General features: G+C 47.4%; 1 protein-coding gene and 1 non-coding gene across 2 annotated transcripts; one reads left to right on the forward strand and one right to left on the reverse strand.

Annotated features, from left to right (window-relative positions):
• The first annotated feature begins 27,832 nt into the window (after positions 1–27,832).
• Positions 27,833–103,636, forward strand: LOC8040777 (adhesion G protein-coupled receptor L1). Its single transcript, XM_040205825.2, has 18 exons — positions 27,833–28,140; positions 41,088–41,194; positions 47,914–48,429; positions 50,677–50,832; positions 51,861–51,967; positions 52,869–53,060; positions 67,754–67,937; positions 72,913–73,056; positions 74,044–74,231; positions 75,320–75,369; positions 75,687–75,798; positions 76,300–76,400; positions 76,878–77,298; positions 77,882–77,985; positions 85,065–85,233; positions 90,475–90,624; positions 99,399–99,480; positions 100,331–103,636. The coding sequence occupies exons 1-18, from the start codon at positions 27,833–27,835 to the stop codon at positions 100,972–100,974; spliced, it is 3,735 nt and encodes a 1,244-aa protein (XP_040061759.2). The 3' UTR covers positions 100,975–103,636.
• Positions 79,630–79,702, reverse strand: Trnas-gga. The gene has a single exon. It is a non-coding gene; the product is annotated as a tRNA-Ser (tRNA).
• Positions 103,637–144,179: the final 40,543 nt, after the last annotated feature.

Raw genomic sequence — 144,179 nt, forward strand, 5'->3', positions numbered from 1 at the left:
GCGGTTCAGTCTGGTTCGTCCCTGAGACAATGAATCTTCCTCTCGTTCTCGTTCATCTTCTCCAGGAAAACGAAGCAACCACGAAGAAAAGGGCGCGGCGTTATCGTCTGGGCACCCCGCGAATCAGCATAAAGGGACATCCTTCCTCGGGAGCCGGCTACGAGCAGACGACGACGGCTCTAAGCAGACGACAGGTCTTAGCAGACGACGGCTGATAACCGCCGTCTTTTCTCACTATACCGTCTGCGATGTGTGTGTACGACGCTGACGCGAAGGACGCATAACTGCCGCGACGCGTTGAATAATGGACCCGCTTTTCCGAGTGAATACTATGGCATCCGGGCATTCGCAATTGTTCTGGGGGTCTGACGGCGCTTCTGGTCAAGAGATCCAACGAGTCAAAAGATCCAACGAGTCAAAAGGTCCAATAATGGATCTTTTGACACGTTGGATCTTTTGACTCGCCAGACACGAGTCAAAAGGTCCAATGTGGGTCAAAAGGTCCAAGGAGTCAACAGATCCAACGAGTCAAAAGATCCACGGCGAGTCAAGAGGTCCAAGGAGTCAAAAGGTCCAACGAGTCAGAAGGTCCAATAATGGATCGTTTGACCCGGCAGACGCGAGTCAAGAGATCGCATGCGGGTCAAAAGGTCCAATTACTCGGGAACTGCCGCGTCATATGGCAAGGGGGTTAAAGAAGGCCCCTCACCACTCCTGCCCTAAACGCGGTCCGCGGGGAGGCATTGTACAATAAAATTCAGGAAACAATTTTTGACTATACCCGTTTTCACCCCAAGAAACGTAGTAAAAGAACTCCGGCTTCTCGCGGAACACTGCTGATTTCCGCATTCATGTAGAGAATTAAGATATAAGTAGGTGAATTGTAGATCAACTATATGGTTATCTTATTAAGACGTACACGTTCGAAACGCCAAAAGCATCGCTTTTCCCTCCGACAACCAAATCTCGTAAGAACTACTTCGCGCCGCATATGAACAATGCGCAAAGCTTGCTTTTTTTCTTTGGGGGAAAATGGGTATAGGTGCCTTAATTTTTGTTACAAAAAAAAAAGTTAAAGACATTTAAATTTGACGCGCCGTTTAACTCCTCACTATTTCCCGGTTTGCGGACGGAGGCCCGAGCTAGGGGGGCAGAGTACAGGTTGTGATAGGGTGTGTTTCTGTTTGAAAACTAGTTCGTACAGGAAGGCCAATACAGAGTGCGTGCATATTTTTCAATTAAAAATGATTTGGTCGATTTTGTCTGTTCGTTACAAAAAAAGGCCCCACCACGACCATGGAAGATGACGCCTTTCGCACGTTTTTGAAACGTGAATTGTTTCGCGCTCACGCTCGCTATAAATATGTGCTAAAGAGCACTTTGTAGGTGATATATGAGTCGTTCGAAATGTGTTTCTCTTGTGCGAAAAGCTAATTAAATGAGCGCCGAAAAAAAAACAGGGAAAAAAATGGTGGTCGTGCGTGTTTGAGGTCTGAATCTATTCTCTCAGACATTTCATTTGACAGGCATGTTCGTCGCTGTTAAGGTTTCATTGTACAACCAACCACGAGATTCCCCGCTTGGAATTTTTTCATTACACAATAAAAATGACAGAAAGAAAATGAAGATGATGAACCATACGCAGCCGACGCAAATCTCAGTGGTGTTTGTGGATATTGAGGCATCGCAATGCTTGTCAGCCATCCAAGGGGCGACATACTTCTAAACCGCAAATGAGCAATTTAGCCGGGGCCGTACGACGTTGTACTCTGTTTCACCTTGAAGGCTGGTTCACACTGTTGCGACCGACTACGACCAAGTCTGACGGAACAAGTTTTTAAGCCCCTCTTACGACCACACCGCGCAGCAGCAACGGCGGCCTTAAGCGGCCTAAAACTTCGTTGCCATAGCAACCCGTAAAAGAGATGAACGACGCGAACCGTTGCAGGCGCACACGGTCGGACTCATGCATGTGAGTGAACCAGCCAGCGCATCCGATCCTGCGCCGACAGTCTGCCACGTGACCTTCCGGTTCGGCGCGGCGTCGCGCGGAGCGAGATGTCCCATGACGCTCTCGACTTCTAGCATAGGCTGCGGTCAATCCTTAGGTGAAACTGAGTATAGCCTTGGGTCTTCATGTGCACCACGCAGTAGTGGTTACATGAACGCACGCCGATGATGGTTCTCCGCACAGCGTGGTGCCAGTTAGCAGTCATGCTGCACTGGCCATATTGGCAATATACTACGGAAATGCATGTTGATCCTCTGGATGGCTGTCAAACATCATGCTGTCCAAATCCAAAGCCATAAATGTTCTGCTTCTTCAGCTCATGCTGCGTATAAACGTCTCGAAATGAAGTCACCGACTAACTGATCGTTGGTTTCTAACTTCATGAAACAACCTGCGTCCCCGCGACCGTACAGCTGGCGCAACTCTCTGGAAATTTCTTCGATAATCAAGCATTGCCGACGAAGAAATGGCGTTGGTTACTAGCCCATTGAAATGGAAGACGCACCAACGCTGTGACACAGCCAGCCATTCAGGATCCCAGAACCTCTCGTCCCCGAGGCCGCTGCATCATCTTCTCCCATCTCCCTCTTTTTTGTTCCTTTGATATTAAACGCGGGATCCCACCCCGCTGCAGTGCAGTGACCCTCACGCCCCTCCTTGCCACCAGAAAACCTTCTTCAGTCTTTTCTTTCTTGCCTACTCTTTTTCAAAGCCCTTCCTCCCCTTTCCTGTCAAGAGTCAAGAGGTCCAACGAGTCAAAAGGTCCAATAATGGATCTTTTGACTCGTTGGATCTCTTGACTCGTCAGACACGAGTCAAAAGATCCAATGTGGGTCAGGAGGTCCAAGGAGTCAAGAGATCCAACGAGTCAAAAGATCCACGGCGAGTCAACAGGTCCAACGAGTCAAAAGGTCCAACGAGTCAGAAGGTCCAATGATGGATCTTTTGACCCGTTGGATCTTTTGACTCGATGGACCTCTTGACTCGGAATCGTCTGACGGCACGAGATAATGACCAAGCTTTATTTGACACTCGTGAAATCATATGGCGAAGGGCGCGTATGGAGAGCTGGATGATATACTGACTCGAGACATGGTTAATCCTCAGAAAGTGTTAACTACAGGAAAACGTAAAGAAGCGGCTACGCCGCGAGTACGTCGATCATGCGAAGGACAGTCGCCCGACACTGTCTAAGGCGTGTTTTTTTGTTTTGTTTTTGTAGGGCAGTAAAACTGTCTGCAGCCGTATTCGAATTGCCCCTTTCGACAAGCTGACCTGCGACGAATTTCCATGTAACGAATTGACCTGTTCGATGAATTGGCAGTCCGACGACTTGGCCTTCGACGGGTTGGTCGGATCCCCTCTGTGGCTAATGGAAATTCGTGAATGAATTCTTCCCGACTTCACTGCGGCGATAGGTTACCGCGTTTAGAATTGCGCGGGAGATGACATGTCAGCGATGGCGGATCCTACTCCAATTTCCTGCCGGCAAGATCGATTTCCGTTTTGTCATGGCGTTGCGCACGTGTGCGTACAAAAACTCCGTGTTCTGTCCATTCGATATGCCAAGCAGGTGTGTATTGATAACCCGATACGATGTATATGATGGGTGCACAGAGCTTGATTTTAATCCTGTCTCTCGGAATGAAGTGGTGCGTATTATAACTCGGAATTCCTTAGAATTTGTTACTCAATTCATTTGCGGAAGGTTGTCCCCGAATCAGAGCTATACAGGTGATAATCGAAAATATTCCCAAACTAAGGAACTTGTCAGGATTATCCGCGAACAAACGAAACCACAACGAGTGTGGGAAAGCAGCACATGCGAAAGGCTAGAGTCACTAAATGAGCTAAGCTCAGAGTACGGGCACTCTACTCCCATATGTTTTCGTGGGCGCCGCCATCTTGGTGCTTAGTCCAGAGCAGACGCAACTGCCGATCGTCATGATTCAAAAGTGGGACTTCCTCAGCATTAGATTCGGTGTTAGGAAGCTCATATACTATTGTTTTGCTCCGTTGCGAACTGTTTAAACATTTATAGAGAACGGAAAAGCGTTTCCCGTGATTTCAGATAGAGCTTCAAATAACTGACAACCATGGTTTTAAGCACCAAGATCGGTAAGTGTTGTTACTCTGAAGCGTAGCTTATTACGGTGGCTTTAGAAAGGACGAACTAGAACTATGCATAGACAGGCGAACAACAACGCTAGAACGTCCGAAAAGAACATGCTCTGCACCAAGAGGCACGCAGAAAAGCCCTCGTTTGAAAGTGTGCGCAAATAACTTGCTCGTGTAATTTGCGAGCATATAAATACACATGCGTTCAACATGCACAAGTTCATTTGCGTGCTATGCACACAAAACATGCCCAAATATGGAATGAAGCGTTTCAGCATCTTGCGCAACTATCGTGCTCCGCGAACATTCGCGGAAACCATGCGCATGAGACGGTGTCGTGTTATGGTCACGCGATCGCATTTGGAAGCCCTCCGCCCGATGTGCATGCATCCCTGGTTACGAGCTGTTACATTTCTTCTTACACCGGAGCAAATCAAAACTGGGTTTCCCAACGGGAAAATAAACTCCCCCGACACCGCCTGACGCAAAACCGTTTTCGGAGCTCGTGATTTGCGAAGCGTTTTGTTTGTAAAAGAAAATAATCTTTCTGGGCAAGAGCGCTTGCAGGGCGACTGCGTGCTCGCAGATGCGGGCATGCCTCGCCTCTGCATTTTTGTATCGTTTTTTATTCTTATAACGCAAAAAAAGCTCGTTTCGCATGAAGCGAAACAAACGACGCCGACTGTAAATAGTGTCGTAATAAACGCCCCTCTTTTTGCGGGCACACAACACCACCCGCAAATCCGAGATAAATATACGCGCAAAAACTTGGGAATATGTTTGGTTTTCCTTTTTTTTTTTTTTCTTCTCTTACGCGCAGATGCACGGCGGTTGTTGATGCGGGACGCTAGTTCGCCTGGAAATGGAAACTGCGGGCGAGTGTCTTTTATCCCCGAGTCATAATTTAAAACCGCACCAGTGACTCTTCTTCTAGTCCGCCAAGGACGACACTAACAACAAGTATACAGAGTGCGCTACGCAGAAACCGCAATTCTTTGTCCGTCTCGTCACCCTCTCTCTCTCTCTTATTTATTTGAATTTATTTGGAATATTTCGGTCTCTGCTCGTTTCTGTCTCAGCGAAGGAAGCTTCGCTCCTGCGTGCCGCTTTTTATGTATGCGTAGTTTGGAAAGAAGAACTGAACGTATGCGGGGCAGTGTATTCGTATGCGCGTCGCCGGAACCTAGGATTGTTTCTTTGCCTCCGTTAGGGTTTGGCGGTGAATAACGGTTGCTGCCTCTTACGCATGCGTGGTTGAGGCCGGCGAAGTACAAGAATGCTTGCGCCGGAAAAAAAGTATTAAAAAAACAAAACGAATCAATGCGAATATATATATCGTATTTATGTGTTCCACTTCCGTTGACAAGTCCCTCTTTGCTCCGTTCGCTTTTTATTTTCTCTTCTTTTTTTATCACCTTTACTTTTTCGTTGACTCTTCCGCTGTCTGTGCCTGTTTGTGGCCGTTTTATGTTCCATCTTGTTCAGAGGGCCGGATGTCTCGGTTGACAGTTCCGGTTCTGACTTCGAGTGTGTTCCACTGGCTTGCACTCTTTGGCTGGGGTTCCGGATTTGGCTGCGCTCCCGGGATCGTGCGTTGACTTTGTTTCTGGATTTGGTTACACCGCGCGACTCAAGCTGGGTCTTCGGATCTGGCTACAATTCGCAGATGAAAAAAAAAAAAAAAAAATCCCTGCGTGGGTGGTTATGACCTTTTTCGCAAGGGCGCCGCCATCTTGAATTGTCGTCACTTCCAGTATGGGCAAAAACATTGCTTTGCCGTCGTTACGCCAATAGAAGACACTTAGGACATAAACGCAGCCGTCACACATTCTCGTTTTGCCTCCCCTCTATTTGTTTACTATTTGCAGGTTGAAACGTTTTGATATTTTTTTTTTCGTCGCCCATACCGGCTATGCTTACTTGGCGGTCGGGGGCGAGAGTACACTCTAAAAAAAAAGGGCATCACCTTACACCCTTTTGTCCCATATAATACACCCTAAAACTTCATTTCGACGTACAGCGCCCTATAGTCGAACAGACGACCCCAAGTTTTACGAGGGGCTTGATAACGGTGAGATATAACTTATTAAATTGCTAAAGTACGTATCAAAGACCAAAGGAAGAAAACACGGAGTTTTTGCAGTAGGGCCAAGAAAACTCAGATACTCTTTTTTGTAGTCAGTAACAAGTACATTAGCTATCTTAATAAGTTTTACCACAAGGCTATCAAGCCCCTAGTAAAATTTGGGGCCGCCTGTTCGAATATAGGAAGCTGTACGGTGGAATTGAAGTTTTGGGGTGTATTATATGGGACAAAGGGTGTAATAATACACCTTTTTTCTGAGAGTGTAAGCGAAAAAGGTCTATAGTGATTGACAGCTTAAAAACGGCAGGGCGCGTGGCAATTCCGAGCATCTAATGATCGCTCATCAACCAATCAGGTTGAGGCATTAGCCGATAAGAACCCATCAGATGGAGCGAAGATAACGAGCCACGCCCATTGCCTCTTTTGCTGTCTGGGACATGAGCACCTTTAATTTTATGTCCGATGAATTTATTTATTTATCTGTTGAAATATCTTAATGGCCTCCTGGGACGGACATTACATAAGCATGTGTGTGTGCGAGGGGGGGATAGGTACAGCATATTTGAAACACACAAAAATATAATAAAAACTTGTACGGCACTGTAAACACACAAGAAATTGTAACTCACCTGTTTGTGGAGAAAATAATCTATTTTGCGTTACACAGGGCGCCGTATTGCTAATAAAGTTTGACACACACACACACACGCGCGTCTGTGCGTAAAGAAAATAAACGACTTTTACGTCTGCGGTGTATATGAAAAAAAAATAAGGTATCCCATTTAGCGAATCTTCTCAGTATATGTTTCAGGTAATATAATGAATAATAATAAAAACAAAAACAAAAACTGCGTATCAGCAGCGCAAACGAGTACTAGACGGAAAGCTCTCAATAGTGAAGAAGTAAACCCGCACGCAGACTGAAACCCAGAAGCTGAGACGTGCAAACATCAACAATCGAACCGATCAAGGAAGCGGAGAAGCTGTCAAAGAAGACTATCAAAAGCAATGAATCACGTGACAGCGGTGCGTCCGTGTGCGACAAACGACGTTTGCGGGGGAGACGGGAGCCGCGCGTTTATGGGCTGTTTTTTTTTTTTTCTTTGTTTTTGTTTTTTCTCGAATGATGCGCGCCTTGGTCGAGGCCGCCTCCGCCCCTAAGCCGTCAGTGCGGCGAAGGCTACGCGCTCGCCGGAATCAATCAGACGCCTCCCTTTCGTCACCTGACCGGCTCCCTGTGTGTGCGTGTGGAGGGGTGAGTGCGGTCACGTGGCCAAAGGTAGGCGTAGGACTGGTCCGACGGGGACGCAGCTCGCACCGCACTGTCAGCTTTTTGGGGGGTGGACAGTACCGTAGCGCGAGATGCCTTATGGATGAGGTGCCACCGTCTTTTGTCGGCCGAGGAAACGATCAGAGATGGCAATCTTGTTCCCGCGCGTGTCTGGTAAAGTGTCGATGGGGTGCGTGTTACCGAGATTTGTCGGCAAACCGTTGCATCTTCGAAACGATGCTCCTCCTGCTACGTAACGCCACAAAGCCCTTTTTTTCTCTTTTTAAGAGGCGTTTTTAGGGAGTAAATGATGTCTTTGCTCCCCACAAACGCCTTTTGGAGTGTTTAGGGAGTAACATACGTACTCTGGGACTTTACACCCTTTGGGAAGTAAAGCGTTCTCGACTTCGCCGCCGATTATATGGCAAAACCCCAGATAATGAATGCTTTGCGCCTTGTCAGTGTCTTTTTTCAGATGGTGACTCGGAGTTTTTATTATTTTTTTATTTTGCTTTTTATTTTTGTACACGCAACCTATCAATACGTTAGTCTGCATCTCTTATAGTAGTGTTTCTCATTTTTAACGGGTGTGCTTCTGCTAGTCGCCAATTAAGCTCGTGAATCTTGGCCCGTAAACCCACTTACATTTCCGAAGAGACGTGCAGTCATCAATGCACCGAAGGCGGGGGTAATAAATATGATAGACCACCCATACTTTTCATCCTTATAAGTACAGGAGACAGCGCAATAATGCAGAAAAAGAAGAGAGCAACCGCACAACACGCACGGTAAACGGCGCTAATGTTCTGCATTCTCGACGAACAAGCTACCAAACACCGACCGCTGTTAAAAAAGTATAATCATGAGACCGCGCTTGATACGCATTAGAAACTTGGCACCGCCTGCAACCAAGAGGGCGATCTTCACTGCACGACGAGCGAACTTTGTGTTTTTCTTTTTTGTTTTTTCCCCCAAATTTTAGTGAGAGCCATCCGCACCACGTTCAGCGCTATCTGAACCAGGAACTGATACGGTCTCGGTCGATTCCGGGCTCCAATTACACTTCCTCTCTCGGATGCAACTCGCCTTCTCTGTTGATACGAGCATGTTATCGCTGTAACGTCTCAAGAGGATTTTTTTAATTTTATTTTTAGTTGTAGTTGGCGAAACAGCTTGAATCAACGTCATGGCCATGCAGCTCCTTTTACTTTACTACTTTATGGGAACTGAGGGTGACGTATGCGCTGATTTGATTGCGCCGGCGTCTCCGTGACAATTATTTGATAAAAAAATTAGGAAAACAAATTGAATGAAACTTAGAGTGCACACTAGATATCTTTTTTATTCTATCGATTGCTCGTCGAAGGCTTTCCATAGCTGGTTTGTTGGAGCCAGTTTTTCGTAATCTGAGCGACGGTCTCGACTTTATTCTTACGTCTTTCCAGATGGGTCACTCATTTAGCGGGACACCAACGCGGCAGAAGTCCGATTAGAGGACAACAAGAAAGAGGTGTTTCCTATAACCACGCCGCTTCGTCGTTTCCCGACACCACCCACACATCGTGGGCCTTATATATAACTCGAATAGAGAAAGAGGATGAAACGAGAAAGAGAGAGAAAGAGAGAAAGAGAGAAATAATAGCGTCTTGGCACAAGTGGAGACAGTCGAGCGTCGAGACGCAGTAGGCCATTCAGATTCACTGGAGCATCGCTCGGAGGGAAGCCAGGTGTCTTGGCCCGATAACAAAACGGTTCGACGCTCGGGGAAAATCACAAGAAGAGGAGGAGGCGCTGCACCCTGGAATGGCGGTCGGATCCAACTGGGCCCGTTGCCCAGGCTGCATCTACTTTTTTTTTTCTTTATCTTTTCTTGCTTTTTGTTATTGTTGTACGTGATGAAAAGCGGCGTGGTGGTATTGGCACTCTGGAAAGAAAAAAAAAGAAAAGAAGAAAACGGCTGGGTGTGTCTACGGCTTGCCAATTCGAAACCCGAGCGTACACACTTTGGTTTATCGACGTGAGCTGGAACTGTTATGACCCGAGGTGTGCTCGTCGAGCACGCGCTGAACTTGCAACAAAGACACGGGTTTTGAACTTATGAGTTGGGTGGTGCTGCAGGGCATTGCGTGGGTGGACGTAAAGGAAACTTTTTTTGTTGACTGTAATAGACTAACACTCTTTATCGGGCAACCTTTAGTAAATGGTACAAATTTTTACCCTTATTACAGAAGTTTACAAGGCAACCAATACGAAGGTATAACCTCTATGTTCCGAGCAGTTTCATAGCCTCGTGGTTTTAGTCTGTCATGCTGAGCCGTCACCAGCTCGATTGCTCTCAGTTTATTTTGCGCACTTTCCCATAAAGTTTCATGCAAATTCGATTCCGACTTTTTTTTCCTCTCGCCGCAGCGCCATCTGTCGCAAATCGGGGGTACCCGCAAGCAGACGAGTACACAATCCGGTCACGGCGCTGCGGTAGGCTTCTATGGGCCATTTTCCCACCTGTCTATCTTACACCCTGGTCTCAGCTTAAACGGCCGCATAGAGCACCATCTCACGCGAAACCCTAGCACCTTTATAGAAAGCCCGGCTCTTGCATACGTTTACAATTAGCGGAATTCACAGAGTATAGCTTTGTGGATTGACTGATGGGCTTGTTGCGCCGTTGCGCTTAACAGCAAAATATCCTCTTATATCGACTCTTGCAGTGGACTACTAATTTCTTAGTAAAATCGGTCGCTTCGGAGACATTAAAACTCTATGTCTGGCTATCGCGACTACGGACCGTCTCGACTGTCACAATGTATCGACGTCGAGCAGTGGTTCTAAGGGTTAACAAGCCATACTATGGCTTTCTCGAGCCACCCACGATACGTGAATCCAAGTTCATCGATTTTCTCTAGAACACGGAATATATATATGTGTATATATATCCACGGTTCGGCTCCCGACATCAGAATATTCCCTGCGCGGCGGGGTCTAAAGCTAGCACAATCGCCTGGCCGGATGATTCCTTGGGGTCCAACTAATTCCGACGCTCGGCAAGAACGGGTCCAAATCGATACCTAGGAGGGTTTTGCCGGTTATAACGGACATAACGTGTCGGTTATAGCGCACAACGCCTTTATCGATCAAGGCGACGAACCAGTCGCGGTGTCGAAGAAGTCGTTGCTTCCTGTCAGGTTCCTGCAAATCGTCCGCTTTTAGCGAATTCGCGTAATACAACAAGCGGGGCTTTCTGCCGCAGTTATTATTATTATTATTTTTTATAGAGGTGATTCCGTGTACTTTTCGTAATTAGCGTCACATGTGGGCGGTTCCGTTCGATTTTCAGCCGGCGCGGGATACTGTTGGCCAGTACGATATTCCGCAAAAAAAAAAAAAAAATTCAATATTTTTACTTGCAGCTGGGAAAAGAAAGGCCCAAACTCGTTGGAACCTTTCAATATTAATATTTGTTTTTTTTTGTAGTCACACATACAGTTTTTTTTATTACTAAATTGTTGTATTCTTCACATGTGTTGCTTTGAATCTGCTAAACCTTAGATTTTTCTTTTTTTAGGGGGGTGTGGGGGTTAATAACACATTAGTATGAAGTGTTTATTTTCGTAAATTTTCTGAACCAAGGTTGGACTTGCCACGGTGTTAAAGTTGGCTAAGACAATCTCTTATTGTCGATGTTAGTTTTTATTACGTGCCCAAAACCACCGTGAAGTTTTTGGCATTGCTGCACAGCAGAAATCACCTCTACTAAAAAACAACAACAACAACAACGTTTAAAGCAGGTTGAAAATTAACATGAGAAACCCGAAGTATACAAAAATTTAACATGCTACGCATCAAACGCATAAACAGCCCATCAGAGAGCCTATGTCATAATAATTCATTATCATGCCTCGAAGGACCTATAGGATATTTAAATAACTGAATACATAAATAGAAGAAAAGAACGAAATTCCCCTAAATCTTAGTTTCTGCTCACAATATACGTATGTGACACACGAATTAAGAGAGAATTTAGCTATTCATCATAAATGCGTTATGAAACCATTTGCTTCGTGAAAACGATTTGGTACGGATGTTCAAAAATATCATTAAGCTAAAAAAAATACTTGTTTGTGCGTTTTTTTTTTGCTTGTTTCTATTTTTAGAATCCAAAGACTGAAAAGCCTGACGAGGGCTGTGTGAATTTACAAAGTTCTTGGAGCAGGTCAGCCATAAATTAACCAATCACACACAGATAAAAACAAGACAAAAACGATGAGTATTATTGATATTCCGTTGAAAGCAAAACCTGCATTTTTCGCTATATATTTCTCTGAGACTTTTTTTTTTTTTTTTTTTTCAAAGACGATATCTATTGGCCTAGAATTCTCCAGTACTTATCTCAAACATTTGAAAAGGACACTGGAAGTTTCTTCGGTCGTTTGAGCACAAAAGTAAGTTAATAAGCGACTCGTTGCTTCGCGTACATATCTGTGTCTTAACGTTGGAATTTTTCCAGAACTTTTACCCGCGTGTCCTCTAAGTCACAACTATTCAGGCGGTAAATATCGCGTTCTTCTCCTAATATTCTCTAATGTGCGAAGTATTCTTCTTCTGGAGGACTATTATTTCAATATACTTAGCGGATTTCTAACTACCAGACTAAAAAAAAGAAAAAAAAAAAACACCTTATGATATTTTTTTAAAGAACGCGATTCGTTCACGGGTCACTATGAGAGGTTTCGGCCGCGTTCGCGAGTGCGGTAGCATTTCCGAGGAGACAGTCCGAAACCTGGCCCCCACGATTAGCATTGTTCTGAGCATCGGCAGTGACTTCAGGAAGTGAGATGACCGCGCTTTTAGGACGGAAGCCGAGGCCCTCCCCATCCCCAGAGCGGGCATCGCCGCCACTCCTCCACAATCCACTCCACGCTAACAAAAAGAAAGAAGATACTAATGAATACAAGAAGGAAGTAGAAAAATAAATCACGAAGTTCCCAAGAGTACCACACGAGGCTCCTCAAAGCAAAAAAAGGAAAAAGAGCAGCTTTTTCTCCCGACCATCTTTCTCGAAGCAGACTTCTTGGCCTTCCGCGCTACTTCCGATTTTGTCCGATTGCTGTGTATCCTCGCAGCTAGCCTCGAAAAAGGACCCACAGCCGGAAGCGGACAACGGAGGAAACGGAAGTGGAAGAGGTAGGAAAAGAGAAGAGGCGGTCAGCAGCGCCGGAACCGCCGGAACCGAATTCCAGAAGAGTCGTGGACGATTGGCGCGTCATGGCACGCCTGCCCAGAGGAGAGGACACTTGACGACTCCGAGGAACGGACCACCAGAAGGACTCTGCTTAGAAAGATCCAAACGAATACAAACAACTGAAGAGGCGTTGGTTGCCAACCACTAGAGATAGAGAGAAGAGAAACATCCGCCAAAACAAACGAAGAAGTGTTCAGGTTTCTGTTGTTCCGGCCAGATCGGAAGGGACGCCAGCCAAAAAGGAATAAACAACGCGGAAAACTGGACGATAGGAAGGTAAAGAAGAGGCCTCCAGGCTCCAATTTGGACGCGGCCCAGGGAAGGAACCAACGGCGGATGCTTTTTCAAGAGGAGGAGGAGGAGGCTCTCACGGAGCTGGCGATTCGAGACGCACGGTGAAGAGGAGGGACAGAGTACAAGCTGGAAACGACCTGGCCATTTGGATTTCGCGAGCAGCACTCGTAATTTCTCACGGGCTAAACCGCCCGTGGTTCCCCCTCGCCTCTCATTTCTTCTTTTTTTTTTTTTTACTTTTTTTTTTCAGCCGTTTTTCTTTCCGCAGCCTAAAGTAGTTCCTCAATAGAGGTACGCTCAACGGAGGAATGTACCACTCCGCCCATTCAGCAAAGAGGGCTGATGATGTGTGAGAAGCACGGCACGTAACCGCCTTTGGGTCATGAATTGAAGAATGGAGGCGACTCGGGTGAAATCTTGTGGACCTTTAGATGAAAGAGCTGTGTTGATGCTGTCCGCTAGTTACAGCTGACTTCGTATCGTCTAGATTTACCTTGTTATTTTGTGTGTGTGTGTGTGTGTGGGGGGGGGGGTAGCAGGCCTTTCAGATTGGTCTTGTCGTGTGCAACTGCTCTTCTGGCTACAGCGAGGGGGCGGTTCGGCAAGACAATGCCGTCTTTGAGGAAACGGGACGAGCTTGCTTTGCCACTTTTCAAGTGCACTATACTTGAAATAGTAGCAAAAAGGAAAAAAAAAACAAACAAAAAAAGCAAGCCTTGAAGAACGTGGGGACAGGGTAGGTACGCAGGCTATCAAAGCGAGAGCACCGTCACGTTCAAAGTTAAAGGAAAGATACAAAAGGAAGAAACTGTCAGGAACTAGCGTTCGTAAGAGAGGAAAAAAAAAAAGCTAGAGCGGAAACGTCTCCGGAGACTATTTCCTGTTTTTTATGGTCTGCGACACGCGATCATCGTTCTCAAATGTTCGCTTCCATGGGAAGACAAGAAGAAACCAGACACCGGTCGGTGCCTTCAAAAGGCGCCATGTCGCTTCTGTACTTATTTTGTGCGCCGTCAGCGTCGTGCCGCTGTTCGTGTGCGCTCGCGTTTCTGCCTCTGGTAGCGGCAGGGCTAATTGAGCGAGACGACAGGGGGTCTGCTTCAACTGCGCCGTGCTTGACTCATGATTGTCGAAGAACGATTAACTAGTTAGCTCGGGGTTAAGTGCGCCGAGCTGTTTCAGGAAGCAAATTTGTGAAGGATTGCGTCGCCGCGCGGTAGCGCTGCCTGGCGACTTTGATTGGTGCCGCGTTTTCCCGCGCTTGGCCTCATCTCGAAAATTGTCCGCACTTTGAACGATGCGACTGTTTGCCGAGGGACTAATCGCGCTGTTCTTTTCTTTGTGTACTATGCTGCCTCATGCTTCATTCTGCGACACTAAATTACCGGGTGTTTGAAAGAAGCGAGAAGCGTGTTTGTCTCACCGCAAAAATAGAGTACGCGTCGCTAAGCGCTCAATCTCCGCTCAGATGTGGCGCTAGCGGTTGAGATTCCGACGGCAGAGTTTCAGAGCTCGGCGTCGTCTGATTCAAAAGTTATAGGCGATTATGGGATATTTTCAATGGGGAAGTGGCGACCCAGGGAGCCTGCGAATATCTTGAGATAAATGGCGGCTACCGGGAATGGACCTTATTTCCTCATTAAAACATTTATGAAATTAGCGTGTACACGTTTGAATGCGATGGTATCTGGTACCAACTGCTTGCCCTACGTCTGAGCGTTCGGAGACGCCAGTTTATTTTTGCGGTAAGAATAGCAAAAAGAAAACAACAACAACATTGTTTCGTTTTCCCAAGTACCCCGTATTTCCTCAGTACCGTAAAAGAACTTGTTGTTGGGCTAGTTGGTGTTGTCTGTATTGAACCATGGTTAAAAGCGTTAAAAATCTCCCGTGTTTGTCTTCTATCTTAAATTGTGTACGTCTTTGTAGCGCTTTTAACCATGGTTCAATACATTCCTCAGTACCGGTGTGTCTTACTATATGGTTACTTTTACTGGAGATGCCCACTCAGTTCGCGGTCGCAGTAAAAATAACCAAACAAACTCGCGGGAATTATTTTTTTTTCTTTTTACGGGATTAATGACCCGTAACCTTTAGCATTGACGCAACGCTAGGCTCAGCCTGCGTAAGGCAGATAATGTTCTCGTAGGATGACAAGATGGGATATCACACGTACTTCCGTCTGCTCTTCCGTCTAATGAACATTACATGAACATCAGATTTGTTTCTGTGTTCATCCCTTAGCGTCATTAAGAGAAAACCGGCATACGATTCAATACGTTATCTACCCGTGTGCGCAGCAGCGCGATCGGCACCCCAAATCGCGTGACAGGCGAAGCAGTTCGCGCGGCGAAAGATTCGTAGTCACGTTCGTCTCACGATTGCACACATATTTTTTCTCACTCTTTTTTTTCACTTATATTTTATTAAAACAAAAATAAAAATGTACACACACACAAACACAGACAGACATACACACATAACAAACGGGCGCGCACGCGCACGCACGCAGAGACGGACTTACAAAAAACACACACGCACGCACACACTCGTGCGAGCACGGGCACTCACGCACACATGTGTATACGTTCCGCGGGGCAGGTGACTTTTTATCTCGTGCCTAATTCGAACGGAAAATGATCGAGGGGGAATCTATCGAGCGCATAATATTGCACTCTCGGCTCGCCCGTTTCGCGTCCATCGCACGCCATCTTGACAGTCCATTAACGTTCCGGGATAATATCGGACTTTCGAAACTTCACCTGGCTCTCCACTTCTCCTCTCTCTCACAGACTCCACTCATGGAGCAGGGTTGGCACGCGCGGTCTTGCGAAAGGGTTAGTTGCGTATGTAAGAAGAGAGTCTCGGCCCGGGGTCGACCCGATAGCACATAGAAGAAGAAGAAGGCCTAGAGGCTTTCCCCACAAAACGTCATCACTGGGTGACTCGAGTGTCTCGCAGCGAGCTCGACGCCCAGATGCACGCGTCCGCCGCGTTCATGACGTCATCCATTAACGATGACGTCACTGGTGGGCCTTGTCTCCTAACCCACCATTGGGGGTCTCGGGTGTCGAGACTTCATATCACGACGATCACTTGGCCTGTGTGGCAACACTGCGTCCCGTAGAGTAATCTCTCGAGAGGGAGTCCAATATAGAGTTTGACTCCATCCCGCGGGAACAAAAAAAAAAAAAAAAAAAAACCCAACATGAAAGCGTTTCTGGCAGTCCATTAGTTTACTTGACCTTTATTATACCTGTTTTTTTGTTTTTCTCCCAATTTCTCCGCGGAACACCGGCTTTAATGCACTTCTCCATCCCCGCGCGCTTCGCAAGAAGAAGCGGGCTACCGATATTTGCGCAACCTACGGGCCACAATGGCATGCGCAAGCATCCAGGCTGCCGCTCTATGTACGCTTTCGTTTTCGTGTTCTTTCCGACGGTCCTCAGATTTATATATATATTTCTTTTTATATACTTTTATTAACCTTTTTTTTTTTAGTAGTACCGCGTGGAGCTTGAGTCCCGAGTCCAGACTCCGAACGGAGTCGTGAGTTTCCGGTCTGTTGCGCCGAGTGAAAAATGACGATCCCGTTTCGTCTTTCTCTTTTTGTTATTATGCGGAGCGAAAGTTCGTCTGCTTCTTTTGCAAGGGTTGTGGTGACGCCAAAACGACGCGGCGCTCTGATTGGCTCTGATTGGAGGATAGTGGGTAGACGTCAAAGCAAACTGCCCCCAGGTATACCCGCTATCCTTCGTTCAGAGCCAATCAGAGATAGACGTTCTGAAGGTCACCACAACCCCTGCAAAGGAAGCAGACGAACTTGTGCGCCGCCTAGGTGACGTCACGTCTCGTCCGCTTGTTCTTCTAATTTATTTCTCTAGGAATTTATACTCCCACGAACATCTGCAGTGCAGACAAAGACACGGGCACGAGCGCGTGCCTTTGCAAAGAGGCCCCTCCGAGAAGAGCGAGCGCGGAGTCGTCCAGCGTCCATCTTTCTTTGGGTCCATCAAAAAATTAAAAAGCTTTCCAGCTCAAAAAAAAAAAAAAAAAAGATAAGAAAGAGCGTGCACGCAAAATCGGGTGCACCTCCTCAACCGAAACCGGCTCAGGAATCGAGCGTCTCTTTCGCAGTTATATAAAAACCGAGGGTCGCTCTCAGAGAGCTCGAAGAAGACGGAGATTCAGTTCCTTCGACGGGTTATTCGGATGCGCTCGATGTATAGTCGCTTCCAATTTGCCATCGTCTTACACTTAGACGGTCCCAAATCGCAGCGTGTAATGCTTAAACGAACCTGCAAACATAAAACAGGAAGACTCGTATATGCGTCGTTCTTAATCCTTTTTGGAGGCTTACGTTCTTGATTTTTTTTTCTATTTCTCGGTCCCCGAGGTAATAGAATTACATACGAGTCTCGAGAGAGCGATGTTGCTCCTCAACGTTAATACCAGCGAATAAAATCTAGCAAAAATATTTATTTATTTATTCTTTTATTTATTTACTCTCTTTAGCCTCGTGCGTCAACATTACGGAGGGGGATGTAGTTACAAATAAATTGAAACAAAGTATAACGTTACGCGCAGGTTAGACACTCACATAACACACGGAACTTTCAAAATGAACACGATCCGTGGTTGAGACTGTGGGAGCAGGAAGACGGTTCCAGACACACAAGCTGTAGCACGTGGTGCGAAGGAGTGTGTCGAGGACGTCGATATACGAGCATTTATAAGATGCCAACTTTGTTACTATACTGTTGAGAGCAGTTATAACGAAGTCAACGGAAATCGGAAATCAGTTCGCTGTAGCCGCTATTTCGTTATAACCGACTTCGTTATAACCGGTTTCGACGGTATTCTAAACTCGCGTGGCTAAAACCCCGTAGCTTGGCTGTCTTCCGTATGGAGGTATTAGAAGAAACATAAGAGTGATTGCAGCATATAGAGCCTATAAAAGTGTGTGCGTATAACCCCCCAAAAAAAATTCCTAACCAGCTGCAAAAAAAAAAAAAAAAGAGAGAAAAGGGCGGGTTGGCCGAGGTGTTTGCTGCAGGTATGATGTCAGAAGTTTTCGTACGTAACGTATGTTTCGAATATATCTGCAGGCTGACTTTTTTGCGATGTGTTAGAAACTTGTTCGCGGCCTAAGTAATCAGTGGAATCAAGGGTTACAGACTCGCGCCCATGGTCCGGACGGTCGCTGTTGCAGTCTCACTTCGGATTAAGAAAACACACACACACACCAAAAAAAAAAGAGAGACACAGCATTTGTTCATTATACCTTTGGATACGACATATAGAGATGGCAGTCACAGCGTTTGCCGAGAATTTGAAACGCACGCGGTGGTTTTAGGTTGAGTGATGCACCAGCTTTTTTGGGGGACAAGATGTGCTTCTTATCAGCTTACCGATAGAACCAAGTGCACGTTGAATTGCGCACGAAGGCAGAGTGCACGAAGTGAAACATTAAAGTGCCTTCTACTTTCTCGAAGAGGTGCGAAACAATCGAAACGACCTTCTTAGCTCAGATCAAAACGGCAGCGACGCCACGCAATCAATAACCCCGCCGGGTAGCCGTCGCACCCAAAAGGGCTCGTTATGTCAGCCGCCGCCATAAAAACAAAAGACAAAAACAAAAAACAGGAACAGAACACGTTCTCCAACCATTACCGAACGCAACATACACTGGCGTTAGCGAGTATCGAGCCAAAAGGCGACAGTGAAACACACACAAAGGACAGAGGAATATCGAAGTCAGTTCCCGCCTCTCACATAGCGATGTGCGGGGTCCCGTTTCTCGTTGTATCCGCCCTTTTCGTTGTATCCGGGCTTTTCGTTGTATCCGTGTTTTCGTTGTATGCGGGTGTTTCGTTCTATCTTTCTTTCGTTGTGTTCGTCCTTTTTCGTTTAATCGGTGTTCTTGTCATATCTTTCCTTTCTTCTATCAGTCCCCTTCATTCCATCCGAGGTCTTTGTTATATCCGGTTTCTTTTTTGTATCCGTGCTTTTTGTTGTATCACTGTTTCTCGTTGTATCCGTGCTTTCTGTTCCATCTTCGTTTCATGGATTTTGTTGTACCCGTCCTCTTCGTTGTATCCGTGCTTTTCGCCTTATCCGCGTTCTTCGTTTTATACGTGCTCTTCGTTGTATCCGTTCTCGTCGTCGTGTCGGGGAAACGCGCGTACGACCTTCCCCTTGGAACGACGCGCTGCCTGCCGCTGCTTTGTTTTGTGGAATCGATACACACGACCGGCCGTGCGGAACCTCGTCGCTGTCGCTGGATGGCTTTCGACCACTCGGCGGAGCTGTTATATCCGTCTTAATGGATGAGTCAACGGGACGAGAGGGAAAACTACGGGACGGAGAGATGAAGAGCACGATGGGAACGGGAAAGAATGAATGGACGGATGGATGGAGGGAGGGGGAATAAAAGGAGTATCGCGAAAAATGAAAGGAAGATGGCGGTTAGAACAAGAAGGCAATTCTTTCCGGCGGAGCTGGAAGCGAGGGAAACAGCAGCCGAAGCGAGGGCGGGAAATCATCGCAGGCCGTTTGCCTTCCGCCTTTTCTTTTCCCCAATAACGTCTCTGCCCATTCCCCCCCCCCTCCCCTTTTTTTTTCTCTCGCTTCCTTCCGATTTATGTTTGATGTGTTTTTTTGTTGCTTCCTCCGAGGTGTGAGATAGTAGCGAGCAAAGCGATGGTGCGTATCTTTGCCGTTCGCTTATTAGTCGTGAAGACTGTTTGCCCCCCCCCCCCCCCCCCCCTTTTTTTTTTCTTTCGCTTCCTCGTTGTCTTTTTCCCTCCCTGTTCCCGCGCCGACGTCTGCTGGTCACGGGAATACTGCGGTCCCCGCGTCCCTAAAACGCGTCCTAAAACGCGTGAAAGTTTTCGCGCAACGTTATCACAACGAGGTATATAGGTCCCAAGTGTTGTCTTCTCCACTTTCCTGTTTCCCCTACCTGGTACCGAGACACGAGTGACGATGGATGGATGGATGAATGCGGCTGAGCCCTTTGGATCGGGCGGTAGCTTATGCCACCTAGCCATTTTGTTTTCCAAAGTGCGCGCCGTCTAGTAGCCGCTGCGGCAGTTATCGGAATCCGCCATTGTTTTTGGGCTGGCACTCGGAGCACCTCTTTGGTACCGGGATTTCGTCAGCGTTCGGCCTAAACTCGGCTCAGCTCGTATCGAAACACGAGCGTGACGTCAGCATTCGGGGATCACTCGGGACCAATTAGACGCTTCGTGCCCCAGAAATGGCTACTGCCAAGGTTGCTCGATGAACTTTCGAAAACCTCCGAAGCAATATGGACGAACCGTTTTCCCCACAACGGCCGCAATGTTGAAACACAAGAGTTGAACTAGGGGACGAAAAATGTGGAATTTCCGCGAGTACAATATAAAGAAAAAAAGAAAAAGAGCAGTAATGGAAAAGAGTTCAACTAGTTGTAGGACCCCTTTAAATATTAACGCTTTCCCTACCGCGAATAAATATCCTCGATATTTATTCATCAACCCACAGCATCGGGGCTCAGCATGGCTACCTCCCTCGCTCGAGAGAACGCTTCATGCGTGTGTTCCATGCAAACCTTGACACGAACTCGAGTGTGATTCTGAACGCTCGCGGCGTATACGACAGCAGTGTTGCTATTGTTTGCTGTACAGTTTCTGCCCCGCGGTCTCACCGACGAGCTGTTCAAATATTTCCGTTCCGGTTCGGAGGAGCCCTTTAACAACGTCAGCTGGCGATGACAAAGGAAAACCCGGCAGCCCTTTGGCGCTCGCCCGATACGATCGGAAATGCGTTCTCGGAAACGCCGGAGGCTCCGTGCCGCCACCACGCTCAGCGGACCGCACACTGAGGTCGATGTCAGGTATTCAGCGCAGTTATATGCGCAAAAGTACGTCTGCAGCTTCTTTAGCTTGTCCAAGTGATGAGCTTACGCCGCTGGACCGCATTTTATCGCACGCTAAATTTATGATGAAAATATTACCTGGAGAAGGGGAACAAGAGGGACAAAGGACAAACACAAATCTCCAAATACAGCTAGGTGACTGGTGAGCGACCGAAAAAATCCGCCTGGTCCGGGTATCGAACCCGGGACCTCTCCATTACAGGTGGAGCGCTCTACCAACTGAGCTGTCACCAGTCACCTAGCTGTGTTTGGAGATTTGTGTTTGTCCTTTGTCCCTCTTGTTCCCCTTCTCCAGGGATTATTTTCACCATTCTTGTCCAGCTCGCTTGCACCTTTGCATTTAATTGCATTTTAATAATAGCTAAATTTATATCTTTTTTTTTTCTGGGAGAGAGAGAGAAGAGCCTTGCGAGAGAGGAAATACTAACATGTAAGTCACAGCCAGAGGCCAGTTGGTCATCACAAAGTTCCTTGATATTTCTTTTACAAGTAGCGACAAGTTCTAATACATATGACAGAGCACATTCGGCTGGAACAAAATGGCGGCATCCAGTTCAAACCTCTGCTAAGAGCCGTCATTCTCTTCCTAAAACCTGCCGCGTCACGCAGTTGGCGCATCAAAGAATGTCGCTACACGTAGGAACCTCTTATCAAGGGACTTTAGGTCATCACTAGTTAAGTGAGGGGAGGATGGGATAACAGCTGATAGAAGAAACAAATTGTGAAAGTGAAGAGGGCTAGTGACTCGGGCCAAAGCCGACATCGCGGCGGTTGATGGAGCCGTAACCTCGAGCGACTGGAGGGAGGCCTCTAGGGACCGATGAAGAAGGTGGAGTACGAGCCTCCTGGTTGTAGAGTCGAGCGTTGAGAAGCAGGCGGCACAAACGGTATCCGAGTCGTCCATCTATTGTCACCACGCACACCAGCGCCAAGCACCATTTTATACCGAGCCAAAGTGTAAAGGGCCGGTAAAAATCCCCGGTGCAGTTGGGAGGGGGCTGAGTAGGGGGGGGGGGGGGGGGGGGGGTTTGAGCTTATTACACGTTTAAGGGGCTTTCCGTAGAACGCTACGGAGAGGTCATTCTTTGCTTGTTTGTTTGGCTGTTCTAACCACGCAAGGTTCCGTTGGTACACCAAACACAAAGGTAGAAATTAGCCGTGAGCCGCACTTTCAACAGGCGAAGAGCCGCAAGCGGCTCGCGAGCCGCAGCTTGGCCACCCCTGGTCCATAGGCTTCTTCCACCTGACGTCACTTCCGGGCCGGTTTGTCTCGAAATCGTAACCTTAGTTGAAATCGTATCCTGATCTTTGTCATTCTCTCGGGGTCCTCTGCTATGCGCAGTGATTGGCTTCCTCCGTATTTTGTAAAAAAAAGTAAACACACATGCCTTAAAAAAAAAAAAAAAGTATGTGAGTTGATTTTTCTGCAGCACAGAGAGAGACAGTCAATCATGCCGATCAACCAGAGGATTCCAACGGTTGGCGAGGCTCAGAAGAAGATTAAATCGTAAAAATGCGATACATCGTGCCCAATGTCCCAGCGCACATCACATTCGTCTAATCGTTTTTCCGAGCTTCGTGATACGCTGTGATCGTTCTATTGCTTGCTGTGATTGGCTGCCTTTAGGCTTTGCAGAAAAGTGGCCTCACAGACTTTTTCAGAGCGTTTGATCGGCTTTTGCTGATCCACCTATACGCTGGAATATTTAGGGTTCTTGATTCACATCGCCCGGGCTCACGTTTCATCGGCACACCCGGAATGCTATGCGAAAACTAAACACAAAATATAGAGTTATTACTTTGCCGAAATTCCAAAGAATCGCCGGATGCGCTTAACCTCGCCTAGGTTCACTGCTTCTGAATTTGATTTCGAATTTATCATTGGTGTCCTCGATTAATTATGCGGCGATCTCATCGAACGAACCGCGTTCACAGATAACGAGGAGATCAGGGTTGACCGCACCCTACACCGCTGAAGCATGTTAGTGACTCCGACATAAAATAGATGCTCGTTTTCTTTTTACCCACTCGTACCCTTAAAAGAAAAAAAGGAAAAAAAAAAGACAAACAAAGAAGATCATTGTAAGAAGAAGGGAGCGTTACCAAACTCCTCCCACCCCGTTCGCTCGGCTGCTTCTTCTGACTTATCGGCGATTACGGGTTTGAGAAAATGTGCGCGTGGTGCTTTACAACCCGAGATAACTATCAGAAGAAGCGGCCGCCGCGCCGTGGCTAATGGTTAGTATCGTCGAGATTCATCCGCCTGACTACATGCAGCCAGGCAGAAGAAACTGGTTGCCCGCCGTCAGCGCACCCCGGTTTAATTCAAATAAAGTCCATCGCCGCGAATGCTTGCGTTCCCGCCCGTCTTCCGTGCCGGCACATCGCAACTTGCGATCTCGGTAGCCGGGAATTATGGTCGACGTTCCGTAACTAGTTTAGGAGACGCGCCGCTCGTCGCCATTTCGAACCAAGTGGTTGGGGACTTCGACCATGCTCTGCCATGGAACGTGTCTCCGGTTGGTGGGTGCGTTTATTGTCCGAAGTGGCAAAAAATTAAGTCACAAAAGGCAACGCCCGCGGAGCTTGCTTCCACGGGTGTTGCTTCTCTGCAGCTCACCGGTGCTTGGTGAGAAGCGCACTCAACGGGGTTCAAGCAGGGCAGGGCTGTATATGCAGACAGTTTGGTCATTCATTGGGAAGTATAGGAGGCAAATGAGGAGACGCCATTGGCCAAAAGCGGGCTGGGCGTGCTCTGGGGCGTCTTCACGAATTCGGAAGCCGGAAATAATGCTCTGGCGGTGGTCGCGAGAAACAAAATTAATAAGTGCGGCGGACTAAATCTCTCGGTGACTAAAAGTACGGTGTACGTGATGTTTAAGTCACGGTCATCCAAAATCACGGTGGAAGAGCGCGATTAGCGGAACGGTCGACATAATCCATACGCCGGGCGCCGAGGGTCGGAAATCTGCCGTCCGAGCAAAACAGAGTTTGAGTGGCACATTTCGTTTCTTGCATCTTTTTGCACGATCGTAATCGAAGCATCCCGTGCACCCTATTTTCAACCATGTAGAGTTACTACGTTTAACCCTTACGCTCTTATTAAAACTGTTTCTCGCTACCACCGCTAGGGGATTCTTTTCGGGTTCCGTTTGGCCAAGAGAGCATGCCGAGCCCCCTTTCTGCGTCTGGTGCACGCCCTGGCTCCGCCCGCTCCTTCCATTGACCAAAATCTCTCTATACACAGCTCTGGCATACGCGTCTATGGCGTTGTCAGGTGGAAATCCTAGGATCCGTTTTTTAGGACTGCTCGGTAAACACAGCAGTCGGAAACTCGTACCAGGCACAATAGACTTTAACTGACGGCGTTTTCATTTGGTGGGTCTTGAGGTAAATCAAGAAAACGGGTGCGAATTCGAAAGTTTATTTATTTATTTATTCATAACACCGAAGTTCCGTGAATTTCGCGACTTGAATAATATCGCGAAAAATAGATCCCGCGAATCTATGGTTCCCTATGGTAACAGATACATGGCGTACAACCCTCGTTCGCGAAATTTCGGGTCCGTGATATATTTCCGAGAACCACACACTTTACAGCAAATTCTCAAAATATTTAGCCCGCGAAACTAAAGTCGTTTACAGTATTTGGGCTAAGTAGGGGGGCTAGAAATTATTAAATTACAGATATAAACGAAACAATGGGCAAGACATAAAATCCCAAAACAAATTGAAAAAAAAGTAGACTCATAATTTAACAGGAAAAATGATTAAAGGAGCTGTGCAACGATATTCAATTGGAATGTTTTTCTCTCTACACGAGCTTAATGGCACACCTGGGACTCAAGGATACTCACACGCAACGCCATTGTCAAAGAAACTCCTTTGTTGCGGTGTAATTCCAAGGACAAAAGCGATCATTTTCATTCAATCTCTCCTTTGCAAAATTTGATGACGTAACTCGGGGATCGCAGTACACCCAAGTGACGATATTTGAATGCGGTTCATAGATTGGACCCGAGCATTGCGTGGGCACTCGACTTGGGCTCGTGACAATTGCTAGCTCGAGGAGCATTCGGGTTGTGAGCCGTGTCCAATCGCTGCAACGATGACAACAGCCGAGCCATAACAACGTCTGGAACTCAGCGCGTGTCCTGCGCTTTGCCAACCCCAGCGCGTGGCTATGATCAACACTGGCGGCATATAATCGGCTCCAGATCACGTGGCCGCTTGTTCTGGGTGCGAGTTGAGGGGGTGAACGCTGCTCGTTTTTCTTTAATTTTTTTCTGGGACTTATATTGCGTGGGGTGAAAAACGAACGCCTGTTTCATAGGTCATTAACGTTAGGGATCCGTTTTAAGCGGTATTTGCGCAAAGTACAAAAATTGTTGCATCGCTCCTTTAAGCAATAAAACACTGTATATAACATAATAAATGCTCGTGGTTACAGTTCAAATGCAGCAACAAAAAGCGAATGGATGAGTTAAACAAAATGCATATGAAACATCTTTAATCTACCTCAAGAAGGGAACGTAGTAGACAAGTAAGTGACATACGATTCTTCTCGCTGAACAATGGGGCTTCAGGGATGAGCTCTAGAGATGCAGGAAGACTCGAATTTTACTTGGAACAGACGAGTTGATGAACGCGTTCGTCGAACCGGTTATACCTTGAAAACGTTTACTGTTTGTGGAGCGATGAGATATGGTCTGTGAAGTGGTTGAAGGCAGGAAACACTCGAGAAATGGTGGCTGTACTAGAACGTATACGAATTAGGCACAAAAAGATCAGTAGTTGGACGTTCAGGACGTTAGGGCATACGATTGTGCGATGTAAACCGCTTAGGGTGCCCCGGTAAATGTAATCTCATCTCATCACGGCTTCGGGCGCGAGAGCGGAGGGAATCGATGGAACGCTGCATTTTGGTAGCTCGCTATGATTATCCTCGGCGTTCCTAAAAAAAAAACACGATAGTCCTTTTTGTGGCTGTTCGTTTACAGATTTGTCATTTTCTTGGTCATTTGCTTTCAAGTTTTTTGTTTTGTTTTCCCTTCCCTCGTCGGTTGCGTCACACAGTTTCCCTTTAGAGAACCCACGCATTTTCTTAAATAATGGGAATAACCGTAATGAAATTCACCGAAGCACGGTATTTCAATTACGGCCGCAGCCATTCGTCTTATCGATGTGGTTCCGCTTTCGCGAAACAAGGGGGTTTGCTGTGTCTTGTGTTTTGTGCAAAATATTTTCTCGTTTTTTTTTTTTTCGCCTTCTGGATTCTGTAATCCAGATCCCACTTACCTACCCGTGCACCCAAAATCCTAAATAACAACCTTAAAAAACAACAACGAAGAAAGAACGGTGTTAAGAAAGGAAAGGCTCGTCGGCATAATAATAAAATCAAAACGAGAACGAATTTGTAAACCTCATTTTCTGCGATTTTCCGGTGCAACATCCGGGGTACTTAGAAAAAAAAAAAAAATAAAAGCACCGGCGCCATTACCCTTCGCGAAATGCCGCCCCTTTTTGAACGTTCCGCTGCGCCGTACGAAAATGCCCAATTAGGATACAGGGGGGGGGGGGGGGGGGGGGACGTTCTCGACACCCAGCGGAGCAGGACGGAGCTTCGCTTTGCGCCAGGAACAATGACAAACGAGACGAGGAAACATACAAAAACAAAACAAACCGTCAGACAACAACAACAACAACAACAACAAGCGCATAAGCAGATGGTAAGAGCACCGAGATTCTTCTTCTATTGTCTCGGAGTGCGCCAGGCGTGCCCACAGATAGACGCTGTAATGCGCTGCTGCGTCCCCCCCGTAAAACTGGCCACCGAAGGCGACACACGGTGCGTTTTTGGCGTCTTCTCTTTGCGCTCGTGATACGGTGGGATGCCGTGATCGCCTCCCCGTGCGTGGGGACGGACGCGCTCGCACGCGCTCGGGCGCATGCGTTAACTCGACGCTACGTCACCTCGAGTGGCCGCGGTGCTTATCGACGTCCGCGAAAACTGCTTTGGATTTGCCTCCCCGCACTTGAAAAGAAAGTCTGTCTGTTCGCTTTCCCGCAGAGCACTTACGTAGGTAGCTAACCGCGACGGACGATAGAGGGATGCCCGCTGAATGACGAAGATGAGCGCACGATGATATCTTCAAAATGCGATGTGCGCAAGGACTTTAAGGGTGCATGTGCCAGGGGAAAACCATTCTTTTTTTATTGTCTACATGAAGTGAAAAAAAAAGAAGAAAAAACAAAGTTCGCAGTTAATAGCGCTAGATCTTCATCTCTATACATCTGGTAATCGTTTTGATATAGCTTGTTTTCTATGTTCTGGATGCAATGCACGTGCACAAAATACACGTTATTGCTCAGACGTGGGGCGTGGTAACGAACTTAAGAGCCTAGCAATATAAACGAGGTCGTTACTTTTAAACCTATGATTGCAATGTTTGCGAGACCAGCTTCGTTTTGAACTAATTGAAGATGGTAAAATCCCCAATTTCGACGGGCTAACCTAAGTTTCTTATATTCTTCATAAATAAATTAAAAAAAGACATTCTAACCAAATTTTAGTGCACGCTCTGAGGCGTTGATATCCGGGAAAGTTGGGGTTGTTTACGCGTCAGTATTTTCGTGCGTGCTCGAAATCAAATGGTGACATTGTCATAAGCGACAATGTTTCTCAGACCGCGTGGAGCTGTCGACCCTGCAAATGCAGCAAAACCTTCGGCCTAGCTACGCGTAGATCGGAGGTGTTTCCAGCGCTGTCCGATAGGTGGCGTCAGTGATATGTAGCCTGTTTTCTCGTCGTAGGTGGTTCAAAGCGGTCGCGACGCACTCGGTCATACTCAGAAAAAAAAAAAATGTTTTGAACTCTATGAATCGCTCGTGGAATGCAGAAATATCCAGCGTTTGTGTTCGAGTGTTTTTGTGGAAATTCAACGGTGACCCGTCCTTTTCTCTTTATCGCAGCAGGTGGCGCTGGCGGCGGTGCTGGCGGCGCGGGCGGCGGCTCGGTGTACAAGACGGCGTACGCGTGCGAAGGCAGTCAGCTGAGCTTCGCCTGCCCGGAAGGTCAGCTGATCTCGCTCATCCGGGCAAACTACGGCCGCTTTTCCATCTCCATCTGCAACGAGCACGGCACGCTGGACTGGAGCGTGGACTGCAAGTCCAACCGGTCCTACAACGTCATCCGGGAAAGGTATACGGCGCCTTTTCCACTCCTTGCTAGTCGCAATATTAATAAAAGAACAATAATGACAGGATAAAAACGCCATCAAAATTTAATGTGCTTTCTCACTCTTTGCTTAGAGAGGAAGAAGTAGCACAGTATCATAATAGAGCAAACAAAGGAGATAGTGGTAGAAGCGCGTTAGAATTTCGATATACTTTCTCGCTTCTGCGCCGAGAGGCACGCGGAGGCGAGGAAGCGAAGCAATAAAATAGCATATAATCAAGATGGCGGTCGCGACTTTTGGGATGACGTCATTTATTGGAGTAGAAGCGCCGAATTTTCTCCACTGACACCTAGTGCGTCTGCCGGCTAACGTAACGGGTGCCTTTGCGTCGTCACCGAAACGATGCCGTAAGGCCTCCGTTTTACAAGTGGCGAACTGGTAGCGTGCACGGAGGAGTATCGGAGGGCCGCCCGTGCCAAATATTTTGCCACGAAGGTGACGTAGAGATGACTGCTTTCGCTCCGTTGAGTGGAATATAGCGCGTCTTACTAGACATCTAGTGACGTCATCGTAAGTCGCGCCGCTAGCCGTCACGTCACCAATATGGTGGTGTGTCTTCGGTACGTCCGCGATTATCGCGACGTCGTCTGTATACGAGGAATAAAGATATACAAACATTTTGACATCTGTGAAACGGGCTTACCTGCGTAGAAACGGCGACGTGATTGCGCAGGATAGCATTACGCAAGCAGGGACGGCAACTAACCTCCGACTAGGGAGTCGTTTTCTACTACAAGACTGTAGGGGGTATTGACTGGACGCCATATTTGAGGGCGATGTTTACAGCCCTCAAAACGAGTTCACATCAACAGCCCGCTAAGGCCGGCAACCTTGATGGTGCGCAATGCACGTTTGCAGAAGAATTGCTGAAGCTGGCCGCCCCCCACGCGCGTTCAACAGCCGACCACGCAGCTATGGCCGCCAGTGAGTAGTCCCTATAGGGAGTAATCACTGGCGGCCATAGCTGTGGGCGCGAATGCTGAGCGCGTGCTGATGGCGAGCTTCCACAGTTCTTTCGCAACGTGCATCCCGCACCATCAAGAGTGCCGGTCTTAGCAGCCTTTTAATGTGGGCTCGTTCCGAGCATGCGCTCTAAACAACACCCACAAATATGGCGTCTAGTGAATACTCCCTATAGATGTATTCTTGTTGCTATTCAATCGAGATTATTTCGTCTCGGTATGTTGGGAATAAAGTCACGTGGTAAAAAAAGAGTGGCGCCGGACTCCGGCCTGCTTGGCAACCAGTATATAACGTAAATAACATGTATACTTTAGAAGTCAAGTAAAGGAAGCGCGATCGTGCTGCGAGATTCGATTAGCCGGCCGATTCACCGGCATTAGCAAAAAGAGCGTCGCTATAAGACGCTCAATTAGCTCTAAAAATGAGAGTGCGCGCCTTTAATTAAAGCGACAGACACCGACAATTTAAGAAAGCTGCAAGGGGACCTTGCGAACCCCTAGCAGCTTGTCGCAGCCACCCCCTGCGATTCTTAAGTCGCTAGTGACTTTATTCAGGAATGCTAAAACCATTCTCCTTTGTCACGGTGTAAGAAAGGCTCTCTTTGTCCAGACGACTCACCATGCTGGTCCTTACCTAATTGTTTTTTTTTGTCACGTGACTACTTTCCCAACACCCCCCACGTGGTAAACCACACCAAAAAGATCACCTTTGTCTATCCGTCTGTCTACCGCGAAAATAAGAATGAAAAGTTATAAAGCTCAGCTGTCTATCTTCACCCATCCACCACCACGCATTTAAACAACGGCCACGAAGGGGAAACGCGCGAGGGGGGTTTATTGCATTCTGGGGCGGCGGTTATTTATAAGTCCCGCTCTACGCGCGCTCCTTCCCTTTCTACCTCGTTTCCCCCGCCGCCATTCGGCACCCATCCAGCCATAACAACGTTCGCGATTCGCGCTCTCTCGTTGTGTTATTCGCCTATATAATACTCCGGCATGGATGGAGGGACGCGCGGCTGTAAATCACGGCCGCACGGGATCGTAAACGAGATCTCGCGAGACGCGGGCGGGCTCGCGCGTCTGTGGTTGCGAGTTGCAACACCGAGATGTCTTTTGACTGATTTATTTTCTTTTTGAGGGAACGCCAGATATGGGAAAGACGACGCCGCGTGTTTGTTACATGGGTTTCGGTGGCCTGGAACGCGGTTTCGGCTGGTGTTTGGCCTTTTTGCCGCTTGGGGCGCGTCGAAGATGCTCCACTAACGATGACGTCGTGCGGAGGCCTTTTCTTCTAGGCGGTATGCGGAGCGCTAGTTCGTCTGCTTCTTGCAGTGATGTCAGAACGCCAAGCTCTTATTGGCTGATTGAGAATAAATAGTGCGTAGACCTCAAGGCATCTGGCATTGAGGTCTAGCACCCACTGTACTTTCAGTCAAAGCCAATCAGAACGCGGCGTTCTTCTGACGTCACCGGCGACCTGCAGCGCGTAAGAGGCGTCTGCCACGTCCAGCACCGCTGCTGGTGACACCCGCCAGGGTCGCTGCGGGCGACAGCGTGACGTTTCGATGACGTCGTTAAGCGGACTTTTTAGGACGCGGTAAACTCGCCTGGGCGGAGTTGTGTTCAAGGTGTTATAGTTGCAAACTGCGCCACCAAAATCTTTCCTTTTTTTTTTGAGGGGGTTGGGGGGGGGGGGGGGAGGGGGGGGGGGGCGGGGAGAGCGATGTGAAGCACAACGCCGTGTAATATCGGCGATCGGTTGCGCAACGTGTTGCGTTCAGGCGTGTGTGGGCGCGAGGCATATGAGTTGACGTCATTACAGTCCGCGACACATTATTGAGTTAAGTACCCGGATCAAGGAGGTTGTTGCCTCCTTATATACGTCGTAAACTTATGACCGAGGAATAAACGTCACTGATAGATAACAGTTAACGAGTCGCGAATCGTCTTAAATTTTGTTGTTTTTTGTTGCGTGCTTATATACAGAGTGAAGTTAGTGAGCTACGAGATGAGGTATTTTGTATGTCAGCGGCACGTGGGCAAGTTGACCGGCGCAAAGTGACTTTAACCTCAAGTATTTAAAGTGAGCCAGGCGACAGTGGCTACAGGGAGGATCACCGCCCGGTACAAGAGCCATCGATATCAAAACCGATGGGACGGACATTTTGAGACGTGACGCCCAACTCCACAGCTCGACCTTTCGCTTCGTGTACTGTTCCAGCACTGATCTTGATTTTTCGTCATCAGGGGCACAGTGCTGCCAAGTGCTCGTGCAGACAAATCATATATTACGAAACTGCGCCCTCATAATCGACCCTTCCGATGGCATCGAGAGACACTCTTGAGCTGATGCGTGTACACCAACGGGCTATTTACAAAACAATCTGGTTTGGCCACGCGAGGTGTGGGCACCGCGTGCGCAGAAATCACATTCGCGCTGCGATGATATATGCCCGCGCATTCGCAGTGCCTACAGAAGCGCCAACCGGGTTGCTTCGATGTCAGAGAGCCTGGTCGATGTAAATGTTCTCATCCGACAAAAATTCGCAGTCCAGAGTTACGTCCAACAAACACAGGATAGCGGCTTTCGTCCTTCATCTCTCCATGTCGTCTGGCAACCACTCAGTTCCCTGTCGTTCCCGTAGCAGCTATAGCACGCTATCTTTGGGAAGACGCAGAGTGCTCTCGTCTTTATCTTTGATGCTGTCCGGCCGTCCTGTTTATGTCGGCCCCGGAGAGAAGTTCCCGCTGTGTGAAAGCCGCATGTCGGCAAGTCGACCAGAACGGGGCACTTGGTCGGACCGAAGCCCCCTCCCATGGTTTTGGGTCTCGGACCGCCGACAGGAGAGATAGGTCCCAGCTTTGGGCTTCGGCAGATGGGCTATATTATCTTGAGAGGTTCGTATTTGTCCTTTTTTTCGTCGTTTGGTTCGGGATGTTTCTAGGGCCTGCTGAAGGCTTCTTTAAGAGGGACCCCATCCACGCGCTATCTGCAAGGGTGGTCCGCGTCCAAACAAATGTTGCGGGGGTCTCGGTCACGTGTAGGGAGGAATCCGTGGGACGTTTGGACGCTGGATGTCTGGTCTTCTTGTTCTACTTGTGGTATCGGAAGAAGATTGAGATGAGGGTGGTAGAAGAGCGGATAGGTTAGAAGCGGCACATGGCCCCCAAAACTTGTCTTTCTGCTAAAAAAAAAAAAAAAACGAAAGAAAAGAGGAAGAGAGAGAGAGAGAAAGCGCCCCAGGCTGTCGTTCAGGGCACCCGTTCCATTCTCCGTCACGTCGTATCATGAAGAGGCGAGGAACTAATGTAAACATTGATGCTAGGGGGAGAGACACAACGCGCGATAAGAAAATTATACGAAAGAAAAAAAAACTAAAGGAATTTTTCAAACATTTTTCTTTCTTTTTGCTCAGTCCACATTATTTGTTTTTTAGACGCCAACTTTTGTTTTTAGGTCAGTAAATGCGAAGAAAAAATGAATGTATAACCCGGAAAGATGTAGGGCTCACTATAAGGCAAGTCGATTCCTACCTGGTTAGGGGTTAGGGAAACCGAGGATGGTTAAAAAGGACATTACGAATTTCTGCATATGTTCGTGCATAGTTAGAAAGGTGACCTTAACGAAAGCAAAATCATTTCTTGTGTCGCCAGCATCATCATGCTGAAGAATAAAATTAAAATAAAACTACTTAACAACAGCATAAAAAAAAGAAACAGGGTGGAGTGTAGAAATTTCGGTAATGCTATGCTATAGGGAGTATTCACTGGCGGCCATATCCGTGTGGGCTGCTGCTGAGCGCGTGCTGACGGCGAGCTTCCGCAGTCCTTTTGGAGCGTGCATTTAGCACCATCAAGGTTGCCAGTCTTAGCAGGCTATTAATGTGAGCTCCTTCTGAGCATGCGCTCTAAGCATCGCCCTCAATTATGGCGTCCAGTGAATACCTCCTATAAGGAGTATTCACTGGGCGCCATCTTTGTGGGTGCTGTTTAGAACGCATGCTCAGAACGAGCCCACATTAACAGGCTGCTAAGACCGGCAATCTTGAGGGTGCGGAATACACATTACAAAATAACTGTGGAAGCTCGCCATCGGCACGCGCTCAGCAATCGCACACACAGCTATGGCCGCCAGTGGATACTTCCTATAGCTCGGACAAACATCGAACAGGATACATTGTTGCGCGAGTGCGCCACGTTCGCTCCTTAAATAGCCCATAAAAAGAAGAAAGAAAAGCACCATCAAAACTCGAACCATTTGAAAGGCGCTTAATCATCGATGCTTTACCACGACATATACTTCCGGGGGCTACCGCTCTAGCATTTCCCAATGCCGAGGCTTCCAATTGAAGGGCACACAAAACGACCCGATGACGCGATTAAAAACAGACGCGAAACCTCTACGGCCAGACTCTCTCGGAGCCAAGCTGGCAGCAGCAGCAGTGAAGGGCCCTAAACACCTACAAACTGTCCGATGCGCACGGATAGCATGTATACCGGGGGATCATTTTTCTCAAGGGAGGGCCTATTGACAGATAGTATCGTGGCGCAAACAGGCCGCCCGTTGCCTCTGCAAGCAAGAGCGGGTGGCCGATATGGTCTTTTGGCAAAACCGGCACGTCGGCAGTTGTGTATCTGCGATCTTGACGAACGACCCCGCCCATAGTCAATGGGGCTTGTTAAGCCGGCCGAGCTTCTTTTCGCGCTCTTTAGTTTCGTTTGTCTCTAACTCGCACTCATCGGTAAACGTTGAGAGGGTCGAGGATGTTTGACTGTGCTCTGCGGAACAGTCGCAACTTGCGTCGAGGGAAAAAAAACAACAAAAAAAAAACCTTTAGCAATTGCGATGTTCACATGGTGCCTGGGACGTTTGATTACCGATTCCGTGCGAGGTTAATCGGCCTTATTTAATTCGGGAACTGTTTTGAAATTTAGGCTGCAATAAGTTCGTATGTATTAGATCGTTAAAGTGCGACGGTAGGAACGAAATTTTCAAATGCGAATTCTCCTCTCTAAAAAGGGAACAGAAAAATCGGAGGAAAAAAAAAAAGTTGAAATGAGACAATTTTATGTCGTATTCTCTATATGAAAATTACGCTTATAAATGGTGTACGCGTTCTTCCAGCATGTGACTGAAATGAAGTATCGACAACTAAATTCTTACATTACATTATTAGCGTTCTTAAAAAAAGAGTGTCGTTGTTTAGTAACCGTGGCGCTCAAACTGCTCGGAATGTTTGAGCATGTTTCTTGAACATTTCCACATAAAACAATTCTAGCATTCTTTTTACATATATTATTGCCGGAAAGAACGCGTACCGTAGGTGATCTAGGCTGCCTGTCACGTCTACATGTACTGTCGCATAACTTAGCACAATAAGATATCCAATAAATCACAAAATACCTCGATCAGTACAATGGGAATCAACTTATCGCGTAAAATCCATTTGAACGCGAACGGTTGCCACAACGCACGCATTACCCAAGCACTTGTTACATCGCCCGGATGCAATGCAAACTTGAAAAAGGCCAGACGGAGGTACTCAACCGAACCTCGCGCAACTTCATTTGTTAGGCCCCGTCCTCGGGGAGCTAGGAGTGTTGCAGTGTGCTTTCCGCAGTGTTCCCCCTTCTACTGTTCTACTGGTCTGTGGCACAATGTAAGCCGAGATGGCGGAAAGAGAAGGATGAGTGGAAGGAGAACAGGATTGCAGAGGGCCTCGAAAATTGCCCTCGTTGAAGTGAAGAGGCTCGGCTAATTTGGCGAAGCAGTCGGGTTGGCCTCCTCTTCTGATGAGCTCGCGTGCATCAGCTCTTTTCGAGGTAGCGGGACGGGACGACGCTGCCGAAGGCTGTTAAGTGCGGTCGTCGTTGCGGGGGAGGGAGAGGAGGTGACTCTGCCGAAGGCTGGAAAAGAAGTGCGGGAAAGGGAAGGGAGTTTGTGGCCGAGGGAGAGGAGGCAGGCAGCAGGGCGCGTGTTTCATCAACCCGGCCGCTCGCGTCCGACCATTAGCCATGCAAAGGAGGTTTCGCGCCCCAAACAGTAGGTTTCGACTTTTTGACTTTGCCAAAAACTTGGGGGAATCTTTTGTGATTGAGCCTGTCTTGTTTTATCGTAGTTCGTCTCCTTTTCGTTCTTGTTTACTTGCCCTCCCTAAGATAGGGAAATCAGTTTCTTCTCGTTTTTGTCGCTGATGGTTGCAAGTTTTCCGCAACTTGTGGGTTACAAAGAAAGACGTCTTTGAGGGAACGAAAAATAGGCTCCCAGTCTCTCTTCTTACTTTTCTCTCTCTCTCTCTCTCTAGGTCTTCGCTGCTTTTTGTTTTGTTGTAAATTATTTCCGCCAATCAGGCTGGTTGCAGCGATTTATTTTGATTCTTGTTCTGACCGTCCTCCTTAATGAAGTACGTGCTCGTCTTCCAGTTTTTCTGCCAGGAGTTTCATCTTGTTCGTGTTGCGTATTTTTTGTACTTTTAACGAGCTACATTAGTCGAGAACTTGATCACGCGTGGATAAAAGGGGCATGCGTGCGGTTTAACGAATTTCCAGCTGCAAACCACATATGGCGTTTGTCAAGTTCCGCTGTTCATAGGATACTTTTTTTTCTTCTTCTTAGTCCGTTAGTAAGTGTGCCTTTTGGTGACGTCATCGCCGCGAATGGCTTTAGGTCATTAAGATTGACCACACTTTAATTGTGAAATTAGTCGGCTACAACGGATCCGCGGACGGATTGATTTGATCACGTGACGACACATCCGCGGTTTGTCCGTCTCCCAAGCGGATGCACTGCTGTTACGTCCAGATCAAGACAGAACACTGTCATGCCTTCATGTACTCCGTGTCCGCGCACAACACTTCTGTACACCACAGTTACAAAAAAAAAAAAAAAAGATCTTGTTAAGCCAAAAATTAGTTTAACTTGCAAAAAACAAAATGGCGGCGTGTTAGATTAGTTTTCACAGAAGCTTCTTGAGACGGACCCAGATGACTACCGGAACCTGCGTCGCGTCAGCCGGGCAAAGTTCCTGCAGCTCCTTTCACGCGTGGAAGCAAGAATCGCGCGACAAAACGAACCAGCGAACGCACAAAACACAATAATGCGTCATCTTAGTTTTAATCGTCAAGAAAAACAACAAAACAAATGAAACGTTGTACTGTGGCCAAACTGAACGCTTTTCAAGCCAGTCACACGCCAAAAGGCCGCGAGGGAAAAGGCGCTGGGTCACTTTACTCCGCGCGCCCGTGGACGCGTCACGGATCTCACAAATTGCTTACGTCACGTGACGGTCACGTGGTACGCGGACGAAAATCGCGACTGGGTTCGTCGTGCGTGTCGGTCATTAGGAACAAAGGAATTGAACAAAACTCGTAAATGTGTGTTTTGTTCAGTTCAACTCTTTCTTGGGAGGTTCATCGGCTCTTTTCTTTAATTTCAATCACGTTTTACACATCTCATTATGTCACCAGGGTCAGGTCTTAGGCGTCGCGGTCCACGAGTCATATTTCGTTGTTTTGTTTTGGGGTCACTGACCCGGCTCCTTGTGGTAACTAGTGCCCGTGACCCCCACTAGGCGGCGCTTGCAAGCACCCAGTGTGAGGCGAGCCGTGTTCAGTTTTACGTCCATCCGCCTTAACTACGCAATTTCCATTCCTTCGAGAAGGCGATAAGAGCGTCTACTATTCATGGCTGGTAAAAAGAGAGAAAAAGAAATACAAGAAGAGCCCAATCTGCGAATGGACGCGTCCTATAAACAAAACTTAAACGAAAAGCCAATTAGTGGCATCCGTGGCGCGCTGCGGCGTCAAGAACGGGCATTTTAGCGGCGATGCGTGAAATAGTTAGAATTAAAGTGAGCAGCAAAGAAAGATGTTTCAAACTAGTTTTCGGACTGGCCCCTAGATAAGACTTTGAGGTGACTGAACTCGACTGTACAAGCTCGCAGCTCCGATGGTTGACCGGAGTTCGCCGTCTGTTCTTTTTGTGTTTTGTTCGCTCGCTCGAAGGGCATCGCCGAAAAAATTCGTAAATAAACTTCCACAATCAGCGCCAAAAAAGAAAGGTGAAAGAAGACGAATCCGTCGACTGCTCACTAATCTTGGAAAAGTCTCGTCGAGTTTATCGGATCTTCTCTCCCTAAAGCGTCGAAGACACGTCGCTTTTTTTTCTCTTCTCGTTATTGTTTCCTTTTTTTCACGTGGGAGGCGTCACTCCTTAAGTTTCGGTTAATGCGCCGAAGATAACGTCAGTCCCCGGCTACATCGCGCTTAACGATTTAATTAAGCTTTTATTTTTTTCCGAATCTCGCGTACTTTTTTTTTCTTTTTTTTATCAAACGCATTCTTCCTGATTTTTTTTTTTTTAACTTTTGTGCGTTTACGTATTTAGGGGTCGTGCCGGGGATGTTGTGTAGGTCCTCTAAAGCGGCGGGGTCCCACCGCTAACACGTTCACACGTAAGACAGCCTCCAGACGATGTCTCGAGGCGCGCTTCCTCCTCACATGACGTCATGTCGGTCGCATGGAAACTGCCTGCAGGCATGTTCTAAGCATGTGCGAGGCAAACATGCTCCGAACATGACTGAGGGTGTGCCGGCAGGCACAATTCTGTCACGACATGTGCAGCGAAGATCGTACGTGTCTTTTGTCCGATCTATGAGCAGTGTGATCTGCGATTTCACTGCAGGCTAAATAAGACCATACTAAGGAACCATTGTAAGGAAAGGGGGGGGGGGGGGGGGGGGCAACGACACGTTGTTTAAGGTGTTTTTAGTTGGCGCAATGTACGTATTTGTCATAATCGAATTTCGTGAGTTTGGGTTTTTTATGAAGAAAAAAAATTGAAGCCAAGGAAATCTTGTTTTCCCTTTGCACGGGGAGAAAAACAGAATGAAACCGCCTGGTCGACGCAAAAACCCACAGACGGCACTATACCATATATAACAAAACCTTAATAAATCTCTTCTTCTTTTTTTTTTTTTTTTCTGAGGGGAGGGGGAACCTCAAAGCGGATGCAGCAGAGATCCGAGCATGGTCTGATATCATGTGTGAGTCAGTCTGCACCATCCAGTCGCCGATTTTCTTTTTTTGGTTCTGTTTCATTTTCCCTGAAACCTACACTCACGAAATTTGAGTATGATGAATGCACTACCCAAATATACCTTCGTGAAGTTACATGGGCACTCCATACATTGGCTTATTTAGGGCGTGCCCCCCCCCCCCCCCCCCCACACACACACACACACACAAACTTTTTTTTTCTCTCGTCTATAGACCTTTTTTTCGGATGACAACATACCAGCGCTTAGGTAACGTATACCGTCGTCCAGGTGCATTTTTGGATTGCCCCCTGGTCTCTCGTGGAGGCATCGTGATGGCCTGTCATTAGCCAGCTCGATTCAACCGGCCCAGTTCCGGCCAACTTATTGTATCCCACCATAGCCAAGTCTAGCCAAGTTCCCCATGTACGCACAGCGTTGCCTACCCGGATAGCTCTGCTGCCAGAACCAACCGGTATTTCGAGCTTTAAGCCGCGAGACGGCGTCGTCGGCGCAGCAATTTTCAAGATGGCGGTGCCCTCAAAGAAAGGGTCCATATAGGATACGCCATATTGGTTCATCGGTCTACGATCAGCTTTCGTTTCGAGATCTCGCATTGGCATGTGGTGGTGCGCGAGGTTACGGTGAGTTAGTTAATATCATTAATTGACCGTGAACTTAGTTCAGCACAGGTGAAGAAGGGATCGAGGTGGGTGATTTCGGATTACTAACCTTCACAGGGCACACAATCACACACACACTAGTATCTATAGGACAAACGCACAACATACACACCGCGCTGAACTCACATCTCTATTTTGTATTTATACTTTTTCTTCCACGTCTGTTAAACCAATACACACAAATTAAGCACACACACAAACACACACAAAATAACTCCAACTTTGATTGAATTCTGTATGTTAGCCTTCATGTTAATGCTCCTGCGTCGAAGCTCGAATTTTTGCTTTTTAAAATAACCTTACGGGACGGCAGCGAAACACGTTTGAATACGCGCAACTTCGGTTGGACGTTTTGGAACTATATATATCTCATTCCAACGTGAGTGTCCCCGCAGTTGAACCAATTTATCTTGCCTGATTGAGTGGTGGGGAATTTTGAAGTCATAAATAACAAACGAAATTGGATAGAATTATATTTCTCACACGCACGCGCGCACACACACGCGCGGAACGCACTTGACACTCTCCAATTTAAATTTTATTATCGATCTTTGTTTTTTGTTCTTTTTTTTTTTGGCAGCTTAGGTTCCAATTTGGAGTGTCGGCGATTCCTGCGATCTCGATTTAATTCATTCGCCTCGACTATTTTTTTTCTTCTTTTTTACCCCGGCAGTGATAAAATTAGAATTGCTCTTGTTTGGATGTGTGTTTATTTTATTTAAATGTTACGCTCATTTTTCGATAATTTCAGTTTTTTTTGTTATTTTTATGTTAATGGGGTAAAAAAAAGGGGAAGGGGTCTAGTTGACTTTATCCTAGAACGGAATTGGAACTTTTAAGTTCAGATCTTTCTTATCAACAAACTCGTCGGGGTGTACTCGTTATCTTCTTCGTTCGCTGTGGACTCCTATACTTTAAGATGCCTATCGGCTGGATTCGTCGTTTTTTTTCTTTATTAGCCGTTTTATGTACTCTTCGATCGCGAAAGCTTTTGAAGTTTATCTTTAGAGTGACGCTCGAATGGTCGATGGGCACTGACCTTGACGTAACACTCTTCTCGAGCGGCGTGAAAGCCCGTAAAAACACCCTTTCCAATGGAGTACAAGGCCGTAAAAAACATCCTTTTAGAGTGAAAGCCCGTAAAAACACCCTTTCGATAGCGTCTTTTTTTGCAGAAGAAAGAAGACAGACTGTTGTTGCTCACAGTGCTCGCATGAGCTTGGATGTAGTTCTTGACGCGGTTTAATTGGCCTGTAAGAGTTTCGGTCTGCTTTAGCTACTGAAGACAGACCTTGTGTTCATAATTTAGCCTGGTGGTTTGAGCGCCGTTTGGTGCATTGAACTCGACTTTTGTGACCCACCAACACAAAAAACGCTAGTGGATGGATGGTATAACGGGTGAAATGTTAAAAAAAAGGTGATCTTTTGGTTTGGTTCATTCCCGGTGCTTAGCCCTAGGAAACCTAAGTAGGTAACGAATGAACAAAAGTATGTATTTAATCTTCCTGTGCTGCTCAACAAAAAGGGAATTTGCTGCCAATCCCTAACCGGGAACAACTCTGGGCCTTAGTTTTGTTTAATTGTCGTTACTTTGCCATGATTGGATCGTTTTCATGAGTGATTGTTGTTTTATGCAAAGAATATGTGTTTTTGTGCAATATGTATGTGTACGTCGGCTAATCTTCTTTATTTTTCAGACGGACCATTTTGCGTTTTTTTTTTTTTTTTTTTCATTCGGAAAGCGGAACATGTAGGCGATATAATATATGCTCTAAAGCTCAAAGGAAAAATGCGATCAGCTTTGGAGCAGTAATCGCTCCAAAGTCACGAAAAATTTACTTCTCAATTTTCTTTTTACACGTAATGCAAGCATTTTGTTTGTCTAGATAGCAACCCGTTTTAGGACAAACTTGGATGAATATAAAAGCAAATGTTTATTTCCTAACTTGTTAGTCGAACAATTATTTTCCCGGTACCAAAATAGGTTGAACATTTGTTCTGATTCGCTAACTTTGTTTGTATCGTTATACATTTTACAAGATTATGTATTTTAGCAGAAACATGTTTTGGTTGTTAGCATCGTATATGACTTGTGTAAAATTGCATATATATATATATATATTTTTTTTTTCACCTAGCAAGAGAATGTTTAATTATTTCGCCTTACGCGACTTGCGTTTCGTTTGGTGCCGTGACGTCGGAGTGCTTAGCGGATGTGTTTGCACCCCAGGTGTCACCTGAACACCAGTTGTCGGGTCCTTGTGGACAGCCTGACCTTCGGTGACCCTTGCCCTGGCACCTTTAAGTACTTAGAGGTGCAGTTCCGCTGTCAGCTAGGTTGGTTTGCTCCCCACGGGGAGTAATATTACACCCGACACATCACCGTCATCGCTTCGCTCTCACCGGGTCCTCCGCTCGCAGACGCCGTCATGTTGACGCTTTGCGACTTCTTTTGTCATTACTCACTGTGTCCAAACGTTGCGCAGGCGTACCGCTCGAATCATTGCAGAGTCATTACCTACCAAATAGACGACTCGTGGAGGCTGAATTGGAAGGCAGCTTGCGCCACCCAGTGAGGTTTCAATTTCGCTCCAAGTAATCCGCGAAGTAACGTAACTGGAACCTTTTCGTTGATCGAATCGGTGCTCTCTCGCGTTTATGTTTCTTATTGTGAACGAACTGTGTAAGCTGGAATCACTGCTCGCCGTGGTTTCTCCACCTATCGATTAATACGCTCGTTTCTCTTAAAATAGTGGCCGTACAAATTAGCGATCTTCTGAGTGAGCTCTTCTTTCTTTCATTATTATTTTTGCATAACTACTGTTGGATTAAAAACAAATAATATAGGGACTTTTTTTGCAGCAAGCAAAACATCGAAATCGCGGTGTCGTGGCACTATTCAGAGACTGTACTCGTTGTCACCTCAGGTACCGTAGTATAAAGAGGTCCGGCTCCTCGCGCACCATTCCTAATTTATACTCCTTTATGTATATATATACTTAAAATATATGTAGCTGCCTTCTGGATTATATAGATTGTTATCTCATCCAGACGTACGCGTTACAAACGCCAAAAGCACCACTTCTTCCTCCAACACCCAAAACCTGTAAGAACTTTTTCGCGTGGTGTATGAACAACGCTCAAAACTTGCTCAACTTTCTTTTTTTGGAGGTGAAAACGAGCATAGTGGAGACAGGCGAACGAATATTGGGTTAGTTCGTGTTTACTGAATCAGCGGACACTCAAAGCAATCTGGAGCCTCTAGCAGGGTCGCAGCAAACCAAGGTGACAGAGATATGTGACGACCCTCGTGGGTTGCAAGCCTGACCGTCTGACGAAATTCCTGTAGTACGTCTTCGCAACGCTTGGTTACGTTTATAAGCAGCAGACTAACGAACTTTCTGCCGTCTTTCGACGACGCTCAGACCAGGTTAAGGTACAGCGTTGGCAGCGCCCCCTAGACAACATAACCATGTGACGCATTTTTGCGAAACTGGGTCACGTAGTTATACATCTAAACTTAAATTTTATTTTTGTTTTGAGGGAATTTATGTTGTTTTAAAAAAACCGCTTCTGAAGTAATTCAATTGCTTCTGCGATGTCTGCGTTTTGAAGTTGTTGTCTAGGTGGCTCTGCTGTTATTTCTTGTGTGTCCATGTAAAATAGTCCACTGCTATGAGTTTGTAGAACCCTTGCTACGTTGCTAAGTTCTCCACGTTGAGTCCAATGCTGGCAGACGAAATGAATAAATTAACCAGATAGCGGTACTATCTGTGTTTGTAGCAGACAGAGGGAAAAGCTGCCCGACATATTTCCTTAATCAATTCCTCCAATTCAGTTTTTTTCTTTCTTTTGTGTACCGCGGGTACGAGGTTATTCCCCAATGAAATAAAATAAGATTGCGCAATGAATAAGGCTCGCGATTCATTTCACAGTACTGGCCCTTAAAGCCCGTGCCTCTTGGTAATAATAATTCAAATTCTACCAGCCTTGTAACAGTTGGGGTGGCTGATGTAGCCCGGCGATATAATGCACAAAGCGACGAAGAGATCTAACTAAACAACGCAATGACAACGTAAAAGATACTAAAACATGGTGTCATCAAGCGATACCTTTAATTCACGAACTCCCATCTACAATTAGACAAGTGATAGGACAGGAGGTGATAGTTTGAGGGCAGGGTGTTCCTTGATAGAACCCAACAGCGTTAGCAGACGCCCGAACCACTGACCCTCTTACAGCTGATGTGAACGAAGCCTTTCTGATGCTATCTTGAGGGCAACTACGACTTCCGGCGAATATATACAAATTAGAATAGCGCTACAACAAAAATACAAAATAAAGAAGACGCCCTTAACTTCTGGAACGTTCCCAGCGGGAACGCCTCCGGTCACATTTTCAGCTTCGCAATCCGCGGGATTAGGGGCACGGAGCAACGCTCTCGGATTAACGGTCCCGAGAATTAAGGTTCGGTGGAATGGGATTAATTGAACAGACCTCCCCTCTCGTTAATCCGCCTCCCCGCACTCTTTCACAGACACACAGACGCCATTGCTGCGTATGTCGGTCGTCGGGGGGCCGCGGCGGGAGGGCGCCTTCCCCTACTTTCCCTAGGCGACCTCCCGAAACATGCGTTGTCGATCTGGAAGCGCCACCGCCCCCCCTAAGCCTAATCGTAAACACGGTCATGGTACGACGCTCGGCGAGTCGATTCTAAGCCTCGCCTGGAGTTGAAGGGTTCGTTGGCACGGACCCTTCGGTTCGGTTCCATCTCGGGGACCTACAATTAGGGATGGTCCCGAAACTGCGGAGCGCCATCACGAGTGATTAAGGAACTGATGGAGCGTGACCGTTGAACAGTGTTGTACTTGTAAGAAGGAAGGAGAGGACAGTCAGAAGAGGGAGGGGGGGTGCAAGGTCCTTCCGTGTAACGTGCGGAGGAAAGGGAAGTGGTTGTTCCCTTCCCTGATTCGAGGACTAATTTGGGGAGAGTCCGATGGTTCTGCGGCGATAACACAGGGGGAGGGGCTTGGCGTGGTTCCGTGATGTATTGAAGCAGTGTCTAATGGACTTTTTTTTTTTTTTTTAGCGCCTACGGTGAGATTTAAAAATTTTCGTCTGCTGATTTAGTGGCACACGCGTCCGCCTCATTAAAATGAAGGCAGTGTTTGAGCAAACATTAACTGGCGTCGAACAGAAGCGCCGCTGAACGAATATACTTCGTTTCGTGGCGGGAACTTTTCTCAAAACTAGGGAGACTCGTGGAGGCTTTTAGGTAGGAGAGGATTACCAATATAACAATCTGAAATTAGAGAAAGCGCCTTCACCGGTGGCTGGAGAAGTTGTCAGCGCTGTCCTTGGACCTGACGGGAAATCTAAAAAAAAACAAAACAAAACAAACAAACAAAGAACGCTCGGATAACGTTTTCAATAAATGACGTAACTCTGCATGCGAAATGCTAAACAAACACAAGAATTCGTCAGGCCGTAGAATATCTTAGTTGCGGAACGCATTGGGGAACTGACGTGAGGACGTAGCAACGGCAGCAATGGTAACCTTTCCTCTGGGCACCGCGATGACGCGGCGTTTTTCTTTGTAGTGTTTCCATCTCCCCGCGCATTATTTGTCCGCGCGTCCACCACTGAGAACAAAAAGTGTTCGCATACAACCGACGTACATGGGCAACAGCTTCTGGATAACAAGGCCGGAGGGCTGGAGTTTCTACGTCACCTAAAGAAGGCCAACGCAGTGCACGGATTGGTCACGGGCGCTGCGTGGACATTTGGCTGGAACTTGTCTGCTATCACTGAGGGCAGGAGTCTCAGCCGTACGCTGCGCTCGTACGCTGCCTGGAACGCGTCTCCGACCGGTGTGTTCACCGCGTCCTCAAAAGTGGTCCCTTATTTCCGCCAGATGACGTCGTAGAAGTGCCATGTTTGTGGCCGGCCGCGATCGTGGCAGTGTCACGGTATACCGGTGGTGTATACGTGGCAGCCGTCTGTTCTGCCGCAGAAGGAGTTGGGACTCCGCGACGACAGCGCCACGCGCGTTGGCTCGTAATTGTTGCCGGCACTTTTAGCCCCAACCGCCAGGATCGCCACGTGCGACAGCATGACAAGGCCGACTTCTGTGACGTCATTTATTGCCGATTCGGAACCACTTTTGACGGCGCGATAGGACGCTAAACACACAAGGGGTTATCCCCAGGTCACGGTGGAAGAAGAGAGAAGTGTCGGAACAAGGCTCGAGATTCCACTCAGGCTTCCCGCATCTCCCGGCAGGACACTGTTGGGTCGGGGCTCGGCGCGCAGGCGCCGTCGCGCCTGCCTTGAAAACCTGTGGGCGAATAAGGACGGTTCCTCGAGCTCTTGTCGTGTTGCGCCATCTCACGACATTTGTCAGAAATGGGAGCGAATCTTCAACACACTTGCTCCGCGGGGAGGCGGTGCCGTTCAGTCAACTTTCTCTCTCTCTTCCACCATGCACCAGACGAAGATACGTTCCAGATAGCGTGGCACTCCTCGCCAGTCGGTGCCTCGCGTTTGCCTGTTCAGCTGTCGTTAGAAATTCAGCCCTACGGTCTTGTTTATCTGGGAGGTGTTGGTATGGGTCGGGTCGCAGGTACTAAAACTCCGGCACCCTTTCGTTTTTCTCTGAAGCTGCGGTATGCAGAGACAATGCAGTCTACCCGCTTCCACCGCCCTCTTTGGCGATCCCTGCCCGGGTACCTTCAAGTACCTGGAGGCGCACTACCAGTGCATCGCAGGTACTGGCCCCATGCCGGAGCGTTCGTGTCCTTGTCGCGTTCTAGGTGCTCCTCTAGCTTAACTGGAACACGCGAGCCGCGCTGTTTCACCGCGGTTTGCGGCGAGAGTTGTCAAGGGGACAAGCCAGCTGGCTCAGTTACTAGCGACGTTCTAAATCGCAGTTATCCATTAGAAGACCGGAAGCATAAATGGACCGATAGTAGGTATCATGTAGGTTTAAATTAAGTACTGCATTTGTACCATAATTTAATGAAGAGTTGGTTCATCATCTTTTTTTTTTCTCCTTGCAAAGGACCTGTGAGGCATTTGTGTGGCATTTGTTTTCAAGATCCCAGGCAGTCGAAACACTGCGCAGCTTCCAGTTGATTGCTTCACTTTGTGAGATCTGCGAGACATCGCGGTTATATTAATTGCCCACGTCTGTATTATCTGAGGATGTTGATGAAACCGAAGAGCTTCACCAATTTCTTCTACATATATTCTATAGATGTGTTAATTTGCCTTAACTTTTCAATGCCGTTATGTTTGCACCAACGGCAGAATCTCCGCCGGGTTAAGGAGGGTAGTTGACCTCGCGACATTAGAAGCCGCAGCCGCTGCGCGTTTCGGGTGACCTATGGGCATGAACAACGGTCGTTCCAGCCAAGTACGAGGAGCACTGTACCCAGGCATGAATCGTTTTCCTGTCTGCTTCCTTCTGGCCTGTGTTTCCTCGAAAACCCTCTTCGTTCGGTACACCTTGTTTTTGGGGTGGTATACCGGCGAGTTTATAGCTGCCATCGACACTTTTTGTTTTCCTTGGTTTTTGCGCTGTTTTCGTCTGCGCTTAGCGCGTGCGTGCGTGCGTGTGTCTGATGTGTGCGTTGTTGGCTGAGCATGTGCCTTTCGTCCGCAACCTCGAGCTTGGGAGTCGCCTCATTCTGCCTGCTGCTTCTGTGTTCGTGTATGTGTGTTGGTGCGTTTGTGTCTGAGTGTGTGTGTGCGTGCGAGTGCGTGTTTGAGGCGTTGCGTTTCAACAACCAGGGATTTACCGCGAGGAAGTGTGCAAGAGGCGCTCTATGCACATGTTTGCGCGATTCTAGCACATACCGAACGTCATTAGAGTTTAATTTGAAAGACCGAAGAGAAGTCAGTAGTACTGTTTTTTTTAAGTGCATGCTGCTGCTGCGTCTCGTCTGGCTTTGGAATGCTTCACCGCTTTTCTCATCTTTCGCATGCTTCTCATCATCACCGATTGCAATCACACACCTTTTGTTCATTTCTTGTCGTCACATGCCCATTCATAGAAATCTCATATCGCTTTTCTACGGGAAATGCCGTGCACATCGATGGTCACATTAGACGTGCACACGCACACGTTCTCAAACTTCATAAAGTTTGAGCAAATTGTCATCAGGCCCATGTGGTATATTATCAAATGAAGAGTTTATCATACTTCCACGTAAAGAAAATTTTCATGGTCATTACCTTTCATTTGTCCAGTTAACATGAAGATGATACAAAACGACATGTTCCCGTGACAGAAGCTGTATCAGATTTTTGTCAATGACGACGATCACGCGCGAGTAGATCAACTTTCATTTGTCAGACACTTGTAGAGACGGTGCTTTGCTGTCAAGCAGTTGGTGCCTGCTCAATAGCCATTCACTGATGATGCTCAGTGTTCTACTACCCAACATCATGGGAGGTGTTATACTGACGAACAAAGTTGGTCTACGTCGCAGCGCGCTATTTCAAAGTGCTATTGATGCCAGTATGCGTTAAGACACGTAGCGAATGGCAGCCCAACGACTAACGTAAATTAGTCGGAACATTTTTGTAGAAAATAGGTCTGGATAGGCGTACGTTAGCGATTTACCCATCACCGAACCATTACCATATAAAGGATGCTTGAAGGCAGTAGTGTTACAAGGAAATATATTCGATTGCTAGGTCATGTATTGAGGATATGTATTCAGGAATCACGCCAACTTTGCGCGCATCTTTAATGTAACTCACAAAACAAATATAGGAAAAGTAACTTCCACGGAGAGCACAGCCATACTTATTAGATCGATCATTAAATGATCTCTCATTCATTGTAATAGATTCCTTCAAACCTAGAAAGCCGTAAATTGCACACATTTAAATATTTCTAACATATTTAAACTGTTGGGCTGCCAAATTATAAGAAAAAGAAGGAAACTTAACAGGAATGAGCATGACCCACAATGCTATTTTGTGGTCTTCCTCTGCGATCCGTCTAACGTTTCTCCTCCATCGCGTCCCTCTACCTCAACCTGTCTCAGAGTCTCCTACGACAACTTCGAGCACGACGCCATTCTCGACGTCGACAACGTCAACCACAGCGCGCCCGCATATCATCATCCCAGCCACGCAGTACCAAAGGCCACCCGCGCCATTAATGCCAACATCGCCGCCAAGTCCAGCCGTGCCATCCACAACCAGGAACACGTTCGGCGACCGCCGCATCCCATCCTCATCGACAACGATGTCTGTAACGCCTACGACATCCACAACGACGTCTGCGCCGCCGGTAGTTGAGCGGTCCTCTGCAAGACCACAAGGTCCAGGACAGAGCTTTGACCGAGACCGGCACCATAACGGGTCCCATAAGGACCAGAAGAGGCCCGAGACGGCGACGGAGACCGAGAGGCGGAAAGCCGTTCCCAAGTCTGGGACGATGTCTGAAGATGAGGAAGCGTCTTCGACGACCGTGGGCGGCGACGGTTGGGGCGGAAGGTTCGGTGCGGTGTCTTCGACGGATAGGCCTATCCCCAACGACGTTCCACCTTTAGGAAGAGGTAAGACTCTCATCATTTTTTGTTTTGCCGTCATTAACAGGTTACGGTACGATTAGCAGTCGTCGGTGGGAATTGCCGTAAAAGGTTTAGCGTTGCTTTAAGACCGCTTCAAATATTGGTCCCTAAAGTAAAATTTCACTCCTATGTTACGAGCGACAGGATGCCTCCTTTATAGTCCTGTGACCTCCGGTGTGAAAATGGCATCTCTTTCGTTGCTTAGGCTTCTTTTAAGTACCGGCCGTGCGCCTGCGTTCAAATTACAGTCTAAGGCACTGCACTTGTGCCTGCTCATTCCTTTCTCATTAGATAACGCAGCCTGAAGAGATTCTACAGACGACAAACGTGGGAACAGACGCTAGCTCGATTCATCTCTTCAATTTCCAAATGCACATAAAAAAAAAAAACTATTTGCACCAAGTACGCGCGAACCACGCAGAATCGCAGATCTCAAGTGGTTCAAGGTAATGCATTCGTCCTAGAGGCTGTGGCATCATTCGGTGGGACGTTAATACCCTCTTACGCAAATGCCCTGGCCGTATGCAGCCTCCATCTTTAATCTATATGCAAAGCACGCGCGCTACTAACTCGCCGGCAGCCACCTTGCGTGGTGGTCCAAGCGTAAAAACCATGCAGACGGCACCTGAGCTCTTTAAGAGGGGTGGCCAGATTGCGAAAAGGTAGCGACTGTCGCGCCGTCTGTGAACCAAGTGCAGAAAACCCCTTCCGCAGGGAAAGAAACCATTATTGGAGCTCGTTTCCAGGCCGTAATGGCAGTCCCCAGCTGCATGCGGAATTTTCCGAATCGCGAGCGCCGTCGCTTATAATTGGCGCTAATCGCCGATCAGTGCAATGCGTCTCGCGGCGGCGGAGGCTTTGACCATACTTTAGTTCGGGCTGTCCTAGGTTCAGTCTAGGGACGACGCATCGCGTTCGTTGGGGTGCCTATGGCGCACGCTGGCGGCCATTACTCTGGTTGGGAAGAACTCGTTAGTGGCCCCCTTCCCCTCCGCCTCCCTTTCGTATCTCGCGATTTTCATTTGACGAGACGCCGGTTATCACATTCGTTTGTGGATGGGAAATTAGAAGCTGGCAGCGGAGGGAGGCGGGCAGCGCAGCCGGCGCGTGCGAGAATGCTTTTCATTATCGCACGTTTTCCACGAGAGTATCTTCGGCAGGTGCTGTGGCCGTTAGGCCGAAGGACCCGGATGTTGCGAAACTGTCGTCGGGGAGCGAACGGGGAGGGCGTCCGTTTTCGAGCTGTGCGGCGGCCGTCGGTGTGGCCTAATTAGGGACTGGAGTTGGCCGCTCTTGCGCCAGCCGTATACCGAAGCATTTTTAATTCGTACGCGCCGTTGGTGTCCGCGCTTTTTAGGTGATTGTTCTTGCTCGTTGTTTGTTAGATGTATCATCGTGCAAGCGCCGTACGCCGATGAAATTTGTGCACTGAATGTATAGATGCAACACCGTGCAAGGTCTGTAGCACACGCGGGTGACTCTCTTGTTAGCCTGAACCCTCAACTTAGCGTCCTTGGCAACCTTGGTCCAGGCTGACTGACGTAACAGCTAAACTCTATGAGATTTTAATGTCAAAAGGTGCCGCTCGTTTTCATGCCTTTTGCTCCATAGCGAAATAAGACAAGCTACAGACTGCCTTACGTTGACTCGGTTAAAATTTGGACACGTCGTCTAAGGAAGGGATCTATACTTCGTTTCAGCCGACGCTACGAGGCAATGGGGTTAATCTAGCAGCGTCGAGATCGCAAGTCATCAGGCATTTTTTGTTTATGATTGGTTCATGATAGAACACGTATACAGAAACATGACGAACTTAATGATAGTGCGCTTTTGACGACGTCTGATTGGTACGATCAGCTCGTGGCGTCGTTGCGTCTGGACTTGAGGTGGCACGAAGGATGAATAGCCTGTACGTTTGCGACAAGGAGACGCGCATTGCCAATTCACTGTGGTGATAGCAGGACATTGTATACTCTATCATGTTGACAAGACGCAGGATCACAAAGGGACAAATGCACAGTTAAAGCCGCCTCACGCTGCTATACATCATACAAACGACAGTTTGCAGACACTCTGGAGGATGTATGAGCAGAGCGACTCCGGCTTCAGTGGTTCTATAATGGCCTCGTCATTATTTGACACTCGTCATTTACTACCGCTATTTACGCCTGGGCCATTCATTAAGTATGAACCACGCATGGTGTTATAGATCCTCTCTTTGTGTTCCACCAGGACGTTACCAGGATCCTGACAGAGCGGTGGCCGCCGAGAGTGGCTTCCCCTTACTGCACCGGGACTTTTGTCCGCCGATGCAGTCCAGAAACAGCTTCTGGAACTGGACACGTGCCGGTGACGTGGCTGTCCAGCGGTGTCCCAATGGAGCCATAGGTACGGGACGTCCTTGTCTCCAGCTTCGTGTTGACCATTGCGAAGAGATTCCATCCTGATACTTTGGCGACTGAGAAAGATCCTTGCCGTTTCGATCATCATCGGCGCCTTCATGCATGACACAATTAAAACGCGTGACCTTCGGTATTGTCAGGAACGCGCCGCCGACTCTGGTATACATAAAAAGCTGCCGGATGACAATATTCATCGTATGTTTTTGCTGCGTTTACTCAACCCGCGTTGATTCACACGGTACGTTATGCGAGGTTAGCATTTCCGGACGTTTAGAAGTCCCAGACTGCGGAAGGAAGAAAGGGAGATAAAGAAACATGAGCGGATGAGGGGCCAGACACTTTAAAGAGAATGTCTTTGTCATATAAGTTTCTGTCCCTTGCATGTGACGTCGTCGTGCCATGCCAGTGTTCTTTCCTACTTGTTCTTGCCGAGAAAAAAAAATGTTGTGCAAAATGTAGGCTGCAAAAAGTGCGCGCTCAAGGGCAAGGCCACCACGGTGATAGCTGATGTGGCGTCAGTGGAAGCCATCTGTAGATTCGGGTTTCCAGTTGTTTTATTACAAATAGAATCTACAATACCATTGATAGTCAGTCATGGACAGTGCTAGTGGTTCGGACCCTTCCACAGACTGCGAGAAACCATTCTCGCTAATAGCTCTTGAGATCTATCGAGGAGTCTGATGGCCTCTGTCCTATGTGCAACCTCAAAATCTCAAGACACGGGGCTTACCCGGAAACTCTGGAAACTTTAGGTTTTCAGTTCCATGGCGGCTTTGTCCTGGAGAGAGCTTCGCTGGCGGGTTCGCGTCTTCCCCATTTCTCCCTTTCCCCACTTTATTTTTTAGTTCACACCCACGATAAGTGGATTGTTTGACAATAAACTTTAGCTGTGTTTGAGACCCCTTTCCTTCTTCCTGTCGTTTTCCTGTCGTCGCCGCAGTCTCGGGTAATTCGACAAGGATGAACTTACAGCTGCTCACTTGCGCCCTTACACTTTGTTCGTTAAATGTACAGGTCACGCGAGATGGAACTGCGCACCGGGAAATCCGCCATCGTGGGAATCGGACGTTCCCGACTTGAGCGCCTGCTACTCCGTCTGGATGGAGAACCTAAAATCCAGGGTAAGGTGCCTCGAGGCTCAAGTTTCGAAATGGCAGTGCTCGGACTTGTCTTAAATTTTCCTCGGTAAACGTTGTAGTATTCTTGTATTCTGACTCTGAGTGATACCGTGGTTTCGTGAAGGTCATTAGGACCGACTCTAACGATAGGAACCTAATCGCCATTCCAAGGATGGCCCTCTGGACGCTCCCATCTTGGTGTACCGGGCTGTAGAACGCCTTGTGGACATGCGCAGTTTAGTGGCTATGCATTTTTAGCATTCTTGATAAGTACTGGGAAGGTGTATAAGCACTACATAGCTTCTCGAGCAAGTTGTGCTACAAACGTTCGGGCATCAAAATGTCTTTTGAAAACTATCACTTTGCGCTATTAAAAATCTCGCTGAGTATTAGAGGTGAAAGCTGAAAAGGGGGGAGGGAAGCTGACTTTCTGCCTTCTCATTTATTATAACAAATTCCTTCCTGCAGTGCGGTCTTGTCCGAGTTAAGACGGTTGGCGTTTTCAAGATATATAAAAGTCAAAACTTAGAATCTAGAGCAGCAAACAAAAACCACCATAGCGGTGTATGTATTCGCCGGATGCACGCCGATGCTACACACGGCAAATATAAACATAAATAATAATAGTAATAATAATAAGGCGGGGAGTTGCGTAGCAAGCGTGCAGATTCAATTCGACTGTAGTTCTCGGAACGCATCGAGACGCACGGTCACGCCAAGTGGCGGTCCTTTGAACATCAATAAACACGACGCGAACGAGTTGAACAAGGAAGCCCCTTTGTACCGCGGTTGTCTCAATGGTACCCCACCTCCTCCCGAAGGGGCCATGGCCACAACTGGTTTTCGAGCTGTCGTTTGACCTTGGTCCTCGTCTTGTCCTTTTCTGTTTTTTTCGGTCTTGCAGACGGAAGACGGCGATTCGGTTGTCAGCTTGGCCGTGGAGCTTGAAGTGATCACGAGGACCAAGTCGCTCCTGGGAGGTGACATCCTCCAGACTGCCGGGGTCGTTCAGAGGCTGCTCGGACGGATGACACGAAAGCTCGAGGACATACCGGACGAGCGACAACGCTACCAGGTCGTCAAGGAACTGCTACAGGTGAGTGGCGTGGAAACATATGCAGAGACGGCTCGGCTGCAACCTTTGGCAGTCGCACCCGACGAGCAAGAGGCGAGTTATTCGGGTAGCGCGGAGGCTTGTGCGGAGTTGCCTTTTGTCATTTGTGGCAGCGGCGTGTGGATTTTCGTCTGATTCCGGCTGGAGGAGAGAGTCGTGGACAAAAGCAGGCGCGAGACAAAATACAGTCTAGAACGGACGAACGCCCTTCGTCGCTGGTTTATGACTGATGGGTGGATGCACACCGCTCAACCTTATAAAATTGGGCGGTGGCTTGCGCCACCTATCGCCACTGTGGCTAGGTCTCGGCGCCAGGTGGTGACGGAATATAAAATGGCTCCGTGTTTGTCTTCGGCAGACCTCGTGGAGTTCACCTCGTGGAGTTCAACTTCGTTGTCCGCCTCGGCGCATCAGCCAGTCCATCCAGGAAACCGGATGGAAGGGTTCATTACCATTCTGGGCTCGGGGACTAGTCTACTACTGCCACTGCTACTGCCGCAAGTGCCCGCGGCGGGCCAGAGGGGCCTTTTTTGATTCCTCTAGACTCGAAAGTTCGGGGAATCCGGCCCCCTTCAGCGCGGCGCGTAGGCGCGCGCTGCGCGGCGGCGCTATACTGATGCGTCACACGCGCGTCCACAACTTTACTGTAGAGTTATGGCGACCGGAGCGACCTTCGGCATTAACGTCTGTTGCTCAGGCATGCCCTTTTTCTGGCAAACTTGTAAAGGTCAGGCGATAAAAAAAAAAGAGTTCTTATACTTTGTTTTATTTTAAGTGCAGACGCAGCCGACGCTACGAGCTGATCGGATAAATGAGACAGCGTGAAAAGCGCACCATCGCCGTACGCCTTCTGTCATCGCAGAACCAATCATAAACAAAAAGAGCACAATAAAAAAAACAAAAACAAAAACGTTTGCGCTTTTGTCGCTGCTGGTTGGTCCCATTAGCCGGCTGCGTCTGGACTTAAGGTCAAACGAAGTATAACAAGGCACATTAAGGGGGCCGCATCTACGAGCAGTGTTTGTTGTTTGTGGTTCTAGGGGAAGGAGACCTCTCACCGCTACGAAGGTTCCTTTTACGGCCGCCAGTTTTCACCAGCAAGTGTAGCGGATCAATACCGCCTAAAGCATAAGGCCTCAGCCTTTGGCCCCAAACGTCATATCCCTAGTGGATTCATGCAGCGCTGTCTTGCTCGCGTCATCGTCGCCGTCAGCGCGTGTTGCAGCGTCTCACAAGGAGTGCGACGCCATAGCCTCCTCCTCTATACTCACAAAGCCTGGCAGTTCGACGACGGCCCGGTCGCAGATTTGGAGCGCGAGGATCTGGTAGCACAGAGCATCAAAGAGCCATTTCTCGGAGAACCTGGACGTCAGCGCACAGCTTTTTGCAGCGAAAAGGACCCACAACACACTTGTTCACTCGGGAGAAGTGTGTTTCGGCGTCACGCCGCTGAGGGGCGCCAGTCACGTGGCTCTCCTCTCATCCGTTGTCTGCCGCTCCACCTTTTCCATTTCGGCGGCCGCTTTTCGTGGCGATCTGCCAGGCTTCGCGGGACGACTCCAGACGCAGGCGTCTTCTTCTTTGCGGCATACTCCTGCCGAGCTTTAGCGCGTTTGGCACACGGGAATCGGGGATCTGCTAACGTTGACGTCGTGCGCAGGGCTCGTCTTATGGGGGGTATTGAGCGGGCGCGTCGTCACGCGATAAAGCGCGTTCTTCGGGAGCCTTGGGTGGGAAGAATAGCGTCATCTGCAAACCCACAGCCGAGCACGCGCCCGCCTTGCCGTGGCATTAGAACGCGAGCAAGTTACGCGCGCTTTATGCGCAAACGCCGAAGATGGCAGCGGCTAGAAACTTTTGATTGAAACGGACTAAACTCGTCTACGCACAGCACACCCTTATAAAGCTCGTCACGCGATCGCACACGGACTTTCAAACGATTCCGCAATGCCGAGGAAGAGGCTCGTTGAAAGGGTCGTACCGTATAGTAGACGAACTTTTGCCTCGGTCGTTAGAACGTCCGGCGATCTGGCAGCGCGTCGTTCCTTACAACGACAGCGCAGGCCATAAACGGGCGCGAGGAGAACGGACTGACATAATTCGGGACGAGGAAAACAAAAATAAGGAACAACAAATTAAAGAGATGAACGAAAGAGAAGAGCTCGCGCCCATAACCATTGTGCCGTTCTTTTTGGGGAGACTTCATGGGCGAAGAACAGCCGAGCGAATGCCCTTATAAGTTATAACGATGCGCTGTAGATTTTCCGGTGTTTATTTATGAGAATTCGGCGGGCGTTTAGCGGTGTTCATATATCTTTTTTCGTCCAATATCGGTGTATTTCGGTGGTCTGTTTCGGACAGACGCTAAAAACGGTGATTATCAGTGAAAAAAAAAATGCACGAAAAAAAAAATTAGGTCAGAGAGAGTCGAGGGTTTCGACAAAGATACAGTTCTTGCTGGAGTAGAAATTTCGAGAAATCGGTGTTTTTCGGTTTGATCTAATCCTTTATTTTTCAGAGCGGCAGACGTTTATCGGAGGTCTTTTTTTAGTGTTTTAACCGGGTTTGATTTTTTCTCACCGACGGACGTCTGCCGGCATTTCTCGGTTAAAACTGGGAAGTCTGTACGCCCTGCTTATTGTTTCGACGCTGAAAAAAACAACAACCACGACCTTTTGTTATTGAGAGGAGGGGGAAAAACGCAGCGGGGATGTAGGCGTTCGCGTCCGGGATCTGAAAAACGTTAAAAATAACACAAAAAAAAAAGAAAAAAAAAAAAAGAAATACAAAACGGAGGAGGAAGAACGGTAAATAATATAAGAACGATGGGAAGGGAGTTCGAGGAATGCCCTCAATATAATGAAGGGAGACAGATCCCGGGACGGGCTCGCGGCGTTCCAACCCAGGTGTTGTCAGGACGGACATTCCGGCTTAATGAGAAGCCCCGATGGAGGATCCCCGGAATATAATATATATATATATATATATATATATATATATATATATATATATATATATATATATATATATATATATATATATATATATATATATATATATATATATATATATATATATATATATATATATATATATATATATATATTTATATATAGGGGGTGCAGTAAAGGGGCGTTGGAATTTGTACGCTGCGGCGGTATGGGCGGCGATGACGGTGGGAAGGCGTGGTTTTTAGAGGAATCGGATGGCCTGAAAACGACTGGAAGAACTTAGATGGTGAGCGTATTGACAGCTTAAGAAACATTTCTTGAGCTGTCAACCCACGCGGGTGCTTTCACTTTGTAACAAGGACAGCGAGAAAGTATAGTAATTGGAAAGCTTAAGTAGCACAAGGCGTGGCTAGCCCGGAGATTCACATTATCGATCCACGTCCAATGAGATGCCAGCGTTGGTCGAACGCTGAAGAAAGGACCACGAAGCGTGAACGTCATAGACCACATCCGGCGTTTCTTGAGTTTTCTGTTACTAAGTAAATCTAATTTATGATTTAGAGAACAGCAACAGCAAGCGAGTGGGAGCGACTCTGAAGCCTCGAAAACGAGAAACAACCAAAAACGGACGGTGGCTGCGTTTGCGTGGAAACGACAGCAGCGCATTGAATGGGAGAGGGAACCGATCACGCGCACCGAGATCCCTCCGCTTCTTCCCCTCCCACCCAATCACAATCGTCGTGTCGAAATTCGACGTGCCATGGTCGCGTCCACGTATGCACGGCTAATGCCTACGAATACGTGGCGTGATCATGCGAGTCATACGAGTGTCCTGCTCCACAGAGCGGTCCATTTAAGATTATCCTCGCCTCTTCTCGAAGGTGTAGTCACGATGACGACGCCTGCGTGACGTTGTTACACAAACACGTTTTCGCGAAAATTCGGACCATATCAGGAGGCCATTTCGATTGTCTGCGAAGAGTCTTTCGCTTCCACTCAATACTTTTCTACCTCGCCTGACTCAACAAAGAAAAAAAGAAAACGAAAAACTGCACCACGGTTATGAACGCGTCAAGCCACTCGCGTGCGCTAAGTAACGTCAGCGTACGCCAAGAAGCACACGACGCAGTCCGTCATCTCCCGTTAGCGCAACTTACCCAACTATTTTTAATGCAAAAGCATTAACTGACCCAGGAGCGAACCGGCGTTATCAGCTTTTGAAGCCGCGCCAAACGGCACCTAAAGTCCCCTGCTCCATGGAGCAAAAGCTGTAAGTCTGTAGCAGCGAATTCATGGATAGACTCCCATTGGCTGGCGCGTGGCGTAGTTCCCAAGAACGCCACCCCACAGAGAAGCCCTCTCCATGGCGCAGCGGCCCGGCCGCCGGTAAGATCGAGAGGGTGGCCGGGCTTTATTGCAGAGCGACCGTTGCGGCCGGCCGCAGAGGGCGCTCGGCCGGGCTCAGCGCTGCGCGCAGCTTGTAGGAAGGAATACGCTACGTATACGAATGCTTTCGCATTCCAACACGTTAGCAGTCTTAAGTGTCTTTCTACTTTTGGTATTGCCTTCCTTTTTGGCAGAACAACAACAACCCAAAAAACAGTAAACTTTTCGTTGTTTAGAAAACGCGTTACCAGGTTTAAAGTTCCGTGAGCGTTTATTATAATTATTATCGTTATTTCGTATAAGCGCCTCTTTTTGATACGTACTTAAACAGCCTTCACAAGACTCCAGATCAAGTCTGACGCTTGTTTCTGCCTTGTATGACGGTGCCATTGATCATACATGGTCTGTCTGTAGAGTCTAGACATGTTTGAAAAATAGAAACGTAGAAAGCAGACATGCTTGGACCATCTGTCGTAGTGTCATGCGGCGAACACCGAGACTTTTCTATGATGCACGAGCGTGCAAGTGCGGCTGAAATAACGCGTCGAACCTAAGTTAGTTTGTGCGCTATAAATGGAATCAGGACAGCTGCAGGTTGTGGAAGAGCGGAGCGGCGCGCTGGGCTTCTTATTTTCGCGCAGGCTTACGGCACGTGCCGCAAAAACAGAAAACAAGAAAAACCTGTTGTGTTAAAACCCCCGGTGCTTCGAGCGGAAGTTTTTATTTTAGAGCGTCTGCTCCTGTCGCGGCGCCTTGTCGCACGCGCCACCCCCGTTGTCGGCGTTAAGTCCTCCCTCCCCGCCCCAATTTTAAAAATAAGCAGGTATTCGAGTGAAAGAACGCGATAATGGTCCACTAGAATGGTGTTTACGTAAAAGGCTACGAATAATAATAAAAAAGAATGAAGGGGTAGCGTGTGCCAGAAAAGTGACGCGAAGCCGGTGCTCTTGAAGATTCCTTGGTACGGTCTGTTTTTGTTTTGTTTCGTTTTTTTTTTTTGTCAAGTTGACAGGCGTCGTTCTCTCGAGGAATTCGCAGGCGTCCGCAGTTTTCTCAGCTTCCTACCGGATTTCACGCGGACGCCGTAAATACCCTACGCTTTAGCATTTTGAGATGTAAGCGGTTTGCTTTCTGTATGCCACCGATATTTCTAGAGATTTCGACGAACGTCGGTTACGACGACACTCTAAAAGACGTTGCAAACGCACGCGTTCCAACTTCCACGTTCACAACGTTGCACAAAAACAACAACAACAACTTCGTTTTGTAGAAAATGCAGTTCGGTATTCTAAAACTGGTAAGAGGGTAGGTTATAAACTTATAAACTGTGGAGTAGACAGAAGTTTTAGACAGCGATAAAATCAGACGAACAACTAATATAGTGGATGAACCAATGTTTCGATGATCAAGCTTTAAGCAATCGCTACCGTTGTTTTTAATGCCCCTCTGGTTTTTCATAGAGTAACAGTCTGTTCTAAATAGTCTAAAATTGCAAAAAAAAATCCTTTCCACTTTTTTTTTGCTTACCATACAGAATTTATTAATATATCGGAAAAACACGTAAATGAAGTTAAAGCAATTGTGCAGGCAAGCTGGTTAAATATAGCCATTATTTTAACCCTGGAGAGGGGGAGCAACGAGGACAGCACGACACAGACCTCCAATTTTAGAGATCTGTGTCCTGCTGTCCTCCTTGTCCCCACTCTCCAGGGTTAAAATAATGTCTACACGTAAATCGTTGAACCAGACAGGGATACTGGCTGCGACCAAAGTTTTTAATATGACGAACTAATTAACAGATCGAAAGATCGAAATACGATGGGAAACGGGAGGATCAGGTTAAAACATTTCTTCTGTTGGCTTATCCTTTTGTTAAATAAAGAATGCAGTTTTCGTAGATGTGGAGCCACCAAACAAGCCACCTGGACAAAGAGTTGTACCCCTTTCCTGGTAAATTGTCTTTCAATGAAGCTTAGGAATTGGGAAGATTTCAGGAGACTCGTCGCATGTTGCCGGAACGGGCGAGGAAAAAGGGTTAGAGCGAACAGGCGAGAAAAAAAAGATATCGGTCCTACATATTTATGAGAAAAGGCGGATGAGACGAAGCCGTATGCGAAAGATTGGAGGCTAACGTTGCACGTTACAGAGAACCTGAACCGAAATTTTGAGCTCACGAAACGGGGCTGAGGCGATAGGCGGGACGCCGCAGAACCCAAAAACACCGCTTGTACAGCGATATCTCTAACGGATGGCCGTATTTTCGGTAAAGAAGTGCGCCATGGAACATGGCCGACGAGGCCGACGAGACATGTGACGTCACGATTCTCATTCCGTCTCCTCCTCGCTTCGTCCCCTCGAGCAGGCGAACCGAAGCGAGGAGGAGAGAAGCGAGGCCGCTTCCCCCTCATTCTCAACTGTTCCAGGAGGATCGTGGCGTCAGAGTTCTCGCTAAATCGCGCCTTTCTTTTCCAAAAGTACGGCCATCCGTTTGAGATATCGACGTATGAGTGAGGTCTCGGGAGTTCGTAGCGTCCCGTTCAGCGCTTCTGCAGTCTTATTTCGCAATATCCAAATTTCGGTTCAGTATCCCTTTAAGGGTTGTACCGCACTGGCTAAATTGCTAATCTACAGCTGAGACACCTGACGCCCACTGAGACAGACTAAGTTCAGGCTGTATAAACGTACACAGACCGATTTGCATATTAATAAAAGCAGGACGTGCTCTTCCCACAAAGCCCTAAACTCTTTCCACTTTAGCGAAGCGAACGCTGGAGGCGGGGCGTGTGATGAGGAGGGAACTCCTGATTATGGGTGGGCAGAGAGCATTGTGGGAGGTTCCTGTCCTGCTCTTTTCAGTCTGCAAAGGACTATAGGAAGCTAAACCGAAAAAATTGAGTGATTTGTCGTATAGGCACCATCTGTATGGGGATGGATGCGGGGCAATTAGGGACAAACGGGGGAGAGGGTTATCGCTACTAGTTATTTACTAGAAAAGTCTGGAGAGAAACTGCGCACGTAAGATTTAGGGTTAGGAGGCTGAACCCTGCAAATTGAGCGATCGTTGGTAGACGCCGTCTTTATTGGGACAATTTTCGGGGAATTGGGGACCCATTAGGCAAGAGCGTTTAGTGCATCAGGAATGCGCAACGTAGGGAGGGAAAGAGACGGAGAGGCACATGAGGGAAATGAGGAAGGGAGAAAATGGGGAGAGTGTTGAACGCTGCAGAAATGGGCAACGTAGGGATATATAGGGAAATACATATAAACACAGGAGGAAATGGGGAAGGTGGGGAAATGACGGAGAGGGCTGAACACAGCGGGAATGGGCAATTTAGGGAGAGACGGAGAGACACCGATGTCAATGGGGAAGGAGGATAAAATGGAAGAAAGGCTTAAACGAACCATGAATGGGCGACCTAGGGAGAGATAGAGAGAGAGAGAGACAGAGGGAACCTGAGAAGGAGGGGAAAAACTGGGGAATGGAGCGTCTTCAGCTCACGCTTTATAAGACCGCTGCCCGAATGGTAGAATCGATAAATTTAGAGATGATGGAGCGGCGCGGCTTGCGGTATGTGTCTTGGGGGGCAACTTCTGGGGGAAAATGGGCGGAAGCGTCGAAAGGCGGCCAGATATTGCCGCTTAATTGGTCGGCCGTCCATCTTCCATCTTCCTCCTGCGGCGCTCGTCGGCGTCGCAAGACGCCTGCCAAATGACGGAAAGGACTTTAGAAGAAAAATGAGAAAAATTTGATGCGGTCATCTTAAAAGTAATGAAAAAGAAGAAAGTTAAAGTGTGTTGGGTGGGCTAACGGTGCGGTGGCTTTGATGTCTTTTTCTTTTCTTTTTGTGTGTGTGTATCTGTTCATTTTGTAAACTGGGGACCAGAAAAGTTAGAGTTTTGGGAATTTCTCGTCAGCCGCTGAACGGACTTCATAACTCCTCTTTTTTATAATATAGGCACGCATTTTTTTTGTTTGGTCGTTACTGCTTAAGTGCGCATATGAATGCTAAAAAAGCGAGGAGAAAAAAAAAATGGAATTAAGAGGTCTTTGGTACTCGGAAAAAGTGACGGTCGTAAGGTTGGCCATGATAGTTCCACTCCTCATTAAGCCGCATTTTCATTGCACACTTATAAGCAGACTTCAGTGTTATCCGCTTCCTTTAAATGCATACTAATAGTAGGTCAGGGTCATGGATCCTAACCACATTCATGTTAGATTACGCGTAGCTGTGCCGCAGGAAATGCTACACGCTCTATCTTATTGCCCGTAGGCTGCAAGAACGCTCCTCCAGCTGAAGTTGACACTCCGCAAACCAACTCGAGCTTCATACTCCGTTTCACGTTGGAAGAAGTACCACAGCTGGAGGCTAGCTAGAGGCCCGAGCATTCGAAGATTTCGAGTTTGTAGCCTTTGCTGTGGTTTTTGGCAATCAGTTTCAACATTCAGAAGCGGTCCAACAACGTCGGCGTAAAGGCAAGCGTATACCTTAGCCTTTCCGGAGCCCTACTTCTACTGTTATCGCCAGATGGCGCAAGTCACCGCCTGTGTGCTGGACAGGTGGCGCAAGCTGCCGCCCTATTCAAGAGGTTTGGCTGCATGCGTGTGTTCATCTAGCCACGATATCTCTTTTGCACATCGGAAAACCAAGAAACCTTTGTGAATTTTTACGCTGTCGATATTGTTAACAGACCTATATTCGCCTATTCCTCCTTTTCTGCTTTAGCTTCCTGCGTTCTTTATGAGCCAATAAACGTCTAGTTAAGCGGCCTAGACGGACTGCGGCGTAAACGTCTGGCGTGTATATAATATATACGTACATTCGGCGATGCGGGACCCGCTCGCGCTGTGCGTGCTTCACCGAGACAATGGCGCCGAACGATGGAGGGTCCGCAGCACTCGTCCGCTCGTTTGATATGCAGATCATGAACGCTGAGAGTGCTTGCACCCTCACCCCGTTTCTTCCCGAGAAAGAATTGGTCGAGTCTGTAGGCTAAATTCGCGTCGATGAAAGGGACGATCGACGCAGAGACGCGGTAAATGATCCAAGCTCGGATTTACGGCTCTCCCGCTCTCGGTTTCTTTCTTTCTTTGACGGTCGTTCCCTGCCCTTTTCCAACCATCGTAAAACACCTAACAGAAAAAGAAAGAAATGGACGGAGATTGGTAAACCCTGTCCCTTCCGATTTGTGTGTTGGATCCACTGGATTATATCTAGGCTGTAGTCTTTCTGGTTTAACCGGAGAACGGAGATACACACCCGTCGGTATCAAAGATACACTCTAGGTTAAAAACAAACAAACGCCGATAAACATCTGCTAGTGTGAAGAATATAAAATCAGTTGAAACCGAAAAACACCGATTTTTGGAAATTCTTGCTGCAGCTATGGGACTCTTTTTGTCAAAACCCTCTGTTTTTTTGTTTGCCTCGGGCTTTATGTATTTCATGAGATTCTTTTCCCCGATAATTATCGCTTTTAATGTCCTTTCGGAATAGATCGCCGAAAAAAAATTACTGGAAAACATCCACCGATTTTTAAATAAATAAACATCGAAAAAGACTACGTTCTAATTACATCATAGACTTTTTGAAGGCATAGCTATTATAGTTGCTTCGAGTTTTCACTTGCTTACGCAGTATAGTTAGCAAGCATTGTGAGTCATGTTTTGACAATTCACTGCTTCAGGAATATTTTTTTTTCTTCTTGATGATGTATCCCCCTCTACATTCATTCTACATTCTAGATCAGTCAACATCTAAACTTATTTGAATTCGCATTGGGCGAGACGTGCTAGCGTACAGTGTAAGTCAACGCACAGTGTTGGCCACTTTAAATAAACATCAGGTTTTTGTATCCGAATTTCGACAGAAAAGGGACGGAGATAGATGACTGTGGTAGAAGGCACCGATGAAAGGGTGTTTTACTCGAGGTAATAGGCTTAGTTGTAAGTAGATGAATAACGAGATGAGCTTTATTCGATTAGATTATTCGGCACGAATCCACGTTAGTTATGCTTTGGCTCCCGCTGTTTCACAAATCGAAGGCCTTTTGAATGCCCGTAAAACCGGGCTCTAAGTTTAATAAAAACATGCTGGCGGCCATGTGGGCCGATGTACTCTTGACATTGGGGGAATTCGAAAGGGAGGAAGTAGACGCTCGCTCTGACGCGACCCTGTTACGTAGAGACTTGGATATGGTTCCGTTACACGTTTCGGTTCTTGGCATTCGTTTTAAGATAAACCGAACTCGGGACCCTTTTCATCGCGAGTCGTTTTGGCATAGCGCGAAAGAAATATAAAGATGATAAATCAAAGCGAAATAATGAAGACGAATGGATGAATGAATGAATTCAACGTACGCACTTTGTCGCAACCGGCCACTTGAGAAAAACGAAAACGAAACTAGAAATAGAGATAAAGCATAAATTTACGAGCAGCGGCAGGACTCGGAACCCCCCTCCGAGGGCGGGGACAATATAGACCAATTGTGACGTCACCGCTACCTGAGCCTCCAGCCGCTGCCATATCGGATGTCTTCCCCAAATCCCGACAGTCATCCATCTTCGTACACCTTGGTCCTGAAGGAAAAGCTTCTGGGAGTCTTTTTTCTCTCTGCGCCGCAAGGAGAGCCACCGCACCGCGCTGTCTCAAACGCGAAACACCGAAAACAAAAGTCGCCAAAGAAATGAAAGGAACACTCAGTAACACAGAAAGCTGGAACAGAATAAAGACCAAGATACCATCAGTCTGAAGACGTCTGCCGTCTCCCTCTCCTTTTTTCTTACCCTTTCCACGGGGTCTTCTTGGCTGTAGCGGTACGTAGTTGACTGCCGGAAAACGGAGAGCAAAATACGTACCTCAATAAAAAAATTAGGCGAAAATAGAAATACCGTCGGGGATGACTGTTTATGCTCAACGCGAGGGGGAAGCGAAATCTAAAAGCGTTTTCTTCTCCCGCTCAGCGTCTTGCACTTAACTTTATTTTTCTTCCGAGAGCTGAATCGGAGGATGAAGAAGCGAGGCAGTAGGAGGCGAAAAGAAGCCGAAAAGGAAAGTACGTGCTCGACATGTTTGCGTTTAGTTATTTGCTTGCGGTCGCCCACTGTCGGTCCGATCAAACCAAGTGCTCGCGAAAACGGGAAAGGGGGGGGGGGGGGGGGGGGGGGGTCTAGTGGCGCCCTCTGCCGCTGCTGACGCCAATTATAAACCGCGCGGGGATGCCACTCGTCATCTTTCTTCGGTTGTGAGTCGTCGGGGTTAGTTGTCTGTCTACGGGTCGTCGCTCAACCCGACGCTCTTTCAGCCCCCAAAACAACTAGGAGTCACACGAGCTAATATAAATATGTACATAAATATATATATATCTATAGAAATAAAAAAAGATCAAGCCACGTCACCTCCCAGAGATAGCTCAAAAATACAAAAGCAAAAGAAATAGTACATAAGAGAGGTCCCAGTTTCTTCTGCGTAACAAGCGCACGACGTGAAAACGGTCTCTTTCAAAAGACACCAATTAGTGCTCTATCTTAATTAGAAAGGAGGCATCTTCCCCGTTGCGTTACACGCGATAGGGCCAATCGAAAGCGGAATGGGAAATCACGTGGTCGTGAATCCTAATCTTTCACCGTGTATTTTTTTTTTTTTTGCCCATTAAAACTATTTGCGATTTGTAAGATCCCAATCTAAAATGTTTCTCGGAGCCCAAAATTCATTGATCCCAGCCCAAAATTCATTTCATGGCCCCTTTAAAGTGAAGCGAAGTATAGTTTCGGATCCTCTCTTAACGGACGTCACTCGAAGCTGGCTTCACCTTATAACCGGACTGAGCTGTAAGCCTGTATCTCCTCGGCTGACGCGGCGATTCTTCTTTCCCCGAGCGTCCACCCCCTTTTCGCCAGGCACCTTTTCAAAGCGTTCTCCGGCAGCTGGCCTTTGGAGCCGCCTCTTCGGTCTTTGAGCTGTCTGGGGAGAAATGCATTTGTGTGTGTGTGTGTATGTCACTTTCCGTTTCTTTTGTTTGTTTTTTTCTGGATGGGAGGTGATTAGTTTGGCCGCGTCATTAGTGGCACGTGCCTCGGCCAGGTCTACAATGAACTCGGCACCGGCTTCGTTTGCCAGTCAGCCAAGCCACCGGTCGGTCTGTCTTGCCGTTTCGCCGCCCATAGATTTTTTTTTTCTCTTTTTTTTTTAATTTTTGGGATTTTTTGGTTTAGGAGACGGGAGACTCTGCCACGGTCTTCGACGTTCATACTTTTAGAGTCATTTACCCGGTACGTATATCTGGGGAATAAACGCTCAATTCCCGTAATATAAGGGTAATTGAAGGGATCAGAGTTTGCTTAAGAATATTTATTTATGCATGCGTACGGTGTTATTAAAAGAAAAAAAAAAGAACAGGAACACGTAGAAGAATAATTAATAATATAAACCGGAGAATACGCGTCCTAATATTTCGCCTCCCTCTTGTCCGGGTTTGTATTCTTTTTTTTTAAATTAATGTCTACACTAAGCAGAACATTTTGTTTTTTGCTACTCTTGGTTCTGATGCGTCTAAAATTTAAAATGGCGCGTGGTTTTGGGCTGTGAAGCGTCTCAGAAATGCAGCCGGTGTCTCGCATCAAGGCCTATGACGCTGCGTAAGCTCAAAAACAAAAACAAATTGGCCCGAAAAAAAAAATTGATGAAGGCTAAGGTTTTTGCGCATGCGCCGTACAGTGATACAACAGCGCCACCTCTGCGCACGGCCACCGAGGCTCGGAAAAAATCGGCTTGGCCAGTAGAGTGTGGGTAGCCGCAACAAGCCGGGAGTTCCCCAGCCAAGCACCCCTAAAAGAGAAAAAATAAATAAATACAAAAAAAAAAAAAGAATACTCGGTTTTGTTGCGTCCTAGCATCGTGATCGTTCTGAAACGCTGCAAGACTCGCTTTGATGACGTCTATTAGGTTGAGAAATAGGCCTTACTTCTTGGGGGATATTGACCCCAGGCGACGGCCCACCCATTGGCGACGGTTACCCAAACGCTAGGAGCGCGAGGATTCGATCGACCACGTACTTCTCGCTTCACTCTTTGTAAGTACATAAAGGTTGCGGACAGCACAGACGACGGTTGTGGAAAAGGGCTCACAACGAATATGACCAGAACCGCTTTGGGTGGGACCTCCGATCGCACCGATTCGAGCGACACTCCGAGACGAGTTTCGGAGGAAAAGGGGTAGTCGTCGTCGTGCGTCGGAGCAGTTGACTGGAATTGTTTCGCCGGAAGCTATTCCCCCCCCCCCCCCCCCCCTCCCCCCCCCCAGCATGAAACCGCCGGAATGCCGCAGACTCCGAGGAGTCTCCCCGCGTTACCATACGCTCCGTTTCGCCGTACGATGGACCGCGAAACACTCTACGGGCCGTAACGACCAATGAAATAGCTTGTACAAGTCACGTGACCATCGGTTGGGGGCTAAGCGATCGCGTCACGCGATACTTTCGTTGCGTGGGGCATTGGCCCGTAGCGTCTGTTGCGTTCCGTCTTTTTATGGTGAAAGGTAGAACACCGGCCGTGCCTTGGGGATACGTTCTCCGGAATGTCTCGTCCCGACGACCGCTTTCCGGGGAGCTATCCAGGTTCATTTGCAGCTCTCGCGTTCTTCGAGGAGCGTGTGTGTGTGTACGCGGGGCGAAGAGTTGGGTGTGTGGGGAGTTCAGCATTATGTGCGCGTGTCTCCGAGACGTCAGAGTTGGCGAGCTTTTTTTTCTTTTTGTGCGTGTGCGTGTCTACGCGAAACTACCGAGGAGCACTAGCGTTAATTAAAGAGCAGGGAAAAGTGTTGTGATTACGATGATGACGGTTGGAAGGGGCACAGTGTTTTTGATGATGGCTGGTGATGACACACAGCTACAACCGCCGCTATCCGAGGGGCTTGTTTCTGGAAGCATCAGCTTTTACGAACGTTCGTAGTGGTAGGTCGTGGAGCAATAGACGAGACAGTGTGTTTTTGAGGATCATAAAGAAGCGTATTATGATGTGGCATAAAAGTGACGTCTTCGCAGATGATATTCCGTCTTACTGTTTGAACAACGGGGCCAAGAACAGCCTTCTGCGAGCATTTCTGAGGCGCGACGAGAAAGTGTTTGGGTCGACACGCCGACAGCGCGTCACTAGCCAAACTTGATTAGTATCCTCAACTGTACTTGTGACGTCGATACCGTTTTGGTCGTGCCATTCGCGTTTATGGCAAATGAAAGGTGCCTGACGTGACAGCTGGAGGGAATGCCCCCTGGCCCGACTCCCCGTTCACATGTCCGATCCTCGGCGGCTCAGAGGCGGCTCTCGTGGTTTCCTCGTTTCAGTCGACGGTGGAGGTGAGCAGCAACCTCCTGGAGGACTACCAGAGGGACTCGTGGATGGAACTGCCCCCGCGGGAACGTCGTCGTGTGGCCGGCGCTCTGCTCGAAGCCCTGGACAACTCGACCTGGCTTCTGGCCGACACCAGGAACGCCGCCTTCACCTTCTCCAGAGCGCATGGCAACGTCTGTGAGTGCCACCACTTTCTGTCTCTCTCTGCGTTCACCTCGCCGCCCTAGTTTCTTTGTAGTCATTCATTAGGGAGTTTTCGTAGACCGCGTTTCCCCCTCCGCTAAGCTCTCTGCAACGAAGAAGTCGCTACTGCGCCTGCCTGCCGATGGTCTTGACTGTAGAGTTCCGGAATCGTAGCGATTCAAAGAGAGCATTGCGGGACGGCGAACACGATCTACGAAAGCTCCCTAATCTCTTCATAGCGGTTTTTGCGCTATTAGGGCAATGACCGTGGTAATACCATCACTTTAGATACCACGGAAAGGAAGGCGGTCTTCTAAGTTAACAAAAATTAAAATAAAAAGGAGCGTATGAAGCAGGATATTGTCGTGTCATCCTGTGTTGTGCCGAATCGTTATTTATTCGGAGGTTTATGTAGAATGGTAGTTTTAGTGATTCGTTCGGGTCAAATGTCAAGACATCATATCAGTTGTACAGGGGCTCACAAAGCGCGAAAAGCCAAAATTTGACGCACTGTATCTAGTCCCTGATAACTTGCATCACGGACTAGTGATTACACGAACGTACTGCAGCACAACGACCCTTTGTGTCGAAACCGGCCGCGTCGAGTCACCACGCTGAGGCTCCCGTAAAGGGGTGTCCATACGGGACACTACAAAACGCACGACTCCGACAAATCGTGAAAATTGAAGCTGGCACGTCCGCTTCAATTTTCACGATTTGTCGGAGTCGTGCGGTTTGTAGTGTCCTGTTTGGACACCCCTTAACACGACGGCATGCTCTGCGCAGAAATGCGTCGTTATCGTCATTTTCGAGCATTCTTTGATGTGACGTATATCGTGTACGTTAATTACCGTTGCAGGCTACTCAAACTCATTGTTGAGGTCGTCCTCAGGGTCACTGAACCATGTGCTGCGTAAGAGACAGCGATGACACGCGAAGATCTCGGGTCTACGGGCTTAAAAGACGCCCTCGCGAACGTCGCAATTGTACGGATCCATCGAATCGAGCATTCATCGACAACGAGCATGGACGAAAACGGCAGGGATGCTTAGCAAGATGACACGGGCAAAGAGAGTGGTACGAGCGGCGGCAAACCAGCAAAAGAACGGAAGAAACAGAGAGGATTCTGGAGGAGGAGGCGGAGTTGTTTGTCGTGCGGGAAAGCCTGCCCGCCCCTCCGCAGATGCCCTGCGGGAAAGACCACCGCGAGTCTCTGCGGACCCGTGTGCGTCTATTGCTCTGCTGCTGGGAACTTGGGGGAGGCAAACGCAGGGTCGGGCTAAGGCCGGCCTGGTCAGAGGAAATGGCTCTCCGTGTGGACTACTTCCTCTCATCTGAGCTTTATTCTTTTTTTATTTTAGACTTTTTTTTCTTCTTTTTTTTTTTGGTGTGTGTTTGTGTGTGTTTGCGCTCTTACGAATTTCCCTTCCATGGGTGACGTTTTTTTGTTTTCAATATAGCTTTCCTTCCCTATTTTTCCTTAGCGACGTATTCTCCCCACTTCTGTGAGCAAACGCGTTTAAGGTGGGGGAGTCTTTTTTATTACTTTGTTATAGGGACTTCTCTTTTGTTTTGCTATTGCGCTCTCTTGATCGTGCTTTGTTCTGAGCAACTTTTTTTTTTATTCGCCATATTTTTGTTTTTGTTGTCCAGCTGTGTACTCGCGGAAGCGACGAAGGACCCGTTCTTCATAACCTCTCACGCCCTCTTTTGTTCCACCCTAAAAAACAAAATCTATTTTGGGAATTTTATTTGATTTCTTTCGCAGTCTATTTGTGTCTAGATGTATTTTTTTTCCTCTTTTTTCCGCGTGTTTGTGTGTTTGTATACGCGCGCGCGTGGTCGACGGCTTAGATCTTATTTGCCCTCGGTGTCATTCTATAATTTTACTTGGGAAGTTTCTGAGCGTAAATAACGAAAGAGGCGATGGAACCTGGGGAAAAACAAAGTTTGGGGAAGGGTCGATCTCCTACCTCTCTTCCCTATTTCTTTTCTTTCTGTTTGTTTCTCTTTCCGTTTTCCATTGAAGAGCGCGGCGAGTGACCAAACCCTGCTTGAGGCCTTTTGCTTGTATACAAGAGGCGCGGTGGTGTTGGGGATGTGGGGAGTCCCGGCACGTTTTTGGAGACCACGGCACTCAGAGGAGAACAGCAAGTCGGGGTCCGGGCGGGTTGTCTGCGCTACCTCACTCGGGGAACGAGTGGGGAAGCGAAAATTTTATTTCCCGTTTTCGGGCGGACGGAGAGGAGAGGTTGCAGGTGCTGCGTGTTTGTCCGGACGCACTTCCGGTCTGGGGAGAAAATGAGAGTGTGAGAACGATGGAAAAGAAGAGAGTGAGTTTGTGGTAAGGAACGGGGAGAGCGCTGCTTCCCTAAGTGAGGAAGTTTTAGGGAGTTTGGGGAGCAATCAAGGGTTTTCTCTCGTTTCTTTCTTTATTCTCGCTGCTGGTTGTTACCAGACTGTTTGGGCCGTAAACTGGTTGCTTCTAGGAGTGTGGGAAAGAAAAAAAAAGGGGGAGGGGGGAGGCGCAATCAGTGTAGGGGCCTTAGAAAAGAAAAGCTGCGTTGATCGTTGGCCGGGAAGCTGTTTGGTGCTCTGATCAGACTCGTTTGCGCAGTTTTGTGAGAACCGAAAATTGTTCGGGGCATTGAGTTTCGCCACCGGATGTTCTTATGAGGCTAACCAACCACGTGATCGGCGACCAGTCCAAATGTTTTGAAACTGGAAAAACTAAATTTCTTCCTCAACAACGCACACACACTAAAAAGAAAGGAAGGTAGCAGTATTAAAGAAGAAAGCAGGGTTAATGTTAAATACCCCCCCTTTCCACCTTCGCTTTTAATGTCCAGTTTTGTATTAATACCATCATTCTTTCTTTTTTCCACCGGTTGGCAGTATCCTGATTGACTCCGATTGATTGATTGACATTCGGATAGCCTGCCGTATAATGGGAACGGCGTGGCAGGGGTCGAAATGTCCGCCTTTCTCGAGCACATCGACCTCATCGAAAGTTTCATGGAGGTGCTGGTCTCAGTCATCTCCTTAGTGAATGAGAGGGCAGCATTGCGCATTGAGAACGTCAGATTGAGAATGGCAGTCGTACTTTGCTCTTCTTTGGTTGTTAGCGACGGGAAAGCTCGTAATTTTGTAAAGCGCTTTGTTTTCCATTATTCTACATCTTTCGTTTCATAAAGAAAACCTCGTGTGAGAAAAAAAAGAAAAGTAGAGGAACATAGAGCCACGGTTATAATAAATAAGTCCGGTCTTAAGGTGCCAACTGGCACAGCAAAACCGATTTCGCGTGCTCGCCAAACATCCGCGAAAATGAGCGTTCCGCGGCAATTGCAGGTGTTTCGCGTGATTGGAATTTCGCCTCTGCAATGGCCCGCTTCTTGTGCCTCCTTATAACTTCCTTATCCCTTTTTTCCTTCCTCTCCTTCTCTCCTCAATGTCTCTCTTTCGCTTTTGCTCTTCCCGTCTGTTCAGTCTCGCGGCCCGTCTTAACTGGACCCTCTGGCGCCGGGCCACGGGACCCGATTGTTGTGTTTTGCTGTGCAGCCTGTGCTTTCCTACAGCGTTAGAGAAGAATCAGAGAGAGAGAGAGGAAAGTACGGGAGGTATACCCCGTTCAGCGCTAAGCTGACGATGCGGTGAAAGTCACGTGCTCGTTTAACCAATCGCACGCCGTTCGGTTGTTCACGTGATCGCGCTCCCACCCATGCCCACGCGCAGAGAGCGTGTTCAGCTGATGAAAGGGAGGCTGTTGATTGGTTCGCACAAGGCGTATCTCCCACCGCACCGTCAGCTTAGGGCTGAACGAAGTACAGCGGGAGAGGGCGCCGTTCGTTATTTATACATACGCGAAGAAGCGTGGCCCGAGGGCCGCTAATGAAAATTCCGCCCTCCGTAAATTGGATCTGGGCTTCGTGACGAGGTTCCGCTGGGCCCCGGGTATAATTTAGGGCCTTTCTGGGCCCAGAGGAAGCGCGGGCCGAAGAGGTGACTCAGGGAGAACGGAGGGACCGTCCCTGCCCGGAATCCTTTCCTTTGTGACGTCAGATGTCGCTGCGCCTTCCGCCAGGGGGCGCCGGCGCCGAAGGGTGCTGCGTATTACCGTTAAAGGCTTAACCTCTCTGTTTCGCGTGTTAGGTAGAGGTTATTTGATTGTATTAAAGAACTTTGGATAGGTGGCGCAAGCTGCCGCCCGATTTCATGGCTTCAGCTGTATGCGTGCATCGATCGTCCGTCAGTGCCCGGGTCTGACCTTGCTCGATGTCAGGGATCTAAGAGTGCTAAGTTGTTTCCGGTGTCCGACACCGAAATGGATGCGGCAAGAGGTGATGCGTCAATGCAAAGATAGGATTTTTTTTTGGACATCACTGATCTAGCAGCGTTGCGATCACTCCCGGTGTTAGGCGTTCTACGACGTCGGACGTATACGCCGTTCAAACGAAGCTGCACACACGCTTGACGAGTGACGCTTGGTCGGTCTGTGTGTATGACGCACAAATTAGTAAAACAATGCTTCAATTCCGGTCTTTTACCTTTGTCACGTCACTCGCATGATCCTTACACCACTTCCGTTGCAGGCCCTTTCGCTACTTGAGATCTTTTCCTGTCCGTGCAAGTGCGCATCAAATGCCTTTACAGACTTTTCTGCCCTTTGAACTCAACTTGAGACTGTCATCACGTAAAAACACTCCCCAAAAAAAGAAAAAAAAACAAAAAAAAAAAACGACAATAAAGTTTGGTGCATCAACTGCTGAGCATGGATTACGTCACGAATCTGTGCTTGTCATACGTGAGTTCGCTCGAGGTTGACGCCAGAAGCGTTCGTTACGTACAATCTACGCCGATGTGGCCTTCACAGTGCACTGCTTGTTCCTTTGATGTTTTATATGAAGAGATCTAATGAAAGTTCATAGTGTTCTAAGTCTGTCTTTGCTGTTTTTTCTTTCTCAATCGCCAGTGGTGTCTGTGCGGCTGGTGGAGACGTGGGCCGCGTCGGAGATTCGGTTCCCGGCCCACGAGGACGTTCACGGGACCGTCTGGATGAGGATGCAAGACTCGCTCGTCTTCCCGCCCCAGGCACTGCTGGGAAGCGCACGTAACGGTAAGATACACGCAAGAAAAAAAAACGAAAATACGCTGTCCTTCGCGCTTTTTGATTTTATTATGGTGAGACTGCTTGGCATTAGTGCAAGAGGATGCAATAATGCTACCATTAGCGCGTTATTCTAATAGCTGAAGGACTGGGTGCATGGAATAGGGGTGCATCTCCCATATATTGCTTAAAAAATGAGATAAATGTCACCAGAAATTGACTGGAAGCCTGCTCTGCTGAAGCATGACATCGAAGAACGCAAAACCGCACAGTTAGTTTTTAGGCTATAAAATAAAACTGTTTTTTTTTTTGCAGATCCCGTGTTTTTTTTTTTTTGCGTGTACTTTGTGTCTTTCTAATTTTAGCGGGAAAATTTATTTGCTAAAGTTAGCGGAGAATGGCGGTGTCGGGACATTGTGACGTCGCATTATCAAGTGACGTCACGTCAGGTGACGTCACAGTTTCCCCGTTATATTTAACGAGGAAATTTCTCCGCTAAATTTAACGGGGATTCGCGGTGTTGTGACGCCAAAGTTTCACGTGACGTCGTGTTACACGACCTTTTTTTTAATTTAGAGGGAAAGGTTTTCCTGCTATATTTGGCGGAAAATTTTTCTCCGCTGAAATTAGGAGAATTTAGTGTTACTTAACGTCATGATACCGCGTGATGTCTTGGCGTACGTCACATGCCATCGCAGTGTCATATGAACCCACTCCTGTAAATTTAGCGGCAGGAAAGTTTTCTAAATTTACACACGGCAGTGTAACTATGTGCAGCAGTGTGGAGTGTTTCGGTTGTCGCCGTAGTTAATTTGCAAGACAAAAAAACAAAAAAAAAACATGATTTTTTTTAAGGCTTGTTTGTGCTTAATCTTTTAAAATTTTATAAGAATTACAACGCTCCGGAACATCGTTTATGCTCATCTCGCTTTCTCTTTCTGCGTTTGCATGCGGTCACGAGCGTGTGCGCTTAAGATGTCTTTCTTTCGCTTTCAGGAGTGGTGAAGTTGGTGTTTCTCGCGTACCGCAACATCGAGGATTTTCTCGGTCCGGAGTTGCTGTCTTCGTCGGAAGCCTCTTCGTCGGACAGGATCATCAACTCGCGCGTCATCGCGGCGTCGGTCAACAGCCACCACATGCTCAAGCTTCACCAGCCTGTCCTCATCACTTTTCAACACAGAGAGGTTCGCATCGTTTAGTTTCACTTTCGAAACTTCCGAAACTCCTGTGTTGGCCGCCATTTTTGATTAGTTCTGAAGTCAGCCAGGTTCCGTTACTCGAGCGAATCGTGTGTGAGTAACCGCCTTCTGGGTGATGCCCAGTTATGAGGTTATGACTGTTGAGATGACGATTGAACGACGTGGAACCGAGTTTTGTTGCTCACTGCCCCGCTTGCGCTATGGTCTGTTGCGGGTTAAGAATAGCAGGTCAGGCCCCTCCCAAAAAGCTTTATGTCACCATGACTGGCCGTTTCCTCCTCTCCACTCCCCTAATCTACAGCATTCGCTCTGCTAAATTGGAAAGGGTGGAAGACTTCGTGGGAGGGGCTTATCCTGCTATTCAAGCGATAGCTTTAAGGCGACACTTTGCAGAGATTTTGACCTCGTGGGCTGTCATCGCCGCACGCGCGAAGAAGGAAAAAAAACTTTCCTCCCCTCTTGGTGCAAGGAGAGGGAAGTCGGGACTTCGATCGGCCATGCCGCGCGAAAAGAGCGACGAGGGCAGCGTCGTGGCGTCCCACCAAGAATGGCGCGACGAAGGAAGAATATTCGTGTCGTCCGCCTCAAACGCTTGTTTCCAAACATTCCTCGCGTTTTGCGAAATCCCGCTTTGGCAGTACCTAGTTACTACGCGCAATGTTGGATGGTTTTAGGAACTTGTTTCACGGATCACTGGTGGCGGTCGTCAGTAACATCCACGACGCCAACCAAAATGGCTATGAGAATTAACCGCGCCGCACCTTCGTCCTCGGTTACGGGACGGCACTATTCCACCCGCACTGGGCGACCGTGCTGCAGCTATCGCTTTCGTTTCTTCGGACAATGTAAGCGAAAAATACGATTTTTTTTTTCAAACAACACACTACAGCCGCCTGCCAGGCAACTTCTGCCTCTTTCGGTCGTTTTACGCACACATCTATTCGAGTCGCTCGTGTTTCGTTAGCGCTAGGATGAATACCCGAATAATCGCTCTGCTTAGTGTAGTACAGGCAGTGACTATCGCTCCTCCCTCTTAGTGTCAACCAATATCATTTCGGTTTCGTTTGTTTTAGGTGGAAAATGTCACGAATCCAAGATGTGTCTTCTGGAGCTTCGATGCCGAGTGAGTATTGTCTTCCTGAATTTTAACGTAAAATACGTTTTCTTCGTTCGGGAAGTGATTCTGAAGAGACCGTAAACTTCGCTTCCAATTTAGCGGGAAAGCTTACTACGTCACGCGACAGGACCACGTGACGTGAAGTATCGGTTTCATGTGACACCTGTGGGTGTATTGTCCCTTAAAAAGCGCTTAACGGGGGCGTTTTTTTTTTCTTGGAGTGGGGGTGGGGGGTACATTTTAAGAGTAACAGATAAGGGACCAGTGTGTCACGCTAGCGTTTCTCACGCTGATGCCGCGCTTTTGTCTTTGGAACTCTACAGGGATTGGTTGACTGAGGGTTGCTGGCTCAAAGAAACCAACGAGAGTCACACCCTCTGCGCTTGCAATCATCTGACCAACTTCGCGCTGGCCATGGATCGCAGGCCACCCAAGGTTAGCGGGTCCTCCGTACCATTGATTACGACGCAAACTCGTGGTGAAAGGACCTCATGTAATCCCTTGTAGCTTAAAGTGAAAGTAAATGGTCCAATATCTGGTAAAAGGTTGGAGCAGTGTCCGGTAGATCACTGTTTGGTGGAGTATTGGATCAATATCCGGTAGAATAGTTTTAGTAGCAGACAAAAAATAAGAACAAGAGTGTGGGGTATTTTATTTATCCAGGTAATAGGTTTCTTAAGGCCTGCCACAAGCCTGACCTAACAAGCACTCGTGCTGGTAGCCATCGTGCGTTGCCCGGATTGTGACCTTCCATTTAGCTGTGGATGCAGTGGAGATAGTCTCGAGACATTGACTTACGAACCAGTTGGTTATCGGTTGTCGGTCCGTTCTGTGATGCTTTGGCGGAAATCGCGTTATCGGCATTGCAACCCATTTAGCGGAGTTTCGATATGTGAACCTTTGATCCGAGTGTTTTCTGTTTTCGATTCGTTGCAGCTGTCGGCATCGGAGCAGAAGTTGCAGCTCGTCGTGTACGCGTCTTTTGCCACCTGCATGGTCCTCTTAATCGCAACGGGCCTGACCCTCCAAGCCTTCAGGTGGGTCGCTGGAAGTGTTCCGAGGGATATGCCGGTCGCACATCGGTTGCGTTGCCTTCCATAGGTGCCAAACATTCCTTACTCGTTACTGCTACCACTGATAACGTTTTCTGAAAGGTTTAAAAGTTTGCTGTAATTCGCCAACTGAACCTGACAAGTTGGTAGCAGTGGAAGGACTATAGAGCGAGAGGGATACGCAGCGGGACCGATTATACAAAGGTCCAGAAGATAGCACAAATCATGTTGGCCTAATTATGTCGACGGTGCCAACGTGAGCTGTTTTCAGGCTCATGTCAGATCATGCTTGAGACGTGTTCGCAGACAACTTTGTCGTCGTATCTGCAGCGAGCACCGAGCAGTGTGAACGCACTGACCAACAGGACGTCGGACGGATGAAGACACCATACACGTGCCTTCCTGCCTGTCCTCGCTGACTATACTCTGTCCCGAGTTAACCGTTCCCGCATCTCCCGCCAGGTCCCTGAAAGGCGAGCGGGTGACCATCCACAAGAACCTCTGCTTCTGCCTCCTGCTCACCGAAGCCCTGCTGGCCAGCGGACTCGGGGGCCATCCTCACCGCGTCGTCTGCGGCGTCCTGGCGGGCTTCCTGCACTACTTCTGGCTCGCCTCGTTCTTCTGGGTCCTTCTGGGAGGCTTCCAGCTGTACACCGTGCTCCTGGACGTCCTCGGCACGGAGCCACCGTCGTCCAGACTGCGCTGGTACTACCTCCTGGCGTACGCGGCCCCGGCGGTTATCGTGTGCGTGTCCGCGGGCATCAGCCCCGTCAGCTACGGCGTGGTGCCATTTGCGAGCGGTACCGGACGCGGCGCCTGCTGGATCGACATGGAAGGCTACCAGCTCTGGAGCTTCGTTGGACCCGCAGCCTTCTGCGCACTGGTGAGCGTCGTCCCCGGTCATGGGCAGAAAAACAAAAACGTATAATTAAGTTTTCTGGTTTCCGCTGTTTAGTTACTTAATTCGATCCAAGTAAACGAGAATTAAGGGGTAACAAAGTATATAATAGAAGAAATAGAGTGGAGTAAGAATAGACGCTCATTTAGATGCTTCTTTCACTACACTCTTCGCTTATTGGGGATATTGAAGGAGAGGAAATCTACGGGAAATAATGAGAAAAGTAAAAAGCAGTTCACGGGAGCTAGAAATAGGTAATACGTTTCAAGGTAAGATATGTCTGTGCGGTTGCTTGAGCTTTCTTTTAACGAATACCCCCCAATGCCGGTGTTACCGCAGCCGCTGTCTAGTATGTTCTTATCTAAGTCTAGCGAAGTTTTGGTTCATACCTTTTTTCCAGATTTGTTAAAAAGTAAATAGGCATATACAGTTGAAATAAAAATTTACTATTAACAAAAAATAAGACGTAACGACTAAGCATTGTTTTTTTTTTTTTGACGTAGCGTTGGGTACATTCATGTGCGCGATGTAGTAGGATAGTAACCGTTTCCTTTTTCTTGTCTCGCAGCTGTGCTTGATCTTTCTGGCACTGGTGTTCTGCAAGGCGCACCGCCGTGTGGATCCTCACGCCACGCTCAAGAGCAAAGAACAGGAGAGGATAGCAGGCACCAGGTACGTCAGGGCGCCACACTTGACTGCTTCGCTGTCGTCCCTGACCGCTGCAGGAAAGGCGGCTTTTTTTGTGTGTGTGTTTGCGCTCCTCCTTGCATTCTGATTGGTTCCTCGATGTTCTTATCGGTGAATCCCGCCGTCTGATTGGCTGCGCTGCGATATATATACGAGAGGCTTGAAATTCGCCGCCGCACCCTGCGCGCCTTTCGGTGACTCTATTTGACATTTCTTATACTATCGATATCGAGCGGAGTGTGACGAGATACGTTGTGTAATTCCGTTCCTGTCGGTTCAAAACGTGAACTGACGTTTGTACCTGAGAATAAAGGGAAAAGGTTTATACGTGCAACTGCCTCGCAAGCTACTTTCCCGGTTAACGGGTTAATAATACACTTACCATATTTATATTTCATAAAAAAAAAGGTCAATTGAGTGGCTGCGCGTCTTTTACCTAGTGTGTCTAAGTGAAGTTCGTTTTTAAAACTGTAATGATTTGGAAAGCACGCGTAAAATTTATATTTGGAAAGAAGCGGCGTTGATCAGAGAAGGCATTCGCTCAGCGAGCCATCGTTAACTTAAATATCTAGAATTCTTAGTTCGTGGTACCGACAAAAATGAAAGTCTGCGAGATTGCTGTTTTTTAGGTAATTTTTTTTTTCTGCTATGTTATTCAGACCATTATTTCCGCCATGTATGCGAACCTTATCGTAATACTGATAGGGCAAAGCCGCAATTTTGTTTTCTAATCCTTAAAAAAAAAAAATACAGTAAGGTGGGAAGCTTGCGTTATGCAACGGTTTTAAAATCCCATCTCCCGTCTTGCGCAACTGCCTTTTCTTTCTTTAGCCACACCATTAGAAAGCGGTAGCTTCGTGCTACGCGAGGTCTTCATTAATCCTCAAAACTCGCCTTCGACGTAATAATATTTAAAAAAAAAAACATAATGTGAATGAGTACAGAGAGCACCTATCTGTAAATATCTTGCTGCTCAAATTACACTTGGTCTCGACTACGGTAAGTGCACTAACAGAAGCTTGTAAAACTCGCGAAGTGGCTCAATATATTTACGAATCGAGCCGTTTCAGAAACGTGCTTTTACGTAACGATCAGTAGCCCCTGGACAGCCGCGCGCTATTTCGAAAGGGACCCTCATTTCCCAGTTAACGAGACCCACGAATCCATCGCCAATTATAGACAATCCAAGAAAGAAAAAAAGTGGAGCCGTTGAAAGAGTTACTTTTTACTCAGGGTTTCTTTATATATATGTACATATGTATAGTTAGTATTTTTTCTGGACGTTGTTCCTTACTGAAGAATCCGAAAACAATAAATTTCGTGCGGGATGGAAAACGTTGGAGGGGGTTGGAAACTCGAGATTCAGTTCCACCATGTCACGTTCGCTAAAAAGCCAACGGATTAAAAACAGGGAACCCTTTTTGTATAAAATCTTAATAAATGATTTCGGTGCGAAACAACTAATGGGAGTTGTTACAGTTTTTATGATGATGCAATTAATGCAAAGGTGGAAGCGAACTGGAATAGAATGTCGATAATAGCCCCCGGAGAAGGGGAACAAGTGGACGAAGGACCAACACAAATCTCCGAACACAGCTAGGTGACTGGTGCGCGACTGAAAAAAAAAATTGCCTGGTCCTGGTATCGAACCCGGGACCTCTCCATTTCCAGTGGAGTGCTCTACCAACTGAGCTAACCAGGAGTTAGACGCCAGTAGAGCAACGGATTTTATCTCCTGCCCCCAGTCTAACACCAGCAAGGGTGAACAGCTTGCATTTGTTTTTAGGTTAAGATGATAATGTAATTATATGCCAAGGTGCAAGCGAGCTGGTCAAGAATTACGAAACTAATCCCTGGGGAAGGGGAACAAGAGGGACACAGGTCAAACACAGCTAGGTGACTGGTGCGTGACCGAAAAAATTCGTGGCCCCGACGGCACCACGCCCCGTGGAGAAATAGTGCAACCAACCACTGCTGCGCTGTCCTCGCGCAACGCAGCAGAGGCTGGTTGCACTAGTTCTCCACGGGGCGCGGTGTTGTCGGGGCCGAGATGCGCTCCGATTGAAAACCGAAACTTAAAAACCCGTCGAATTTGTGCGGTTTTTCAGAAAACCGTAAATAGCTGCGCGTGCCTTCTATCGTTCTATAATTTGTTGATTTGGCGTTTTTCGATGATGCTGAGCAATTTTCTAATTGAAACCATGCCCTTAAACACAATGTTAAAACAGTTAATTACGCAAAAATAATTTACAATCTAATTATCCGGGACTTTAATAATTTTCCTAAATAGGCCCCTGGCCCAGGACCAAAGCGACACAGGCTTTTTTATTGTTGCGACGAGTAGTTTTCGCAATTTCGAATTTGTACGTCTTTCGCGAAACACCATGTATATAATAGAAAATCACTTAGCTGTGTAAAATTCCCTTTGCGGTACGTTAGCGTTAATATTATGCAAAAAACAAAAAGTATCTACTTTGAAATAGACTTTCTAAAAAAATCATTTTTTATTTCTTATTTATTTATTGCAAGAATTTTTATGATAGTCTTCTACTAGAAAGTGTGTTTTTTGTTCGTATGTTTTATATTTAAGCCCCAATATTGTAAAAATCGGGTTCGTTTCTCAAGACCTAATACCGCCCTTTGTGTTTCTTTGAATTGTGAAAAAATATTTGTTGCATTTTTGTCCGCCTTTCGAAATCAAACATAAACGCAATCTTGCGGTATTGAATGATTATTTTTATTTTGGTAAGAGCGGGAAACCACGAGCAGCATATCTAATGAACCCAGCGGGCCTAGTTGACTTTCAATATCAAAGAGGTGCAGACGTTGTATTGCTTTGATTTATAAAACACTCAGTGGAAACTAGCTTGACTAGCCATTATGTGTCACATTACTACGACATAGAAAGTCACCACACTATCGATGTGTTATGTGCAAACCAATCGCTAGGGTTTGTTCACCGCACATCGCCAGCTGTTGACGACACGGTCTTTCACTTCCGTAATACGCAAAAGTGAGGACACAGAAGCGGTATAAAACACACGAAGAGATACACGGCACATTCTTCGAAGGGAGCATATTAATGAACGAGTTAGATGTAACTCTCAATTAGTTCGAGGTTTTTGGCAGTGTCTATATGAGCTACTCTGACCACAGTTGAACCGTTGAATCTGCCGGCACGCACTCACTGATGGTTAGCGAGCATTCGGGACATAAAGCAGTACGCGTTATCATTTTGTGCCATAGTCTTAGCAGATATGTTCGTTTACTCTGGTTGGTGTTGCACAAACCTTTTCTATGAGACGGCGGTGAAGCTGCCTTCCTCCTTCCGCTTCCTTCATACGTGTGAGGATCGAATTCCTCTGGGGGGACTTTCCTTCTCCTCCTCTTTTTAATTTTGATTCTCGGAAACGGGTGATCTCCTCTTGGCATAATGGGAGCAAAAATAATTCCTTTGATTTTTTTTTTTTTTTTAGGTTTGAGCACTTTAACTTAGGCTTGCTCGTTTGTTATAGAATTCAACTCTGTAGTTGATAAGTCATGAATTGATGCATGATGCTTAAGCACACCGCCCACTCCGTTGCACGCACTTTTTCCATGCCCTGACGCTGTGTGTATCCATTTGGTGGCGACAATCTTTTTCTTAAAAACTCGTACACCTGGTGACTGTTTTTGAAGTGGCTCGGGAGCGCCGTCCGTAACGTAAACGAGCTCAAAGGAAGTAGGTAGAAGTTCCTCCAGCTGCCCTTGGATGAAGCTCAGTGCAAACACCGGATGTGCCGAGTAATGCCAAATGTCGTCGCTCACAACACCAAAGCTTAGCGTTCCTTGCTTGGTCGTAGCAACGCGGGTAAAGATAGACACCGCATTGTTTTTGCAATGATATCCCTATACGGCGCGTGTTTTATCACAGCCCTCCAGTTTTCAGCAAAATCGAAATGCAAAAGCATAGTACGTGACTTTACGTGCGCTTTCTCGAACCATATTGATTTTCTTTGAGCACACCGGATATAATTGTGGGGAATATACTTTTTCACCCACCTTTCGGACTGGTTGAGGAATGCTATGGCTCCCCAATGTATTTTTTAACCAACTCGCCACCACACTCCCACAAGGCCAACTCTAGTTCGTCTTCGAGTTCGACTCCTTGGCATAGCAAGATATACATTCTTCTTATTGGAGCAGACTTCGCATGCTAGCAGGAAACAGTCTTTTGGAGGGTTTTCACCGAGGAACAGTTTCTGAACGTCTTCAAAAGTCACAGTCCGTTCAGTTGCACCCGAGAAGGAGGTATGGCAGAGCGAAAAGTTAGCGCAGGAAACGCTAATGCATTCTTCGTGAACTGTTTTTTTTTTTTTTTTTACCCATTTGGGACGAAGAAAATAAAACTTCGTTAAGCCGATCTTTGCTTCCAGATGAGCTCCTTTGAATTCCCTCTAAGTTTTCCTAATGGATCGTATCAAAAACCGCTTAGTGACCAATGCTTCTTGACCGTGAATAAAAATAAGCACGTCTTTCTTATTAGGGCTTTGCCTTGTGCAGTCAGTGGCATCAGACATGTAACAAGAAAGCGCCAGTGCGATATCCTTTTTGTTTAGACTCTAGATGATGTCCCTCATACAAATCAGCTGCAGCTCCCTCGACTTATCCAAAGTGTGCTTCGTGGCTTCGAGAATACTTTTCATAAGATCTTTCTTTGAATTATAAGATGGCAAGAGGGATAGCAGGCGATAGCGTTCTTGCTGTGACGTGCACTTGGCATGGGTAACACGCAAATATGCTCATCCATACTTTTCACGAGGAAGGCAGCTCCCTCTGATTCACATCTATGGGAGCTTCCTTCGTGGACATCACTTAGTTTACGGCCAACATTTTATCGGAAACCCTCAGTAGCCTCCAACTGGTTTCGCTTACCGCGACTCGTGCGAATGGTAGGACATACGTTAGATGCACGTTCCAATGGATTGACACTCACTTCTGCAGCCTTGATCGTCTCAGCCACTCTTTGGAGCAGGAATTCCTCGTCGTTGATTGACGTGTCCGCTCGTGGCAGGGATGGCGAGGATGAGGTCGATGATGGCGTTTTTTGTTCTCGCTGAAGTTCTTCGATGTCGCTGCGAAATCTCCTGAAGCAATTTCTGCAGAGCGTGTCTTCGGAACTTACACTCTCGGCGCCCTCAGCCGGCAGCACCCGTTTCAGCTCGGCTCTGAAACCTCATGTACAAAGTGCCCGCAATCGATTTTGCTTTTTTTGCCTCTGTAGATAATCGACACAAATTAGCCAGTGTTCACTGAATTTGTCAATCGTGGCTCAAATCTGCACTTCTGGCTTTTATGAAACGCAGGATGAGATTCCATTCACGCCGACTCTGAGAAAGAGAGTGAAGAATAGATTGGAGCAGTGGCAGTTTCCTGCGCGAGAAGGCAACCCAGGCGTAACATGCCTCGAGCTCCATATGGGGAGAGGAACTTTCGATGTCAAACTCCCTCTCTTCCCTCGCCTTTTTCACAAGAAGACGTCAGCCGGCGCTAACTTTTCATCTCAGTTGCAGGCCACTCTTCACAGACGGTTATCGTTAACAGGGAGCCTGACTCGACGCAACTAGTTTCCGTGCTTTGCTGTTTCCAAACGAGATAACCCTTCGGTGCTATCGGATCCTTGCGGATAAAGCAGAGATAGAAGAGGGTCGTTCCAGGAATAAGGTTGGCTAGTTTCTCTGTCATCATTATCATCACCATTAAATGAGGAAAAAATATAACCGGATGGAAGTAGTTCTTTTTTTTTTTTGTATCTGGGAACGTTTAAAAAAAGACAAGAATATTTTCGTGTGTAAAGACGCGCAATGGGGTAAGTCCGTTTCGAGCTGTACAAACACGTTTTTCTACGATATTGAGGCTTAAATATGGAACTGTCGATCTAAATAAGACTTTCTCGACTTTTCTTTCTAGTAGACAACTATCACATCTAAAATCTATCAAAGAACAACAACAACAACAACAATTAAAAATGGGTTGTCTGAGAAAATTGACCTCAAAGTTGATACTTTTTGGTTTTTGCACAAAAGTAACGTCAATATATCGTAAAGAGAATTTTACACAGCTAAGCGATTTTTTTATCATATATGAAGAGCGTGTTTTGGGCTTCTCATCGACGTAAGAAATGTCGATGTAACCGAAGTTCATCACAGGTGTCTAATTGTTAAAGTTCATGAAAAATTAACCGAAGGGGTCTTTTTGACATTTATAGGGAAAACTAAGCAAAACGCATAAAACTATTTCATGGCATTAGAGCCTTTTAACTCTACTCACAGAGTGGTTAAAAAAAAGTTAATATAATGCAGGCTGAAAATCCACGCTGGGAGATTGAGGGAAACATACGACCCAGGAGGGATGTGAAAAACGCTGCTTTCCGCCGCGTCCTATTTTAAGCTTCATAAGTCGAGAATGAAAGAGCCCGACGAACTTGTGGTTTGTGGCAACTGCGTTTTTTAGAGACGCCGCCATAACATATATTTTCTTTTTTGGCGAAATTCAAAGTTCTATCTTTTCTGCCTGCACGATTTGAAATGAAATCACCCGTGTGTGTGTGTGCATGTGCTGTCGAGATTGATGATAACGAAGTCAACGGGAATCGGAAACAACTTTGCTATATCCGCTATTTCGTTACAACCGACTTCAATTAACGAATTGCAAAAGGAAATGGGAAATCGTGATCGCTTTGCTGTAGCCGCTATTTCGTTATAAGTTATAACCGAGTTCGGTTATAACGAAGTGCAAAAGGGTATGAGAATTCGTGATCACTTCGCTGTAGCCGCGCTTTCGTTATAACCGACTTCGTTATAACCGGTCTCGACAGTATGAAGGAAATATGCTTCAGGGATGCTTGCGTCGTGTCCGCAGTTAAGTCTCATCACGTCTGCGGCGCACGCAGTGTTTTTGTATGCGTGCACGAAAAAAAAAAAAAAAGTCGGCAAGTACAGGGGAGAAAACACGCGCATCTTAGAAGCGGTTCTGACTTGCTTCCCTCTTTGGGGCGGGGTTGCCCTCCCTTGTCCTTCTTCTAGATCCCTGAGCGTGGACTCGTCGCTGGTGCTGGTCTCGCTGTGCCTGGCGAGCGCCTTCGCCCAGCTCTACGTGTCCCGAGGCACGCAGGTGCACAGCTGCGTCTTCGCCGTCCTCAACGTCGTCCTGGGCGTTGCCGTCCTCGTCTTCTGCTGCCTCAGGAACGACAAGGTAAAGGGCCAACTCTGTGTTGTCAAACAAGTCCGCGCTCCGCTTACGCAGAAACCAAAATCGGGAGGAGTGAAGCGCTTGCGCTTGCGCACTTCTGACAGCACGCTATTGGCCAACCCGGTCGGGGGTTCTCTTGTCGCAGCAGTGTCTCGAAAACCTACACCGCAGATTCCCCAAAATACGCTCGCAAAAAAAGAAGAAAAAAAAGAAAAGGAAAAAAAAAAAGCGAATTTGCAGAGATGAATGCACGACTCTGTCGGTACGCTGACGCGGTGTAGCGCTGCTGTCGGCATGGCGCACGCGCGGACAATCTTCTTCCCGTTACGCGTTGTCGGTAGATGGCGCTACAAGTCAGTGTCGCCTAGAGTTCCTGTATATGCTACCTACGGTAGCAGAGTTGCGCATTCAGCCTCGGCGCGTGGCCGTAGCGCCGGCTCTCCCGCACGAGCTGGATGCTTTGCTCCTCACGTGACTAAATTTGGCGAATAGCTGCGCCGCGCGCGCCGCCGCGCATAGAAAACAGGAGAGGAGGAAAAGGAGGCGGAAAGCAGGGAAACATACGCCGGGGCAAGAGAAACGTCGGTGGAGCGACCGTAAAGGTGGCTTTCTTGCACGCCAACGGATGCTTTGCTCCTCACGTGATGGATCTCGGCGAATAGCGGCGTGGCGGCGCGGGGAAAACAAATGCGCAACTCTGGCTCCCGTAGGGAGCCTATACAGGAACTCTAGTGTCGCCCAGAGCCGTTTATCGAGAGAGTTTGGCCATACATTGGTTTGAATAGGCGAGCATCTCGGGGCCAACCACAGGCCGCGAAACAGCCCCTAGCGGTGGTCGTGAGCTCTAAATTTGTGACACGACTAATTCAAGCCGTTTTAGCGTCGCTAGAGTTAAAAGGTGTAACTCTCAGTGACTGAAATCTTTGTGCGTGCGAAGTTTTCGTCACGCCAACATTCAAGTGTAGAATAAACGAACGTGCGCTCCAAACCAGGGCCAACTTGCTAGAAACAGCGTCTCAGCTGAGACGGTGAAAGAAAGCACTGCCAAAGCCAGCGCACGAGCCGAGCGGGACACCGCGTCTCCAGGACGCTGTTCCGCTGTTCTAACAAGCCAACATCAGCAGTGCAGAGAAAGGCATGGGCACGAGCGCGTGGCTTTGGAAAGTGGCTCCTACGCACGAGTTCACATACAAACAAAAGCGTTTTGCTGAGCTAGGTTCACGCGCCTGTACCTTTGTCTTCACTGCCGACATTTGTGAGATGAGGCAGAGAGGCCGAGATTGAACGCCTCTATTTCACGCTTTGAATGTCGTTTGCAATATTCTGACGTCGCAGTCTCCTGATTGGTCGACGCTGTGTCACAAATTTAGTTTACGCTCTAAGCGCGGGGGGAATATTCGGCGCTGGCGGCGGCCTTTGCTCCGCCTGTTGGCCAAACTCTCCCAATACACGGCTCTGGTGTCGCCGCTAGCTCGATCGACTGGCGCACACGTCCGCCGTTGACCGTGGAACGTTTGTTGGTCTTCGTCTCTTACAGGAAGAGGGCTACTCCTCGAAATTTCAGGACGTGAAAGGCACCGCCTTGATGCACGTTCGGGGAGAGTTTGAGCATTTGATCTGCAGACGCCAATTTTTCCGGCTCGTTCTACGGCGCTAATATCTATTTAAGACACCCTTCACATGGCGTTTTGTTGAGGCCTTAAAGGACACATGCAAAGGAAAAAAAAATTTTTTTTAGACAGCTTAGATGGAAAAAGGATGTCATAAAACGATTTTACAACGAAGAAACAAAATTTTTAGAGCTATATTTACGGCGCTATACGAATTTGTAGTTGGCGCTCGCGGGAGCCGCCGCTGGTCACGTGGTAGGCCCGCGCGCCGCCGCGCTGCGTCGCCGTCGCACGCTGAGCGTTGTGCGAACGCCGCTTCAACGCGTTTCTCCACGCCGCCGTCGCCGCCGCCGCACAAGTTCGTCTGCTTCGGGGCGCCGCCGCCGTCGTCTGACCGGCGCACAGGTCTATCACGTCTGCTTGCGCTTTTTCAGGAGTTTCCTTTGGGCTCTAAAAGTTACTTATTCGTCTTGGTTTTTTGTTATACTTCAAACAAAGATGAATAAGTTACTTTTAGAGGCCATAGGAAGCTTCCGAAAGAGCGCAAGCACCACGTGATAAATAAAGACCAGTCACGTGATAAATACAGACCACTTTTCCGCGGTGCCCGCGGGCGCCAACTACAAATTCGTTTTGCGCCGTAAATATAGCTCTAAAAATTTTTTTTCTTCGTTGTAAAATTGTTCTATGGCGTCCTTTTTCCATCTAAGCCGTTTAAAAAAAATGTTTTTTTCCTTTGCATGTGTCCTTTAAAGGGTGTTTTTAAAAGGAAAGCTGCACTAATGCAGGTTGTGCAGATGAGTTATATGGCCAGGCGGACTTAATATGGGGGACTAATTGTCGCGACAAGTTGGTTAATTCACTCAAACCTTTTGACAATTTTTTATAAATGTAAGAAAACAATCGCATATGGCTTCCCTTAAAACGTTTGCTATCGAAAACCACCAAAGCAATGAATGAACGCGTAAACCTTATTATCATGAAATGAGTGATTTAAAAAAAAATTTAAAGCCTAAAAATACCTTATAATAATATTAATAATAATGATAATAGTTTATTATTTTCCTATAGTGCCCAGAACAGCTTTGAAGCAATTTCTGTTGTGCACTGTCAGTTTGTGTTTACAGCAACACTATTTATAATGTATGAAAACATGTGAAAGTACACGAATACAAGTTTGCGAGGCCGATACAACTCCTACACAAACTCCGAGTCAGATAAAATACACTTTTGCGAGGCTGGTATAAATTTAGCAAAATCAAGGAAAGTAATCCGATTCACAAATGCCTATGTTATTAAAAGCATACTGCATACGAGATGATGGTGGCGATTCACAAATTCTCTTGGGGAGGAATGTTAAAAAATGTTGGCTTGCTCCAGTGGGCACATGGAAGTCTATATTCACAAGTAGTCTCTCAGTTTTAAAAGTACAAAGCACAACCTTATGAAGAAAATGGATGTCTCTAATAGCTCTTCTCGTTGATAGCCTAGCAACGAATAGTAACTAAAAACAGTTTCCGACCAATGTATCGGTCGTAAATAATTCGAAGGAATTTCTTCTGCACATTTTCAATGATTTCAACTTGGGTTAAAGAGGGTGAGTTCCAACTAATTAAACCAAATTCAAGTCCCTAGCGTACGAGGCTGCAGTACAGACACACCACAGATAATGGTGAAATGAAAGAACGCCATGACCGACTGATCCTAACCAACTTTCTTTTACGCTAGAAAAAACTTAAAGCCGTTTACAACTCGCTGTAACGCCGAATTAGAGCGCAGGTCTTGAGGAGGAGGAGGGAAGGGTACTGAGGGTCACGTGTTTTCGGGGGGGGGGGGGGGGGGTTACGTGACCTCGGGGGAGGGGGGGGGGGGTGGGTTCAGGTAACCCCCCAGAAATATTTTGCGCTAGATTTAGCGGGGAAATTTTTTGCGCTAGATTTAGCGGGGAAACTTTCCCGCTAGATTTAGCGGGGAAATTTTTGCGCTAGATTTAGTGGGGAAATTTACCCATAATGCACCGCGCGGTTACGCCGACGGCGACGCCGCTCTAGCCGGAAACGGGCGCCTAAGAGCTGCGCTCTAAAAAAGTGTTTTCACCAGAGGTCGGCATTTTAGGTCGCCCTCACTCACCCTCACACCCACACTCACCTAAGCCCCTCACTCACCTTCACCCTCACAGCTACACTCACCTTCAGCCCCTCACTCACCCTCATTCTCACTGTCACACTCACCTAAGCCCCTCACTCACCTTCACCCTCACAGCTATACTCACCTTCAGCCCCTCACTCACCCTCATCCTCACAGTCACACTCACCTTCAGCCCTTCACTCACCCTCACGGCCCTCACGCCCCTCACTGCCCTCACGCCCCTCATCGCCCTCACGCACTCATGGCCCTCACGCCACTCACCGCCCTCACGGCCCTCACGCACTCATGGGCCCTCACCGCCCTCACGGCCCTCACGCACTCATAGATCTCACGCCACTCACCGCCCTCACGCCACTCACCGCCCTCACGCCACTCACCGCCCTCACGCCCCTCACGCACTCACCGCCCTCACGCACTCATGGCCTTCACGCCACTTGCCGCCCTCACGCACTCACCGCCCTCGCGGCCCTCACACCTTCACACCCTCACGCCCCTCACGCACTCATCGCCCTCACGCACTCATGGCCCTCACGCCACTCACCGCCCTCACGCCCCTCACCGCCCTTGCGGCCCTCACACCCCTCACGCACTCATGGCCCTCACGCCACTCACCGCCCTCACGCCCCTCACCGCCCTTGCGGCCCTCACACCCCTCACGCACTCATGGCACTCACGCCACTCAGACCAGCTTCAGATGGGGCCATTTCGCCCAGAAACTTGATGTTGCAACACCAGCAATACGGGCCAGCCGCGATCACCCGCAGCAACCAATTGCTGCAATTTGCTATCGTCATCATAAAACTTTATTTTTTTTGCACTATTTTTATGCATCTAAATCTCGTTAAGAATACTAATGCACCTTTCTGAAACAGTTTACTTCCAAAAACGATCGATTTCAAACCAGAACCAAGTCTTTCGGTGTCATCATCTCCGGCACGAGGTATCACGTGAAAATTTTGCGTCCCTGATTAGATGCAGCCGCTCTAAATGTCTTCGAATTGCTCCGAGTTGCTTGCTTATTTTGAGCCGGACCCGATCTCAGCAATTCGTGTCGATCTAGGGAAAGCTAGAGAACAACCCGCCATCAACACCAAAATTGCTGAGAAAGTTGCTCCGTCTGAAGGGGGCTTCACGCACTCACCGCCCTTACGCACTCATGGCCCTCACACCCTTCATGCACTCACCGCCCTCACGGCCCTCACGCCCCTCACGCCTCTCATGCCACTCACTGCCCTCACGCACTCATGGCCCTCATACCCCTCACCGCCCTCACCGCCCTGACGGCCCTCACGCACTCATGGCCCTCACGGCCCTCACCGCCCTCACGGCCCTCACTCACCCTCACACTCATGAATTTTCCTGGTTCAGAAACTCACTCATCCTCACCTCACCTATGAAGATGAGGGTGAATGAGGGTCCTCATGAGTGAGGTTTGCCGAGGTATGGTTTTCACAGTGTAGGTTCAAACCTGGTTCCCTGGTTTCAGGTGAAGCGGGCCCTGGGTCGGCGCCTGCCGTGCGGGTTCCCGGGCTCTCGCCTGGGCTCGTCGTCGGGCGGTTCGGGCCCCAGCCAAGACGCCGGCTCCCACCAGCAGGGGCTCTACGTGCACGCCAACGGCGTCGTGCTGCCCTATAGTGTGCGTAACAACTCCCACACTCCTACCTCTTTGTCGCCAGGTACTCCTCTCCTTCTTGGTTCCGTTGTTACGCCTCGTGATGACCCCCTTTTTGTTGTATACACCTTTCCATAGAGAGACCTAAGCGAGCAGGATGTGAAAAGGAAGAGCTCGTGGGCGCCGCCATTGCAACTTCCGGGCCGTATTTAGGTGTCGGAGCGTCAAAGCCTTTCCAAAATTCACTTCATTACCTTGAAGCTAGGGTCCTCCATATTGGAGAATCTCGCCTTCCGGTTCATTCTCAGAGGGAAATTTTGAAGCCACGTTTTTGAGTCAACTTGCTTTCGATCAGAAAAGGTTGAAATTTTAGTTCCTAACGAGTTTTGTTTCGTTTTGTTGGATGGAGGCTAGGTATTCGCTTTAGATACTGTGTAGAATTGCCCGGGCCGTAGACGGAATATGATGGAATATTTTGGCTCATTCCAGAATTACCAGATTCGAAAATCTGAGAAGAAACGCCCGGCTACGAACCAGTAGATGCAGGCAGTTCCCAGAGCCGCGCTCGCCAATAGAATTGGCAGGAGGATACTTTTCCAGCCTGCTGTTCTAGCAAAAGATAGCTGTATTACATGTTTTATATGTGGAGCTCTCCACTGAATAAATCGCGTCAGCTGCGACACATGTCTGTCAAAACAGTGGAACCGCGATGTTTGCAAAACTTTTAATTTCTGGGGTGCGTGAAAATGACGACAGAAAGTCTCAAGAACGACGCAATAATAAAAGCTTGCTGTAAGTGTAGTAATAATAATAATAAAAAAGGTGTACTGACAAGGAATATGAATACAACTATAATTCCTTTCAACGCCGCCAGTGGTACGACCCTCTGGAGCTGCTTTCAGCCGTCGCCAGATGGCTCTGAATTTTGGAAAGGGGCTTCCGCGCATGCGTAGAAGTTATGAGCTCAAAAAAGCTCTCGCCGCTTGTTTGGCCAGGTTATTTGTAAAGGTTGGAAAGGTATATATAAGCACTCGCTCGTATTTTAATTATGGTTTTTGTCCTGTTTACGTTGTGCCACACAGTGTTTGCTTTTGTTTTCTCTTCTTGCTGTTTTGTTTTTGTTTGACCCCCCCCCCCCCCCCTTGTTTGTTGTTCTTTTGCTTTTGTTTTGATTGTTCCTCGGGCTGTTCGCGTTTTGTCTTTCGTTTTGTGCTTCTCTCGCATTGCCACCGCCGTTTTCAGAATTGTCGACTGTTGTCACTGAATTTTCGCGCCTTTTACGCTCCGTGACTCTGTTAGCGCGAACAATGTCGCGCAGTGTACGCGGTGCGCTAAGTGCGGGAATAAATAAAAATAAGAGAGAGAGACAGAGAGAGAGAGAGAGCCGGAAGCGGAACAGAAATCACGATATATAAGAACAAGACACGACCGTCTCAACTCGGAATTGCATACAAAATATTCTAAGCTTTCATCTTTTGCATTTCGCTGAAATTTCTTTCTTTCTCTGATTTGTTCTCAAGGGAAGCAAAAACCATATACGAACGACATTTTAACTTTCGTTGCCCTAATTCCCCCCCACCCCCCCACAAAAAAGAAAAGAAAAAAAAACAAAACAGGAAGGCAAGAAAAAAAAAAAAGAAATGCTACTGGAAACACTTTACATATCCGAGAAAGGAAAGAAACAACAGCAGAAAGAAAAACAAAACAAAACAAGATGACGGTGTTTTCACGTCGTGCCGGCGTCACTTCCGGCTCATTCTAGCTACTTCCTGCGGCCATCATCTCGTTGTTAGCGCCGCCTGACGATACATTTTTGCTTCATCATGAAGGGCCTCTTTCTCAGTATTGTCTCAGTCGTTTCTAGCCCTAGTGAATTGTTTCTTTTACAGTTTTAAAGGTCTACGTGGTACACGGTACTGCTCTGATTTCTCTTTTATTCGTACCATATTCATATCAGGAAAGGGGAGGGGGAAAGGGGAGGGGGGAGGGCATGGCGTCTCTCCATCGTAATATGCGCGCCCTGGAGGGATACTCGTCTTTCTCCGACGCGTATCGCTAACTTCCGCTTCCGGTGGAGGCCTTGATCACTTCCGGTTCTCGTTGCGCGCGAGAAAGAGCGAGAAGAGTCAGCAGGCCGGGGACTCTGATTGCGTGCAACGCAGCTTCCCCTCATGACACCGCGATGCTTTTGTTTTATTTATTTTTTATTCTCTTTTTACGTATGGGCAGACATAAACATTGTTCATCTGGTGTTTTGTTAGCTCGTCTATTTATTCTGGCCAAGGACACAATTAAGGGTCCACTTAGTTTGAGCATAAGTTCCCGAAACCCGTCGTTATTTTTTGTAGTTTCTTTGTACAGCAAACGTAGAGAGACAAACAGAGAAATATGATTCAAGTAACACATATTTCTGGAACGGCAGCTTTAAGAAAATACAACCTTGTGTTGTAAGAAAAAAAAAAGAAAATCAAATTAGACTGCTTATTGATTGGGGAGAAAGCATGGTTGATGAAGACAAGTTATCACGCAATGACAAGATATACTGATACCGGATGCGATAGATCACATTACAATAACTGCTAGACGAATGTTGATGTAGGTTATCACTGACTAGAACGCCTAGAAATACCAAAAGAGAGCGTCTTTTGCCTGTGTTTTTTTACCTTGGCTATAAATAAGCACCCTTCGGTACTTCATATTTTTACTGTCAGTTTGCTTTGACAAAAAAAGGTTATTTTTTATTGGAAAATATTGCGTTTATATTGACGAATACTGGTGATTACATTTCCCCGAAACATTCAATCTTCCTATTCTTCTCTTTACGAAGCGACGAAGTGCGTTATCCATCAATCACGATTGGCAGCGATGTTGGAGTATATCCGATTTAGCAATTTGGTGGACTGTCATTTGCTCAACTTTTAACGGAGAGAGCAACGTTCAGTTTGTCATTGCTATCACCATGTGCCGGCTCTTTCGTAATTGGTGTGTGGCAAACAAGCAAAGAAAGAAAAATGCGCAACAAAATAAGAAGCAGTGGACCGCTTAAAACTTTTTTTCCCCTGGCATTATGGCGCTCAATTGTCTCCCTTTTGACCTAAAACAGCGACAAACAGAAACGCATAACATAATCTTTTCTTCACTCATAAAAATAATAATAAAAAAAGAGTTGAGTGAAAACCTTTACCGGGAAAGTGTTTTCATTGCACCCAAACCGAAAGTAGGAAAAGAGAGAAAGAAAAAAAGAAACATGTCCGGCCTTTTTCAAATTACATTTTAAGCGCTCCACCGTTTCACGTTTTAGCGGGTCTTTTTTATTTTTTTGAATGTGTGCCTATGATTTTTAATATTTTTACATATAAGAACGCTCGCGCACACACTTTTCGGAATAGAAACTCAGTTTCGCGAACTGTATAAACCCAAACGCAGCCTTGTCACCGCTCTCAGCTGCGACACTTCAAGAACTAACGAAGTGTAAAATAAGGTCCCGTCAAAAATTTAAAAGAGGGGAAAAAAAAAAGAAAGCCGGAGTCGCACTTCGCGTCGTTAAAAACGTTCGCTAACTTGATAAATGAAGGCGTCTACCCCCTTCAACATTCGGCACTCATAAAACGAAAAAAGGAGAAAAAGAACTCGAAGCTAAATACATTTAAAGGTCAGTGGCGCACTCTTGAAAAAGATATATAATAAAAAAAAAATGTCCAAGTCTTGGGGGAGTCTGCGGACGCTTTTCTGCGTACTCGTTTTTTCGCTAACTTAATTTGGCAACTCCCAGAAAACGTAGTTTGGGTTCACGACTTGCGCAAGCTTTCGCGTCTATCTACGAGTTTGAAATTGGGGATCGGGTGGGGAAAAAAATGGAAGAAGGGAAGAGTCGTTATAGCCAATGGGGTTCTTTCCCGGGCCCTCGGGGGACCAATCAGAACGGCTCCTGACGGAAACATACAAGTACAAAAGAAGGAAGAAAAAAAAAAAGCGGAGTCGAAATGGTCTTGGAGACGTAAAATATGGTGCGTTCCGTCGAGGTCCAACTGCGGTGTGGCGGCACTCCCGGTTAGGGAAGTAGGGAATATACGAAATGGGATGTTACCGAGAAAACATGACAATAAAAAGACGAGGGGAAAATGCGGGAAGGAGCTTTAAGGTAGGGAATATTGGAAAAGGTCGGAGGGGAAGAAACCTCGTTTTCTCAGATTTTTTTTCTTTTAAGGAAATGGTATACTCAAGATTTTCCCGTGTTGGTGTAAAAGTTGTTCTCAGACGACAAAAGAGCCCAAGTTCAACTTCGTCCCAATTGAGGGTATTCTTTTTTTCTTCTACTTCGTCTCTCTAGACTGCTGATTGTTTCCCCAATTTGGTCGGTTCTATTTCGTAACTTTCTTTAGCTTTTTCCCTCACGTTGTCCCTAATTTTTTTTTTCTTGGAGTTACGAAACTTGAGGACTCCTCTATGGCTACTTCAATTGTTTGGTCTTAATTTCCAATGTAATTTTCTTTTTATCTTCGTTTTTTTCGCACGAGATCTGTAACTGGGCTTTTGGGGGCAGCTCTTTCGCAATAGTTGAACCCGACTTAATACGACTTGTACATGGATTGCGTTCCTTTATGTGTCTGTCTCTGTGCGTTTGTGGAGCCGCGAGCGATTCCAACGCCGACGCAGCTGACCCTCATTGCCACATTCGGATAACGATCACGTCGGGGGGCAAATAAATTTAGGGAATCGTCGAACCGCGGCCCTGCGCAATCAGCTGAGACATTGCTACGACCTCGGGGCTTTCGATAGAAGTTGTGTAGCCGTAGCAGCTGAACAGGTTTATCAAGGGGAAAGAAAAACCAAGAAAGCTTGACTTCAGTCATCTTATCTGGCGGCGTTGGGAGGTGGGAGGTTGGATGATATTAGGGTGAGATTATCCGAGTGGTGTCAGGTTCGCCGACCTGACGTAATCAAGGAGCGAGTTCACGTTCCCGCTTTCTTTAAGGAATATAGTTCTGACCTTGGGGCGCACCCAGACTCAGAGGTCGGCATTTTAGGTCACCCTCACTCACCCTCACCCTCACAGCCACACTCACCTAAGCCCCTCACTCACCCTCACCCTCACAGCTACACTCACCTTCAGCCCCTCACTCACCCTCACCCTCACAGTCACACTCACCTTCAGCCCTTCACTCACCCTCACTGAACCTCACGGCCCTCACGCACTCACCGCCCTCACGCCCTTCACGGCCCTCACGCCCCTCACGCCCCTCACTCACTCATGGCCCTCACGGCACTCACCGCCCTCACGCCACTCACAGCCCTCACAATCTTCACCGCCCTCACGGCCGTCACGGCCCTCCCCGCCCTCACGGCCCTCACTGCCCTCACCGCCCTCACCGCCCTCATGGCCCTCACGGCCCTCACGGCCCTCACCGCCCTCACGGCCCTCACACACTCATAGACCTCACGCCACTCACCACCCTCACCGCACTCACGGCCCTCACCGCCCTCACCGCCCTCACGCCACTCACCGCCCTCACGCGCCTCACCGCCCTTGCGGCCCTCACACCCCTCACGCCCCTCACGCACTGATGGCCCTCGCGCCACTCAGGCCAGCTTCAGATGGGGCAAATTCGCCCAGAAACTTTACGTCGCAACACCAACAACACGGGCCGCCCGCGATCACACGCAGCAACCAGAATTAATTGCTGCAATTTGCCATCGTCATCATAAAATTTTATTTTTCTTGCACTATTTAGAAACAATTACGCGTTATAAACGTGTTTTTATGCATTTACATCTCGTTCAGAATACTAATGCACCTTTCTGAAACAGTTTATTTCCAAAAAGAACGATCGATTTCAAACCAGAACCAAGTCTTTCGGTGTCATCATCACCGGCACCAGGTATCACGTGAAAATTTTGCGTCCCTGATTGGATGCAGCCGCTTCAAACGCATTCGAATTGTTCCGAGTTGCTTGCTTATTTCGAGCCGGACCCGATCTCAGCAATTCATGCCGATCCAAGGAAAACTAGAGAACAGCCCTCCATTAACACCAAAATTGCTGAGAAAGATGCTCGATCTGAAGGGGCCTCACGCACTCACCGCACTCACGCACTCATGGCCTTCACACACCTCATGCGCTCACCACCCACACGGCTCTCACGCCTCTCATGCCACTCACTGCCCTCACGCACTCATGGCCCTCACACCCCTCACGCACTCACCGCCCTCACACCACTCACGCACTCACGGCCCTCACGGCCCTCACCGCCCTCACGGCCCTCACCGCCCTCACAGCCCTCACGGCCCTCACCGCCCTCACAGCCCTCACGGCCCTCACTCACCCTCACACTCATGAATTTTCCTGTTTCAGAAACTCACTCACCCTCACCTCACCTGTGAAGATGAGGGTGAGTGAGGGTGAGTGAGGGCCCTCATGAGTGAGGTTTGCCGAGGTATGCCCAGACTTCATAAGTAGGAGATAGCTCGCGGTACACTGCACGCTAAATGACCACACGAATGTTAGTTTAAGAAAAATAATATTGTCATCAACGTGAATCAACTGCCACGGGGAAAACGATGGTCGTTAGTGTCGCTGCTGTGCGGGCAGAAACTGGGGAAGAGGAAAAGATGAAAGTGCCGTGCTCTGGTTGGAATTATTTGTGGGCCGACCCGTAGCTAGCTGCCTTTTTCTCTCCTTACTCTTCAAACGCGTTTGAACGTCAAGTATCCGCGTTCAGCGTTCGAACACCGAGTAGAGACGTACTTTCGTTCTTTGTTTCATCGCAACTTGGCAAACAGCGAACGCTACCGCCCCCTCGAGAAATATAGGGAGTTTTCGTAGACCGCGTTTCCCCCTTCGCTAAGCCCCCCGCAACGAAGGAGCCGCTACTCCGCCTGCGCGCCGATGGGCCTTGACTGTAGAGTTTCGGGTATCGTAGCGCGTTGCGGAGAACGTGGCGGGACGGCGAAAAGGGTCTACGAAAACTCCCTAATAAGGAGTTTTGGTAGATCGTTTCTGCCGTCCCGCCACGCCCTGAGCAACGCGCTACGAGATCCAGGTTTCTTCAGTCAGGGCTAGCGGCGTGCAGGCGGGGTAGCGATATCTTCGTTGCGGATAGCCTGGCGGAGGGAGGAAAGCGGTTTACGAAAACTCCCTATTAGGGAGTTTTCGTAGATGGTTTCCGCTGCCCCGCAATGTTCTCCGCAACCCGCTAGAAGATTTGGGACTCTGCAGGCAAGGCTAGAGCCGCACATGCGCGCTAGTGGCGTCTTCGTTGAGGAAAGCGTCGCGGATTAGGGAAAGCGATGTACGAAAACTCCCTAATCGGTGCTAGGGTGGCGAAGCACGAGACAGCCCTTACCAAAGCTAGAGGTGCAAAAGCGAGCTGCTGGAAAAGTGGGAAACCCTTCTCACCGGAACCCTCTTTTGTGTGTCCCACGCGTAGGTCTTCTCCCCCTCGGAGAAGATTCGCCCGCCACTCAAAATTCGTACAAAAGCGGCTTTCCCCTCTCTCTCCCGCCGTCGGCTTCGACAGCACTGCGCGCAGCTAGTGTGAGAGAGAGGGTATAGTCACGTGTCCCCCTCCGATGCGCTGATTGGCTCACTCAAAACCGTAGCCTCCGCCGTTTGCCAAGTTACTGTGAAACGAAGTGTAAATGAGCGAATGCCCCCAGTTAGAGTTATTCGCTCCGTCGCACGACCCTTGGCATTTCACGACAGGTCTCTAAAATATGCGGAAATCGTCTTAAAATTATAATGGCCACCTCTAAGCTAACAAATAAATATTAAAGAAAGAAATTACTAAGAAGTTAATCTCATGAGGGAGAACATGAAATTACTCGTATTTTTGATTACAGGCTCTTCGTAAAATAGGTTTTACGTTTCAGCTAACGCGACTCCTCTTCTTTTTTTTTTTGTCTTCCTGTTTTTGTTTTAAAGTGAAGCCATAAAACGGACAAGATGAAGGAATATAATCCAAACCGGTCGTTGGGCGCTCATTAGCTCGAACTAAATTTTCGTAGCCCATTAGTGGAATGGAGCTTATTCGGCGTCCGTCGTCGAAATGTTCTTATTGCAATAGCGTTCTTCTCACGGTCGCGGCTCAGTTTCGCCATGTCGTGGTCGTCGTCGTCGTGATTTACCGCCATCTTTTGCTGCTCCCCGAAACGTAATACCGTGGAACGATGGAAAGATTTTTAAACGAACATTCCGGCAGTATCTTAAAGCTTTGATGGAATTTTACTTCGATGGTGCATTAGGAAACTTGCTCTTGCCATAACCATAATGTAATGTTATATCGCGTAATAAACAATCCGGAGGGCAGGGGGAACAGCAAGCTCGATAGAACGATAGAACATAAAAATTGCTGCGCGTTAGTTATTTGTTTGTGTATCAGGTGACTGCTCTATCTACTTGTACCTACTACTTACCTTCGCGGATGTGTTCCGGTAACATTCCGACCGCGTGCCTAACTGGCTTAGGACACGAAACGATATATTCCACTCTTCTGTAGTGCATTGAACGCAAAAAGGAGCAAGCCAATCAAAGGGTATGCACTGCGAGTTTGTACACACCTTCATCATTTGACGTTTGTGTTACTTTGGTTGGTGTCCCTCTTTTTCTTTTGTACACTTCTTCTAGGTCCGAACAACGAGGAGAGGAGAGCAACATTGTGCGTGTTTGTCCCACGCCTTGTACCTTTTGGCGTTTTAACTCGTACTTGTGTATCATTGGATGTGTCTTTGAACGTTTGACGTTTGTCGTGTTTCGGACATGTGTGGCACTCTGGCTTCACAACTCGGTTCTTCTTGTCCCCAGTCTACCCAACAGTCCTGGAGTTCACAGAAGGAGCACGAGTCGTCAGAGGTCACGCACGACAACAGGAACTGTGCCACACAAGGTGAGATGTCGAACCCGGCCACCACTTTGACTTTATGTATTTGAAAACGTTTTCAGCACTCTGTGACTCCCTAAAGCATTAAGCGTTACATGAAACGTCCTAGATGTGGACGCTCGAAGTTAATATCGAATTTTCCACGTAGAAACTATCTACTTGCTTTCTGGCGGTCTGGCTGCGCGTAGCACTGACTGTGCTTCCAAATGCTATTTGAAAGGAACACTGACGGGTGGAAAACTTCACAATTGCATGATTCGCGACATTATTTTTGGCTCTTTTTTTATTTGCTCGCCTTGTTTGCGCTCGTTTCTATTCACCGCTTGCCGAAGAAACGAGTCAATCATTTTATTTTCGGGTTAGATTTGATTATTCTTTTTGTTGCATATATTTGCGTTCCTTTAAATATCATTTTGAACTTTTCCTTACTCATTTGCAATTGGTAGGTTTTGTTCTCAGTTTTGGTTATCTGAAGGTTTGCTCAATCATCTAATTATTTCGATACCCGATTGAACTTTGTAAGTATTCTGCTTACGTTACAAGTTAGTAATTGCCAATGCAGCAGCTGCGACTGCTTACAGACGACGCTTCTACACTAGGTCTTAGTATCAAATCCCGACGCGGAACCAGAAAGCATTAAAACGTCCTTTCATTCCTCCTTTTCGTTCTTGAAAACCGGAAACCTCTTCTTTCTACGGAGGATAGCATTGTTGAAGGGTTTTCTGACAGGCAAAAAACTATTGGGGAGGTCAGCCTTTCTGGCCGACCTCCCCAACAGTGTTGAGAGAACACACCAATTCTTGAACTGTTCTCTTAATAGGGGCGTACAAGGTACTGACCTAATTCTTCCTTCCAGGTCTCCCATCTATAGCCACGGTGACGAACAGCTACCAAGGTGAAGAACACCCCCTGCGGAGTTGGATCTGCAATGCCTGGCCCCCGGCGCAACAACAGGAGGCTCTACAGCAACCGCGAGGACCTCCCCCGGACTGCCTGCCCTACCTTCAAGGCCATTGGCCGCCCGCGCCATACCCACCTCACAGCGAGTCCTCCTGGAAACCGCCAGACGCCTACTCCAGGACAGACCACGTCTACGAGACCATAGATGAAGAGGTACCGGACTCGTGGCGGTGCCAGTCGCTCCAGCCACGTCATGGTCCTCGGCAGAGCAGCTACAGGTCCTTAGGACGCCCTGCTGGTCTAAACAACGTGAACGCTGCGGCGGACAGGACTATCCTCGGCTCGCTGACCGCGGTGTTGACGTCGTCCCCGAGGTCGAGGCATCTGCCCATCATCGGGGACTCCTGTTTGAGACAACAGGTGGCGTACTCTGGCATCAAGAGCCCGTCGGAGTCGGAGAGGTCCTCTAGTTCGTTGACGGAAGAGGAGAGGACCGAGTCAGCGGTCCTCGAAGACAGGTGTAGGGGACGCGACGTCTGGTCATCCGGGGGGTGCCAGAGGTCGGACGTATATGTGCCCGAGGGTGTGGAACACTTTTGACGGCTTCTGGTCGCTGTTGTCCAAGATAAGGCTTGAGGACTCTAAAGGAAGGAACATTCGTAAAAAGGTATAGCGGCCAGCGCGGGATATTTATTACTAAGGAACGAGTCATCGCGAAGAAGATTTGTGTGCGCATCGGACACGACGGAAGTGTTTTTCGTCTGCGTCGTGTGCTCTGCGGTTAGATTCTTAACTAAAGACTTTGGCGTCTGTGTTCCATGATGCCGATCGGGTGGCGTTCACCATCACCGACTGTGCATATCGCCAGCGCTGTGTGGCCAAGAACTTCTTTTATCATTATTTTTATTTTTCGGCGGCGATGGACATCTTTTGGACTCGTTTTAGCAATTTTGCAGTTCGAGTGTTGCGACACGCGTGCAAGTTGAAAATGACCCGATTCCGATCGCGTCATTTTGTAATATATCATATCAAAACGAAACAAACTTACAAAAAAAAGCAGCTGTTCCCTTCAAAGTTTTTTTTTTCTTTTCCATCAAGCGATTTACGGAAACTACGTGTTGTATGATACAAGTTCGTTGTTTTATTTTAATTAATAATATTATTTTGGTGTCGTGAGTGTGAGTGTACCTTCGACGAGTGAGAGTGTTGGAGAGAGTCTTGTGTCAGATTTGGGTGGATTGGGAGTTGCAAATCGATTTTTGTTTGATGCAAGCTTTTCAATGAGTCCGATTGGAGTTTGTGCATTTTACTTATATATTTTTTTTTATTAAACGCAAGTACATTGTTTCACAACGCCGAGCAAGACTCACAGTCGCTAGTCAAGTGTGTTATAATTTTAGACAAACAAAACCAATGTCGACAACGTGTTTCAGGCCGGTTATTCCAGACACGTTCACACCTGACGCCGATATGCAAGCTATGTTGCCCAACGTGAGATAACAAAAAAAATATTTTCCAGCTTAGTTTTTTTTTAATTTTCACGGACGTTGTTCCGTCCGAGTTTGCCTAAACTACCAACAAATTGTCTGTCGCACGTTGGAGAGCATCGCTGGCCAATCGCTGGCCAAGTTTGAGCATGTCTTTGGACGGCACACGCGCAAAATTCACGAAACGTTCACCGATAAGTCACCGCGTTTGGTGAAGCAATGTAGTGTGCTGTTTCTTCCGCCTAGTTTTTTTGCTCCTGCGTCATTTTTTTTAAAGTTTGTTTATGTAACATGTGGACGCGAAACTTTTTCTAGAATTGAACTCCATAGGGAAGGTGTTTCGACGCTCAATTTTTATGCATTTAAAAATATTTTGTCTTGTGAGAAGCCAAACATGCCAGCATATGAGTGTTTTTTTTAATTTATCGGGAAGAGTTACATACTCATTGGTGAAACATTTATTATTGCACATTACACGAATCGTCTCGATCAAGGAATGTTCACCACTGCTGTGTTCTTCATTTAGTTCGTTCAACACGACGACTGTAAAGTGTGACCATTTGATAACATTTAAAACGATGGTTCAAAAAAAAAAAAAAAAAAGGACTGCGTTTTAGGATGATTGATTGTGACTAGCTATTCTGTGCCCACTTTTAATTATAAGAAATGCCGGCTCTTGCGAACGTCTGCGAGGATCAGGGGATGGCTGGGAACATTCGCCTAACTTGTAATTTAATCACGATACCTTCCGTGAAATGTGCGGGCTGCTATGTAAAGAGTGTTAAAAAGTGTGTCGGGTATAATTAATTATTGAATATTAAGGTGAATCTTTGCGCCTATGCTTGTACTTCACTCACCCCTGGGCCGGTACTGTTGTGGAAGGAGGGATCTGTGTAATGCAAAAAGATAATGTATTTCGAACGCTGGGAGTAAAGTCTAAAATGAACTCACGTAGCTAAGAGAACCTTTAATACGTTTTAGCGCTTCCCAAGCAGCGTTGTACTTTTTCGGTGGGACGCTCAAAAACGGAAAAGAAGCAGCTCGGTTAACAAGACTTCACGCGAAACCAAATTATAAGTATCGCTGCCAAATTATGAGCTTCGTTAAAAGCACGACACTGTTAAAAGTGCCTGAATGTTAACCATGTTGAATGAACCCGTGACTGGAGAAGAGAAGAAACCTCAAAACGTAGAAGTTAGTTAGAAATTAGGGACAATTACTAAATTACAGACCTCACGCGAGCAACACAATAGTAGTAGTTGACGTGATGTTCGAAAAATTCGAGAACTCTGTAAACGCGAAAAACAAAACAAAACAAAAAAAGTTCTACCGTAACGCTGCTCAGGGGTGAACGGAGTACACGTCATCGGTGTTGTTACGATCATCGAGTTATTGTTTGGAGCAAAACTAGAACAAAGAAAGAGGAGAGCATAGAGAGGAGGAGTTTGTACGATACCGTTGATGCGTCCCTCCTTTTCTTTAATCACCGTCAATTTCCGCGCGCGGTCGCCCATTCTGTGATAGCGTGGGCTGAGGCAGCCCACGACGAGTTGTCACTTTCGTCGGGGTTGACGCGACCGAACAGCCGCCAAGTATGTATACGTCTGCGCGACCTGTCAACATGTGTGAATGCGCGTGTGTTTGTGTGTTTGGTTGTCCGTGCGTTTGTTGTTGGCGTGCTGTGTTCTATTGTTTTTTCTCGTCCGCGTTGGAAGTGAAATGGCTTTTAAGAAGAGACAAACAAAAAGAGCGAAATAAACTATTTGTGTACTTAAGGGTGTCCTTTTGTTGCCAGCAGCGTTTAGACAGCTTGGGTTAGAACCCGGGGTCCCATTGCTCATTCATCGTACAAAATGCAGTCTGCAAACACGATTCACCGCAATATCCGTGGTTTGAATGCCGCGTACCAAGTTTTCTCTTTGAACTCATTGCCGTACGGCTTCCAAAATTGTAACGCAGCGCGCAAAAGACGAGAACCCAGAGCAAACGGAAGAACACAAGACAAGCGCGAGGTCCGTGCTTCGAATGCCGTACTGCATTCGAAGCACGGATCTCGCGGTGACTTGCGTTTGAATCTGCAGGCAGACCGTTTTTTGTATGACGTATTAGCGGGGTGACCGCGGCTTGCTGCGGACAATACATTGCAATCCTCTAATTTGCATGAAACAGCGCGTTTAAAGTGTAAATTAAAAAAAAAAAAAATTACACCACCTTCCCGGGGGAAACCATAGGGTGATGCGGAGCATCGCGGATCGTTATTAACGGTGTTAACTCGCGTGTTATTACGTTGTTAACTTGCGTTGGTTACCACACATCGCGTGAGCGTTGTTGGAAACTCCGCGATGCTCCGCATCACCCCATGGGTCCCCTCGGGAAGATGGTGTAATTTTTAGATGCGGAGCATCCCTTGCTCGGGTCTATGTCCCGCGGCGTCGTAGTCCGCTCTCACACTACGCGTGCGTCACTCTCCTCCTTCCCTCTCTCCAACAGCTGCGCGTTACTCTCTCTCTCTCTCTCTCTACCAGCTGCGTGCACTTCGCGTGCGTTCGCTTCTACTCACACCGCGCGCGCATGCGCATCTCTCCTCCTCCAGTCTCCTCTCCTTCAAGTGTGAATATAAGCAGCGGTAGCGCGCTGCGCGCGTTCAGTTCACCCGCTGTTGACTCCACTTCACTCCGTTCTTCCGATGAAGTGTGATGGAAGCAACAGTCCCGTCAGTTAGTGGGTTGGCGCAAGCAAGCGTCAGCACCACCCCACAAACTAACAGCAACGCTACGTCCACTGAAGACAAAGCTGCGCAGCGAAGGGCACGCGACGCTGAGCGCAAGCGCTTGAAGCGAGCGGCAGACCCTGAACTACGGCAACGAGAAGCGGCGTCCATTCGTCAACGTCGAGCGGTGGATGCTGAACTACGACAACGTGAAGCAGCGGCGGTTCGAGAACGTCGAGCAGCAGAACATGAGGTTCGGGACCGTGAAGTTCAACGTAAACGTACGAAGCGAGCGGCGGAACCCGACTTTCGAGAACGGGAAGCGGCGTTGGTTCGTGAACGTCTAGCAGGAGAACCTGAGGTTCGGGACCGTGAAGTTTAACAACGTTACTAACACCGTTAATAACACCGTTAATAACGATCCGCGATGCTCCGGATCACCCCATGGTTCCCCTCGGGAAGATGGTGTTTACTTTTTAACGTGCATCACGCAGTAGTGATCACACGAACGCGTGCCGGTACGAAACTCATCCAGATCGAGACGGGCGGGGGCGGCCGGGACTCGAGCCCAGGAGGTTCCCAGCGCAAGCTTTCGCTCCACGCTTCGAGCTGAGACGCGTTAGCCCACTCGGCCACTTCCTCCCCTTGAACGCGCGCAGCGCGCTACCGCTGCTTATATTCACACTTGAAGGAGAGGAGACTAGAGGAGGAGAGTTGCGCGCGCGGTGTGAGTAGAAGCGAACGCACGCGAAGTGCACGCAGCTGGTAGAGAGAGAGAGAGAGAGAGTAACGCGCAGCTGTTGGAGAGAGGGAAGGAGGAGAGTTGCGCACGCGTAGTGTGAGTGCGGACTACGACGCCGCGGGACATAGACCCGAGCAAGAGATGCTCCGCATCTAAAAAAAAAATCTCTCGTGGTGGCATGGATTTTTTGTTTCCCACAGGACGCTTGCGCGCCTCGCTGTCCACGCCATCGCGCAGTCGCGCGGCGTCCAGACGGCAGGGATGGCTGCCTGGACTGGCGCTTGAGTGTTCACGACGAGAGATAGTGGCACCTATCGTCGTTATAGCTAATCGAATAAGATTAAACCTAAAGTAAAAAAAAAAAAAGAAAGACGTTTAGAATTTTGTGTAATGTGAAATTAGAGCGCAGCTCTTGAGGAGGGGCGGGTATGTCCCTCCTCCCCTCGTACTATGGTGCCTGGAGCGCGTCTCCGACAGGTGTGTGTTTAGCGTCCCATGCTGCCCATACATCAAAAGTGTTCCTGAATTGGCAACAACTGACGTCGCAGAAGCGGGAGTGTCACGCTGTCGCATGTCGCGATCCTGGCGGTTGGTCGTAGAAATGCCGGAAAAAAAGCACGAGCGAAGGCGAGTGTCGCCGCTGTCACGGCGTCCCAACTTCTAACTGCCGAAGCTTCCGTGGACTGTCAACTGCAGAGCGACCTGCGGCAGAACAGGCGTCTGCCACATACACCACCGCTGACGCGTGACACCGCCAGGATCGCGACAAGCGACAGCGTGACACTTCTATGGCGGAAATCGAGGGACCACTTTTTTAAACGCGGTAAACACTCCAGTTGGAGACGCGTTTTATGCACCATGTCCGTACCTTCCCCTCCTCCTCCCCTCCCATTTAGCGGGAAATTTTCGCTAAATCTAGAAGAAACATTTTCCCGCTAACTTTTGTGGCGAAACGTCCCCTAATGCAACGCACGCGGTTACGCGACGCCGCTGAACCCGGAAACGGGCGCCTAAGAGCTGCGCTTCGAGATAAAAATAAATTCACAGGGTCTCTTATGTTATTCCTAAAGGTCCGTTCACACTCTTGCGACTGAGTTCGACCGAGAGAGACCAGACCGGTTTTTAAGCCTCTTGCGACTTCTTAGGACCAGCTCCGCTGCATCGCATCCGGTCCTACGAAGTCCCAAAAGGCTTAAAAACCGGTCTGGTCTCTCTCGGTCGAAGTCGGTCGCAAGAGTGTGAACGGGCCTTAAGACGACTTGAAGGCGAAAGCCCAAGCGCCGACGTAAACGTGACAGCGAACCTCCGAAGGCAGCGCGCTCTCTGACGACGCACTTTCGGCTCCATTTTATCGGTACCTTACGTGTCGCCGGCGTGTTTTCGCTCAAGGACTTTGAAGGTCGACTGAACGATGAGACATAGAAGGCTTTCGCCTTAAGATTGGCTAGGCGGCGCGAGTCACCGCCCGCCATTCATCCATTCACCTATCCGTTCAAAGGAGGACACGCCGAGCCTGCGGCGCATCCAGCAGTGCAAACTACGCAAATTCGTTCTGCGCCCAAGGTCAGTGGAATTTAGCGGAGTGATATGTACTATCGGGGGAAAATCAAATGCCAACAGAGGAGCGCGTGGCTCGCGGTACAGGCTGCGCCGCCTGGAAGTGAGCCTAAGGGCGAGAGTGCGTGGCCTACTCCGAGGAGTTTACGCCCTTCGCTCGGCGCTCCCCAAGTTTCGGCATTGCGCCTCTCACTGCGCTGAAAGCTACTTCCGCCATCTTTGCTCGCTCGGCGCGTGCGGCGCGAGGAAGCTCGTGGCTATAGTAGCAGCTAAAGCGCGCGCTCAGCCAGCGCGAGCTTTAGCTGTTACTGCTGTTGCTACGTCCTCCTTTTGTGCCGTTTTCTTCTTTGGGTTGGTTTTGAAGCTCTCGCAGCTGGCGAAGTCTTCTCGAAACGTCTTGTGACGCGTTTACACTTGCGAATCCACGGGTGGATCCTTGCCTGGGCCCTGCGGAATTCGGAGACCAGTAAAACGGACGTACCTAACGACAGAAGCTAGTCCGTCTGGCGTTTATTTGAGTTCTACTTAATACACAACGGCACCACTTTGCGACAAGCGCCTGCATCCCACCAAAGCGAGGTCAGCTGTTCATGCGGGAAGAATCCACTTAAAACAAGGGGTCGTGCGTGCATTCGAGGTGCCGGGCCAAGCAGGGAGGGGGTCTCCTTCCTGTTCGTTCTTAGCAATGAGATCACCGGCGTCGGTTAGTTAAAGGTTCACCTGATTCAACCTGATTCACATAGGAAGACAGAAAAGAAGGCAGAGAGCGCGTTCCTTCTTTTCTTTTCACGGTCTTGGGAAGGCGGCACATGATTCACCACCGTTAAGGGCGCACTGCTGGTTTGCGCTGCCTGTTCTGCTACATGCCGAGTAGGAAACCTGGAATCGTCGTGGTCTCGTCTCTTTTGCGGTAGAACTTGACCATTTTCGCGCGCTTCCTCCCATGTGGCGGAACGACGTGTGCCGGTGCACGATCCAGGCAACCCCCTAAAATTTTCCATAGGGCCGGCCAACGTTGGGGCCGGCCAATGAAGTCGACTTTGGTACAGTAGCGCCGAATTCCTCGTCCGTGGTGGAGGGCTCTCATTACTTGAACGAGTCGACATATTATTTTATGTTCGGTAGATTACAGAATCACATTAACAACTAACCACACTATTTATAAAATACATGGCTGACTTTTCAAACCGGCTTTTTTATTGAACACGTTAGGAACGTAGTAGCCTACTTTGTAGCCGCTTCTATGCCAAGCCATAAAGAATCCAACATGGCGCCATTTTATTTTTGTAGGGCGGTTGTCGTACGATCGCTTCGGGGTCGTGCTGGAAAAAGGCTCCTGGGCATCGCACCCGGTCCTGGTAGTGTAATATTAGGGACTCTGACCAAACTGTTACCGTGTTCCGCGTACCGCACTGTCGAAGCCTTTGAAGCATGCTTTTAAGCGCGCGCCCCGCGGTGAGAGTATCACTGGGCGCGCGCTTAAAACGCATGCTTCAAAGGCTCCGATAGTGCGGTACGCGGAACACGATAACGGTATCGCGTCTGATTGGTTAGAGGCTCTCGTCATTTGAGCCTCTAACCAATCAGAAGCGATATCGTCACTTTCGTCACTTCCGTTTCTTTTTAGGAGAAACGAAACATTTGTCGAAAATAGCCCCCCAGGTGACGGCAACTTCGCTCCTGTTCCGAGGTAACCTAATTTTGTTATGTGTTTCGTCGCTTTGACGCGCTTTGAAGGGAGGCTTAAACCTTAAAGCCGCACTCACAACGCTTTCAAATTTTCATATTTCAAATTCCTTATATTTTTCCAATTCAAGAAGGAAGACGATGGAAAAAAAAATAGTCAACTTAGGTGTTGCTTGACAAAGCCTTCCCCGCAGCAGTAGGAAAGCGACATGAAGGTGCGCAATAATCAAAACAATTATACAAACGCACACACATATATGCATTAATATATAGATTCAGTTTATTCCGTTTGGTAAAACTATGTAAGCGTCGAGGTACTGTAGAAGAAAAAACAGTTACGGCGCAGACGAGCTGGTGTAAGTTTACCATTTTTTTAGACCACCTGAGACTTGCTGCTCCCACCCAGTCTCAGGTGGTCTAAAAAAATGGTTTGCTGTAGATTTCAGCATCTGTCTCCGACAGTTCTGGAGTGCGGAACTAACCGCGAGTCTACGCAGCGAGTTTCATAAGCAGCTTCTCTTGTATTGATGTTACATATTGATACAAATAGATTTTCGCTATTACTAAGATATTTTTTTGGGGGGTGACCGAGACAAAGTGTATAGTTATAGTCATTTGGTGTCTGTATCACATTAAATTTAATGAGGAATTACTTTGCACGGTCATGTAAGCAGTGGAGCACGTACTACGGATCGCCTTATTCTGGAGAGTATGTATCTGAATAAAACTTATACAAGTCGCAATTCCCCAAACTAAAACACATTGATAATAATGTGAGTAAAACAATATATATATATATATATATATATATATATATATATATATATATACGAATCATAATGGAAGAGGGGATAACACAGCGATATTTGCACATACTGCCCCATAGCTCTGGGGAGTTTCTGACAGATATATACTATATACAAGGTGTTTCATAAAAGGTGGACAAATTTGATATTGCGAAAACTGCGCGTCTCAAGAAAAAAAGGCTTCTGTCGTTTTGGTCCTTGGTCAGGGGCCTATTTAGAAAAATTATTGAAGTCCGGGATAATTAGAATGGTAATTATTTTTTACGTAACTAACTTTTTTAATTTTGTGTTTAAGGAAATGGTTTCAACTAGAAATTTGCTCAGCCTCATCGACAAACACTAAACCAACAAATTGCAGAACGATAGGAAGCATGCGAAGTATTTTACGGCTTTCTGAAAAACCTCATAAACTCGACGGGTTTTTAAGTTTCGGTTTGCAATCGGAGCGCATCTCGGCCCCGACGGCACCGCGCCGCGTAGAGAAATAGTGTAACCAGCCTCTGCTGCGTTGGGCGAGGACTGCGAAGCAGTTGTTGGTTGCACTATTTCTCCACAGGACGCGGTGCCGTCGGGGCCGAGATGCGCTCATATTGCAAACCAAAACATAAAAACCCGCCGAATTTGTGTGGTTTTTCAGAAAGCCGTAAAATGCTTCGCGTGCCTTCTATCGTTCTGCAATTTGTTTATTTAGTGTTTTCGATGATGCTGAGCAATTTTCTAAATGAAACCATGCCATTAAACACAATATTAAAAAAGTGAATTACGCTAAAATAATTAACCATCGAATAATCCCGTACTTTAATAATTTTCCTAAATAAGCCCCTGGCCCTGGACCAAAACGACGCAAGCCTTTTTTTGTTGCGACGCGTAGTTTTCGCAATATCGAATTTGTCCACTTTTCGCGAAACACCCTGTATATATGTTGCACTCTCTCGCCACACACCATGTACAATGAAAGACCTATACCCAACACCTTCACACTCTCTATTATATTTATCGTATGCACACCGAGAGAAAGCATGAACGCTAAAAAAAAAAGAAAAACTATAGTATTTTTAGACCTGAATAAAACTGATTTTTTATTAACTTTTATTTGTAAAAAGTTTGAGACCGTCCAAACATATAAATCTCATTAAAAAAATATTTGCTCTACCTTTAACCTGATCAGTGTCAACCTTTGAAAAAGCCTGTAACGCCGAATTAGAGCGCAGCTCTTGAGGAGGGGGGGAAGGCGCGGACGGGGAGTCACGTGACCTCGGGGGAGGGGGTCACCTGACCTGGGGGTCCACATGATCTGGGGGTCACGTGACCTGGGGGTCACGTGACCTCAGAGGGAGGTCCGTGGCCTGGGGGTCAAGTGACCGGGGGGTTACGTGACCTGGGGGGTCACGTGTCCTGGGGGGTCACGTGACCTTGCGGTTACGCCGACGGCGACGGCGACGCCGACGCCGTTCAAGCCGGAAACGGGCGCCTAAGAGCTGCGCTCTAAAAGAAAAGCGTACGCTTGTGTGATCGGGGGAGATGAGTTAATTTGCATTATCATCGATATTTACAACGTCATTTACGATACAGATTAAAAATGCATCTCATTAAAGGCAAGGTATTTTCTGCAGACTTAATGACCCTACCATCTGCAGACACGGCTCCAGCCTGTTTACTTCGTACGCATCTATACGAAGCGAGGAGTTCGTCTGCTCCTTGCGCAGGAGCTGCGGTGACGTCAGAGCGCCGAGCCTTGATTGGCTCTGTATGAAGCATAGCGGGTGGACCTCAAAACAAGCTGCCTTGAGGTCTACCCGCTATCCTTTATTCAGAACCAATCAGAGCTCGGCGTCCTTCTGACGTCACCACAACCCCTGCAAAAGAAGCAGACGATTTACCCTCCGCATAGGATTCAAGCATGTCTGGAGACAGTTTTTGTGTGACTTCACAATGTGACGTCATACAAGGAAGAAACTTTTGTAGGATGGATTAGCGGAGTGATGGCGGTTTCTAAAACGGACGTCTATACGAGCGGAGTAGATGCTCGTTGTCTGAATACCTCGTCGCTTTGCTTCGTTGATGCGAGCGCGAAGGACGCGGTGATCTATGCCACGTATCGGCTGGGTAAAGAACAGAGGAGAAATTCCCGAAACCTTTTTTACGACGAAGTTACGAACTTTTGAGTATTCCCGATGCACAATGTTCGTACGGTTTGCGTAAGTTACGACGAAATCCGTAACTTACGGGGAATTTACCAAGATTTTGTTTTGGGAAAACTCAAAAGTTCGTAACTTTGTCGCAAGATAAATTTACGAACTTTAGTTTGTTAGCGAGAAGCGTCTACTCGATACATTCCTGCGATCAATCAACGAACGAAAACGGCAGGTAATCTGAACTGTCTTTGCGCATGATCATCTAAACTGATGGGAGATTTAAGGTATACGAACTCAAGTTTCTTCACGTCGTTGGTGCGGTTTTTGTTTGAACGGCAGGTGCAATGATAGCCGCTCTTTTCCCAACTTCGGTGAATTTCGCAAGCACTCAGAGAAAGACAGAGAGAGAGAGAGAGAAAGAGAGAGAGAGTTATGATTCCTCGAAATATATATTCTCAGAGATTTTCATCGAGTGCGCCAAGTACTCGATCTTGGGAGTCCGTTCCGACATCTTCACCTAGGGTGGGTGATGAGAGAGGCAGCTTGTGCATGATAGCGCGAAATTGGATTCAGCTTTGACTCCTAGTTCACGAGAAGAAAAAGAAAAAAAGGAGTAAGGGCTTGATAGCAGATTAAAGATATACAGAAACGAAAACTATTTTGGGGTGAAGGATTTCGGTCCAGGTCTCTGCACCGAATATTCGAGAATCTCGTTCGTGGACTTTATCGGCTTGCCGTTCGTCGAACCGAAATGTAACCCGGTGAAGGGTTCTTGCTGTACATTTTTGGTCGTAGTGATTTTTTTTTTTCCTTTTCGGTTTCGAAACATTCTTGGCTGAGTTGTTATGTAACGCGGGAAGAAGCCATCTTTTCAGGCGTGGGCGCATTTATCTTCTTTAGATTACCCCAAGAGAAAACGGTTGGATAACGAAAAGATAATTGTGGGGCGCGGCGAGTGGGTTTCGAGAGATTCACTTTCCGGTTTTGCAGGACTGTACTTCGGAGTGTTTCGTGCCCTGATCCATCTGTTTTCGCATATACGCAACTGCCGTTGTTTTGAAGTTCAACCCAGGGCTGAAGTTCAACGGTAGCTGCGTCCAGGCAAAACGGATGGATCACCAGGATCTGTATTATGTTCGATCAGATGAGAAAACCTTTATTAAAATGATTGGGTTCCTCCACACCTCTTGACTGAAGTTGTTCGGGGCTGCTTTCGACTAAAATAAAAAAAAAAAAAAACAGACAATCTTTTTTTTTCTTACTTTTCTATACTCCCTTTGTTTTCCCGTAAATTCATTAAAAAAATGATTCTGGCGAAAACTCATATTTTCTAGGACGACACGAAAATAATTTCTGGGTGTTTTTTACAACCTGCCCGTCACGATCTTGGATGGATGTATGGAGACGGTTCAACCCTTTCAATCAACCGGCGGCTTGCGCCATCTAGTGAGAGGTTTTAATTTAAAAAAAATAATACTGATTTTAATAAAGAAAAAAAAATGAAAGACGTTTACAAATCCCTGTAATTCGAAATTAGAGCGCAGCTCTTAAGGAGGAGGAGAAAAAGGCACGGAGGGGAGGTTATGCCCCTGCATACCCTCCCCTCCCGCTCCTTAACCCGCTAAAGTTTGCGGGAAAAATTTCCTCACTAAATTTAGCGGGAAAATTTCCCGGCTAAATTTTGCGGGTTGTTTCCCCGCTAAATATAGCGGGGAAATTGACGTCACTGTACCTCAACACCCGTTCAATTTCCCCGCTAAATTTAGATAAAAAAATGGCGTCACGTGATTTCCTGTCGCGTCACACACTAACATATTCAGTTTCTCTGCTAGAATTAGCTGGAACATTGACGTCACGTGTCCTCAACTCCACTTCAATTTCTCACTAAATTTAGCGGGGCGGTTACGCCGACGCAAACGGCGAAGCCGGAAAACGTGTAAACGGGCATCTAAGAGCTGCGCTCTAAAATGAAAGACGTTTACAAATCTCTGCGATAAGACATTAGAGCGCAGCTCTTGAGGTATTTTGATTTTGCTATATACCATGTTAAACAATTTGTGAAAGAAATGTATATATATGTAATAGTATAGAATAGATCCCTCTCCTCACAACCTGGCTCTGCACCCTCCTCCTCTTCCATGTCCTCTTCCTTCTTCGTACCCTCCTCTTCCGTACCCTCGCCATCTCCTCTTCCAGCTCCTCCATATCCTCCCCTCCTCCACCTGCGCACCCTCTCCTCCTCCTCCGTAACTTCCCCTCTTCCTCCTCCATACCCTCCCCTCCTTCCACAGTTTCCCCGCTAAATTTAGCTGGAAAATGGACGCCACGTGACCTCAACACCAATTCGATTCCCCGTTAAATTTAGCGGGGAAACTGATTTGGTGTGCAGGTCTGTAACGTCCCATTAGGCAACACTGCGCATTCAGTTTCCCCGCTAAACTTAGCGGTAAAACTGTCGTTACATGACCTGAACACCAATTCAGGTTCCCCGCAAAATTTAACGGGGAAACTGTGACGTCCCATAATGCAACGCGCGCCGCTCAGCGCGCAAACGGGCGCCTAAGAGCTGCGCCGTGAAACATGTTGACTCTAGGAGGCAACGGAGCATTTTCTCGTGCTGGTAAGACGTAGCTTCACAGCTGGGCGTGCGTACTCGACCAGTGAGAGAGAAAAAAAAAAATTTGACCCGTTCGCAAGTTTAGGATTGCGCAGTGTTTTGGTGAAAACTTGTCCCCAACACACAAATGGCGAGAAAGGTATCCCGGCCCTTGATATCCTTTTTTCCCGAATAGTTCTTCACCCGCCAGTCGATTTCAGCTTGCGTATAGAGCAGCAGAACAACTTGAGATTCGCAAAATAAAGCATGGGTTGTCGATCGCTTCAAAACGACCCAAGAATCATAGGTTAAAAAAAAAAAAAAGTAACATCTCGGTGGTTGTTTCTTCTTAATTTCTTCCTTGTTTTCTTGTTTCCTTCCTTATTGTCCTGAATAAACTCGCTCACACACCCTGTTTCTAAACATCCATACAACGATACATTTCGGAAATAATTGGTCACGTGACCTTCGTACAGATTTATATGCCATTGTGCGTCATGCAGTCTAAAAAGATGGCACATTCTACCTAAATTGCTTCGAGTAATCCACTACCGGGGCGTCGCTTTGCGGAGACGCGGTACACTTCTCGGTCGCAATCAGACACGTAGCCAGGATTTTGTTTCGGGGGGGGGGGGGGGGGGGGGGGGCACTCATGACAGAATGCCGTATGAGGGGGAGGGGGGGGGAGGAGGTCCCAGCAAAATAGAAGATCCCCCCCCCTGGGCTACGTGCCTGGTCGCACTTGACAACGCTTCCTCTGTGTCAATTTATTGGGCGTATTCTCTAGCGTACAGTGCTCGCAGGTGCTTATTTTTTATCTGTTGTCTTTTTTTTTTGCGTGGAAGTTTACGCGCATGCGCGCATATTACGCAGGCGTTTACGGTCGACAGAGTCCGACAATCCGAGATAAGGTATAGGGTGCAGCGCGGAGAGCAGCGTGGCTGCACTCAGTCTAGATTGGTTGTCGAGAAGCGAGGCGCGGAGAAAGCAGTCTTCGAAACATGCGGGCCACGAGAGCAACCTCTTCCGGGAGCCGTTTTATGCTAACAAGTTAGATTTCCCCAAAGCGCGGCCGTTTTCCCGAGGCACCACGATGGGGCAATGGGTTCTCCGGTGTTTTGTCTTACACCGGAAATTAAGAACAGCGCGTATACGCGACACAAAGCCGCAACGATTCGCCCGTCAAACCCCAGAAAGTTAGACATCTTGCACTTTGTTTCCCCCTCCTATAAGGAGTATTCACTAGACGCCATATTTGTGGGTGCTGTTTAGAGCGCATGCTCAGAACGAACTCACATCAATAGCCTGCTAAGGCCGGCAATCTTGAGGGTGCGGAATGCACGCTCCAAAAGGACTGCGGAAGCTCGCCATCAGCACGCGCTCAGCAGTCGTGCACACAGCTATGGCCGCCAGTGAATACTCCCTATACCCCACTTCTTAAGTTTCCTTCCCTCAACTTGCCTACTTACATCCTTGCCCTTTTTATAGACCAACACGCGGCTTTGACGTCACACCTCTGCGGTGGCGCTGTTGTCGCCACTGCGCATGCGCAGAAGCTTCACCTCACGCGAATCTGGTTCATGCGCTTGCTCAGTGCCCACACTTGGTGTGGGCAGACGCGGGCTTGTCTGTAAACATGCAGTGTGTTGGTCTATAGCCCTGTTCTCACTCGATCGTGTCACGTGAGCTTAGATACATAAGCCGCAACAAGGCTGCTCGTACGTCGTAGAGGAGACGCGGTTTTTGGCTGCAGATGCGTGGTTACAGAATTGTCTGCGGAGAAGCCTCCTCAAGCATGTTCGAAGCCCGTCCGCTCCTCAAGCATATTCGAAGCCCGTTTGTTTCGTACGTGCTTCGAACGAGTCTGCAGACGTTTTTTTGTTCGGCCGATGTGACGATTGGTCGTACAATTGTACGTGTGTGACAGGAGTGTCCCACATCTATCCTTGTGTGACAGGCATGTCACAGAAGGGAGAAACACGCTTCGGACGGTGTTTGCAGGCTTTCTTTCGTACGAGATTGGCGGTTTGATCGCGGCTTTACGGGCGCAAGGAAAAAATTTTAATACTCATATCGTTCCCTGAAACACACTGATCTTAATCGTTAGTTAACTGAAGACCTATAGAGAAGCACTGGTTTCTGAGTTGCGCGTAATATCATATACCAATATGCTTTCTTTTGTTTCATGATCTCAACTATCCTCGTTTTATATAATATCCTACTTCATAGTGATGGTTTGACTACACTCTATTAATCCATGTTTCCTCGTTATCAGTCAAATTCGGAGCCCTACAAATTTACTGGAAAATGACTCGATCTATCTTTATTTAAGCACCAAAAACAGAGTTGCGCATTTTTTTTTTAAGTTCAGCGTGGCAATATTAATAATTAAATTCGAGACAGAGTGTGCCAAGACCTCGTTGTTCATTAGACGCTATCACGTTATTGGCTTTTGTATCTGCCGTGTATTACGTGCGTGTTCGCCGTGTACAGCGGACACGAACTAGTGAGCCCAAACAACGGGCGGATGCAACCTGAGACACCCAGAGGGGAAAGCCGAGCAGCGGGCCACCGAGAAGCACGGGGACGCCTGGAGGCCACAGACTGGGCGCGGTCGTAGACCAGAAAATACTCTTCTAAGACCAACCGATCGTAACGTAAACAGTTGAATAAATATATCCTCGCATTATCCCAAATTACCCGGATCCTCACATTTGGTGTTGATTTCCGGGAGCCGGTAAAAGTGCCGGGATTTCAAGATGACGTCAAAGACCAGGGTTTGCAACCGCGGCGGCGTTCACGTATTGCCAGGAAACTACGATATGCGCGGTACAAAATGCGCTCCTGGCTGTTAGAATGAGAGCAGACGTCACTGTTTTTTGTGCTCACGTGACCACCGCCGTAGTTGAATACCCCCTAGAGGACAAGGCCCTTTCCACCTCCAAACGTCTTCATTATGGACCGTTTTATCGTGGGTAGCGCCATTGAGAATACTTTAGCGCCATCTAGCGAGCGTTAGGTTCCGCGGCCATGCTGGGAGGTTACAAATAGAAACGTTGGAGAAAGTGCTCTTCGGGGTGCCGCTCCCGCGGTAGGTGTGCTGTTGAGTGCTCCAAAGTGCTAGGTATCTTATTTAGGGAGCGTCTTGTGTTCTTGTGTGCCGCGGATGGTGTTTTTCAGCTCATTAGGAACGTTTCTGGCCTCGCATTATGGCATACGCCGGTACGGCGATGCAGAGAAGAGCGGCACTGAACGCGCCACCGATAGAAATCGGAAGTGAGTAGTTCCATTATTGTATAAGTTTACAGCGATCGAATTTCCCCTACAGTTTTTTTTTGTCGTGTTACATGCTGTACACCAAGAATATTTTTGGCTTTTCGTGAGATTCAAAACAATGAAATCTAATGTGAATTATAAGGACGCTCAAAATATGGCATTGGAGGGAACGATCGAAGACAGCTCCCATCGGCTTGCGGATGCTTATAAAAGTTTTAATCGAGGATCCCGTGTCGGCGAGCGCGTCCTTTGTCCAGAACTGAAAACAGGGAAGGCGAGATAGGCCCATTTCCGGAGCTAGTCGATCAATGATTCAATGATTCGAAATCGACTTCGCGTTGTGACTCTCAACGTAAGTTCACGGCTCTCTGCAATCGCGCAGGAGATGGCGATTAAGAAAAACCGATAGAACCAACTTTTCAACAGTTCCAGCCACACCGCGAGCGTCGTTTATCGACGGTACAGCGGTTAAGTTCGGTGCGCGCTCTATTCCCGAAATGTTCCGAGCAAACTCGGGAGTAGGGAACGAAGGCAACTCCCGAAATTTGATGTTTCTGCAATTTCAAAGTCATCATCGTCACCACCCATCCTATCACAACGCATCGCGCTTCACTTGACCGAGTTCCTCTTTCTATAAGTTCGCCCTTTCAGGGTGTGAGCAGTCATCATGTCGCTTATAATTACTAGCAACTGTCCCATGCATCTCATTATCGCTCCTCAGCCAATGAGATTGCTCAATGGGCCGATAAGGACGCCAAACAACGAAGCAAGAAGGGTAAACATAGTATACCGCCATATTTCGACAGGTAGTCCACTTAACGGCGACAGAAAATCGGGTGAAAATGAGGCTTTAACTTTCAATGAGGACATCAATAAAAATACAAAATACTGTTTTTTTTTTGTATTCTATGATTTGCCAAACTTGTTTTCAAATTGAGTGGCAATGGAGCAGAGACAAGTGTCCTTTCCAGTTAACAATGTTGGATTATCTCCCGCCGTAGCTAACTAACACTATTTCGGCCGAGGTCATCATTGGCTGCATATCTTTCAGATATGCAGCCAAGATATCTTTCAGATTAAAAAAAAAACAATATTGTAAATATAGGAGTGGCTTATCTTTCCGGGCTGGGACAACTTTGGGGATATTACGGAAAGCCCCAACCTAAGTTTCGCATGCTGCCACGCTCTGGTCGGTTTAAAGCTCTGCTTATGTTTATTTATCGATGCCCACCAACAGCACTATACCTTCCCGGTAGTGCGTCGCAACAGAGACAAAAAACAACAACAACAACAACAACAACAAGCACACGCATACATCGAACACTAACATTATACACACAAAAACACCGAACAAATAAAAAATAAATTTTAAAAATGCGTATCCCGGTATACTTATGGCATTACTGAGTTTTTAAAAAGGCTTAAATCCTTGAACATGTCAATTGAAGCTGGCGAAACACCATTAAACGGGGCTTCTATCCGGGTAACGGGCGAGAGCTGGGAGCGGAAACATAAAACACTTTCATCGACCTCAAAGATGCAAGTTCGCCACCCACCGTTCCTACCTATTCATTAATTTACCTCACAGTTACTTCGTAACCATTTTACCTACTATCCTTTCCTTCTTCTCTCATATCCCAAGTTGAATATCTCTAGAATTCCCTCTTTCCCTTTTCCCTAGCCCATTTTCCCTTTCTACGTCGACGAGTTGCCTAGCCGCATTATCGATGTACGCGGTTAACCAAAGTTGTTTTCACACTTTTCCCCTTTATATCCCACCTCTTCCCTTCTTACCCTTCCTCTTACCTTCTAATATCTTTTTTTTTTGTTTCCCCAAAGCTGTTTACTCAACAACTTGGGCTAGACGGTGATTACCCTCCGTGATACAGGAAGACACGCCGACAACCTCGCAGCGTCATTTTTGCTGATTTCTTTTTTATAATTTATTATTAAAACTGTTTTCATTTTAGTTCTTGTCGTGCGTGACACTCCGTTCAACTCTAAGCTGATAGTGATGTGGAAGCTACGTGCTCGTTCAATCGGTCGTGTGTCTATCTTTCACCACGTGATCACGCACCCAACCATACAGACGCGGAGAGAGTGGGTCACGTGGATGACAGGGAGGCGGCTGATAGGTACGGCTAGCTCGTAGCTACCACCGCACTGTCAGCTTACGGGATGAACAAGATAAATGGTTCGCCCATTGTTTTTCTTTTTTTTCCTCTTTGCTCGTTTTTTTTCTATGGAGCGTCATCCGATGTCTGCACGCGAGACTATCAGACTTGTCTGAGGTTAATTAAGATGGCGGATTCGTTAGGCTAATTAAGGGAGACGAGACCCGGAAAGTGGGGAACAAAGGAAGAGCGCGACGAACTACTGAACCAGGATACAGCACTTCGTTTAACTTTACGGTGGGAACCGAGTGGGCGCTGCCGAGCCTTTAACCCAGCCAATCCAACTCTTGGAATGTGTCAGGTGACTAGGCACCGCGCGTCCCTGGGCCTCTCCCGCAGGTCACGTGACACAGAAACGGCATCGGATTGGCTCGGATGGCACGTAGCGTCCACTGCGGTCCATTGTAAGGTAAAAGGGAGCGGAGGTGTTCCTCTTCGAAGTGCTGTTCTTTGTTATATTCATTTCCTGCGTGTTCAGTTTTCTTGTTTCTTCTTTACGTGCTTTTTTGTGATGTCTCTTCACTGGGTCCGCCCCAGGTTGTGCGAGGGGGGAAAAGAGAGCGAACTGCAAACTTCCGGTTTCTCGGTGATGCAGTTTGTGAATGGAAGTGAAACAACTGGGAACGAGCGTGCGCCGTCGTTGCACTGCTTCCGGAACCTTTGATGAAGTCGCGGATTTAGACTCAGAAGCAACGAAAAAGAACAAATAATAATAATAAAAAAAGGCGTCTAGGAAACCTAGGAACTTTTCGTCTGCCTCGAAGTTGGCTGCCTGTTTGAATGGCTTCCGGCGTCCGTTTCGTTTGTCAAACCTCCTGTCGTACGTTTGGAAAGGTAAAATAAAATAAATAATAATAATAAAATAAACAGGTTGTTTGCGAGCGCACTTGTGTGTGTGTCTTTAAAGTTAGGAATAGCGCCATTTTTTGCTTTATAAATCGAGTTTGTGAACTTCAAATAAGTTCGGAGAAAGAAGAGACGAAATCAGACAGTATATATAGTAAAAATAAAGGGGGACAACTGTCACTAGACAATAATAAGGGTATTCTAAAGTAACTGAATCAGCTACAGCTAAGCTCAGGCGATATCGTCATGCTCTGCCGCGGACTGTTTTAACATTTCTTAAGATAGTCAAAGTGCTTCCTGTGATTTAAGAAAAACAAAAAGAAAAAAAAAATACTTTGGACAAGTGGCAACAATAACCTTGAGCTCCAAGATGGCTGAATTGTCATTACTCTGACTTATTCTGTGGCTCTAGTGCATAGTGTGCGGGTAGAAACTGAGGGAGAGGAGGAGACAGAGCGCGTGGGGATGTCACTACTCTCTAAGTTGCTTCCCGTATGCCCAAAGCTGTTAAAAAAAATTCCGAAATTGTTGCTGCCGCTACGCTGACTCTTAAAGAAATGCGTGAGCATTTCGTGCGGCGGTTATATATAACAAAGCATGGTGATTGCAGCCTTTCCCTTACAAAATTGATCATTGAGTTTCTATTGAGTTTCTAACGTATTCTCAAAGAATACATTGAAACTGATTAGAAACTCATTGATCATTTTTGTAAGGGTTCAGTATTTTTTCGCTCGGTGAACATTCCAGAAACTCCTTTTCTCCCTAGTGCAAGCAGATGAGGTCACTTAGCACGTGCATTGAAGGACTTGGGAACGATGCGCGTAAGACGAGAAACGTTTCGTTGTGCATATATGAATCACCGCGAACGGGCGTTTACTTCTGCGGCGGATGGATCATGCACATGAGCGGCCTGTGCAACGCGACGTACTCCAGATATGCCGAAGTTTGAGCTTGTTAGGTAGCAGTGCAGTGCTTGCTGCCGAATTCTGGCTGCCTCGGTTGGCGCCAGCACACGTTCCCTCGATCGGCGCGTACGGCCCACGTACTGTGTTCTTCGGAAGGGCCAAGCTCTGCTCCCGAGCGTGTCAAGAACGGCGTGGCAGGTCAAAGGAAGAAACTGCGTCCCGTGTGCGTCCACAGGTTTCCAAAGCCGGCGACAGGAGCTTCCGAGGGCGTCCGAAGCGTGCACAAAAAGAGCCCCTCTATCCTGGGAAACGTGGCGCCATTCATTGTTGTAGAAATGCTCGAGGCACGTGCTGCGCACCACTTCTGAGAAAAGCATGGCGCCTGATATCTAGCTCAGTGCTGTGCTCTGCCGCCCTAATCTTCCCAAGGACTGCACGTTGCACGTGCCTTGTGCATCGACGCACCCTGCGCTACTTTTGAAACGTGAAGGGGCTTTAGTGCACCCGCACCCCGCCAGCTGTCTGTCGGCGCCTGCGGAAGCTATTTCCTAGCCAGTTTTCACAGCCAGTGTGGCTGTGGCGCCATCCCGTGGCGACGTTCCGTACTTTGGTTAGTCCAAACCAGTCCAAGGTCTGCACATGTACCAGGGAACTAATGCTAACGTATGAAAAAAATATGAATATCGCTCTTATACTTTATGTAAATGCCTGTTTCTCTCGGCCAGGAGGTGTCTGCAAGACGATACCACAAAAGAGGCGCCTCCGCTAACGACCGCTGAGACGCGACCATTTAGTGCTAAGATGACACGGCATCCTATCGTCGCATCATGCCCGATCCACGGACGTAAACTCTAGCGTCTGTCACTGCCCCTCAGCGCCTGTTCTCAGGCACTGACCGAGCGTTTTAAAAAAAACGCAGTGCGACGCGCGACGAAAAGGCGACCTTAAAATATTATATTTTGTCCGTCAGGGGCTACAGTTCTATATTCAGCATGATTTTAATAGACCAAGATGGCGCTTAACAGGTGAGGAGCACGTTTCCATGTTTTTTAATTGTATTCTCGCTCGTGCTTCTTAATTTGGGTTTCAGATGTCTACTGATAGCAAAAAACTATCTAGCGAGGGTGCGTAATCGCACCCTTTTAATCTCAGTGGCATAGTTGCAGTTGGTGCTGTTGTAGTCTTTCCATTAACTCTATAGAATACATGGTGCTTGGGAGAAAAGAAGAGAACCGCGTTTTTTTTTTTCACCGAAAAAATAAACCACGCCTCGACGCACTTGCCGTCTACTCCCAGATGTATCGCTAATGGTCCGGACTGCAGCCGAAGTTTCAGAAATTAGCGTTGTCTGAATTCAAAAGTTATAGGCGATTTTCGGAAAATTTTGAGGGGAAATCGGCGATCGATGATGCCCGTTAATTACAGTTTGCCGAATGGTGGACGCTACCGCGGAGTGCGCCCCATTTTGTTATAAAAACTTTCCGGAAATTTCTGATAACTTTGAAATCAGGTAAGTGTTAGCTCCGAAACTATGACATCTGGTTCCGGCCGCTTGAACGAAGAATTTTGGCGTTCGACATTGCGAAATTTTTTTTTTTTTTGGCGGTGGGAAAAAACACGGTTATTTTTTCTCTCCGAACACTCGGTACATAAACTGACCCACAAAAAAAAAAAAAAAAAAAAAAAAAAAAAGCTTTAGAAGGGTCCTTGAGCCCTTTTGTCTCGAGTGCTGGGCGTGACTGGAGAAAGATCAACCTCACCGCGTTTCCCTAAACGCGGCGAGAATTCCCGATGAGGGATTTTTAAACTCGGAAGAAGCGCAGAGATCCTCCCTAAATAAGGACCGCATCCCGAATGCGATATTCCGCTCGACGAATGTAACAGCTCACTTCACGCGGCTGTGCAGCCTGTGCTTCGTTAGAAGACGAGACTCCGGAATAGGAATGTTGTATCCTTCGTGGGCTGCGTTCCTGTGTTTGGCTCGCCCCCGACTCCAAACGTGTGTGCCCGGAGCGCTGGTTGCATACCAAAGCCGTGCCGAGGAACGAACGTATACACCCAGCGCACCCCGATTCTCTGAAGCGAGGCACCGTGTTTGCGGTATACATTTATTTCTTATCTTATTACCTTTCGCTTTCGTTTTCAGATTGGGTGGTGTGTGGTTCTCAACTGTTTACAAATTTGGACAGTTTACAAGTTTCTTCCTCTTTTTGTGTTTTGTGGCTCACTTTTTCCTGCATGCTAAAGTTTGATTCTTTTATTTTTACGATTTTTTTTTTTTTGGCATAAGCATGCTGTTCTCGCATCGTCAAAGCCTAAATGAAAGAAGAAAAAGATTGTATGTTTGTGTGTGTATGGAGTAAGGGGGGTGAGTTGCATTTTTGTTATTATCATTATTCGTTACTTGCTTTTGTATTTAACGACGTAATTTAGAATCTTTACGCGTGCGCGGATGATTTGGAAGTTTATGCACCTCGCGTTTCTGAAAGTAAGGACGGGGATTTTACTTGAGAGAGAGAGAAAAAAAAAGGGGGGGGGGGAGGGATGAAGGGGATGACGAATCTGTATACGAGCTGCGCATTTCAGTGAGCAGCCGTGATCCGACGTGGATTCGAACGCAGTCTGCTCTCATTTTAAACGCGCGGTAGCCGTTGTTTGCGTCGAGAAACATTCTATATTTGTAGAAAGGTAGTGCTCTAGGTGCTTGAAACAATGGCGAGAAGATCTTCCATGAGCAACTTGTGTAAGAAGAAGCACGCAGAGCGTATCGATAAAACATAAATGAAAAAGTCACGCTTTAATTGAACATTTATTATTATTATATATAAAACAGGGCTTCTGAACATATACCATTCCTGGTGGCGGTCCGTATTTAGTTTCGGTTACAGGCGTTTTGCACTCGGGATGAAATTATTAGGGAGTTTTAGTAGGCGTGGCGATGTGGGTTAGTTGGTTCATACTGACGAAAAGGCAAACAGCGCCCAATAAACGGGGACTAAAGGAAGTGCAGACAGGACAGCGCTTGTCCTGTTCGCTCTTCCTTTAGTCCCCGTTTTTTGTGCGCTGTTTGCCTTTTCGTCAGTTTTAGTAGGTTGATCCAAGAACTCTCCGACGTCGACACCCGGTACTCGGCAGACTCCTTTGCGCATGCGTCGTATCTTTACGGGTATCATTATTGGAGGTAACAAAAAGATGTACTATAAAACCACCCATCTAATAATCTTTCTATATAACGCATGGTTGGGACGGTATACTCATTAAAAGGACAAGTACCCAATGTCTTCGTTTCTCCTTGTCACTGCCCCCGTTCTTGTGATAATATAAACAATAGATACACGGTCATAGTTTTTTTACTCGTTTCAGTTATTGTTTTTTTTTTTTTTTTTGGTAATAGACAGGAATGCTCAACGCGAAGAACACACAAAACAAAACTAATCCGCTTCGTTTTTTGTTTTTAATTTTGGGGATCTACAGGAATCTTGTTTTATCTTGAACATTCTATCAGACTTTTGGTACGCATTCGTAATTATAATAAATTAATAAACGGTACGCAATGAGCTTTCTTAGTGCCCTAAAATTTCTAGTTTTTATATGTAAAAACAAATAACAAGTGAACTCTAGGTGTGTAGAAACTGCGAAAAGGGTGAGTATAGTTAGAATTTAATTATAATAACATCATAAATTGGGTGAAAAATAGCAAAACAAAAAATTGGTGAAGGACACAAACTACGAAAGTAAGAATAACGTTTGGTAAAACTCCTTCAGCTCCTAAGGCAGTCTTACCCACTCTTGAGAACAGGCAAAGCCGACTTTCACAACTTGGCGGGTTCCTTTATCTTTTTCTTGCTCGTTTAGACTCCCGAAAACGAAGGCCTTTTGTCTAAGGAGTTAACTCTTTGGAACTCCTCGCCATTGACCCAGGAGATAGAAGGCAGTTCTTTTCATCGGTGTCGAAGCGTTCTGAACGGCTTTAACTCTTGTCTGAGAGAGTCACTGGTGGAATCACGGCTACAGTAATAAAGTGGCTCCTAACGTTTATTTTCTCGTTTTTGTGGCAACGAGAATTTGACGTTTAAGGGATTACCGATGACTTGGCGAGCAAAATACTCGAGAAGAAACGATGATTTGAGTCGGGATTCGGGAACGGATGGATTATGACAGCGAACAATATTTGTTCCGTCTGTAGTCGGGTCACGGCTGAGCAGACCAACTAAAGGCCGGTTCTCACATGCAGCGAAGCGCTGATGTAGCGCTGCTCACGTGCCGTCAGCTACTTGCCGTCTGCCATGAGCAACAGTTTTGACGGTGCGATACAAAGCTGTGAACGCTCCCGACAGCACGCGCTTAGCGCGAGGTGACCGCTATGCTTATAGCGCTCCGCTGCACGTGTGAACAGGCCTTAAAGCAGTCGCGTTCAGTTCAAACTAGAGCAGAAGCTTCACTTGGAGTGTCGGCACTCCATTCTCCGACTGTCTTGCGAGCGCCGCCATATTCCCTCGGACGTAACGGAATATTCGAAAATATTCGTGGAAGTGGCGAATCACTCGAAGCCCGTTTCGGTAGCTGGAAGTGTATGTGTGTCTAATGTCCGTTTTCTGAATCGAAAGAAGACAAATCGATCATCAGACGTTTTTAGCTTACATGGGGTGCTCGCGTCATTCTAAGAGCAGACGGCACTACTGAGTTGCTGCGACGGGAATCGACGTGCACGGGTTTTGGGGGTAGAGGTATTTTCGGATAACGCCACCGTGGATTTTTGCGGGATTAGTTCCTTCGGCTCCCCATCCTGTATTCTCTTATCTTCTTTTTTGTCTCTCTCTCTCTCTCTATCGATCTCAACTTTGTCCTCTATACTTTGTTCTCGTTGCTTTCTTATTTTATTTGAGTGATTTTTATGTGCGATAATCTTGTCTCCTGTTGCTGGTAGAGATGTGATGTTTCGGATCAAGTTTTTCTGAGCTTTTTTTTGTGTTTTGTTAGAGTCTGGCCGGTGTGTTTGCCATAGATGTGTCACTGTAGTAGTTGCTCGCTAAGTCGGATCGTTCTGTTTCCAATCTTGTTTTTCCTTTTTTTTCTTTGCAGATAATTTTGTATTTTTGTTTGTTGTAGATCTTCAATGTTCATCCTGCGTCCTCAAACGTGGGAAAGACGATAGTTGCCGTGCTTTCTCCCTTTGTGCTGTAGATACTGCTGGATGTGCCTGGGCTAACGTCTGTACCCCTTACTCAGAGCACATATCTTTACCTCTTTCTGTTCTTAGTGAATTGTTGTGGCAAGTGCGATCGTGTACGCGTGTGTCAGGTGAGAAGGCGAAAATGAAGGCAGATTGCGTAGAAATTAAGAAATATAAAATGCAGCGTGAGCCATTAAAGAAAATAGAAAATACATAAAAAAATTCAGCCGACCAAAAAAAGAGAGAGAGAAAAAGAATAAACAATGCGAAAAAAAAAAAACAAAAAAAAAACGAGACGCTTTTCTGTATAAGGTAAGAAGAGCGAGTGAGAAAAAAAAGGTATTTATGTCTTCTTGGCCCTCGCCGGTTCAAGGCAGTGAATCGAAGGTGGATATGCGTTAGAATTAAAGCATATTATGCATCAATTGAATCGGTGAATAAGTGAACAGAGTTATGCACCCAAGGGGAATGGTGCACCGATATATACCCGTTCAATCCTGTTGAGTTCCCTCTCAATCTGACGGGGAAGGTGAAAAAGCTCACGCGTAGTTCCTAGCCATGTAAAGGCTGATTCACGCATTTCGTTTGAAGGTGAATGCTTATGACTTTCTGATTATGTGACTTTGTAATGGCTTGTGACTTTATGACTGTTTATGACGATGCAATACACTGGCGCCGTCCATCGGATACCTTAGCAAATTTCTAGTCTGCGCGCATTTCCCGAACTATAGTGTAGGACTCTGCCGTTATTTTTGAGATCATATATACGGCGCATACCTATAAGAAATGGCCGCTTAAGACATTGTCAGAATCAATAGACAACTTTGACTAAATCATATTATGTAAAAAAAAATTGGGCAATATGTCCAGACCACAAGTGAACGAGGGCTTGCCAACAAATTCAACGTTGTGTTACCGAATCGTGAGTAATTGTTTCACGTTTGTTTAACACCCGGAAGTTGGCCATCGCCAATAAGCAGCCGGTGTCCCCACTGTGAATAAAAATAAATTGCCAGTGCAGTGCAGCTGCTAGGCGGGGTGAGCTTTAAAGGAGCGGTGCAACGATATTCAATTGGAATGTTTTTCACTTTACACGAGCTTACTGACACACCTGGGACTCAAGGATACTCACACGCAACGCCACTGGCCAAGAAACTCCTTTGTTGCGGTGTAATTTCAAGGACAAAAGCGATAATTTTCATTCAATCTCTCCTTTGCAAAATTTCATGACGTAACGTGGGTATCGCAGTACACCCACATGACGATATTTGAATGCTGTTCATAGATTGGACCCGAGCATTGCGTGGGCACTCGACTTGGGCTCGTGATAATTGCTAGCTCGAGAAGCGGACGGGAGTGACCCCTGTCCCATCGCTGCAACGACGACAACAGCCGAGCCATAACAATGTCTGGAACTCGGCGCGTGTCCTGCGCTTTGCCAACCCCAGCGCGTGGCTATGATCAACATTGGCGGCATTTAATCGGCTCCAGATCACGTGGCCGCTTGTTCTGACTGCGAGTTGAGGGGGTGAACGCTGCTCGTTTTTCTTTAATTTTTTTTCTGGGACTTCTATTGCGTGGGGTGAAAAACGAACGCGTGTTTCATAGGTCATTAACGTTAGGGATCCGTTTTAAGCGCTGCATCGCGTTTAAAGGAGCGATGCAACAAGAATTGTTGCATCGCTCCTTTAAACTGCGTCACGCAGTGGTGATACACCGCACCGAACGCCAGTACGATGCTCGTTCAAATCGAAACGTGCGGGTTATGTAGATTGAGCCCAAGATTACTGGGTTCTGCTGCGCGAGCTTTCGCTCCTCGCGCTCGGCCGAGCCGTGGTGAACTAACACACTGCTTCTCGTGTGCGAGCAGGTCACAAACAGTTGCAAATGGGGTCGGTCGCATTCTGACGCATTTGTGTGAACTAGCCCGAACGTGCACCTCGGAAACTTGCCGAGTCCAGGCCATAAACGCATTCTGGGTTATAAAAAAAAAAAAAAGACGCTTACAAATTTCTGTAACCCGAAATTAGAGCGCAGCTCTTGAGGAGGAGGAGCGAAGGGGACACAAGGGAGGGTATGCCCCTCCTACTTCTCCGTACCCTTTCTCCTCTCCTCCTCTGCTCCTCGTCATCCTCCTCCTTCCCTCCTCCTGCTCTTGCCTAGTTCTCCTTTCTTCTTGCTTCTCCTCTCCCCTCCTCCTCGTCCTACGTGCCCTCACATCCTCCTCCTTCACATCCTCCCCTACTCCCACAGTTTCCCCCGCTAAATTTAGATGAAAAATGGTCGCCACGTCACCTCGACAGCATTCGATTCCCCGCTAAATTTAGCGGGGAATTGAAATGCTGCTGAGGTCACGTGACGTCAATTTTCGCGCTAAACTTAGCGCGGTTACGGCGACGCCGACGTCAACGCCGCGAAACACGGAAACGGGTGCCTAAACACTACACTCTAAAACCAGGGATTAAGAAACGCGTCGAGAGCAGATTAGCACTCCGCGGAACCCCTGGAAAAAATTAACGTCACGTGAGATGACGTCGTATGACGTCCTTTGACTCGACGTGATATCATGCGGTCTTCGTGACGTCATTTCCCCGCTGAATTTCGCGGGGAAAATGACCTCACGTTACACCCCTTACCCACTGATTGAGCGGATAAACGGTCGCGACGTGATTAGGCTACATGATGTGATCTCGTGACGTCATTTTATGGATAAAGTTAGCGTGTGGTTTGACGCCACGTGACATGACTCACCCGTTACATTTACTGAGTAAATTGGCGTCACGTGAATTTAGTCCACATGATGTAGTCACGAGACGCCATTTCCTCGCTAAATGTAGCGAGAAGGTAGACGTCACGTGACATCACTTGCCCCCTAAATTTAGCGGATGAATTGACGTCAGGTGACTTGAGGTCACGTGACCCCGTGTAACTGTAGTCTATGACGCTCGTACATGACAATTTTCTAATAGAAAACGACCCACAAAACACGTCCCGCGTTAAAAAAAAAAAAAAAAAGAAGCAAAAAAGGAATGAAGGCAACAAGAAAAGGGAGGGCAACTATGTTACGTCGGAATGGGACGCGAGCGGCACCGGCGGAAGAGAGCAGAGCAAACGACCGAGTTCCTGCTGACGGCCAAGGAGCAGGAAAGGCCCCGGAAAGATTGATCCGGATTAAGACGAGGCGCCCTCGCCCTGCTCCGAGTGGCACGAGACGGAGGAGCACTCGAGCACCGTTCTGGATCGCCGAGGGTTTAGCCGTGGACGGCCCAAGATTTGTCCCCGGGCTCTCTCTCGGGAGAGCGAATCGTTCAAAGCTCCGACGTGTGCTCGGGGATATCGGGGGACCGAGACGCGCGCCAGGTGGAGCCACGGGAACGACGTTTTTGTCTGCTCACGGATTTGTGTCTGGGAAAGGAAGGTGTGTCAACAGGGAGTGAGAGAGACACGCACACACGCGCGCACACACACAGAAGAAAGTTCGCGCGGCGCGATAGACTCTGGTACAAACGTTTGCACTTGAGTGGGATCGACTGTTTGCTTTACGCTTTCTTGCGTTTCACCAAGACGCGTTGCGCCTATCTCGGTCGCCATAGCAACCACCTTATTGTAAGCAGCCATGAGCGGTCGTGACACATTCCGTTACATTAAACCGAAAATGCCTAAAACAACCTTCTCAGTAAAAAAAAAAAAAAAAAAATCCGGTTAAGCCGCGTTGTTATAAATGTTTCAGTTCGAGTTGAAATCTCGCTGAGTGCTGGGTGTGTTCAGATGAGGACGGTCATAATGGTGTCACGCCTATTTTTTTGCTTTCAATGACGATTTTTATGAGCTAGGAAAATGTGTCCAACAACGCTAAAAAATCTCACTTTTGCAAGAAAATGTATTGTATTCGTGAGAAAAAATCGCACCTTAGGTGACGTTGAAAACAGAACTTTTCCAATCGCGCATTGACGCAACTTTGAAGGCACCTGGTATAAAGAATACGATTGTCTACGTTATCAAATGTTTTATGCCGAACGCCCACGAACTTGACTACTAGGATTAAGAATAAGTATTTGATCTGATCATAAACTTAAATATAAATAAAAGGGCAAACTTGACTTTTTGAGCAACTTTTTCGTAATGAGGCATTTTTCGGCGAATGTTTAGGACACTTTAAAATTAAACCTTCAACCTGAAATTTTATATCCTGTGTATCTTGTACGTTTTTAAGGAAAAATACAGCGTTCTAGTACTGTAACTATATTTTTCATCACTCCCGAAATTCTCCAGAAGATTGAAAAGGTAAAAAAGAAAAAAAAAAAAAAAACACTCACACAAAAACCATCAATTTTGTAGTGACAGTGGACGAGTTTCGGACTGAACGGACGTGTTTTTGGAAGCTCCCCGAATTCCCGAAGCTAAGTTTTGTTCTTTTTTGTCTTCGTTTCTCGCGTGATTATGTGCGCATGAAATAGGGAATACAGGTAAATAACGTTACAGACTGTAAGTCACAATAGTTTATAGTTCTTTATTGTTTTCCGATATAACGTGACAATGCTTTGTTGGAATATTTGGCGGGATAGTTGGCCGCGTCAGTAGTTGTGTTTTCTCCTCGGACGGTCTTGTGTGCCGGATAAAACGATGCGGCGATAGGCAGGCCACTCGGTGGAGCATCTACCAGCATTGTTTATTTATTTATTTTTATTTATTTATTTGAATACCTACATCGCTCAGATCTGGGCATTATTGTAGGGGGGTAAGGCAATACAAAACAATAGCAAACGATACATATAGAGATACACAACAACTATTGTGATGCAGAAATAGTGGATATGACATCTTAGGAGAAAAATACAACATACAACACTTTGTACAATATATGAAAACAAAGTATAGTGAACGGCACTATTAGAAGGGCAAAGTGAAAAATTATTCCAACAGCAAGTTTTTTAGGGCAGTAGGAAAGGATGGTTGCTAGTTTTGAATAGCGTCAAGAATTTAGGTTGGTGTAGGCACCGGCGACCGGGTAGGCCATTAGGGTCAAGCATTGTTCAGCTTCTGGTGGCCATTGTTCCGATTTTGACGGGAGACGAGTCACAAAGGACGGAAGGGTAAGGGGGAAGCGGAGTTTGCAGAGTGTGAATAAAGTCACTGGGGCCAGTGACTTTAAGTGTGAAGAGTGTGAGCGATGGCGCTATTTAGAGGACACCGACTTCGAGAGCTTTGCTGGCGCGGTGGAGGGCAGCTTCGCTTGCCGTCCCTGTGAGGATCTTGAGGTCGGTTTTACGAGGGTAGAAGGAGAGTGAGCGGCTAAGTTCGAGGAGCTTAATGGGGAGTTCTAGGAGGTGAGGTAGAAGCGGGCTGTGCTCGAGACGCAGGCCAAGGAGCTAAATGATGAGCTCAAGCAGGAACGGGAGAAACGGGCTGAACTCGGAAATCTTGGGGGAGGATTTAGGAGGATAGAAAGAAACTGGGCAGTTATGTTCCAGGAATTAACGGATATGCGGACGGAGTCGAACAAAGGGAGAAAGAAGCGAGAGGTGCTAGGGGAGGCCTGGCAACGTCAGCTGGAGGAGGGGAAGACGGCGCAGAGGTCCAACAAAGATAAACATGAAACTATTGAATGGCAACTGGAGGTGAGGTTAAAGGCGACGTACACTTCGCCCTTCCCACTTTTGCCCGCCTTCTCCTTTCCTATATCCTCTCTTTACTTTTTACCTTGCTCCAACTTGGCTCCCGCTCGCAGCTTGGGAGAGGGTAGCGACAAGAGGATTATCTTCCTTGCAGAAAACCGAGATTATGCGTCGGCCTTGGGTACTCCACCGATTGTTTGAGCTACCTCAACTAACTATATTTTCTGACTCCCCGGCCGTTACTCTCTCCGGTATGCTATTTAGCATCGCGAAATTCATAATAGTTATTGCGAAATCGGCAAATGAAAATGGTGCAAAAACCAACATTCAAATATACGCGCGCTTTTCAGGGCCGTGACGTCAGTGGCAGGCAGGCTTGCCAGTCGAGCAAGCAGCCAAAAAATAGAATATGCCAATCATTTGTTCCGTGCTGGAGCGCGGGTACTGCAGTGAGCTTCCCAGGCATTCATTTGACACCGTGAAACTGCTTCGAATCAGTTTAAGACAAAATCTACAGCCCAAAGAGTGAACCCCTGCCTTCCACTGACGTCACTTTGTCATTGTTGCCAGTAGAGACTTCGAGCTTGAAAAACACGGTGAGGACCAAAACTGTAAACTCAATAACTTCGCGAAAAAACAATATTTTGACCTAATATTTGGGATACTATTTTCGCGATGTTTGTTGGTTAGTTTAGCAAAATTTCAAGCAAATCGGAGACAATGAAAATATCGGCGGAGTAGCCCTTTAACGCAGGTGAAGGAAGGGCGAGAGGCAGTGGAGAAGGAGTAGAAAGGGGTCCGACGTGAGCTGCAAGAAATGAAGAGGAGGACGGAGAGAGCAGCAGTTGTTGCCGTGCCGGTTCAAGAGAGCGAGAGGGCAGAGGACATAGCCACTAGTGTGGCATCGAAGGCAGCGAGGCCGTTGTACAGTACGGCGGTGCAACGGCAGCCCCCTACTCGGACAGCCACCAAACCTGCGATGCAGGAAAAAAAAAAGGAAGGAGGCAGAGAGTGTTGGTGGTAAGGAGCTCTAATGTGTCTAGATGCACAGCGGGCATGGCCAGCAGAGTCGGGGGAGGTGGGAGAGTAAAGGTTGCAGCTTTCCCAGCCAGAGGGATGAAGGAGGCGATATACACCGCAGTAGAAATCCTGACTGTGAACAAGAGGGAGGAAAACCTTGTGGTGGTACATACAGGATTGAATGACGTCCTAGGTAAAAGGGTAAGGAATCTGGCCACACACATCGAGGATGGTGTGAAGCAGTTGAGGGTCATAACCTCTGGTACGGTGCAAATTGTAATGTATACCGCACCGGAGGTCAGGGGCCAAGAAGTAGGTACATAGAGGGCAGTCCAGGAGGCTAACAGGACCATGAAGAGACTGAGCTCTAAGAACGTGCATGAGGTCATGAATGTGAACAAGGAGGTGTACCAGGAGAGTCCGATCCCCCCGTTCAGCCGAGACGGCATTCACTATGGGGATGGATGGGCGGTATACACTCCGTGCGACGCGACTGGCGCGCCGCCGCGCGGCCGGTTCCGAAGGCAGGCAGTGAGAACCCCAGAGAAAACGAAACCGAAACCACGCCGCGTACGTTGGTACGCATTGAAGTCGAAACGGTGCGGTTGCGCTGGGTTCAAAGCATGAAGTGCTGCATGTGCTGCGTCATTAAGTGCTTCGACAGTTATGCGTCGTATCTTGTGGGGACAAAGTTTCACAGTTTTCACCTCGCCGATGTTTTCTGTGACAGCGACAACAATGGACCCATGCCGTACAACGTGAGAAATTTGGTCTCCCGATCATGTGTGCCACTGTGTCGGCACGGCTGATATATTCTACACTTCCGCTTTGAGCTCTGCATTTGTTTTCGTACCAGTAACGCCCACATGTGTTAGCGCCGATGGGACGAACTGAAATGCCATCCCCACACTCGCGGGTATGCAGTGCCAATTTCGTAGGAGGAATGCCCTCCAAAGAAGTTTCGTCCCCATCGTACGTGTCGATATTTCCGGACAAGTATGGCACGCAATCTGTACTTCATGTAAAAAGATTCGAACGGTTAAAAAAAAGAGTGACAAATATTAGTCTAAAGAAAACAACAATGAAACTCGGAATCACTGGAGAATCGACGTTTGGGTATGGAAGTTTATGTGGTGTGATTTCTTTCTTGATCAGCCTCCTTTTGGATGTTGAAATGCTGACACCCAGAGTTCTGTAGACAACAATTTTTTTTTCTCGGCTTTAGAGCCACCTATCGCAAAGTGGTTCGAACGGGAAGTACCGTCCACTGGTCCCTTCCTACCTGTAAAGTGTGCACCTCTTACGAAGAGTGGTGTTATCTTGACAGCCTTTGACGGTCAAAACCAGTTCCCATTTAGTTACGCCGCCCAAACTAAATTTCCACCTGGTTTCGCTATGCCAACTATTTTTGGTATAATGAGTGTTGTGTCAAGTTACGGTCATGTCAAAGTACCTGTGCGCCGAAAATCAGCACCTCGCACAACAGGTTATTACACAACAGCTGACCACAGAAGCACTTGACGGCCAAACCGTGTGTTCGCCGACATAACTTTGTTTTCTCGGCTTTGGAACCACCTTTCGTAAAGTTGTTTCAATTGTAAGTACAGTCTACTAGTCCCTTCCTAGATGTAAAATCTCCACCTCCCACGACCAGTGGTATTCTCTTGACAGCTCTTTCGTGGTCAAAACCGGTCCCCATTGAGTTACGCCGCCCAAACCTAATTTCCGCCTGGTTTCTCTATGCCACCTCTTTTTGGTATAATAAGTGCTGTGTCATGTTACTGTCAAGTTCAAGCACCTATGTGCCCAAATCTGCACTTTCCACAGCCCGCTATAACACAACATTTTGGGTGCAATATTGGATATCCAGTACAGCATTATTTCTTTATTCGTTAGAAGCATAACTTTCACACCTGCTGTTTTAATGAAACTTGGCACACTTCGTGCGCAAACCTGGTGAACATCTCACTCGCCTTCAAATGTCATCGTTCCAGCAGTCCTACGTTTACAGCGACGAGCGAAATAAATTTCCCACGCAGAGCAATTATGGTGGCGGCCGTCTTGCTTTTCGGAAAATGGCTCCAACTCCTTTTTCGGCCGCAACTAGAGGAATTACCCCTAATAACGACTCAAACTCAATATATAAGTGGAGAACAGCTAAATGCCCTTCTGCCCCAGCCCTCATGCAACGTCACCCTCAACGTATCGGCTCAAAAAGCAAAAGTTCCGTCCGTGCGCGTTTCCGCCGCCACAGCTTCGCATGCGAAAAGGCGCCGCAGGCTGCTGAACGCGCCTCGCTGTCGAACGCCAGCTCCTCCGCTAGCGGCGCTGCGCGCGTTTTTCGAAGCGCCCCCTATAGTTCCCGCACGGAGCGTATAGAAAGGCTCTTTTAGAAGTCTGCAGTGCCCTCCTGTAGCTGGCTCGAATGCAAAAATAAGAAGGCTGGGACGGAGCCTCGCAGATTGAAAAAGCAGCAGCTCCCCAATATAAGATTTACAAAACATGCAGGGGGGGGGGGGGGGGGGGGTTTCAGAAATAGAATGAAGTGGGAAGAGATTACGGAACATTTGAATGATGAAGATTTTGTAGTGTATAGATTGGCAGAGACGCACCTTAGAGATAAGGAGGAACCACCTTATTTGACAGGTTATTTCTGGGTGCGGTGCAATCGATGTGGAGGGGAACGGAAAGGAAGTGGATTGGGAACTCTAGTGAAAGGGCAGCTAGGGCTGGGAAATGGTCAGGGAAGGCTGCAAATGGGGTTAAAAGGTAATGTCAGAGGTTTAGACACGCTTATAAGATTTCTATATTTGAAAACTAGAGCTGATTCAAGAGGGGAAAATGCATAGCACTTGACGTGTGTTTTTGAAGATGTTGTAGAAATGGAAACTAATCAGGGAATAATTATCTTAGGAGCTATGAATGCAAACTTTGAAGATTTCAACGGATATACAGATTCTAGGGGGAGAATGCTACGACAATTCTTAGATGCTATTGATCTAGTGCTTGTTAACAATAATAGCTTTAAAAAAAGTAATCAGGGAGTGCATTAAAAATATATGGCATATAGTAGGAACGAACTCACTTACCATATGTCGTATAACACCGGTGGGTTATGAAACGATTTGAGCTACGCAAATCTCTGTGAGACGCAAGGGGATGCTTGAAATTATTACACCAAAAATGAGAGATCACAACACATTGAAGATGGAGTGAACGAAAGCTCGGCAATTGTAACGCCTGGAAGATGTCTGTTTCAAATGGAAGATCAAACTGTTACCCAACGCTTTTTAACAAACTTTTAAGAATTCGGTCAGTTTTAGTTTCCCAAGCTTCTGTGCAGTTACCAAATAATGTGATACCATATCTGCGTATTGATAAGCAAGAGCATGTGCAATTGATTTTCTTACAACAAACGGCATACATATCTTATTGTTATAAAGTAAGCAGTTGACGCATCGAAGCTTACCAGATACATGGGATAAATGTGTTGTCCATAATAAATCTGAATTAAAAAAAAATATGCCTAAGTACTTGACGGTCTCAACGTATTTCAGGGGAGTGCACGTACAACCATGGCAGTTGGATCTGTGCAAAACAAAAGATTCCTCCAAATTCATCGGCTTTAACGGATTCCAGAAGGCAACAAGTCTGATTTTAAACGCGTTAACAGCGATAAAATTCTTGTAGAACCGGTCGATTACTCGCGTGGTGTCGTGTTACAGTAGGCGTACAGTTTGGTGGTAATTCACGTGACTAGAAACAAGCCAGGTGTCATCCGCATACTGGCAAATTTTGCAACTAGTAATCTTGGTAATAATAATAATAATAATAATAATAATATTAACCAGATCAACAACAACAACAAACAAGCAGATGCTATATAAAGGTACGTCTCTCAGTTCGCGCAACTCACAATGTCGTTCTGAACTTTGGGCTACTTTTGAGTTACACCCACCATTACGAAAGCTACGCGCAACGCCTGTGTTGGTGCAAAACAACACTGTGATGCATTTATAAAAACAGTAAAAATAACAGCAATAACCTATTGTTTGACTATGATGATGAAATTGAGGCTTCCAAAATAATCTAAAAAAACCATATAAGGAAAATGGAAGAGAGTTATTTCTCGGTATATACGTACCAAGGCTCAAGCTGAGTTTTCTTCCGGCAAGCTCAGATGCCTAACCACGCAGATACTGCTTCGAGTGGCGTAGATATTATCTGTTTCTGTTTTTGTTTTGTTTATATAGTTGCTAAACTTCAACCCACCGCCTCCATGCAAGCGCTACTCCAAATCCCAAAAGCCAGTCAGAACCCGTCTAGTGAAACCCGGTGGCTTTGTAAGCGACACGACATGGAGAAACGGGCTCAACGAGGCAGTTCGAGCTAATTAATATATTACAACGAGCGAACGAGCAGCCCCGCATCCAGTCCACAAAAGACGAAACTAAAGAAAAGAGGGCTGAGAAACAGAGAGGGAGTTTGTAGACGAATTCCAGACTCTCCAACCATCGCCACTCTCCTTCACTTTCCACTCCTCCCCACCCTCTGTCGTCCTCGCAGAATAATTAACCTTACTTGAACAGACGACAAGGTGGGGATGTTAAGCGCCGTGAGGCTCGCTAGCGTTCGTTGGGTCTCGGAGACTGTTATTTACTTCTAAACGGTGGAAGCTACTTGCTCGCTAGATCAGTCCCACGTGTATCTTTCGCCTCGCGATCACGACGCATCCTACAATACTCACGCGTAGAGTGCAAGGTCACGTGATGAAAGGAAAGCGGTTGATTGGTCCAGCGAGAACGTAGCATTCCACCCCACTGTCGGCTTAGGGGCGAACGGAGTGTGAGCTCGCGCCGCGAAACACGGTGTTCGCGGCCGAGAATGTTTCCACCGCGACAACCGACCCTTGGAATGTTGTATGAGAGTCTAGACTGCCGTCTGTACCGCCGGCATTGCGACAAACACGCATACCCCCGTACGCGTACGTAAGGGAACACGCGCAAGAAAAAGGGGAAAATTGTCTGCGTACTTCAAGATGCATGGATGTACGTTATTCGTTCACCCCTGAGCCGACAGTGCTGTGCAAGCTACGCACGCGTTGGACCAGTCGTAGCTCCATCTTTGGACACGTGATCACGATCCCAGCGGTCCCAAGCGCAGAGAACGGAGTCGAGCGATGAAAGGGAGGCAGCTGATTGGCCCGGCAGGTGCGTAGCTCCCACCGCACTGTCAGCTAAAGGGTGAAAGGAGTATAACCGGATTTGCCCAGTGGCTTGGATTCCGGCTCCGGCTTGGCTTTCTTACTCGAGTTTTCACTTATTCAGGGGAGCCACTTTTGTGTCCCACCTCCTCTGGCGGGACACAACTTGCGTTCGGTTGTTCGTCGTTGCGGGCTGCTGCGTTTGGCCCTGCTAAGCAAGATAAATTAGAGGATAGGAGGGGTGGTCGTTAGGCAAAATTAGGGAAGCCCCCGGCCTTCCCTATTTTCCCTAGAAGGCTGAAGTGAGCGTTTTCCCCTTTTCCCCCCCGGCGGCTCGTCTTAATCTCTCTCGCGTTCTGCGTCGCGGGCCCACTGCTTCGCTCGAGTTGCGCCGGCCGGGTTCGCGTGTACCGACTTGTTAATTACAATCAAGACGCATTCATTACGGCAAGCCATTACTTGTCCGCGGGGTATTTGCAACTTGTTGAGCCCCGACGGTTTGACGCGCGCCAGAGCCACTCGGATCTCGACGCTGCAGGTGCCACGAGAGGAGGGCTTGCTTCCGTGTTGTTGTTTCTCTGTCGTCTGTCTGAGGCATCCTGTCGTTTTTCGTAACGTCGTTTTGTATGGGAGCTCTGATTCTTCTCGTCGTCGGTGTATTGTTCCCCGAGAGTCGCGAAATCTGGGGCACTTAGATTGCATTTATGTGGAAATACCAGCTTGCCAAACGCATAAAGAAATAACCTAATTAATGAAGAGCTTTTTGTTTGTTTGTTAAGGACATACTGTATTTTATATTTAGAAGCTATTAAATTATCTGAAACTTGGGGTTCGTAGCGAATACCGAATATTAACTGAAAACTAAATCTCGGCAATCCGAATCTTGTCCAAGAAAATTTATTTTCTCTAATTCTCATTTCCAATAAACAAACTCCGAGCAAATCAAAAGTCCAGTTGAAGAGCTGTACGAGTGGCAAATACGATCAAGCACCCTCTGCCAATAAACCCTTTGATACCAAGCCAGAAGGAAAGCGATCAATAACCTTTTTACGCCTTTCACTTGCCAGCACGCTCCAATTCGTCGGGAACTTAATACCATCTTCTTTAAATAAAGTTTTCTTTACCTCATTCGCATGTTGCCAGGCACGTGTATTCACGGGCATCACGTGACTCAAATTTAACATTAATTACTACCTTCAGAATCTTCAGATTTTCTCTCTTTCTCTCTCTCTCTTTCTTATTTTTTTTTTTTTTTTGACATCCCGAAATGGATTTCCTGCCAAATATCCCATCGGCAAAATTTAAATCTTGGAATCACAGGTCACACTTGAACCGCATATTTCTAAAATAAATGTCTCGCGCTCAGTTAACGAATTGATTTCAGCAGCCCCGTTAATTGAGGGCGCATTAAAGCGACTCACCGCGAACATCAGAACCTCTCGAGCTCGGAAGGTTCATTCAAGTGTTAATTTGACAGCCCGCACGTAATTAGCGATCTCTATTTGCTTCATGAGCAGATGCTCTGAAATACAAACACATGTTCTGAGCATGTAGCGAGTACAAAAGAGGCTTTTTCAAAAACATTTGTTGACTTAAGAAACGAAAAATATTTTTTCAGACTTTTTTTTTTTTATTATGTATTTATTAGGCTCGGCGAACGTTTGATGAGGGACTAATTGTCACAGTAAGTTCACTAATTACCTCAAATGTTTTGATTAACGTTTTTTTTATTATTATTAATTTTAAGGGTCATGTTGGAATTGCAGTATTGGCGGAAATTAATGAGAAGCCAGACCAGATTAAAAAAATGCACGAAAGTGGTTTTTACCACCAAGGGCACGTTGCCGAGATAGTTATGACATGATTGAAACGGCGACACAACTCTTCCAATCCCTATTTCTGAGCGCAATCTCGAAATCGAGCGAAAAAAAAAAAAAACTTGAAATTTTATTGTTTAATGTCTTACGTACTTTTAAAAGCGCTGTGCGTGTGTTTGTTTTTGTAGTGGGACTGAGCGAAGCCTAGCGTCCCACGTCAAACTACTTATTTTACTTGATTTGTCTTGATTTGTTCGTTTGCGCGTGTTGATGATGATTAAGGAAGTTGGTTCCCGTAAAAGAGGCCCCGTTGTGCTCTCCGAATTGCACAACCGTCGAGATCGCGAGCATTGTTTTAATACCGAGAAGATGTGTACACAGGTAAAAACTTCCGAGCCATTTTGTTGGAGGCAAAGGACCTTTTCCACATACCGACGGCACCAGGCGGTGGCTGCACGAACTAAAAATCGAGGAAGTGACCTACCTGCGTTACCAGTCGATAATGGGAGCTACGCTACCAGTTTCTTCTCTCTCTGAGCAGCGGCGCCTGCCCAATGCGACTTGAAAGAGGGGCATCTGTGGCGTCCACCCAAACGTCGTGTTTTCCTTTCCGTCGACGTTCTTTTTTTTGTCTAACACAATTATATATATGCTGCAGTTACGTGTTCTACTCGCTGATATACAGCCTCCTTCCGAATTTCCTCGATTTTTCGTTCCGACTTCCGCCGCTTGGCATCGGGCACTCGCGCGTGCGCAGAGCGCTTCTCGGAAAAGGTCCATTCGGCGTTCGCCTCGCGTAAAGTTTGTCCAGGCAAGTAGCTCTCAAGTTTCGCAGCCTACCTGGCCTGCCAAAGCAAATATTTTAGGTCGTGTTTTAATTGTGCGTCGTGGCGGTTACCTACCTTGCTCGCAGACGTTGAGAGAACTGCAAACTTATTTTGTAGACGTTTTAGTCCCCTTGGTCGCTTTTTACCGCACATGAACAGACACTGACAGGCGCTTGTCGTGGGTCGTGCATGATGGAACGCTGTGAAACGCCGCTTTCATGGTCGCGTCTTCCGAGCGTTGCAGCCATTTTTAAACAGCGACGGAATAGCAGACGAACGTAGGCGCGCCGCTTATATGGCCACTTCTTACGGTCGTTGCAGACGATGATAGACTGTGTGGAATAGCAGAGGTTTCCGAAGGATCGAGGCTTGTTTTTCTGTGTTCGAGTGGCACCACCGGCAGCCATTGCTTGACACCAGTAAATGCATTGAACCCTATGGGAAAACGTCTAAAAGTGAGATTTCTCTCGTTTGCGTTCTAATTTGGACAAAGAAACTTCGACGAAGTTTTCCAGAAAACTTCGTCGAAGTCTTATAGAAAAACTTCAGTGCAGGAATTACTGGCATCACAACACACACATTTTTCACCTTCCCTAGCTAGGAAAGGTGAAAAAATGTGTGTTGTGATGCCAATAATTCCTACACTGAAGTTTTAAAGGGAAATTTACTTTTTAATCCACTGTTGACTTCTTCTACGAGCCACACGGGTCCCACAAGCAACCAGTGGTAGTCACGTCATGAAAGCAGCCAGGAAGGTTTCGTTCGATGCCACGTTTACTTTTGTATTTTTACTTACGAAGGGTTGCAGATTGCGTCTGAGGCGTCATGTTTGTTTCCAAATCAATTCAGACGATGTCTGATGACGAATCTGCTGTTGCTCATTGAAATAACTTCTCTTTTTAAAACATTATTATAAAAAAAAAAAAACTGTGTTCGTGTTGCGAGTTATTTTAAGCAAAAACGGGGGAGGGAGGGGGGGGGGGGGGGGTGGTGCACGACGACAAGGATTCAGAACAGTCGAGCAGACCCATTTTGTCGATGGCAGCGGACGACAGAGATTGGCACGCTGTTTGTATACGATGAGGCGAGGTGGGAGAGGATTAGAAGAAGGCTCTGAAAAATCCCTAGGTTTATCGTTTCAGGTGTACACATGCCGCGCGTTAATGTATTCGATGAAGAGCGCCGTGAACAGGCGTCTGGCTGAACAGGCTAGACATGCTGCTACACGACGATTACATAAACATTTGTGATGCTAGAACACTTCACGTATGCAACGCAATAGACCCTTTCCGAAAGGCAGTCCACCCACCCTGTGCAGAGCCCAACCCGACGCTCTAATGGCGGCACCACACGGCTTCTCCAGATCAGAGAAGCTAAGGTCTTCGAAAGCATAGAGCAGAAAGCGGAAAAGATGATATTCCTTTTACGCCACCTTCGATTCACAAAGTCGAAAATGCTTGATTTAGGCGAGCATGATCCATCACCGCCAATAGAGCGGCCATATTGAAGCTTTTGCGGCCGCCACAAGATGACTCCGACTTTCGAAAAGGATCTATCGCCTGGCAATTTGCCATACATTTTTCCCCCTGGCCTTCAATCGACACTTCAACCTCTGCACACGCACACACGCGTGCGCACATACGCACACTGCACCTTACTCAGACCATCTCCAAGCTCTCGCGCAACCTTCTCGGCGCCAAGTCCGTTCCAGATCGAAACGTCGAGTTTCTTGCGCACGTACGTCCAGCGCAGCTGGCTCGGGTGCCGGCTTGCCGCCTTCCCCAAAAGGGAAGAAGAATAGGCAACAGATCGAAGGAGCGATGAGGGCGACTGACAACAGGCCGGTCGTTGGGCCTTCGCCTTTCTCCTCATACAGTGCCACGCAGAAGAGCAACCCTTTGTATCACGCAAGAAGTCGCAACGACTTCCGAATTTCCCAATCCCGGCGTGTACTTGCACGTGACGTCAACGCTTTATGTTGCTGGTCATCTTTAGTTGTTCTTGCCCCCAAATTTGACGGCGCTAAATGTACGCGGCAAAAGGTACGCGCTCAGCAGCAAGGTCACCACAATGGCGACTGATCAGTGCAAGCCATGTATGCATGGCTTGCACTGACGTTGCATCAGCATCCATTGTGGCCTCTTTGCTGCTGAGAGTGTATCTTCCGCAGCATACATTTCGTACCGTCAAGTTCGATTTTTTTGACAAGTACAAGTAGAAATGAGTCATGACCACCATAATGACAAGCATAATGTAATGATGTCACACGCAAGCCAAGTATATGTGTGCGTGTTCGTGCCTCTCTTGGCGCTCCTCTTCGCGTTTGTGCCCGTGCGAGCGCAAGCGCTATCAAACAAGCAAGAACGCGGCAGCTGTTCTTGCTTTTTTGATAATGAAGATACGAAGAAGAGATCGAAGAAAATGTCTTCTTCAGAAAATATCACGACGTGGACGAAATTCGGTCACGTATGTGTTAGGAAGACCTCTTGTTGGGCTAGTAGGTGAACAATGCTACCTATAGCTTTCTTTGCTGTCCCCAACTGCACCCGAATGTCAACACATTCGTAACTTTGGGGGAATACAGCTAGGATGATATAGAGTACGCGCTTGTGATCGTGCGAGCGCATGACCACACGACTTCGCGCACACAAGCTTGCGACCGCCGCTCGAGAGTGGGAGGAATACGATCCATGGCTCTCCCGCCTCTTCAACGATCGGTCCCCATTGGGGATGCTAGGAGGGATCGGGGGCCACAGGTGCTATCGGCAGGGTCGGCAAATCGGGAAGGAAGACAAACAAACAAACAGAAAGAAACTAGGGAAAGAATCGACGGAGGTTTCTAATGTAGGCCCAGGGAAGGGGAAGAAGGGGACGGAAAGGGGAAGTGGCGTGAAATGTGTGCGCCGACTGTCTTTATTACGGTGCCGCCCTCCGCTGGGGCCACTGCAAGCGGCTTCGACTTGGGCTTCGGCTCGCGGGAGAGCATCGTCTGTTCTTTCTGACTGACTGACGCGCCCGTGAGCGCCCTCTTCCTGACGAGCCTTCGCAGGATTCGTTTTGCGTGTACGTGCCTGGTCGCTTCTATTGTGTTTTTGGTTTTGGTTTAGGGAATACGGCTGTGTGTGTGTGTTTGTTCCTGTTTGTGCGTGTGGATTGTTTGCGAGGGTCAGGTGCGGCGGGCCGTCGTTTAGATTGGGGAATTGGGGATGGTGGCTTGGCAGAGGACGGTG

Source organism: Ixodes scapularis, unplaced genomic scaffold, assembly GCF_016920785.2.
Source record: "Ixodes scapularis isolate PalLabHiFi unplaced genomic scaffold, ASM1692078v2 PGA_scaffold12__126_contigs__length_90152505, whole genome shotgun sequence".
NCBI lineage: Eukaryota > Metazoa > Arthropoda > Arachnida > Ixodida > Ixodidae > Ixodes > Ixodes scapularis.

Coding starts and splice junctions, on each gene's coding strand:
- LOC8040777 (XM_040205825.2), top strand. CDS start 27,833: ATGCAGAAATATCCAGCGTTTGTGTTCGAGTGTTTTTGTGGAAATTCA. Junction 53,061..67,753: donor TCGTCAAGGAACTGCTACAG/GTGAGTGGCGTG, acceptor TCCTCGTTTCAG/TCGACGGTGGAGGTGAGCAG. Junction 76,401..76,877: donor CTGACCCTCCAAGCCTTCAG/GTGGGTCGCTGG, acceptor ATCTCCCGCCAG/GTCCCTGAAAGGCGAGCGGG.